Source organism: Rhinolophus ferrumequinum, chromosome 21 (assembly GCF_004115265.2).
Source record: "Rhinolophus ferrumequinum isolate MPI-CBG mRhiFer1 chromosome 21, mRhiFer1_v1.p, whole genome shotgun sequence".
Classification (NCBI taxonomy): domain Eukaryota; kingdom Metazoa; phylum Chordata; class Mammalia; order Chiroptera; family Rhinolophidae; genus Rhinolophus; species Rhinolophus ferrumequinum.
In genome coordinates, this window is record NC_046304.1 from 50,220,359 (window position 1) to 50,325,544 (window position 105,186).

Consider the following 105,186-nt stretch of genomic DNA (forward strand, 5'->3'; position numbering starts at 1 on the left):
TTTAATTAGCTCACCACTATACAGACCAAAGTCTCACTATGAAACATATTTCTTACCATACATCCAGAAGTCACCCTCAAATCATCACCTAGATAATTAGAATGCTGAAGCATCTTGTGGATGGGTCCTTTGGTTCTTAAAGTATTGGAGAATCGTTCAAGTCCTAAGGAATGTTTTCTGTTAAAGACTCATTAGGACACAATTTAGTATTAAGCATTTATTAAAAAAGCCTAATGAGGGGCCGGCCCGGTGGCTCAGGCGGTTAGAGCTCCATGCTCCTAACTCCAAAGGCTGCCGGTTCGATTCCCACATGGGCCAGTGGGCTCTCAACCACAAGGATGCCGGTTCAACTCGAGTCCAGCAAGGGATGGTGGGCAGCGCCCCCTGCAACTAAGACTGAACACAGCACCTTGAGCTGAGCTGCAGCTGAGCTCCCGGATGGCTCGGTTGGTTGGAGCACGGGCTCTCAACCACAAGGTTGCCGGTTTTGACTCCCGCAAGGGATGGTGGGCTGTGCCTCCTGCAACTAGAAACGGCAACTGGACCTGGGGCTGAGCTGCGTCCTCCACAACTAAGATTGAAAGGACAACAACTTGACTTGGAAAAAACACCTGGAAGTACACACTGTTCCCCCAATAAAGTCCTGTTCCCCTTCCCCAATAAAATCTTTAAAAAAAAAAAAAAAAAAAAAGCCTAATGAGACAAAGATTGTATTCAGTTTTTAAAATGAATAGAAAGTTCTTGGCCTGGTCTCTGGTTTCTCATTTACATTAAGTGCAGAACAATTGTTAGAGATTAAGATATTCAGATGAAGCCTCAGCTCCTGTGGCAGAGCCCTTACACTTTACACGAAATATAGTAACTTTTATTTCAAGAGTTCAGTATGTGGGAGACATTGTGTTAGGCAGCTAAAACATATTATCTCATTTAATCTTCCCATACGGTGCATAACTCTCAAGAGTTGTAAGGATGCCTCCCAGAATTGTTTCTCAATTCCATATTGCTTTGAAAATACATTTATGGGGGTAAGATAGAGATACTGGTATTTCTTAAAAGCTCACCAGGGGATTTAATACAAAACCACGATCCAAAAATCACTTACTCGTATTTAAAAGCAGCATCATCCTAACTCATAAATAACCCTCAGCAGCACAGCTCACTCTCTCCAATACACCACATAAGCCCCCTGCCCCCACAAAGACCTTGGAAAAACTTTCCAATAGATGTCTCAAATCCTGGGCTTTCACTGTCCACTGACCTACTGGAATCACAATCCCCGACATAATTTACACGCTTTGACTCAAGTCTCCCATTTCTACTCAAACTGTGTCCTCCTTCCCATCTTTCATTCAACCTCCCATTAGGTAGAATGTAATCTGATCATCAAATTCCCATGAAAATGTGAACAACAAAAAAAATGAGCCAAATAACTTGACACTCCTATTTCTGAAAAGTTGGTGATACCTTTTGTTTTGGCCTCAAGCAGCTTGCATGAGTATGAGGGATGCTTGGGAATAAGAAATTCTCTCATCTCCCTATACAGCTCATTGTTGGGGCAGCCGGTTAACTCAATTGGTTAGAGCGCGATGCTTGTAACACCAGGGTTGCCGGATAGAGCCCTGTATGGGCCAGTGTGAGCTGCACCCTCCACTAGATTGAAACAACTACTTGACTTGGAGCTGATGGGTCCTGGAAAAACACACTTAAAATAAATAAAAGTTTAAAAAAACAAAACAAAACTGTGTTCACTTGGATACTATTTGCTACTTTTAGGATATAAACACATGGGGTATTAAGTGTCAACACTGTCAGAGTTCAGCTAAATTGTTAGAACAATTCAACAAAATGGCAGTATAACTCCCATCATTTGAATGTCCCCTCCCAAGTTAAAAAAAATTAAAATGCAAAAATTACTTTCTGTATTTTTAACAATGCACTTATTTTCGAAGTGATTTTTTAAGAAGTGCTCCACTCGATTTTTCCAGAAAATATTTGTCTTGGTAGCAAGTTACGTGAAATAGAGCAAGAGTAACAATCAATAAAAATTCATTTAAGAATAAAAATAAGGTTAGTCTTAAGCAGTTATACACTGAACCAAGTATCAACAAGCTACGTTTTATATTAAACAGTGTCCTTTCCACACATTTCCCTCTGGCTTTTTAAATATCGGTACCAAAAGCTTTTCTACTATGAAAAAATTTAAAGTTTATCTTCCCCTAACATGGCAAAAGCTCAAACATAACAGTATATTCCTTTGAAGAACTCAATTCAAGATCCCTTCCATAATAAAATTCTCTGGCTTGAATTTCAATCCTAACTTTAGGTTTTAGGACTCCACAAAATTCCACTATTTAATAGTAGACCTACAGGAACAAGTCAAGAGAAATGTACTTACCTGATCCCTTCTAAGAATTCTTGGGGAGAGGGGGAGGGGAGCAGGCTTCCCAGTTTCACAGTATAAATTGTAAAAATAGGTTGGTAGCAAAATAAATGTTCCGTTGATTCAAGATTAACTCACATATGTAACAGCCAAAAATCTACAGTACACCAGCTGTCTCTTGGGAAGTTCATTCACTATTGAAATAGGGAATGTAAAAAAGATCATATTGCAAGAGAGGTAGTTATTTAAGTGGATAAGCATGTTAGCACATGGGGACTTAATCCAAAAAGGCCACATTGGTGTGTAGTAGGGGTGGGAATTCGGTTTCTTGAGAACCAATATTGAAGAATTCAACTGGAATTTAATTGGAATTAACAAGCATTGGGACACCAGATCTCTAATCCCAGTTTTATAACTATATAGCTGTGTGACAACCCTCTGAATCTATTTCCTCATCTCTAATACAGGGGTTAGAATTACATAATCTTTATGTATCTTTCCAGCTCTAATATTCTGTTTATTGGTTCTATAGCTAGATACTGTTTTCCCCCAATACATCTGAATTTAGAAACTGTAGTGCGCCCTGTGGGGCAGGCCAGATGGCTCAGTTGGTTAGAGATAGTACAGTTGGTTAGAGCAGCAAACTCTTAGCAACAAGGTTGCAACAAGGTTGCCAGTTCACAGCTGCATGCTATGGTGGGCTGCGCCCACTTCAACTGAGATTGAAAACAGTGACTGGACTTGGAGCTGAGCTGCACCCTCCACAACTAGATTGAAGGACAAAGACTTGGAGCTGATGGGCCCTAGAGAAAAACACTGTTCCCCAATAAACAAAACAAAACCTGTAGTACCCTGCATATTTCAGGCTATAAGACTGGATATATGTAGATAAACATTTTCTGTCCCGTCCCTCAATATCCTCACATTAGGAGCAAAGGCTCTTATTTTAGATTAGGGAGTATTTACTCATCAAAGTGAAAGCTAGAATAATTAAGCTATTTATCAGCAGAGTTAGCAAAATCAGAACTTTTTCCTAGTTGCATGTACTACCCACTTTGCCTCAGGTAGTGGTTATAGAAAAGAATGCTTGGGAGTAAATCCATACATTATGACTCAATTTTTTTTCTAGTAAAGCTGCATATTTGGAACTGCCTAAGGTTTTTCAACAAAGAGGAGGCTGAAACATCTGTAGCTAGTCAGTTATATAACTTTGTTACTCTTATTGGTGTCATGCTTTCTCCTAAACTTCAACTTTCTGTTTAATATTCCTCAGAATAAAGAAAACAGCTCATTTTAAACAAGAAGTTTATTTAAACAACAAGACGCTTGACTTGAAGGGAAAACTATCTAGGATTCATTTCTTTTAGAGTAATTTATCCCTACTTAAAGACAGATTGCCCTACATGTAACAGCTACGTACAAAAAAGTTATAAAATTGTCCTCCGTTTTACAATGATAAATGAAAAACATTAAAATTCTCCAATCGAACAAGGTATGTAAGGATTTTTACGTTGTTCTCTTTTTGTTAAACAATGAGAGCAAAATAACTTACTGGAATATAAAGATAAGAGCTGACTGAGCATGCCACTAATGGAGAAAGGGGGTATTTTCACAGAGCCAGTATTTTTCCCCATCCCATCTCCATTTGATGTCGATAAAAACATACCATTGGCCATTTAGTTAAAAAAAAAAAGAAAAAAAAAAAGCAAATGCTGTGCACATACATCCGTTACTTTATGTACAATAAAGGAATGGGGAAGGGGAAAATGAAAGAATAGAGAAAACTATACTGTAGTAGTCAGGATGTGGTGGAACCAAACTGTGGTTTTCTAATTGAGACTGTCTTGGTCTGGAGAAACAGAGTTCTGGAGTAAAGTAGCAAGTTCCCTTTTTAGTAGACACCTCCTGTCTGCTGCTGAAACACATCAATTGTATCTTCATCCTCCATTTCCAACTAGCAAAAAAGAGAAACAACAAATTGAAAGCCACTGATTATTCAGCTCTTAAAATTGATAACTATCAGACTGAAATACCCTGGAAAGCTGCATAAGTTTCACCCAGTTTCTGTACTCACTATTTTAGACATCCTACAGCTTTATGTAGCATCAGACTTAGGTTTAAATAATTTTCACTTGGTCTTCTTTTTTATGAAGATTATAGAAAACTTAGCTTTTAAGTTAAAAAGCTGAATATGTCTCAGTTAAATCATCTCCCTTTAATTATTGAAAATAAGAGTAATACATACAAAGGATCTCACTGCCATATTATTTACACAAGCAAAAGATTGGAAATAACCTAAATATCAACAGAAACCCAGAGAAATATGGTATACTCATACATGAAATGCCATGTAGCGGTGATTAATAAGCAGATTTACATGTACAGAAGTGGAAATATCCCTAGGATACTAGTATTAGGCTAAAAAACAAAATTTAAAAACTAGGCAGCATTTGTGTTTTTGTGTGTCTGTAACAGGAATATATCCTTGCCTAAGCACAAAACACAGTGGTTACCTCTATGCAATAAGCAAAGGGAATGGGGCAAGAAGAAACTTGTTAAAAAGCTAATTTAAATTTTAAAATACTATTCACAAATTAAGTTTGCAAAGTTCACTACCCACACATTATACATAAAACATCCATGTTGATAGCAGGAAGGTTTTGGTACATATAGCAACACTGTAAAGTAAGTAAACTTTGTAACAGTTTTTTACATTGATAATCACCCTTGAAAATTTCTTTCTAAAAACTGGTAATTTTGAAGATAAAATCTTGGGCACCTAAAGACAAGAAAGGGAACTGTTTCTAATGAAGTTCAAATATACTCAAAATAGGGCTAAGGTATTAAAATATTAATAAGTCTCAATTCCCGTTTGTAAAATGGAATAGTAATCAGTTATGAGACTTAAATGAGTTGAAGAAAGTATTAAACAGAATGATGGGCACATAATAATTGTACTGCTATTAAAATTGGCTGCTAAGATATTCTAATCAAAATTCTACTATTTAATAAATATTGGAAGGACAATTCTAAAATGAATCGATTTCATTCTAAATGAATTCAATTCTAAATCTAAAATGAGTTCAATTCCAAATTCATTTGAAGATTTTATACAGTTCTGAACACATCCTCCTCACAGTTTAATATTTGTAGCTGGTATGGTAGACAAGCCTCAGAACTATTTTCTGGTTGTGGATGAGGGCTTCAAAAGACAGAAAATACATTCTAATCAAGAGTTTAGCATAATGGATTCTTTTTAAACTACCAAAACTGGTTTTCAACCTTTGTAAATAAACCTACTGGAATGGTAAATTTTACAGTGAACTCTAAATGCCTTCAAAGGATAAAAGAACTTTTTCTCTTTCATCAAGAAAATTCAGCTCCTCCTTGTGGCTATGGACTACAATTGCTTCTTAGAGTCTTACCAAGGGATACTTCAAAATATTCTTCCCTCAAGTATAAATTATAGATATTTCAAATTTTTGAAGATTATCAACAAAACCACTTAATGTGCTACTGCACTCTAGACCATATTTATCACTTTCTAGTTTTTATGAGGTGATAAAACAAATTAAAAAATACACAGGCTCCAATTTAAATTTCTGCTATCAAAATACTTTTTTTCCAAAATTGGAAGTCTTAAATGTAACTAGAAAAGGTAAAAAGAAACAGACAGAGCTTCTGCCATAGAAGACAGCCCAGCAGATCTCTTACAAAGTGACAGAACTGAAGAGATCTGTAAAGAAATTAAGGGATCAGACAGCATCACCTTTTGTATTTTTACAGTAAGGATCTGGAAAGCCAACTATTATCAAGAGTCCTCCCTCTCAAACTAAGCTATCAAGAGACTTGCAGTTAGAGCCTTTAGTTCCCTGCAGTTCACAAGGATAGGTAAAATAATTCAGCATGAGAGCTAAAATGGTCAGGATCAACAGCCAACAGGTACATCAAGAGCTGCAGCAACAAAAACAAAAAGAAAATATTCTGAAGAAACAGGAGTTTTAATTATTTTTTCCAAATAATGCTAGCATGGATTAAAGTAACTAAGTGACCTATTAGGTTTACTAAGTGATAAACCACATATTTTAAAACCATTGGCATTTCCTCAATCTATTCCTATTTTTTTCTTTCTGTTCTCCTTTGGTCGTATTTTACATAGCTTTGAACTCTGATAAAGAACTATGTTCCATCTAAAAGTCCACAAATTAATAAACAAAGCTGTTGAGAAAACTACAAAAAAACACTGTTTTCTAGTTAGCACAAAAATTTTTTACCTGTGCAGGTGTGTCTGTTTCATTGATTGGCTGCCCGTCAAATCGGAATCTGATCTGCCTCATTGACAAACCCTGGACAAGACAGTTTAAAAGCAGTAAGAATGCAAAGAAACAATAAGAAATAAAACTATATGCATATTTAGCCATGAATATATTAAAAGAGAGACCTAAATAAATGATAATCAAATGTTAACATTTCTATGAGGATATAAAGATTTGGGGTGACTTTCACTTTCTTCAAACTATTATTTTTCTTTGGAAAAAATCTTCCTTTAATAAAGTCTTCTTTAAAAAGCTGTATTCCTTTTGAGACCATAGATGCTCCAAGCCTGAACAGATCAGTGCATTTAAATGAGGAAGACACTGAAAGAAAATTTAAACTAACCGATGCACATAGCAATGTTCCTCAATGCATGTTTAAGAGATCTCAAAAAAAAAGAACACCCTTAATAGTGAAAACTGCGAGTCACCACAAAGGTGTAATGATTAAAATAAAACTTTGCCTAAAAGCAACCTTACCTTCATTTCTTGCCAAATAGTTCCTACCACTATGCACAAGTAACCTTCGCCCCATTCAGCACAATGCTAGGCACACAAACAGGCATTCAACAAGCTTTTATCATTTCAACCAGAACAGAAGGAAATAACTATCCTAAAAAGCACCCACAAGACCACAATCCACACCCATGAAATTCCTGGAATAGCTCAAAAGAAGCACCTGCTTTTTAATTTCCTTCTTATTTACCCAAACCTGTATTTGTCAACTTCTCACTAGAAAATCAGCTCCAGGAGAGAAAAGAACCTAGACTGTCTTAGTTACATTCCTTGCACATAGTAGGTGCTCACTAAGTACTGATGGAATAAAATGAATGAAAAGCAATACCTATCTAATATGCTTCATTTTTTTTAATTAAAAAATAAATCTAAAGCTACTAAGTTGGGGAGATTATTACAAAAAAGAATTTTAAAATTATATTACTAGAGCATAGCTTCAAGAAATTTTTGTGTGCATTCAAGGAGACAAATGAGGGGCGGCTGGATGGCTCAGTTGGTTAGAGCACGAACTCTGAACAACAGGGTTGATGGTTTGATTCCCACAATGGGCCACTGAGCTCTGCCCTCCACAACTAGATTAAAGGACAACGACTTGGAGCTGATGGGCCCTGGAGAAACACACTGTTCCCTTAATATTCCCCAATTAACAAAAAACAAAACAAAACAAAGAGAGATAAATGAGCCTAAACATACCCCTTCTGCAAAGCAGATTCCAATGTTTTACTTATCAAGCATTACCTTCCTGACACAGGAGTGGGGAAAACGGGAAAGGGGCACAGGAGCACAGCTGATGGTAATTGCAGCCAAATGAAGACAAGACAGGAAGATAAAGTATTTTTGGAGGTATGTTGTAAATATATTAACTTGAAAACTAGCTTTCTAGGAAGCATCTTACAAAAACTCAATCCTGTATCATGCTCAAATTACAAACTATAATTACTATTACACAAACTCCATGCTTCAATTGATATTTAAGAGAAAATTAAACTGAGTTCCTAAGCCTAAAAATATTCAAAGTGCTCAATAAACACTTGTATGACACCTGTAAACCTTTAACAAGGATTCACTGCATCTATTTTTAAAATACCTGTAACATGAAGATCACATTGCTTTCCTTTAAAACTCAATAGCCTTTGACACATACCACTTTCCGACCAGCCCTGTCTTGACGAATACAAGCAATCCACAAGGTAGGTGACATTGACCACCTTAATTCATTCCTCATGACTTTCAATTTTAATGTGATTCCACAAACCAAGAATTCAATGCCAAGCATTAATTACCAAGTATCATATATTTGCAAACACCCCACTGAAGACTACTTGCTTCAAGAAAATGCTAAGGTCCTTCTATATTCTAGGTTCTTCCTTTGCTACATCCAGTGATAAGGTCAATGGTGTGGCCATTCAAAATGGGGTGGGGGGAGGCAGGGCCATAACATAAGCAAACTGTATTCCTTTATTGCCACCTGTTTTCATGCTTTTCCTCATCAATTAAAACCTCTTTTATTTTGCTAGAGATCAAAAAGTCCAAAATTTAGAAAACTTGTCTTTAAGATTCCATAAACCAGGTAAATTCAAACAAGGAAGTTGTATTAAACCAGTATTTGGGCTCCTCTTCAGAATAAATCTCATCCCTAAGCTTTAGAGTTGTTACTGGAAGAGCGGTGTGAGGTTATCTCTTTGGGTCCGTTTTCTCATTTCACAAAAATGAATTGAACTAAAACAATGAATCTTTGCTCTCTGAAACCACCTGACACTCCATGAAATAATGTGATAAAATAAATCCCCACTAGAATGGAAAAGTGTGCTCTGTTAGCCGAAGGCTATGTGGCTTACATATAAAGTAGGCAAACTCTAATTCCACATGGGAATGAAAAACTTACTAACAAACTTCTGGAGATGTTTGAATGTTCTCTATCATTTTACAAGCATTTACTGAACACATTCCACATGCCAGATACCGGTCTGGGCTCTAGAGTGAACAAAAAGGCCCTATACTCATGAGACAAATACACACCGATCAATGAAAAATCCATACTGAGTGAGAATGAGAGGATTGAGTAATGGGAGCAAGAGCTCTCTGAATTAATCAGAGATGTCTCCAAGGTAATAACTAAGAATGGAAAAAAATTTGAGGGCTCAGCAATATCCAACAGAAATATGTGAGCCATATATGTATTTTAAATTTTCTAGTTGTCACATTGAAAAGTTAAAAATATGTAAAAATTTTGTTTTAATTCAGCATACTCAAAATGCTATTATTTCAACATGTAATTGACATTTTAAAAATTGAGAATTTACTTTTTTTAATACTTTTTCAAAATCTCCCATATATCTTACACTTTATAGCACATCTCAGTTCGGACTCGCCACATTTCAAGTGGAAAATAGTCACATGTGTCTGTGGCTACTGCATTGGACAACACAGGTTCAGGTAGAGAACAGAATTTGCTGATGGCTTTACATACAAGTTAGGAAGCACCATCAAGCATGAACCCAAGGTTTTGACCTCACAACTACATGTAGAATGGTGCTACCGGGTTTCCCCAAAAATAAGACCTAGCCAGACCATCAGCTCTAATGTGTTTTTTGGAGGAAAAATTAATATAAGACTAGGTCTTATATTTTACCGAGTGGGGACACTAGAGAAAAAAGATCTCAGGGAGTAAAATCAAGAGTCCTCCTTTGCATATTCAGTTTGAGATGCTTAGTAGCCATCCACTGTCATTCCTCTAGAAATACGATGCCAAATGAATGCATTACAAAGCAAATACGCATGAGCATTCACTTACTTATCTTGATAGGAAATCCCTGGTCAAGAATTCTCAACTACCCAAAAAACTTGAGCTATGTTAAGTAGATTGGATAAATATTTTAGACTTTTAATATCCTGCACCTACACTTAAAAAGCAGGGAATCGGCATGATTAGGTGATAATTCAACTCCCTTTAGAATGAGAAATCATTTGAAACTTAAAACAGGGATCTTATTTCACTCAAAACTCCACGTTATTCCCAATATAAGAGGAAAATAGAAACATCTATCCAAATTCTTCCTGAATCTTATTTTCAAATCGTAGTTGCATTCTAATGCATACAATGCAGTAGAATTAATTTTTTTACAGATTACTAATGCTTCTTTTTCCTCTACTGCAAATTAAGAGTGGCCCCAACAAGTTTAGTCAAATATAAGCCTAATAACTGAAAAAATAAAGAAAAACTTTGTTTACATTGGGTAATACACTAAATTTACTTAAATATAGCAAGAAAACTAAAAAATTCTTGACTGACCCACTAACTTGATCTTACAGGACAATCTCCCATAGACATAATCTGGAATACAGAGGATGTGCTATGTGTTTGTTTTTCTGGCACCTAGTATAATGTCCAGCACAGAACAGCTGGTAAATATCAAATAAAAAGCTCCTTTGGGGACCCCACAAGAAAATGGCAGTCTTAAATATGACCATTCGGGATGGATAAAGGGTATCAATAGATACATTGTAAAAATGCTAATGGTTAAATCTAGGTGGTGGGCACATGGGTATTCAATGCAAACTTCTTTCAACTTGTCTCTACATTTGCAAGTTTTCATAAGTGTTGAAAAATGACCATTTAAAAGCTAAAATTTAGTAGCAATTAGAGAAGCAAGATATGCAAATTTTGTTGAAAACTACCAAATGTAAGCATGAGTTTCTATTTTGTATCAGGTTTTGCTACATAAAAGTTTTACAAAATGATTAGCTTTTAAAATTCTCCTGTAACCTGAAGGGGAACTAGTATTTAAATATGAAAGATGCCAGTGCAACAAATCTTTAGCACAATTAGTAAGTACCTATTTACTAATTGTTACGGGGATTTCACAAAAATTTTTCAAGTAAGAGTATACTGAAGATCCTATTTTTTTAAGGAAATATGACAAAATGAAGATAAAGAATTGTAAGCACAGTGTTCTCTTATTACATCATAAAAAATTAGGGACAAAATAAAACTTCAAACTTAAAAAGGAATTTATATCTTCAGTTTCTTTCAAATGCCCTTATATCTCATGGAAGTGGCCCAAGTTTCAATTCAAACTCAAATTTCCCAACCTCTACAGGCTTAACCCTTAATTCTATTTTGAGCCTTTTTAAGGACGATTTGCAATGTAGATTAGTCTAAAATGATTTTCTCAACTTCTATATATTATATATTCAGGATTGAATAAGAAAAACACTTCTGCCAGGTTATTGTTGGATTAATTGATCTAGGTACCAGAGTTTTTGTTATAGTTGTCAGTATTTTTTAAAGTTGTCTTGTGTTGTTACAGACTAGTCACAAAAAGAAGCTTCTTTGTCTTAAATAAAGCTTGCGTTTACCTCCCGGCATCTGTTCATTTCTACTTCCTCTTCTTGGTGCCTATTTACTATGGTCTGAGTAAAATGTAAATGTCCCTGTAATATAGAAATGTTTATGCTTGGCTCAGGAGGTTAAATTTCTTGACCTCTACTATTAGTGTAAAAAAGAAAACAGTACAATTTTACACGCTTCAGGAAAATTGCAATGTCCTTAAACTCACATTTACTTCCCAATTGGTTAAAATACTCAAAATAGTTTTGACACAAATGGATTGGAAAAAAAGCCTGACAAGAAATTTTTCCAAGTTCATTCTTACTTTCTTATAAAACTACATCCCCTTGAGAACAAACCACATGTTGTGCATTTGTGGCACAGGACTAGAACCATATATATTAACCAAATCATCCTAAGAGTTTTCATGAAGAATCAACATACCAAGTGTATAATAAAACTGATATGTCAAGTACACAAGCGCATATTCATTCTACCAGTCAGTCTATTGTAATATTGTGCTAGTCGTTCCTATTCTCAAGAAAATAAGATGTTTTATTTCAATAAGTTTTATTCAGTGAAAGTGCACGTGTCAGTTCCTCACCTGTCGTTCACAATACGCTTTCATTAGTTTACTAAGTGGTGTATGCCTCTTAATCTTAAATTGCACCACAGAACCATCCTGCCCCGCCACCTTCAAATTAATATGATCGTTGTTTTCAGTCTTGACTCCTTCCTGTTGAAAGAAAAATAAAAGTATAATTTGGAAAATGTGAAAAACAAACACCTTTTAAAGCAGCAGCCGCCCAAGTTGCTTCAGAAATCAACAGGTTTCTCACTCTGTACGATAAAAGAACATACAGCTGTTTTCAGCCACTGAAATCAATCTGAAAGATGAGAAATCCTGGAGCAACAATATTAAATAGCTGTCACAGAAACAGAAAAGCCTACATGCAATAGTATCAGTGGCAACAATCGACATTCAAAGATGCGTCCCCCTCAATTTACTACAATGCTCTCTTGAATCTAAATTTTTCTAAAACAGCATTATTTTATGTCACTTTCAAAATATCTTTCACCTAAAAACAAGCGTCCTTTCTCTTTTCGAAGTGTTTTAAGTACAGAATGCAAGAAAACTTCTACAGCTTGCAATTCAAAACTCACTACAATTTTCTTGTTAAAAAGCTACCTAACTCAGGTTAGTAACTTAAATCTCAAGCCACATTAACAAAACCTCGTTGAGGAATATCCTTTGATTTCTCTCTGAAGCAGCGGTGATAACTCAGAACCACTATTAACGTTCACCTCTGGGAGCTTCAGTTCTGTTCAAATGCTTTTATTCCTCCTCCCCCCCTTTGTTGTCATGGGTCAAATGCAGTTTATTCCCAGTACTCCTTGTAGTTTTCAACCCAACCTGAAATTCACCAAAATTAAGTGTAGAAGGAATTCTGTAGCTCCTAAATCACTTCAGAAAGGGGAAGGCGTCACGAAACGAAAAGAAAGTCCCGTGTGCCAGGCAGAAATGTGTGCTCTAGTCCTCACGGGAAAGCCTCCTGGTGCCTCAAAACCGCGTTAAAAAGTTAAGCCCTTCAAAGTCTTTCTGCTCGTATATTTGCCTCCAACTTCTCGAAACCGCATGGGCTCCACCGACTAGGGGTTATTTGGCTCCCAAGAAAAAGCCCCTACCCATCTGCCCTTGGGACCCTGAGGCCATTAAAGTGGGAAATACTCCCAGGAATCCCCAACCCGCAGCCCCTCGCGACCGCCAGACCGGCATCCGGCTTCCAACCCTTCGGCAGTCCATTGATTCGCCCATCACCCGGCCAGTGCGGCCGGGGCAGGGGTCCCCAGATGCCCGCGCCTCTCAGCCCTGAGGGGGAAGCCCAAGACAGAAGGAACTCCCCGCCACCGCGGAGGCGGCAACACCCGCCGCAGCTTCGCGCGGGGTCCGCGGAGGGTGGGGACACCGCGCGCCCTAACGCCCCTCCTCACGAGTGCCCGGCCGGGCCCAAGAAGCCCTGCTCGCGGCCGGCTGGCCTGCGGGCGTCCGCGATCCGCCCGCCCAACTCGCGCCCGGCGCGCACTCCGAGGCGGCCGGGGGCGGGGGAGGGCGGCGGGGCCTCCTCCCGCGCGGGAGGGAGGAAGAGGGGAGGGAGGAAAATGGCGCGGAGCGCCCGGGCCTGAGCTGCGGCCGGCCCCGTGGGGGGCCCGGGAAGGCGCGGGTAACCCGCGGCGGGCTCGGGCCAGACCCCGGCCCACGCCGTGACCCCGGCCGCAGGGCGAGGCGAGGAGGCTGGCCCCGAGCTCACCTTGGGCTTTTCGTCGGCCATGGCGAGCGCCGGAGTCTCCTCAGCTGCCTCTTCACAAAAGAGGTACCAGGTCCGCACCGAAGGAGCACACAAGCAGCACCAGGAGCGGCAGAAGAAGGAGGCGGCAGCGGTGGAGGAGGGAGAGGGCGCGCGCACGCCGTGCGCTCCCTCCCCCCACCCTACGTGCGCGAGCACGAGCCACCAGGGCTTCCTATTGGTTGCCGCCTCGCGGGAGCGCGCAACGCTTACATAACCACCCCCATCCCCCGCCCCGCGCTGCCCCGGTCTGGGCCAGGCGCCCGCCAGGCCGGCGGGAAGAGGCGCGTACCCGGCCCGCCGCGGGGACGCGCCTACTCTGGGCGGGGCTGTATTGTCCTCCTTCTGTGGTGGAGCTTAATCAAAATGGCTTCCAGCTGGTCCTCGGTGGGGACGAGGAGGCTTGAGGCCTAGACGTGACATACCAGCCGGGGAAAGGCAGACTGACTGGACGAGGAAGGAGGAGCCTAAATCATAGCCCCAGCATGAGGTTCTGGAAAAAAAACTGTTGTTCGGTGGCCCAAATGCAGCTTTCCCCACCGTTAGAGGAACATCACACTTCCTTTCAAACTCTCATCCTTTGAATTCTAAAGCTTCAGCCTCAACCAGCCCCACCAGGCTCTTGCCTCAGTACAGTGACTACTAACGTCCTGTTGGTAATCCTATACTTTGAGTAGCTGAGGAAAAATGTTCATCCTACAAACTCCTTAATCATGGCTGGGCTCCCAACCTCCAAGAGGAAACAGAATCCAGAAGAACTACCCAATATCAAGCTTCCAATCCAATCATTTCCTCCTTCCATCTGGTTAAAATATTTAAGGAGGTCCCTCCAGTTTTAAGAACAATCCTGACATCTGTGCAGTGGATTGCTCTTGCTCCTCTGGGTAGGTTCTATTGATTATTTCTTTTGTCCCTGTCTTTTCTTCCACTCCTCTGTTGGCATAGAAAAAGACTCTCTCAATTCTATTTCCTTCATAAGTTACCACCATACCTATACCTCTCTCCATTCTTGGCCAAACATCTTGAAAAAATGTCCATGCCAGCTGTCTCCACTCCCTCACCTCCCGCTCACTCTTCAATCCACTGCAATCTGGTGCTGTCCCTGTAGCTCCACTAAAACTGCTCTCTACAAGGTCACCGCAGACTGCTGAATCCAGTGTGCTTGCCAGTTTGTCACTCCTTGAACTCCCTCCCTGTGACTTTGGACTGTGATTCTGATCTTTCCTTGTTTCCTTTCCTTTTTTTTTTTTTCTTCCTCAGTTCTTCCCTTAAATGTTCCTTGGGTTTTGTTCTAGACTCTTTCTCTTATCGTTCTATTCTGTCTTCTGGGATGATTTCCCACTTCCATCTCCATCTATTTGTTAATGATTCTCATATCTGTAGTTCTAGTCCAGGTCTTCCTCTGAGCTTCCAACCTATGAATCCAACTGACTTCTGAACGGCTCCACTTTGATGTCGCAGAGGCACCTCCAACTCAGCAGATCTCCACCAAAATTCCTCACTTGACCTTCCTGACTGCCCAGTGTCTCTCCATCGCCCGATTCATTGAATGGCACACCGTTACAACATTGCTCCAAGCCAGAAAGCCTTGATTCCTTCCTTTCACACAGTCCCTATAAGTCACCCTCCAAGTCTTGTCTATTCCACCTCCTAAATACCTACCAGATCTACTTTTCTTTTGCCTCTGTCCAGTCTCTTTAGCATTTGCTGGGCTTCCAGCTGATCCTCCATGGGAAAGAGGAAGCTTAAAGCCTTAGATTAAGACAAGCCAAGGAAGGCATATTCATCAGGGGAAGCCTAAGTTCAAGCTAGCTTTCCCCAGGGCTTCTGCAAAAGCCTCCTAACTGATCGTTTTATTTTAAGGTAAGTCCCACTCGTGCCCGAATATTTAAGTGAATCAGAATCATCTAGGGTGCTGGTTTAGATGCATATTCTTGGGAAATGTGGCTTCCCTGGTGATTCTTAAGGACACTTAAGTCTGAGAACTACAAATCATTCTCAAATAAAAACAAAATAAGTTTCTGCCACTCCTTGGTTCAGTGGCAATCCTCTGCCTTATAGGATAAAGTCCAAAATTTTTATAAGACTTACAAAGCCCTTTGAGAGCTAATCCAGGCTAACCATTCTAGCTCTTTCCCATAATTTCCTTCTGGAAAGCCTCTGCTTCTTTGGTCATATCCAATTACTTGGGGTTCCTGAATGTGCCTGTTCTCTCTTAACTCTAAGCTTTTGTCCACTATAGGTGTGCAAAGATTTCACTGAATGCATGAATAAATTGAAACTATCCCTAGGTCCCTAGTGTTCTCATATCTGTGCTGGGCATTGGACAGGCAAAGAAGGGCAGACAAAGTTCTTGACTCAAATAACAATTTAATGAGGGTGGGAGGTGAAGTTAGGTAGTAAATACCGAAGTGAAAGGGGAAGATAACCAACTGCCACAGGTCAGGCAGGCACTGAAGGGGGCTTTCCTAATATTTGCTCATTTTCTCCTCACATAAACCCTTCCAAGCGAGTGTAGTATTTATTTGCTACTGAGGCTCAACGGATTTCAGTAACTAACCCAATATCACACAGCTGGCAGGTAGTGTTGATTGACCTCCTACTGTATGACAGGAAATGAACATACTGGGTGCTGTGCCAGGTACTGCAGAGGAAAAAAAATAGAGATGCTATGCTTGCTGCCCTGTACCCAGGTCCTCAGTTGCCATCACACACCTTCCCAGCCTTGTAGGACTGCAGAATCATGAAGAGGAATATGTCACGTTAAACTTACGCTCATTAATATGTGGGGACCTCTGGTAATAAAACGCTTATTTAGTCGTTAGCTTCTGGGGGACGGGTGTGTCCTACAATATCCCCCTCTCCAAAGTTATGCTAAATTACAAAATCACCTTCAGGAAATGGAGGAGTTCCTATAAAAAAAGTAGTTAAGCATATTCAAATGTGTGAGCAATAGTCCAGTGGCAAAGTGGAATTCTGTGAGCTGAGCTTACTAAACTGGTATACTGAGTCTCTTTCCAATTTCCAGGAAAACAGTTGTGAAAAGACAGAAATTTTCCAACATTACATTTCTCCATCATTTTTATAGGGGTGGCTCTGCAATGGAAAAGGGTGCTTTAGAAAAAGAAAGTGCAAGGAGTAGTATACAGAAAAGAACAGTGGCAGACATTGAGTGATTATTATGGGGGGATTCTGTGCCAAGCCCTTAATTCTCACAAGTCTGTGTTATTATTATCAGCCCCATTTTACATATGAAGAAAGCAAAACAGAGGTTGGGCAATTGGGTCACCCAGCTTAAAGTGGCAGAGCCAGTATCATATTGAACTCAGGATTTCTGACTCAGAGCCCAGCACTTAGTTACTGTAGGGCTGCAGAGGCCCCTATGGAACGCCGCAGGAAGAAAACATGCAGAAGAAAATCCTAAATACACCACATACACCAGTCCAGCTGTTTTGACTTAAACTTTTGTTTGGTTGTCTCTCTCAGCAGAATGCAAGTTCCATGAAAGCAGAGACCTGTCTTTTTAGTTGTATTCCCAGCACTTTCTATCAGTTTCCGGATCCTAATGGTACAAGTAAAATGAATGAGGGAGTTGTGCAGTGAGTTTTCATAATTAGGGGGTTAACGAGAAATTTCGGCAAGAAAGGTCTCATTCCTCTAGAAATCTAATAAAATATCAATAACGTGTTACAAGTAGAGAGTAAGAATAGGGTGAATCATCCAGAATGTACTCCTCAGGGTCAGGTGTCAAAGAAAAAACATCATTCTTAAAAGGTACAGGAAAACAAGAATCACTGAATCTGTTTAGAACTTGAAATCCTTGTCAAAAATCCCCGAGAAACACATGAACTGAATCTATAACACAGATGTCTAAACTGTGGGTAGTTTATCAAATTTCCTTCAGGTTCTATCTAAAGTAAGCTGAGAACTTGAGCTGTCTCTGTGAATACTGCAGGAATATGGAATACTGAATTCCTGAGTACAGCAAGAAATCTGGAGGCAGAATGGTGATGTCGTAGAAACCTTCCAGCTTTCTATTGCTGGGTCATGGCAAAGAAGATGGGGCCCAAGTTTCTGCCAGCAGTCAAAGCCAAGAACCTGGTATGAAACGTATGAACACATTTGAAATGTGTCAGCTGGTGTATAAAATGTAGGGAAGTATCATCCCATTTCACAATACCATACATTCATTGAATGTACACATTGCACATACTTACAGAAGGGTCCTTTAAACTTTTTGAGAGCAGGGATTATTGTTTTTCATCTTCATAATCTCAGCAAATAACTAAGTCCCGAGAGCTGGTGATCAATAAGAGTTCACTGACTTATTGATGCAATAGTAACATAGTCCTTATCATGAGAATGCCAAAAATGCCTAAATTAGGGTTTCTGAATTCCTGTTAGTTATGTAGTCTTTACATTGGAATGATGATTTCAAGTTCTTCTAACCCCATTAATGCTCCAATCTTACTTCTCTGTCCATTACTAGATTCAAGTAGGTCTCAGTGACTCAAGGATGTTTGTTTCATAGAATGAATGAGAACAAACTGAACTAAGCTTATATTCTGCAGCTGTGCCAAATATAGATAATATTTGCACTCTTCAAGTTCTTGTGATTGATTACTCCCCACTGAGGTAGAAAAGATAGAGTTGGAAGGATGGTTCTTAAAGGATGGTCCCTTGGGCAATATCACTTCCACTTAGAAAGGTCAGGAGGACAAATACCTGAGCCCCACCCCAACCTACTGAATTAGAAGCTCTGGGGACAGAGCCCAGGAATCACTCAATTAATGGTTTAACAAGCCCTCTAGATAATTATGAAGTTCCCTAAAGTTTGAAAACCACAAGGCTAGAGCAGCTTTTACACCTTCAATAAGAAATATGTCACATATTTCTCAACTTGAAGTCTCATGTGGCCAGATATACATTAGTAGGACTATAAAGCAGGTTTTCACAAACATGGTCTTATGTAGTATCTCTATATGTATTAAAAACTTCAATGAAACATTTTTTAAATAAAAATTTTTACTTCATATTCCCATAACACCTGTCTCAATTTTATTTTCTAACTTTTATCCACACGTAAATTTCTTTACATTAATTGTCGAAATATACAATTTTTCGTTTGCTCTTAAAAACTGAAAATTATGTGGTAAACATGCCTACTTTTTCTGATTTTAAGAGTAATAATACTCATTTCTGCCAATCTTTTTCTCTACATATTATTTTTTACAAAATTGATAAAACTTTTAACAAAATTTTACTACATTTTACCTTTATAAAATTTTGCTACAGTTATCTTTTAATGATTGCACATTAATTTTAATGATTGCTGTGAGACTTTGTTTTTTGGTTATTCAAAATGTCCCTCTTATTTCCTAAAAATACAATTATGGAGACAAAAAGGTGAACATTTTAAAATTTCTTGAAAGACTTTCCCATATTCTTATCAGTCTTCATAGTTCTTCTCAATAGGTGAATATCTCACTGATATATTGTCTTCCTCTATTCCTCAATGGATGAACATCTATGACAGTTCTTAGCACGGGTGATTTTACCCCTAGGGGATACTGGGAATATCTAGAGACATTTTTGGTTGTCAACAATCATTAAAAGGTATGAATGGTATCTAGTGGACAGAGGCCAGGGATTCTGCAAAACATCCTGTAAGGCACAGGACAGCTCACAATATAGAATTATCAGGCCCAAAACGTCAATAGGGTGGGATTTGAGAAATTTTGTTGTTATCTATATAGCACTTACCAAAATTCACATACCTTTTGTGTTTTGAAATTATTAGAAATAAAAGTTCAAGTGAGGACTTACTGGATCAAAGTGCATAAATATTTCTATGGCTCCTGATAATAGATTTCTACCTTGTTTTCCAAACTTATTATGTCTCTTGAAATGATTATGTATTTATTTCTCTGCAGGCTACGGAGCATTGGTTCTACTAGAATGAATTAAATGCATCCAATTAGCACTTTACATATGGCATATCTCTAGCACAGTTCCTCTGGCTTCATCTGAGAATGATTCTAAGTTTGACTTTGGAGTGATTTAAAGTAAGTTCTAGTTTGACTCTTGTGCGATAGGTATGTTTTGTTTTAGGAGATTTTTGATTCCAGAAATATTATACTCTTTCTGTCTTCCTAGGGTTCTGATATACCTCAAGTTGAAGTGTCTCCTGCATGATTGAAGACTCTCCAGAGTAGATACAGGAATTCCAGAGTTAAACAACCACTCTAGGGAGAGGAGGAGGGAGAGTGAAAGGAGGGGGATAAAGGGGGAGAGAAGGAGCTTGTGAAGAGGTTAAGAGAAAAAGATTTGTGTACTGGTTATTTTTTTTTTTCCCAAATGTATTCCTTTAGGCTCATCTGTTAAAAAAAAAAAAAAAAAAAAAAAAAAGGATAAACTACTTCATTGAAACCCCATTCTTGGAAGACTATTGAGAAGGACCAGAAGGAAGAAAATGATCTATGTATAGAATAATAACTCTATTAGCTGTAGTTTTCTTTTTTTCCCCAATTAATGAATGTATTTGAATGATTGTGTAAGGTTGCTTGTATATAATGGTATTAGAACAAAGAATAGTTTCAATACTTTTTTCCAATATTATCTATCGCTAGGTCAGTTTCAATACTTCTGTTATCTTCAAATGACATTATGTCAGTCTTAAAATATCAAAAAACTATACTACTAAAATTTTCTAAGCTCCTTTGTTGTTCAAATTATTTTTTTCTCAGGTCTCCTTTAGAGAAGATGGTTTTTCTTTTTGGTCTTTCATCCTATTATTTTTTTCCTTTCCTTCTACTCATCCTGTTCCCCAGAATAATTAATAATTTTCTCTGAAGGAAATTAGGCATATTTTCTATCAGTGTCTTAAGCTTTGCTTTAACTTCTGCTGCTCAAATAATTTTGAGTCGCCAGAGCAGATATAATAACTAGTTTTTTTAAACTGATCTATTTGCTACTGTTTATTTTACTTTTGTAAAATATTAGGCCTCTTTTTACCTCTTAAGGATAGGGACATAAATGCATAATTTCTCATACTTCATAGCCACACTATTGGTGCCAGAACACTTGGATCAGTGAAAATGTGAAACATTTGGAAAATGCACCAAGCTATAGATGGTAGAAGTGTGGAGTTTTGTGCAAAACTACATTAAATGTCATCCTATTGATGGCTGTCTTAAGAGATAAGGATTTGGATGAAATTGTGATAGCCACAGGATTTTCCTTCCTGAATTTGTACCTAAATAGAAAAAACTGTTGGTGTGAGATTTTCCTAACCACTCCAAGTCATCTCATTTCAACCAATTCAAATAGGTCATTCAGAGTAATCTCAGGGAAAGAACTGTTTCCCCGGGTAAAAAACTGAAACTTGATTTTCAGATCAAGTATCTTTCCCCAAAAAAAGAAGCTGTTACATTTTCAGGCACTGTTTCCTAAGACTTATTTTTTAATTTCGAATTATCTTCAGTTAGTTAAAAAAAAAAAAGTGCTTATTTGGGAATGTAAAACCAGCACTATTCTCTTCTGTGTGTGTGTGTGTGTGTGTACGTATTTGTAAATATGGCATTTACAAAATAAATAACTCCTTTAAGTTACTAGAGCACTAGTAACTTAAATGAGTTTCCCATTAACAAGACCGGGATTCTCTGACTGTGGTTTTTTTTCCTTTTCCTGCTTTTCTTTGGTGAGATAACAAACCAGTATTTGTGTTGAGTTAAGCAAGCCCAGCTGTCCCGATTTCACAGTTGTCGGGCTGCATCACTTTTGTCCGCGTGCTGCTTGAGCGTTTTGGGGTGGGAGTTGGCAGCGACTGCCTCCGTCCACAAGCCCGATAGACCGGGGATCCCTTGCCCTGGACACCGCTCACAGAAGCGGCCGAGACAACACTGAGCTGCAGACTCAGAAGCCGCAAGGAAAGCCAGAGTGGGGACAGGCGGTACGCTCGCTCGAGCCCGGCCCCCGCCGCCTCTCCACGCAGAGTGGCCACCCCAGCCCGCGCACGCGCAGCCGCCCCGCCACCGCTCCCGCCGTCTCCAGGGGCTTTCTCCCCGCCCCGCGTGGGGCTGTCCCCGGCGGCGCCTGATCTGGCGAGAAGGTTCCTCTGAGGATCGGCTGCCCCTGGCGCCGGTTTCCCTGACGTGTTGTCGAGGCCGCGAAGGAAGAACACGAGTAGAGTGCCGTAGAGGGGTGGCCGTGGCCGAGAGGAGACGCCCCTGCAGCGTTGGTGATCTGGGCCTGCAGGCAGTGCAGGAGGGGGCTCGGGTCGGGTCCTCTCTTGCAGCGGCTCTGAGCGGGAGGCCCGAGCCGGGAGCTGTGCTGGCCTCGCGACCTCCCGGCAGCTGAGCTGCGGCGCTATGGAGGAGCTCGATGGCGAGCCGACAGTCACTGTAAGGGCGCCCCAAAGAGCCTGGTTTGCCCTCGCGGCCCAAGGATTGAGTCTGCTTCATCACTGCAGGCTTGTCTACCTCCCTGCCTCCCGGGAGGCGCCCGCCCCCTTCTCTCAGCTCAGTTGCCACCATCCGGAGGTCACATTAATTAGCTGCCCGTGTTTGGATCGCAGTGGTCGCTGGGTTTCTGCTGCTTCGTATGCTCAGAATACCTGGCCCCAGAGGCCTCACTCCGTCCCTCTCCCTCCCTCGTCTTTGCGCCTTTCTATTCCGCTCGCTTTTCTCGTTGGGCTAATGCTCTAAAGAGCGCGCTTGGACTCGGCAGAAGAATTGGGGCTTTTTTCCTTCCAGCCGAACTTAGCTTCACATCGCAGCGCCGTGAGCTTGGCTTCTGCTTGTGCTGCGCTTGCCTAAGGTTTACTAAACGAATTTATTCTCTCGGGGGACTATCTCCTTTTTATATTTTGCTTTCAATTTGATCTGAACTCTGAAGACAGTATGTCAACTGCTGCAGATCCAGGATTTTAAAAGAAATTCATAGCCTGTAGATATAAAATACCTACCGTTCCCCCTGCCTGGAATGCTCGTTTCTTCTCTCATCTCCAGCTCGTTTTTTAAATGCAAGCTCCGGCAGCTTGTGTCTTAGGAAAGCCTTCCCTAACCTCCCTAACTACGTCCGACACCTCTACCCATTGTGGGCTGCTTCTGCACGTCTTAGCTCTGGAAGCCCCACTAAACTGAAAGTTGCTATACCTTGTGCTTTTGCTTTCTAGATAGTTGAGATGCCTACAGTTTTTAGCCAAAGACATCAGATTGCAAAGCAGTGTCCGACAATACAAAAAATTGAAAATAGGGGTCATTTCAAAGCTGACTGGACAAAAGGAGGCATGAGATCTTAAATAGCAATTAACATGGGTTGTTATGCTCTTTAAAGCTTACTGCTGTAGAATGTTCCAATTTAATACCTATACAGAGTACTTTAAATATTAACTATCCATCAAGGACTGTGTCAGTGTTTGTGGGAAGACAAATTAGAACATCAGAGTCACTGGAACTTTTTCAAACTTTCCCTCTCTCACTTGTGTTAGACTCCTTGGGTCGGGGGAGCCTTCCTAGTACCCTGTGGTGCCCTGGAGAGCCACTGCTTTGATACTGTGCCTTGATAAAGAGCTTCATTACAGATGGAATGAAGATGATCTCAGCTTACTTATTTTTATACCCAGTAGTGATGATGGACTTGTGATAACCCCAGCTCTATATTCGTGCTGGGGAGACCAGGTAGAAAACTGGTTGGCCTCATGGGCACACACAGGAGGGGCATTGTAGTCCAGAGTCTGAAGCTCACCTCTGCGAGTTTAAACGCTGTCATGTCTGTTTTTGAGTGTTCATCTGCCTTTGGGGTTTACTCTAAACACATTCTCAAGAGACTGATGAATAATTGTGAATACCATTAAGTCACCCTTTATGGCAGTTGTATCCGCTTTTCACACAACTGCTCCCTATTGTCAAGGCACCTGAAGTCCAGTTAGTAACTGGCAGATTCGAGGATATTTAAATGTAGATTCAAAGTAGGTAGAATAATCTTGAGTAGTTTTTCTAGACCACTGGTCTTCTTTTCCTTTTGGTTCAAGAGCTCTTAAAAAGTGTAAGTTACAGTTTTCATTGTCTTTTTTGTTTTGTTTAATTCCAGATACATACCTAAAAGGAGAATTGCTGGGTTATAGGACAGATGCATATTTAGCTAAAATAAGCTCAGTTTTCCAAAGTGGTTGTACAGTTCTTTTTGCAGCAGCAAAGTCTGAGAGTTCCAGTTGTTTCTCATCCTCATCAATTCTTTGTATGATCAGTCTTTTTAATTTTCATTTCCATTCCAGTGGGTATTTAGTGGTAGCTCGTTATTTTCATTTGTATTTCCCTAATGAGTATCTTTTCACGGGCTTATATGTCATTTGTATATCTTCTTTGGTGAAGTGTGTGTTAAAAATCTTTTGCCCATTTTGTTACTGGGTTGTTTCACTAATGAAATGTAAGAATTCTTTATATATTCTGGATATCAAATACGTGTTTTGCACATATTTTCTCCCAGTCTACGGCTTGCCTTTTCATTTTCTTAACAGTATCTTATGAAGAGCAAAAATTTTAATTTTGTTGAAGTGCAGTTTATACATTTTTCTTATGCTATAGCTTATGCTTTTTGTGTCCTATATACATCTTTGCTTACTTTCAGGTCAGAAAGATTTTCTACTATGTTTTTCAAGTTTTATAGATTTTGCTCTACATTTGAGTCTGTGACTAATTTTTAGTGAATTTTTGTCTATGGTGTGAGGTTCATTTTTGCATATGGATACCCATTTGTTCCAGCACCATTATGTACAAATAATGCTTCCTCCTTGCCCGCCCTACTCATCCAATACGAGTCTGCTAAAACAGATTCTGTTCTGTGTGTACCTCAGACTTAGCATACTTCCCCTTTTCTGACTGCCTGTTTGTTTATTGGTCTCCGTCAGGAGACCACTAGCTTTTGGAGGACACAGACTGTGGTACACATTGTTGTATTCCTAGAGCCCAGCACAGAAAAAGGCTTAATACACATTGCTTAGTTGTTGAATGACCGCGTTAGCCTTTCCTAAGAACTGAATGCACTTAACTTGTCTTGAGACAAGACTATTGACGAGACTATTGCCAGCCAAATTCGTTGTCTGCCTAAAGTATTTATTGAGTGCCAACTTTGTGCCAGCGTCTCCTCTAGGCATTGAGTGAGAATCCTAGAGGCTCCTGCCATTGTGAGCTTTCATCTTTTCATGGGGCACGTAATAACCATGTAGGAGAATCATTTCAGGCACTAAGAAATGCTGTTGCAGTGGTCCAGATGAGAGTTGGTGATGGCTTGGGTTAGACTGGTAGAAGTGGCAAATGGCTGGATTCAGCCTTATTTAAGAGAACGTGATTTACTGATAGATTGGACATAGGTGGTGAGGGAAAGAGAAGAATCAAGGATTCCTCCTAACAGTTGGAGAAGGTTTTGTCCCAGTGAAGGAGTGAAATGAGTTTTGGGGATGAGCATCAAGAGTTCTTTTCTTTGGCTCTTGATGTTGTGGTTATAGCTCTAGAGGTTAGATCATCTATAAAGGTGTGGATTAGGCATTGGAGGTATGAAGCTGAGACTCAAAGGGATTGGTCTGAGTAGGAGCGAAAAATTGAGTGTCATCATCAAAGAGATGGCACAGAAGCTATGGGATCGAGGTCTCTGCCTTTTCAGTGAGTAAGAAACAGTTCCTTTTTAATTATTTAACTTCACTTTTTCTAAACTACACATCACTAAATTGCAATGTAATATTGATTAGGTTGTAGCTTTCCTTTTTATCAACACCCGAGAAGTGGTAGGCTGGGTTGAGGTGTCCCGCCAAGCTCACTTGTTTACTTAGGGTCTCACAGACTGGGCTGATATCAGCCACATTCAGCTATGTACATAACATTAGCACTTAGCTTTCATGACCACTGATTTCTAGGATTATACTTGCAAGTCAGTTGAAAGCAAAGCCTTTAGTAGGAATAACAGTTTCTGTGCCTTATTTTTTACTAGTTTATTCCAGGAGTGAATTCCAAGAAGAGGCAAATGTGTTTTGACTGGGGTCCAGGAGAGATGCTGGTGTGTGAAACCTCCTTCAACCAGAAAGGTAGTTGTTATTATTTTTCTTCCAGATTATCTGTCTTGGCACATTTAGTTGTTTTTTTTTCTTTATTCTCTCAGATTTGACTAGCTGAGGCATGATAAGTTGAACTTATTTTGTACCATTTTTATTTTTGGATCTTTAGCTGTTTAAGATTTTCATTGATTTATGAGACCTGCCGGATGTTGAGTCCAGGCAAAAAAATTAACAATAGTCTTCCTGGTATTAAAGGTTTTCTCTTTAAAGAAAAAAAATTTTTTTTAAGCTATTTATTTAAGTGTGTTTTTCCAGGCCCCATCAGCTCCAAGTCAAGTAGTTGTTTCAGTCTAGTTGTGGAGGGTGCAGCTCACAGTAGCCCATGTGGGGCTAGAACTGGCAACCTTGTTGTTAAAAGCACCTTGCTCTAACCAACTGAGCTAACCGGCCGCCCCAGAAAGGTTTTCTTGTATCTGAAAGCTTTAAGCTTTTCCCGCTTGTCCAGAATGAGTCAGTTCCCTTCAGAGCAGCCCCCTTATTGTGACACTTTGCAGCTCTCATAGCCCTTACCTTTATATTATCAGTGTGAACTCAGTTGAATCCTGTAGGCTGTAGATGTACAGCACAGTGAGCTGGAGAGCGAAATGACTTGGCCTGGGCTTTGTTCTCTAAGCTCCATCAAACACTGGACATGACTTTTTCTCCTGGTACAGACTCCCACTAGTAGCAAGATAAGACGAAAATCTTGACATTTGAGTTTGCTTTCTCCTTTTCAAGAGAGAAGTATCAGGAAATGTTGAAGAGATTTTCTTGCACGTTTTTGACAGCTTCTTTACCCAAAGATGTAGGTTTTTCTCTTTTATAAGGAGCAGATTGAGCTAATGAAAGTCTCAGAATTTTGGTAAATTATCATATGTGCAGTTCATGTAAATTTTAAGCTATGTAGTTTTTATTGATTTTATAGTTAACAGTTGTCCCTAACGTTGCTAAATATTTATCAGATATGTTGGTATTGAACATCTCAAGCTTGACAGAGCTATAGAATCTGCCAATGGGGCAGATTCATTGAAGAGAAACTTCTGTGAGTGTGTCCGGATGGTCTGTTTCCATACTTAATGGGAAAGCTTATCAACATTTCTAGTTTGTCCTCTGTTGTTGAAAACACAGGTTTTCTTTTGTTGGTTTATGTATATCTATTGAAATCACATTCAAGACAAGCCATTGAATATCATCACAAATTGAAATTTCCACAAGTTGGTGGCTTATAATTTATTATAGAGCCTTTTCATTGCTGTTGTAAAACAGTCAATTCTAGATTCTTTGACTTTAACTATAGGTTTATCTTATTTATTGAGTTTTACATAGGCTGATATTAAGTGACTTTACTTTTTTCAGTGTATTTCAATTGATGGAGGTGAAAGATAGTTCCAAAATATGCTGATGAGTTGAGTAAAGTCTGAGAGTAAACATTTGTGTTTAAAAATTCATGTATGGATAATTGATAAATGAAAATTTGTATAATTTTTTAACAACTGAAGTGAGTAGCAAAGAAGCTGAAGCTTTTGTAATTAGTTACTCAATTTAAAAAAAAATTTTTTTTAAAGGCTTTATTCCTAGTACCATTTTTTTTTTTTTTTTTTTTTTTTTTTTTACAGGTCTTTATTGGGGAACAGTGTGTACTTCCAGGACTTTTTCCCAGTCAAGTTGTTGTCCTCTCAATCTTAGTTGTGGAGGGTGCCGTTCAGCTTCAAGTAGTTGTCCTTTCAGTCTTAGTTGTGGAGGGCACAGCTCAGGTCCTGGTCCAGTTGCCGTTGCTAGTTGTAGGGGCACAGCCCACCATCCCTTGCGGGAGTCAAAACCGGCAACCTTGTGGTTGAGAGGACGTGCTCCAACCAACTGAGCCATCCGGAGCTCAACAGCAGCTCAGCTCAAGGTGCCGTGTTCAATATTAGTTGCAGGGGGCGCTGCCCACCATCCCTTGTGGGAGTCGAGGAATCGAACTGGCAACCTTGTGGTCGAGAGCCCACGCTCCAACCAACTGAGCCATCCGGGAGGCAGCTCAGCTCAGGGTGCCGTGTTCAATCTTAGTTGCAGAGGGTGGAGCCCACCATCCCTTGTGGGACTCGAGGAATTGAACCGGCATCCTTGTGGTTGAGAGCCCACTGGCCCATGTGGGAATCGAACCGGCAGCCTTCGGAGTTAGGAGCATGGAGCTCCAACCGCCTGAGCCACCGGGCCTGCCCTCAATTTAAAAATTTTTGAGTGGGTTCGTTTATGAAGGTGATAGTGATAGATGTTTAATTTTTTTTCCTGTTTTGTTTCAGGAAAATCAGAGACGGGGCCCGGCTGCCCTTTTATCCATATCATCCGGAAGGATATAGATGTTTATTCTCAAATCTTGAGAAAACTCTTCAATGAATCCCATGGAATCTTTGTGGGCCTCCAGAGAATTGAAGAAGAATTATCTGGAAAATCCAGAAAAACTCAGTAAGTAGGCTGTTGATAGATGCTGAAGTCCACAACTAAATTGTGAAAAGCCAAATGAAATGATCCTTGTCCTTTCCCATGATGGATGGGTCACCTGGAGAAATCAGGGACTCCTGGTTCTACTTTGTGGCCTCTGCACTGGGCAGTGTAAGTGGTCAGAGATGGAAATGTCTTCCAGGCAATGTGCAAATGGTGTTGACTGACTTGTAGGCTTGATAAGCTTTCCTTGTTTGTATTCCTACTCATTTACTCCCCAAAGAAGAAAATTTAGGCCAAAAAAGCACCTGAGATTCATTTAATGAGGCCCTACTATTGGGAGATTTTGAAATTCATGTAAAAATGAGTTTTGTTTTGTTTTTAAAGAATTATTCTCAAGGCACTTTTTGGCAAGAGACCAGAAAACTATTGTACTATTTATAGACTAGGATTGTCTGAAGTGTGGCTCCTGAGTTAACTGCATCAATGTCAGGTACTTATTAACTGCAGACTTCTGGGCCCCACCTCAGATCATCAAAATAAGAATTTCTGGGGGTGGCTCCTAAAATCTCCAGGTGAGTGTTAAGCGCAGTGGAGTTTGAGAACCCCTGGGTTAGGTTTTATCGCGTCCATTCGTATGGTTAGGCATGAGCAATGTTGGTATTTGTATTGAGAAAACCCCACTTTTTCCCTCCTCTTGTGCTTCTCCTTTACTCCCACACTCACGACACTTCTGATGCCAGATGTGTATGGGTTTCCCCTTACCAAGCAGTTCTGTGACATTAGCTGGGTGTCTTTCAATTTAACTCAATTCTGATACTACGTGGAGATAGTGTCACATTCCACAGGGTAAGGGCTCAGTCCCATGAGATTGCCCGGCACTTCAGATGCCAACCACAAGTAGTGGGTCCCCAGGTAACCCACCACTTCTGTCCAACTTAGCTACAAATCAGAGGTTCCCAGGATCCCCTCGGGTCAGAGTAATTTGCTAGAGTGGCTCATGGGACTCAGGGGAAACACTTAGGTTTACTAGTAGTTTATTAAAGGGTATGATAAAGGATACAGATGAATAGCCAGATGAAAAGATACATAGGGTGAGGTCTGGGAGGGTCCCAAGTACAAGAGTTCCCGTGGAGTTGGGGCTTGTCATCATCTTGGTCTGTGGATGTGTTTGTCCCCCTGGAAGCTCTCTGAACCCCATACTATTGGGATTTTGTGAAGGCTTCCTCACGTGGCATGATGGATCGTTTCCAGCCCTCTATCCCCTATAGGGAAGAGCGGCACAGGGCTGAAAATTCTAAGCTTCTAACTATGGTTGGTCTTTCTGGTGACCAGCCCCATCCAGGAGCCACCCAGAGTCACCTCATTAGAACAAAAGGTGCTTCTAGTGTTCTTGTTACTTAGGAATTTACAAAGATTTTTAGGAGTCCTGTGTCAGGCACTAGGGATGAAGACCATGTATCTGTTTCATATCAATCACAATATCACAGTATTTTACTTTCTTGATAAGCATTTTACAAATGAATCCTGGAGAATGCCCTACTCAGCGTGTGTGTGTGTGTGTGTGTGTGTGTGACAGAGATCACTGGTTTCAAGAGACTGGTACAGAGTATTGGTGATTCAGAGGAATCTACTACCACTTCTAAGAAACAAATATGTCAAAAGTCCTGTGATAGAGACCCTGAAGATAGAGACCCTGGCTTATTTATATGGGGTCTCTGTTCCCCCGTCTCCTTGTGCATCTGTACAGTAGATGATCTGAAACATTTGCTGAATTACTAAATGAATGTGTGAATGTCTTGATGGTGAGATGATAACTCCTGTTTTGTGCCTGGGAGCCAGCATGTCACCTTGTTTTTGGCTGGGTGCATTCTTTATCTTGGCCTGAGTCTTGACTGTGAACCTGGTACACAGGTTAAGTGAGATAATGTGTGCAAGTTGATTGACCTCCTGCTGGCCCTGTTGGACATAGGAGACTGTAGCTACTATTCTTTTTTAAATGGAGCCAATAGGTAGCCTGTAAGTCTCTTCATCCAGAATCAATATTTGTCTTGCTAAAGATCTGCAACTTGATAACTAACAACCAATTGCTTTCTTGTAGAAATTTGTTTTGTTCTGTCATTTCTTTTTTAGAAAACTTTGTTTCAAACTAATTTTAGATTTACAGAAAAGGTACAAAATAACAGATTTCTGTACATCCCTCACCTGGCTTCCTGAATGTTACTGTCTTGCATAACTGTATTACTGTTACTTAAACCAGGAAACTTAAACATTGATGAAATATGATCAACTAAAGACCTTATTTGAATGTCACCAATTTTCCCGCAAATGTCCTTTTTTCTCTTCTGCGACTAAATGAGGTTGAATATAGATTTTTCTCCTTAGTCTCTTTCATGATCTTGACACTTTGAAAAATATTGTCCAATTATTTTGGAGACCGTCCCTCAGTTTGGGTTTGTGTGATGTTTTCTAATGATTGGACAAAGGTTATGAGTTTTTAGCAAGAATACCACAAGTGGTATGATGTATCCTTCTCAGTGTATTATATCATGGGGTTCATGATGTTGATTTTTTATTACTGGTGAGGTTGACCTTGGTCACTTGGTTAATGTGATTTCTACCGGGTTTCTTCACTATAAAGTTACAGTCTTTCCCTTTGTAACTAAGAAGTATTTGGGGGAGACACTTTATGACTACGCAAATCTCAAATTCTCAACCTTTTAGTGTCCATCGGGGGTCTCATCTGCAACAATTTAATATCAGTATGTGGACTCATGGGTATTTATTTTATTCCAAGAGTTATATGGTATTTTATTTATTTTGTTGCTCAAGTTGTTCCAGCTTTGGCTATTAGGAGCTCCCTCGACTAGGCTCCTAACTTTCAGCAAGCTTCTGTCACCTATTCTATCTTTCTGTTACCACAAGATGTTCCAGGCTCATCTTGTATGCCATTTCATTTTTTGTAGATTGGTTCTAGTGAGTAAAAACTACCGATCAGTCATAAGAGCATGCATGGAAGAAATGCACAAGGTTGTAGGTAAGGATTTTGTGTATGTATATGTGATAGTAATTAAAGTATTCATCTGGCTATAAATACTGCAGGGGAAAATCTGATTGACATTCCAGTTTAAAACTCTTACTTTCTTATCTTAATTTTTTCGTCAATAATCGTATGTTCTTCAAGTGAGGGCAGATAGAGTTGACAGCTATGAGGCTAAAGGGCCAAATTAAGGATCTTTGAAAATTGCATTCCCAGTTCTTTGGTCTTGGTTATTTAAAGTCACCATAACCACAAGAGCCACGTAACTCCCCGATGCCAGGTGGAGTCTTGTATAACACGGTGGCCTCTACGTTTGCTGTGTTGCAGTTGAAAATGCCACTTGTAACTTGAGGGTCTTCGTTTGAGAATCATTAATCTATAACAAAGAGATACGAAGCATTTTTTAAAAAAATCTATAGTGAAAATAGTTGGTCATGAAAAGAAACAAAGGCACAAGCCACAGAACTTGGTATATGAAGTTGTATCAATCAGACTGAAAGTTCCATTGCTTACTTACAATGTTTTGTGTTTTGTTAGTTGCTACTAAAGATCCAGCCAGTGGCCGCCAGTTCAGCAGCCAGGTAAGGAAGGGGCTGTCTTTGTGGTACTGGCTCTAGGGTATCTTTCTGTGTCCTTGGCACCCACCTGGGATCGCTTTGCAAAAATGGTTTTCTGCAGAACTCTTCTTTCCAGGTAGACATGCAACTCCTTGGAGTGGTAAGTAAGGATCGTCTTGAACTTCCTGGGGCCCCTGCAAGGCTGAGCACATTGAAACGAAGGATATGCCTGATGAGTACTTGTATGAGTTTTCAGTTCTGATGGGAAGTATAAATCCTGACCATATGTGTCACCTGAGATACCGAGCTGAGCTTTTGGAACCACTGCTTAGTCTCAGGAACTGTACTCTGCTCACGAACCCAGCAGTTCTACTGAGCCTCAAGTTGTTATGCTTTAGTTGGAGCTGGAAAACGACTTAAAGAACTCTCTTTCTCTGGAAGAATCTTGATATTGTTCAAACTCGGTAGTTAGTAGGGACTGATGCACTGTCTCTGAAGCCAGCAAAGCATTTATTTTCCCTTATGAATAAGCTATTCTCTGTGCACAGAAGGATGCTGGGGAAGAGGAGACTGTATTCCTAAGGGCAAGGTCTAGTCCTGATTTATTTTTGGATCTTATATTAGGTCGGCCTTTTCATAGACCGTTTCCTAAACTTCATTCCCTTGAATACCAACTTCATAATTTTTGCTGTTATCTATATATTTCATGCAATATTATTTACTGAATATTTTCCTAAAATTGTCTCTTTTTTATTACTCAAATAAAGCCTCTTCTTAAACCATAATATTCACCAAAATCATGGGTGTGATGAGCTAGTTGTATTTTTCTAATGCACTTTAAACTAAAACTACAACCTTTGAAATGAAAGAACATTCGTCTGTGTCCCACCCCCTAAAATTCTCTCACTGGCTGGCCTGTGGGGAACCCTGCCATAGGAATATTCAGTAAATGTTGATTTAATGAGTGACTATGCTGTGATCTAAGCCCTGCTTTGTTCCTTTGCTCTAAGCAAATCTCAGGAATGTTTTCAGTCAAAACTTTGTCTCCATTTCTTCCTTCCTTAGATCTCCATTTTGTCAGCAATGGAGCTCATTTGGAACCTTTGTGAGATTCTTTTTATTGAAGTAGCCCCCGGTGAGCATGGACTCTTTCTGTGTCACAGGTGTCCCCTGCCCTTTTCTCTTTGTCCTTCCTGTGTGTTGTGATGAGTGTTTTATGGCCTAGAATGTTTTTTTTTCCATCACTGTTTATCAACACAGCCATCAGAAAGCATTGCATGGCAGGCCGAGAAGCCTGCCATTTTGTTAGGTACTGCAAAAGAATAGACAGGATGCATTTTAGGAACCCAAAATGTTAGGCAGATGACCGTTGAAAAATGCCAGGGAAACAGATATTAAACTAGTGTGTGTCAGGCGTGGTCGTCAATATTTGTATCACGGGCTGGTCAAGCTTCAGAAAGTTTTAGGAGAAGCGAGGGGAGAGGCATGGAGCAGGTTCCCCCTGCTCCTTCACAGCCTGTAGAAGGAACCAACCCTGCCAACATCTCGATGTCAGACTTCCAGCCCCCAGAAGTGTGAGGCAATAAATTTCTGTTTTAAAAAAGGAAAAAGAATATTTTAGGGCTGTGAGGAGGGTTAGGCCGTGGGAGGCAAAGTCCCTTTGAGAATTCTGTTGCTAGTGCTGAGGACGGGGCAACCCTGTGCATTAACTGTCCACCGCGAGTTATTCTGTTGATCTTAAGTTAAACTGTGGTCACTACAGTATCCTGGCTTGGGTGGGCTCTCTATGGAGGTGCTCCAGGCATGTTTGGATTCTTTTCATGGTTTATGTTTGCTGTTATCTGTACATGAGTGTTGATCTCTATGCACGCATAGCTTTTTATTCATTCTCCTGCTAAACTACTGAGCAACTTGAAATTACAATTCGTTGTTTGTATGCCTGCTGCCAGTAGATTGTGAGGGCTGTCACTGTGTTTTGATCATTGTTCCATACCAAGCACCTAGTCAGTACCAGTCACTAAACGACCATTACTTACGTAGCTACTGAATATTGCACAGTCAGGAAGACTCTGGAGGTGGGAGGAGTGGTGAGGTCTGGGCCTCATGTTCAGCCCTTTCTAGGAGTCAGTGAAGGGTGTTGCTGCTTGGAGCAGAGGAAGTATTCCTTAAAAGTCCATCGCTAGTCCCGCCCTTCATTCAGGACCATATGTGCGCTCACTTAAAAGGGACAAACCACTTCCTACATAGCTTGTCTGCCCTACATTCTGTCTGTACTATGGGAAAGTGGGATTTGTTGCCCAGGAAGCTGGGTTTTTGTGTGACGAGTCTCTCTCCTCCCAGCCGGTCCTCTCCTCCTTCACCTCCTTGACTGGGTCCGACTGCATGTGTGCGAGGTGGACAGTTTGTCAGCAGATGTTCTGGGCAGTGAGAATCCAAGCAAACACGAGAGCTTCTGGAAATTGGTAAGGACCCCGTGCAGGCTGGACCGCCCTGCCTTCCACTTCATATTCTGTTTTCCCCAGTGCTTGCAAGCAGGCCTGAGGGTTGCATACTGAGCCCGTGTGCACTTGGCCTGGCTCTTTGAGTCTGTGATTATTGGAGGGAGAGCCTTTGCTTAGGAAGTATTGGGCCCAGATTTTGAGTCTTTGGTTCATTTACTGAGTATTTATTGAGTGCTACTGTTTGCAAGACACTGAGGAAACACCCATGACCAAAGTGGGCCAAGATAGCTGTCCTTACTTATGGAGCTTACATCCTGCATAAGGAGATAGGAAATGAATACAGAAACAAGTAAAATATGTAGCATATCTAATAGTGAAGTGCTATGGAGAGAAATAGAGGGAGGGAACTGGGTGTTAGAGGCGGCGGGAGTCGGGGAAGGCCTCACTCATGAGGTGACCCACACGTAGAGACCTGAAGGCGATGAGGAGGGAATGTGCAGATGAAGGGAGAAGCAGCATTCCAGACGGCGAGGCTGGCAGATGCCATGTCCTAAAGGCAAAGTAGGGTGAGGAATGGCAGGGAGGCTAGTGAGCCAGGAGCAGCGTGAGCAAGAGAGCGAGCTGGGGAGTTAAGGGCAGAGAGATGCAGGGCCGGATCATAGAGGACCTTCTGGGCGGTCGTAAAGACCAGCTTTCAGAGCAGCAGTGCAGCAGGTGGTTAGAACACGGTCTGTGGTGCCAGACTGCTCGGCTTAGCATCGCAGCTCTACTTCCTGCCAGCTGTGAGATCGTGAACGGGTTACTGCACAGCCTTCACTTTCCTCATCTGTACAATGGAGATAATAACACCTACCCAGGGGCTGTTATGATTACATTTAGTTAAAGGCCGTGAATGTGTACAGAGTAGTTGATAGATCTAATAAAGAGTTCCTGTTTCCTTCCTGAGTCAGGTGGGGTGAGGGGAACGTTGGAGAGTTGAGCAAATGAGCATCGCGATTGACTTAGGTATTCAGCGGCTCTACTGAGAACACAGCAAGGGCAGAGGCAGAGGTACTAGTCTGGAGACTGTGGTGCCAGCCAGGCAAAGGTGGTGGTGACTCGGACAAGCAGAGGGGATGGTAAGACGTGATTAGATTCCAGATGCAGTTTAAAGATACAATTGTTGGGATGTGCTAATGCATTGGATGTTCGTGTGTAACAAATGCAAGCAGGTGGGAGAATCAGGTCGGTGAGTTGGAGGTGACCAGGGCTTTCCTTTTTTTAATATGTGACATTAAAGAAGCCTACGCGATCCAAGTGGAGGCATTGACTAAGCAGTAGGATCTGCAGGTCTGGAATTCAGAGAAGGAAGTCCAGGCTAGGAGAAAAATTGGGGCTTGGCAGCATATATAGCCTTGACTGTTCTGAGCATGACTTACAGTAAGAAAAACATTTCCTTTGTATATTTTACTTTTATACTTGTGTGTATACTGTTGATTCTCATTATTTGTGATAGTTATGTTCTATAAAGTCACCTGGAGCACTGAATTAGTGATTACTGAACCATTGCTCCTCGGGAAAATACAGGGTTCCTTCAAGTCCCTGGTCCCAACATTTTTGTCAGCTGATCAACATATACCTATATATTATACGTTATAGATATTATATACAATTATGTATGTTTCTCTTTAAAGACACCTTATTTAAATATATGATTGATTAACATTGACCTCACAGCCAACAGCACTATAATGCGTGCCTTAACGAAGTTTATCTAACACGTATTTTTTCCATATGGCACATCACAGCCTTCGTTGCAGTTAGGGACACTGGAGAACACTGGAGAGCACTGTGCTTGGGAACCCAACAAAAGCAAAAAAAAATGCAAAAAATCCCACAACAAACCGTGGCACTGAATATAGTACGAAAAAGACACTTGTTTAGTATGAGGACAGATGCAAGAAAGTAGAGCGCCGGAGACAACCAAGATGGCGCAGTAGGTAAACGCTGAGCTCACCTTCTCACAACCACATCAAAATTACAGCTAATCTACAAAGCGACCATTATTGAGAATCGCCTAAAATCAAACAACGGAAGCCTTTCAATTAGAGACGTGCAGAAGAAGCCACCTCCACACTGGTAGGAAGGGCAGAGACGTGGAACGGGCTGGTCCCTCACCCACGTGTGACCGTTAAAGATCGGGAGGGATGTTTCGGCTGCGGGCATCCTCCCACCCCCCAGAGGAGTGAAAGGTCCCAGCTCCACCCCAGCCCAGGGTTCCAGTGCTGGGGAGAGAAGTCCCCATCATTTCTGGCTGTGAAAACCAGCGGAGATTGTGACTGAGTGAGACAGTGTGACTGCACTCCCAGGTACTCCTCCTAAAGGGACCACACGGACTTACCCACCAGTGGAATCACTTGCTCTGAGCTCCAGCGCTGGGGCAGAGGCAGCAGGAACTGAGTTGTCTGGCTTGGGACGGGCTGGAGAGATGGCTTTCTCCTGGACCGGGGAGCTGGTGGAGACCATTGTTTCTTTTCTGAGCCCTCCTCCTTCCCCACTTGTGGACACAGGCTGCACACAGCCTGTGGCTGCCATATCTGAGTCTCTACCCTTCGCTTGCCACGCTCTGGCGATTCAAGGCCCCGCCCGACTTTTGGGTACAGCCAGGCTGCTTTCAGTGGCTTTTTCGTGCAAACTGCCGGCCTTGGCTCAAGCTGCAGACTTTCCTAGGGTCTCTCAAAGGTTCGCGGAACCCAGAGAAGTAGCATCTGGTTTGAACGTGTCCTGTACCTCTGGCTGGGCAGCCCTAAGCCAGAACTAGTGGCAGCTGGCCTTAGTTCACGGCTTGGCCTCTCAAGGCGCATCCAAGCACAGCACTGGTGGCAGCTATCTGTGGATTTCTTTCTGGCTCCTGCTGGGTGGCCCCAGGTGGGGCACGGGCTGTGGCTGAACTTGACCTACAGCAGATCCCCTCCAAGGTGGTCCTTGGGCTGGCGCCCCCAGTGGCCAGCTTCAAAACGAGCTGGAGCATCACCCAGCCGCCTCCAAGTGCCACACACCCAAGGAGCAAATTGGGCAGGCACCAGAGCCCTGCTGAGGCAGATTCTGCTCCATTGGATCAGCCCCGGCACAACAACTCTTCCACTGTAGTCAAGGCCAGTCCTCACAACCAGTGAGCCCGAGGGTCAGTCCCTCACAATGATGTACAATTATCAACCAAGGCTCAACTACAAGAGGAGGGCACACACAACCCACACAAGGGCCGCATCTGGAGCGCGTGGCTCAGGTGACCAGAAAGACTGCACCACTGAACCCCATGGCACACCTACTACATAAGGCCACTCTACTAAGACTGGAGGAATAGCAGCCCTACCTAGTACATAGAAACAAGCACAGGGAGGCAGCCAAAAAGGGGAGACAAAGAAACATGTCCTAAATGAAAGAACAGAACAAAGCTCCAGAAAAAGAACTAAGTGAAATGGAGATAAGCGATCTGTCAGACACCGAGTTCCAAACACTGCTCCGTTGTAAGAATGCTCCGTGATTTCAGGGAGAACTTCAACAGAGAGATGCCCTGTCCCCCCGAAAATAAGACCGAGCCGGACCATCAGCTCTACTGCGTCTTTTGGAGCAAAAATTAATATAAGACTTGAATTACAGTAAAATAAGACCGGGTCTTATATTAATTATTGCTCCAAAAGACGCATTAGAGCTGATGGTCCGGCTAGGTCTTATTTTCAGAGAAAAACGGTAAGAAGCATAAAAATGGAGATGAAACCATGAAAAAAAACCAGTCAGAAATAAAGGATACGGGGTGGCTGGTTAGCTCAGTTGGTTAGAGCGTGAGTTCTTAACAACAAGGTTGCCAGTTCAATTCCCGCATGGGATGGTGGGCTGCGCCCCCCGCAACTAGATTGAAGGACAATGACTTGGAGCTGATGGGTCCTGGGAAAAACACAGTTACCCAATAAAATTTTTAAAAAGAAAAAGAAAGAAAGCCTACAATAACAGAAATGAAGAATATATTACAGGGAATCAACAATAGATTAGATGAAGCAGAGGCTCCAACCAGCAATGTAGAAGATAAGGTAGCAGAAAACACCCAACCAGAACAGCAAAAAGAAAAAAGAATCCAAAAAATTGAGGACAGTTTAAGGGGCCTCCGGGACAATATCAAACATACCAACAGTCACATTACAGGGGTACCAGAAGGAGAAGAGAGAGAGCAAGGAATTGCAAACCTATTTGAAGAAATAATGACAGAAAACTTCCCTAACCTGGTGAAGGAAATAGACATACGAGCCCAGGAAGAACAGAGAGCCCCAAACAAGATAAACCCAAAGAGGCCCACACCAAGACACATCATAATTAAAATTCCAACGGTTAAAGACAAAGAGAGAATCTTAAAAGCAGCAAGAGAAAAGCAGTTAATTACCTACAAGGGATTCCCCTATAAGACTGGCAGCTGATTTCTTAACAGAAATTGTGCAGGCAAGAAGGGAGTGGCGGGAAATATTCCAAGTGATGAAAAGCAATGACATACAACCAAGATTATTCTACCCAGCAAAGCTCTCGTTTAGAATTGAAGGACAGATAAGGAGCTTCCCAGACAAGAAAAAGCTGGAGTTCATCACCACCAAACCAGTATTACAAGGAATCTTGGAGGGACTTCTTTAAGATGGGAGGGGGTTAAGGATGGGTGAAAGGGGAAGGGATTAAGAAGTACAAATTGGGTGTTATACAGTCGTCATGGCGATGTAGGGTATAGCATAAGGAATAGAGTCAATACTATTGTAATAACTAGGTACGGTGCCACATAGGTACTAGATCTATCAGGGTGATAGACGGGAGGGGGGTTGGGGGCAGGGTGGGAAAGGTGAAGGTGTTAAGAAATACAAATTGGTAGTTAATACAGTGTGGGGAGTATAATCAACAATGTTGTAAAGATCATGTAAGGTGCCAGATGGGCGCTGGACTTATCAGGGGGATCACGTCATAGACTGTGTAGATGCCTGAGCAATGTGCCTGACCTGTAGATGCCTGACCAGAGCTGAAGTAGAATAATACTGACTGTCAGCTGTAACTAAATATATAGGTGTACGGAGTCACAGGATGTGGAGTACAACATAGGGAAGATAGTCGATGGTGTCGTAACCGCTATATAAGATGCCAGAGGGGTAGTTGCTTGGGGGTGGGTACCACTTCATGAGGGGTTTAAATGTCTATTATAATATGTTGTTTTGTACACCTGAAACTAATAAAACTAAAATTACAAATGAGGAAAAAAAAAAAAGAGAGAGAGCGCTGCCTTGTGCAACCTCAGCTGGGAATGCGCCTCAAGTGACTAATTTTTTGCTGCTCTGCTCATGTCCACAAATGATGTTGAGGGCACCACAAATACTGATTTCGGGGTTACAGATGAATTTTTAGCAAGTGGGCAAATTTACAAATACGGGATCTGAATAAAGAGGATTGACTGTATTTATTCCATATGTATGTGTATATACATATGGATGTATTTGAACTGAAACTTTTATGAACCAATATTTATTTGAGGTAGCTGATATGTTCTATGTCATTTATTTTTTTAAAGTTGGTCATAGCCTGTAATGAGCTACAACATCAGTTTGAAAAGCATGGTCCTCTTAAAGCATGTTTGTAAAACCATGTGCCTGGCTGAGCTAGATTACCTGTGGGAGGAAGGAACCATCACACTTCCCCAAGGCTAGGAAGCCGATGCGTGGATGGAGGGAACGGCTTCGGGACCGCCTATGAATGCTCGTGCTCTCGGGTGTCCTTCCAGGTGACCATCTTGGTGCTGCAGGGCCGGCTGGACGAGGCCCGACAGATGCTCTCCAAGGAAGCCGATGCCAACCCCACTTCTGTGGGCATGTGCCGAATTCTGGGGGACCTCATGAGGACAATGCCCATTCTCAGTGTATGTGGGAGCAGCCCTGCTCTGCTGGGTCATGGGAGGTGGGTTCATGAAGCAAAGGGGGTTTGTGTGGTGATGGCCTGTCACTGCTTCTCTCCGCTTAGCCTGGTAACACGCAGACACTAACAGAGCTGGAGCTGAAGTGGCAGCACTGGCACGAGGAATGTGAGCGGCACCTGCAGGATGGCACGTTTGCCTCCAGTCCTCACCTGGAGTCTCTCTGCAAGGTCTGTGGGAAACAAGTCCAGGTCGGGGTCCAAGCCGGCTTCCCTTAGGAGCTGTGGCATCCAGCCTAGTGATGGCAGAGCCTTGTTCCTACTTGTTCAGGGTGACAGGAGAGGGGAGGAGCGAGCTGCCAGAACAGGTGCTCCAGTGAGATCAGGAGAGTTACAGGCGTTCCCCTGGAGCTAAGGGAAGATGTCTCTTCTCAGATCATGCTGGGAGACGAAGCTGCCTTGCTGGAGCAGAAGGAGCATATGAGTAACTGGTATCATTTCCTAGTGACCCGGCTCCTGTACTCTCATCCCACAGTGAAACCCACTGATTTGCACTTCTATGCCCAGGTGAGTCTCGGCTCTGTAGGTTCAGGCTGGGGAGTAGACATCCTGGGCTCTTCTCCTGCTGGGTCGTTTCCATTGTGTCGCCTCCCTGAGTTGAATGCCCCCTAGAGATCAGGAAGGGGCTTTCCTTTGGCTCTTTTTGAAGGACCCCCATCGCCATTCTCCTACACAGCAGCCCTGCCAGCCCCCTTGAGTCTCTGCTTCCACCCGGGCATTGAGTGGGTCACCACCTTTCCACAGTCCAGCCTCGACCTGTTTCTGGGAGGTGAGAGCAGCCCAGAACCCCTGGACAACATCCTGATGGCGGCCTTCGAGTTTGACATCCACCAGGTGATCAAGGAGTGCAGGTAAGACCCGCGACCGCCAGCTTCTGACCATCTGTGGGGGTGTAATTCAGTGGCATTAAGTACATTCACAGGTTGTGCAACCAACAGCACCATCTTTTCTAGAAAGTCCTGTTCCTTCTTGCTGCTGCCTTAACCTGCTTCCCGCAGACCTGCTTCCCTCCCAGCCACGTGTACATAGATAATGGCTTCTCTCTGGACGAGTTTGGAGACTTCCCTGAGGCTTGAGGACTACCACGTTTATAACACTTTCCATTTCAGGCATGTTTACTTAAAATAACATGGCAGAAAATTACCTTGATATTTAAAATCCAAAAAAAGCCAACTCGCCTATTTCTTGAAAGCCTGTGGGCGTGCAGCCACCTTAAGGAACAGCTCTTCTCAACAGTCTCCCTCTCCGGCGAGCCGAGGGCTCCCACACTGTGGGACTCTTGACTGGGTCTGTTTAGAGCAGGGATTCTACAGCAGCCCTCTCCTCGGAGGGGATGTCAACATCATGTGGAACCTTCAGCAAGGTAGGAAAGGGAGTGTCACACATAATGAATTAAAGGGAAAGCTTTCCAGAAATGTCCATGTATATAGTACGTCAGAATTTTCCCTCCTTCTGCCTGGACAAGTGGGTGCTGCACTGCAGACTCCCAGTTGCGGAAGGTGGGAAGGGCAGCAGATGGCCTTGCTCAAGTATCAGGTTCACTGCCGTCGATTGGGTCAATCTTAGATGTAGGCAATGGGAAGGCTTCCCCACCTACTACCCGCTCGTCCTGTTTTGGTCAAAAGAAAGCCAGGGCTTCAAGAAAATGATGCTAGATTTGGGGGATAAAAAGTGGGTTTTGTGTGTCTTTTTCACAGACCTGTAAAATATAGGGAGTTGAGTTGGAACTGGAAGATGACTTCCAGAATTCAGCTGATGGTGGGTTTGGGGGCATCTGCATGGAGGGGTTAGTTGAGAACAACTTAAAAAGGCACGCACACATCATTCTGCGGCTTTGTCAGTGTCTCCGCCTATAACTGGAAATACTAGGCATTCCTAAACACACTGTTACAGCAGTGGTTATTTCCACCAGGGCTTCCTTCATAAGCCACATCTGGATTAGGAACAAAACAGACTTGGGCAGAATGAGGAGGAAAGACAATAAAAAGGGAAAGCATCCTGTTCTTTTCAGGGACAGTAGAAGAAAAAGAGAAGTGCCGGTGAAGAGGGGTGGTTTTATGAATGGCACAGAAATCAGTGTCACCCTCATGCCAGTCTCATGGAAGGAAGGGTCGGCTCACAGCCCTCAATCTGGGCATCTCTCTGCCCTGACAAGCAGGGGAGAATCTGAGGTATTTCTATTAGCTGTAAATCTTGGAGCTTGGGTTTTTCTGATCAGGAAGCTACTGCCTACTCCATTCTGAAAGAGATGCTGAAAAGCAAGTCCCAGGACCTCATCCTAGGAATTGGAGGAAGGGCTGAAGCGTCTTCAGAGAGAGTGGCAGAGTCTTAGGAATGTGCCCTCCTGAATGAGGAAGGATTGGACCTGGGATCTTGGGAGCACTGGGTTTCTCATGGGTTGTACTGTTTAGACCCAAGTTTGGTTTCCAGTGGAGCGGAGAGCATCCGTGTGGTCATGGGCCGGAAGGCTGATGGTACAGGGAAGCCTTGCCACTGGGGGTGTGACGTCAGCTGGGCTCATGACTACCCTGTGAACGGAAAATGAGGGGAATTTTTTCTAATGGCTCTAGAAAGGAGGTTTCTAAATGGGCACCTGGTGAGCGCCCGTCAACTGTCAGACCGGAAGAGGCAGAGAAGGCAGGGAGCGATCCTGAGGCGGAGCATAAAGGCCTGTTCTGTCAGACCCTGCTGAAGGGCCACGTGTTTGCCTGTTACCCCACAACTGAAAGGAGAAGTCGGAATCCTCAGGGCTCATTTCCTTCCCTCTGTCTTGCAGCTTCCTCTGAAATCCAGTTCCTTTCTCTCTGGCAAAAGGGAACAGCACGTGCTTCCCTGGGAGCTAGGCAAGAGGGCAGCTTCCTGGTGCCCTTAGAGTCCTCCAGAGGTATTGAAGTAGGAGGAAATAGGTCTTCCTTCAAAAACTAAGAGGTGCGGTTTAATGTGTGCCTAATCTAGAATCTTCTTACCAGAACTTGGGCCTACCTTACAACCTTGGCTGCAGGATGCAGCCCCACTTAGGGAAGGTCCAAAGCTGCCAGAGCTCAGCCGGGCAGAGGGGTGAACAAGCAGTGGTTGCTGCTGAGCCACCAAAAAGCAAGATACAGGGGTTGGGGTAAGGGTGCCAGCAGCCCCGGTGCAGGACAAGCAGCCCATTGGAGAATTACAAGTGTTTCCTCTGGGTCGGGACTTCACCATGGCTGGTCTTCCAGCTCCGAAGTTCTCCCTTCTCCAGCAGACGCTACTCCAGAGCTGTTAATTAAGTTTTCATCGAACATCTTAGTACTCTCAGCATTCTCCATTATATGGGCGTGAAGATCCAAAATCTGCAGCTCAAACCTGCCCAACCTAGCGAGGAGACCTGGTGGCCATGTTCAGCACACTGTCCAGTCTCGGTCACCTCTCCGCTTTAAGTGGTCACTGCCCTGCAGCCTTGGAGGCTGGTGTATCCCTTTAGGGGACACTCAAGGGCTGAGGACACTGGAGCGTACTGTGGCTCCCTCTGCTCTGGAGTTGACACAGCCACCTTGCCTCTGCTTCACCATAACCGAAGCTGGATATCTGGGTGACAGCAGCTGTTCTGGGAGGCTCAGGTGTCATTTCCCCTCACCCAGCATCCTCCCTCCCATCTTTTTTTTAAGTGTAACTCTCAACATTTATTAGGCATTTATTATATGCCACACACTGTAGCAAACTTGGAAATTACAGCAGTTTTTCTTGTGGGGAATTTACAATCAAAACCAGATGTTATAGGACCCCTTACGAGAGGACCCTATGTTAGATAGAAAAGTCAGGAAAAGCTTGAAGGAGGCTACAAGCAAGTTGAGACATGAAAATGTCAGTGAAGCACAGCAGCAGAGGTTATTTCAGGCAGAGAGAAAAGCGTGGGAAAAGGCACAGGCAGGAAAGAAATTGGCCTATTACCTGCTTAAAGAACTGCAAATATCTCCGTAGAACCAAAAGGCTAATGTGAGATGTGGGTTGAAGTGAGAAAGGTAGGAAAGGAGATTATCGATGACCAAATAAATATACTATTCCCAAGAGTTTTGATGTTTGCAAAATGGGGAGCCACTAAGGCTTCTCAAAAGCAGGACAGTGCCATGACATTTGTATTTGAGAAAGCAATCTGAAGAGGATGGAGGACAGCGGTAGCTTGGAGACCAGTCCTACGGCTAAGGCCACTGTCGGTGTGACATGGTCATGATGGTAGTTAACGCAGACCAGGCTGAGAGCTCTTACGGATCACTTCAGTTTATTTTGCAACAAGATTTTGAGGTAGGCGCTATTATTTCATGCCTGTCTGACAAATAAGGAAGTGAGCCCTGGTGGAGTCACTGCCAGCTAAGGGGTACTGTGGGGACTTGGACCCCAAGCCTTTTGCCAGAGTCCATGCTGTTTACTGAGCTCTTAAGTGTTACTTGTCTATCAGTCAAGCCTCGTTTGCTCAACTTCAAAACACTGCACTACTTTTCACTCCCTCCACAGCCACTTCCCTGGCCCGGCCACCATGACTGTGAGCCTGAACCATTACACGTGGCCCCACTGTCACCTGTCTCTGTATTGTCCATCCTCAGAGAACAGCCCATGTCACTCCTCGCTGTCCCAATGGCTTCCCATCACAAGGCCCTGAGTGAGCGGGCGTCTGCCTCGCTCACGTGTGAGTCACACCGGCTTCATTCTGCAGTGCGAACAGGACGAGCGTACCGTGTGGCCCAGAGCCTTCACACTGGCTGTTCCCTCTAGGTTAGGAATGTTCCTTCTTGTCTGCCTAGGCAGGTTCCTGCTCAGTCTTCAGCCGTCTGCTCAAATGACCAACCTTTCTGACTAACTTCTGACATGGAACTTATTCTAGGAGGGGTGGGATGTGTGTATCTGCATGTGTGAGGAGGCAACTTGTTTTTACATCCAGTTTATACTTTCTCCCTTTATATGCTATTTTATTCTGCCTTTGAACTGGTTATTTCTGGTTTCATCTATTATTTTTGAATTTTTTGTAACTTCAATCTGAAGATAGCTTCAGAGTCTCAAAGCACTGTGCTGACAGTCATCATTCCTTCACCTTGACGATGAAGCAGAAGTTAAAGAAGTGAACTGGCCAGTCACTGAGTAGCAGGACTGGGTTTGAACCAATTTCCAGTGCTTCTCCCGTGGACAAGCTTGTCCATCCATAGTCGTTGGGTAAGCAGGTTAGTAAGGGACAAATTTTGTTAACTTCAAGCTCAGATTTACCGGTTTTTATATTTATAGAGCACTATTCAAGAGATTCTTAAAAGCAATTTATATCTATTTTCCTATTTTTTTCTTAAAACATTCCAGGCAGGCAAGATTTAAAATTACTTCCATTTTATAGGTGTATGGGACACAAAGCTGTAAGTGACCGAAATGGCAGTCTTGGGTTCCAGTGGTAATACTTTCTAAACTACTGACACACAGAGGACCTGTGAGGAGATTAGAGCAGTGAAGACGGCATTATGCAGCAAGTTGGGGTTTGCTTAGGCAGCTGTCAGAAAGACAGATCATATTTATGGGGACTCTCTTGTCTGAAAAGCACAAGGTCAAGGATGACACAGCAGAATTACAAAATTACGAAAGCCATGGCTAAAGGAAAACCTGGACCAAAGAAGTACACCTTAAAAATTTGAGCACGGTAGTACTTTGTATAGCACGTAATGAATTTATAGAACTTAGTATTCGAGGATGGTAATAGAAATAGAGGCATTTAAAAAAAATGGCATAGATAATATTTTGAATATTAGAGGCATAGCTATTAATAAAGTTGGAATATATCTAATCTTCAAAATGATGTTTGTTCCATAATGATGGAATCCTGGAACAGGATTATCTGAGTATCTGTAAACCTGAGATCGAGGCAGAGTTTTAAACATCCAGTAGTTTAGTATAAGCCATCCCTATTCTTTTTATATCCTGAAAACATAATTTTTTACATTAATGACACCTGAGAAACTACCTGCTCCATCCACTTTACTTGGGGTTGATTTTTGCCTTATAGAAAGCAACCATTAAAGTTTCTTTTCCCTCTCCCAAGATTTACAAAATAGTCAAGCATTATATACAAACACAGAAAGGCGTACACCAAGTAACAGATAAAAAATGTAACTCAAAATGGTGCATGCACACTGACAGGAAGTGAGTCGGAATACTCCCTACAATGATGCGAGAGTTTACAGTTGGCCTAAAACATTGATCTCTAAAGAACTTACTTAATCAGACCTTAGAGGGCCATAGAACTCTTAGTTTTTAACCGTGGCCCCAGATGATTCTTGGTTTTGATTAAAAGTATGGTTTGGAATTCAACTTTTAACCTTCATTGTGTGACACATTACATATATAATAAAATTATAAGTTACGTAATTGGACAAAAAATAATTTCTTTATACAAGTATTAATAGATACCTCAACACGATTGGTTTTTAAAATTAATCACATGTATATAGTTGTGTTCATAAAGTACACTAATCAAAAGCTATGCAGTGAGAAACAACAAATCCAAATGCAAATGAAGCTGTTCCTTTGAATTCCATGTTTCATCAAGCATCAGAAACCACTGATTTCTTAGTCCTTTTCTTGTGCATTATTCTGTGTCCACATTCTCTGCATCTGATTGGATCCCTGGATTTTATCTCACGTATGATCTTCTGCATAGATAATATATCATTGGCTGCAGCTTTGTGGGGTTGAACACCCTTCTGGGGTGTCCCTTGTTAGTCCCCACATAGCAGAGAAACTTCTCTGTGCTTCCAGATTTTGGTTTGTCGCTATCCCTCCCATCCTTTTTAAGCAAAGGATGTGGGGTTCCTGCTCATGCCCCACTCCTGTGGGCCATGGCTTCTCATCCTGACTTTCCTTCTTGCCTTGGTGTCTGAACCTACAGCCTCACCCTAAGTAACTGGTGGTTTGTGGCCCATCTGACAGACCTGCTGGATCACTGTAAACTTCTCCAGTCGCACAACCTCTAGTAAGTGCGTGGCCACGCCAACCCTCTTCTCCCCACCACCCAGGCCCTTGGGGGGTGATGAACTGAATGCTTAGACGGGAGGTTGGGCAGCGGAGAAGGCCCTGAAGGGAGCAGGTCTCATGTTAGGTTTTATTCCAGCTTTGGATCCAACATGAGAGAGTTCCTCCTGCTGGAATATGCCTCGGGGCTGTTTGCTCATCACAGGTAGGAAGGCTGCAAGGGGCGACAGCTGGGTGCTCTTCAGCACTCGGGTGCCATTGGAGCTCGGACTTGGACTCTGCTCTCCTGCTGGGTTCTCTTACGGCTCCAGGGGGCCCGGGGAGGACCCATCTCGGGGTGCTGAGTCCCAGAGCAGCGCCCTCACATCTGTGCTCCTCGGACCTTTGCAGCCTGTGGCAGCTGGGGGTGGACTACTTTGACTACTGCCCTGAGCTGGGCCGAGTTTCCTTGGAGCTGCACATTGAGCGGATCCCTCTGAGCACTGAGCAGAAAGCACTGAAGGTTCTGCGCATTTGTGAGCAGCGGCAGATGACTGAGCAAGGTGAGGTGCCCCTTCTCCTGGCACACCCGCTGTGCTCACACTGTGCCAGCCAGACTGGAAAGAGGCCTGCCAGTGGGTGCCAAGAAGTAAACAAAAACGCAGGCCGATTACTGGGAAGGGACAAAGACCTGGGGACCCGCTGGGTCCTAGAAGCGATTGAACGTTTGAAGCAATTGAAGCCTTTTAAAAGGATCCCGACCCACTTCTCACACTTACTCCAAGAGGTCAGGCTGGGGTCAGCGTTGAGTTGACCTGTCCCAAGTGGGTTGCTGTTGCTAGCCAAGGCTGGCTCTGGGAAAGCAGGACCGGGGGTACTTGGCTCGGGAAGGGCCTAGGGAGGAAGCGGTGAGGAGGTTTGCCCCTTCTCTCACTGGTGGGCGATAAAAACCTAAGCTAGTCTTCCCAGGCACTGGCGTGTTTGTGACTGTCTATGAGAGCAAATGGCATTCAAGACCCAAAGGATGATAGGATTTTGACACTTGGGCAGATAATGGAGCTGATCTGTGGGGAACAATAAAAATCTTACTGTCACCCCTGAAATCAAACCCGCTCACAAAGCCAGTCCTGTCAGGGTGGGTCATACTGTTAACAGAGCCAGGAGACAATTTATAAACCCAAGTTCCCAGTTCTGCTGACCACGCTGTATTTGGGGCCTGTGGGGGAGGCTGTGGAAGGCTGCTCCCACCCCAGCAGGGTTCAGGAACCGAGTGATTTGCAAGGTGAAAGGTGTACCTTTTCTCTCTGCCTGCAAAGTTCGCAGCATTTGTAAGATTTTAGCCATGAAAGCCGTCCGCAACAATCGCCTGGGCTCTGCCCTCTCGTGGAGCATTCGAGCAAAAGACGCTGCCTTTGCCACGCTGGTGTCAGACAGGTGGGTTTGGCCAGTGCTGGCTGCCCGGGGACTGTGGGAAGCTGGGAGGCTGCGGTGGGCCTGGGACTGCTGCTCTGATCTCCGTGGGCCTTGCAGGTTCCTCAGGGATTATTGCGAGCGAGGCTGCTTTTCCGATTTGGATCTCATTGACAACCTGGGGCCGGCCATGATGCTCAGTGATCGACTGACATTCCTGGGTGAGTCTCTCTGGGCACCCGCCCCCCCCCCGCCCCCCGCCCCGTGGACTTGCAGCACCAACAGACAGTTGTAGAGATTGTACTCGACTTCTCCAGTGTTTCCTTTCTGTGAAGCCCAAACTCCAAACCACATAGATCCTTGTGTGCCAGATTCTGCAAAGCCTATTTTTCGGTAACATTTTATTTTCCAGTAAATTCATATTTAGAGAAAAGTTGCAAAAGTAGGAATAAGGAACTCCCATAAACATCTTACCCAGATTCACCACTTGCTTATATTTTGCCTCATTTGTTTTATCATTCTCTCATTTAGTCAGATTTTTGGGGGACAGTTTGAAAGTAAGTTGGAGACATTGTTTCCCTCTGTAAATCCTTGAGCATGTATTTCCTACGAGCTTTCTCATAGAACCACATTTATCAAAATCTGGAGAGTCGGTGTTGATACAGTACTCTCCTCTAATCCACAGTCCGTATTCTGATTACACCAGTCGTCCCACAATGCCCTTTATTGTGCGCAGGTGCACGAGTTATTAGTTGTGACTCTAAGGGCCTCTGCCTTGCTTGGTGCTTCTTCACCATGCCACTTTGAAGAGTCAGTTCAGCTCTCTTGTAGGATGCCGATTTGGGTTTATTTGGTTTTCCTCATGATCAGATTCAGATTGTGTTTGGCGCAGGAATGCCCCTGAGGTGACATGTTTTTATTGCTGTGTCCCCTCGTTGGTGGAGTTCGCTTTGATCACTTGGTTAAAGTGGCATCCACCAGGTGTCTCTTTGGTGTGGCACTGACTTTCCGTTTGAGGTCATGATTTGTGGGGAGAGACTGGGATTATTTAAATCTTTTTCTTCATCAAACTTTCACCTACTAGTTTTGGTAACTACTGATTTACATCCCTTGTTTTAGTTGACATTTCCACCACATGGAAGGCTTTTCCTTTATCCGTTTGTTCTTTCATTTACGTTAGTAATGGACTCCTGGGCTATTAGTCAACCTCTTATGACCCATGACTCTTGTTTATTCTGATGCTTATGTTCTCCCAGGTTTGGCCCAGTGGAACCCTTTCAAAGCATGTTTTGAATCCCTTTGGTCTCATTGGTCCTTGAGCTTGGAGACAGCTCTGGAAGAATCTCTCTGCTCTGGAACGGCTGGTCTGGGGTCTTTTTTTGTTTAGGGCCAGAGGTGACCTGGTGTTCTTTTCTCAATAGGAAAGTACCGTGAGTTCCACCGATTATATGGGGAGAAGCGTTTTGTTGATGCTGCTTCTCTTCTCCTGTCACTCATGACTTCTCAGATTGCGCCGCGGTCTTTCTGGATGACGCTCCTAACAGATGCCCTCCCCCTTTTGGAACAGAAACAGGTACAGGTTGAGCCACAGGCATTTTCTTCTCTGAGATTTGTAGTCCTTGCCTGTGCTTCATTCTGTGCTGTTGGAGATGTGTACACGTACGTCATGTCCCAAGTAGGGCTCTGTGGGCACGTAGCCCCGATCGCATCTACTGTGGAAATCTAATATCCACACGAGAAAAACTGCTTAATTTGAAATGAGTTGTCTACTGACCATACCCAGCTCAGGGCTTGGATTGAGAATAGGGGCGTTCTGCCCACCCAGGAGTGCGTATACAAAGGACACCCCTCCACGAGCATGCTAGGAAGGCCGTCTCTGAACTGGGGCTCACGCCCAAACCAGTGCAGGCCGCAGCTGGGGAACAGCTAAGCGAAGTAGCCTCTCTTTTCTAGGTGATTTTTTCAGCAGAGCAAACGTATGAGCTGATGAGATGTCTGGAGGACTTGGCCTCAGCATCAGGACGGCCAGTGCACGGGGAGCCTGATGCTCCGCAGCTCCAGGTCATTTTGGCTTTCTGGGTTGGTTCCAGTGGAGATGAGGAAAAGCTGCCTCCATCTCGGGCTCCCCACCACCTCCCCCTGCAAACGCTGGCCTCTTACAAACTCATGTGCCTCTTAAATTACCTCTCAACCTGTAACTGTGACACACTACCTCCTTCTAGGAGAAAATGGGGTGATTCTAGTGTTCGGGTCTCTCTATTCTTTCCTGTCGCTCAGGGTCCTTTGCACGCAGCTCTCTTATATTGAGAACTTGCTGGAAGCTACCACTGAATGTGAAAGGCCCTCTATCTGCCTCTGGATTAGATAGGGCTTTCGGGAGCCAAGTATCACTTCCTGCTGTGCCTCACGCTGGCTCTTTCCTTTCAGGATGATGACATAGAGACCACCAAGGTGGAAATGCTGAGACTTGCTCTCGCAAGAAATCTGGCTCGGGCAATTGTAAAAGAAGGCTCATTGGAAGGTTCCTGAGGCTGGTGAGAGCTGCTCCAGTGTGGTATTTTTGTATGGCAATGTACATAAATTTTTAAAAGAATAAATGTTTTCTTTTGCAAATATAAGGCAAGTTTTCTAGAGTTCAGCTAGGGAGTTTTTATCTACCCCCACTGTGAGCCTGATAGTAAAAATTAACAAAATGCTTTTCTTTGACATGGAACTGACTTCCCTGTCTCCTTAGACAAAAAGCCACCCTCATGAGTTATGAACGGTGAGTGCAGTGCACTCCTGCCTGGAACGACAAACTCTTCAGTGCTTTACTTGTGCTTTGAAATCTGGCCTCACCTCAGCATCATGTGAACACTCGCTGTTGACTTTCTGGTTTTCTCCTTTAAAAAAGAAAAAGGTTCAGGAAGCTGTACTTTTTTAACAGCCTGGGTGGTGTCTACATTTGGAAATCGTAAGTGGCACTTCCCCACCCCACTGGGGTGAATGGTGTCTGTAGTAGTAGGATTCCAAATAGGGTGAAAATGGTTTTATTTCACATGCAGCAAAACAAGGGCAGCAGAGTTGGGATATATATGTGTGTGTATAAATATAGATATATCTATAGATATATCTGTCTCCAGTATAGATGTTTGTCATGAAACAGTGACCTCACCAGTAACGAGTAACACTCATAAATAATTTTAATGTCTAAAGCTTATTATAAAGATACATTTCCATGTGGTAATCTCAGACCTTTCCAGAGCTGCAGCAGCCGGTCTCTGGAAAGCTCTTGCATTTATTCCTTAAGGACAGTTCACTTTTGACCTATCCTAATGAAGCAGTGAAACCTGCTTACTAAAGATGGTAGGGAAGGGGAAGATGACCTCTTGACAGAGTAAGAAAGCTGGGAAAGGAATAGGGAGGGACCAGGGAACGTAGTTTGTGCCACCTTCCCCTGGAGATGGCTCTGAACCCATCCAGCCGAGCTCAGCTGAGCTGTGTGCTCTTTCCCCAGCTGGTGGTTCTCACTTTCCCGCTGCCTTGGGAGACCCAGAGTCCCGGCACACACTACCAGGGGCTGAGCACTGTTGAAGCTGTAGGGTCTGGTGACTCGATTCAAGCATGCTTCTAATCTCACCACCTCCAGACCCAACAGCTTGCTGACAGTACCCTTCAGCAGCTGAAGGCAGTCAGTTTTGGAGAGCAGGTAAGGACTTAAGTCTAGTGCAAAGTGCCTGCCCAAGACCTACTTTGCTGACTGTATGCCACACCACAGGCCATCAGTGGGGGGGAGGGGGCCAAAGCAGGACACAGGGTGGCAGGAGTTGTCTCCCCCATCAGAGACCTGAAGGGCAAGACCGCAGTTTATTTCATGCCAAGCAAGAGGTAGTGAGTAGAATGGCCTGTTCCCACGGTGGGAGGCACTTTTCCCAGAAAGCTCTGAGTACCTGCTCCAAAGAGGAAACAGTGGTTCTCTTCCATTTTCTTTCCTTAGTTTAGGCTGCCCTGAGGCCAAGTTCTGTTTCTAATAGGCTGAGAGCCACATCCTCCGAGATGTCCATAGGACACAGCCTGCCACCGCCAGGGACAAGCACACATTCCAGGATGCTGCCACCCAGGGAAGAAAGCACATCAACTCCTTTCTCTGTGCCCAGGCCCATCGGGGACCACGGCTTTGCCCACTTCCGTGGAGGTAGGAGTAGGAGCCTGCCAGCAGGGGAAGCAGAGTAGCAGTGGGGGTGTGTGATGACATGGTTCTTGAGGGAGGGCCCCAAGTCTCTTTAGAGACCTCCTGCCTTGTGGTATCGGGATGCCAGCATGAGGGGGAAAGCCTACTCCAGCCTTGGGTCCATGTTCCCAGGGCAGTAGTACCGAGTCCAGGGCCACATTCCACCTGACAGTACACGGCCACTTCAAGTCACACAGGTAGATAAAAACAGGTCCTGTTAAGGGGCCAGAGGAGGAGAGACCATCACAGCAGCAGCTCGGCTCCTGGCAATAGTACCCAGGGCCCCTGTTCCACACCAAAGCTCTAAGCACTGCAGTCTGGACGCGGAGAAGGACGACCCAGAAAGCCTTCCCGTCTCGGGGCAGCCTGCGTGGTCCTCAGAGTGGAGGTGACAGCATTCTGCTGCGTCATAGGTTCCCCCATTGCTCCACCGGAGGGAACTGGTCCACCTCACCCACCTCCGTGCTCAGCTGCTCCCCCAGGGCGAAGGTTAGCCTATACCGAAGCCTCGCCTTCTCCTGTGACAGAGGGGACGCGCGTGAGACTCCATCACCCCAGGGCCCTTTCTGAGCTAACAGGCCTGTTCCCGCCAGCCCCTCCTAGCTCAGACTCCGAATCCAGGGAGGGAAGAGACAAGGGTTAATGCTACGGCATCAGACCCTTGGTTGGGAGGTGACGGTCCCGAGGTCCTCATCTGGGCCGTCAGGCAGGGACCCCCGGTTCTAGCTCACCTTCAGTGGATTGGCTAACAGCATGACCTGGGTGATGGCTGCCGGTGGCTGGATGGGGCTAAATGGAGAGAGTTCTGTCCCAGACGGGGGCTGCAACTTCACTTTCATTGACTAAAAAGAAAGAGAAGGTCCTTTGAAGAGATGGCAGGTGCCCTGCGATGAGACCCACTTTGGCCACCGTGGACACACTGCCGCCTGCTGGCCATAAAAGCCTTCCACAAAGGGTCCACGATGACGGGCATTTCTGCCTCTAGGGGCCCTGGGAAGCGGGCACCTTGGGCACTGCGGCCTGCAGCACGATGCCCTTGACCGGCAAGGGGGCCGTGTTCAGCATGGACACCACCACCACCAGCACGTCGGGCCGTCCGGGGGGACACTCCTTGGCAAAGTGGAAGAGGATGCGGAAGCCGTTCTTATCATAGGCTGTCACAGGAAGGGCGCTGCCTGTAAGAACGCGGCGTGTGGGTGCGGGAGGGGAGGTCAGCACCTCCCAGCAGCCCCGGGGTGCGCGCTGCAGCCCTGAGGTGATGGGGCTCCCGAAGGAGTCTGGGGAAAGCCTGTCAGGACGTCACAGGGGTGCACAGGAGCAACAAGCAGAGGCAACGCTGGACTAAGGGACCCCAGCCAGGATAACCTGTACCAACCCGCCCCTCTCACTCCACACAACGCCGCAAGCTGTGGGCCCGCTTCCCCTCCCACCCCGAGCTTCCAACACGTACTGGGCTTGATAGATTCCAGGGGGACATGGACACTGGCCAGGGAAAGCTCAGAGCCCTTCCCGGGGCTGCCCTGGGACGGGAAGATGGGCGGCTGGAAGAGAGGGCTGCCAGGCCCTGTGGAGAAGGGCAGGAGAGGCCTAGCCGAGGTGCTGCTGGGGATCAGAGGGGAGGTGGCGGCCCCGGGAAAGCAGCTGGAGGAGACGGGTTTCACCAGGCCTGAGGTCCTGGGGGGCAGGAAGGACAGGCAAGTCAGAGACGGGGCACAGCTGCTGGGTCAATCCCTCACGAAGCACAGCCCTGGCCGCCCGCCAGAGCTGCCTCTTACCCCCGAGCCCGAGCTTCGATTCCAGCCCGACGGTCCGACAAAAGGGAGCCTCCCCAACCCTCTGAGCAGGCCCACGCCTCCCAACTCCACCTCTCCCACGCTTACGCTTTGGCTTCTTCCAGAAGCTGATCGAGGGCATCCAGCTGGTGTGGGGTGCTATCGCCCAAAGCTGAGCCATGGCACCCGGGGGCTGTGGGCTCAGCCTTTGGGGCCGAAGCTGAGGCCAGTCCAACGGGGAACAAAAAGCCTGCGTTGGGGGCAGAAACACTGCCTGGGACCACAGGAGCTGGAAAGGGGGGTGGCAGTAGAGCCTGGGAGTTGCCTGCGGGGGTAGCTGAGGACTGGAGGTCAGGCCTGTCGGGGGGGCTACTGGCGGCAGTCCCGGGTTTGGGGCTGAAGAAGTCCAGGTCCGACTGTCCGTTCTACGGGAATGGAAAGTGTGAGTGAGCAAAGGGAGCAGAGGGTTTCAGCTCGCCACCCCGGGCCCCTGTGCTGAGGGCCCTGTTGCAGCCCCACTGGATTAACCCTCCGAGGACACGTAGGGGCTGCAGCTAACTGCAGCTGAGGACGACGGGCAAGGATGCTACTTAAGTCAAGGCTGTCAAGTGCTTCAGTGTTGTTGCCTGTGCGCCTACCTGGAACAGGGGCCACTGGCTGTTCCCGGCTGACTCTTTGGGAGGAACCCTGGGGGCCGGGTCAGTAAGGCCTGAGAACAAAGACGCTGATGAGAAGACACTCTGGGCTAGGGCAGCCCCAGCCCTATCTTGCCTGAGGAAGGGTCACAACGAAAATGTCAATCTGTGGGGAGAAGGTACAGGCAACCTCCAGTGGGGAGTCCTTTGAGTTGGGGGGGCCTCCAGTGAGGAGGGGAGCAGAGCAAGACACTGGATCTACCGTTTCCACCCCAACGTCCATGTACAGACTGCCCTGTTGGCGTGCGACACTGAACTTGACCTGCCCTACAACTGAAGTCTCCTTCCCCATCCCTGCTAAGCTCACAGGGCACCTGAGTCCACCCAATCCCGCACCGTCCTCTCTACCGGCTCTGCCGGAAGAGCCCTTTGCAGCCCCCCTTCCGGAACGCACCCAGGCAGAGCAGCTCCTCGTCCAGCAAGCAAAGGGCGTTGCTGGTGGTGTTGGGCCCCGGGGGGGCCTCAGCCTGGCTGGACGAGCGGCTGCGCCCAGGTCCTGAGGGCTGGGGGGGTGGCGGGAGGATAGGGATGCCCGAGGGTGGGTCGGGAACTGGGGCCAACACTGGGGACGAGCTGCTTGGTGCGTCCAACTCCGCAAGGTCAATGAGAGTGCCTTGGTTACTGGAGTGGTGGTTTCCTGCATGAGCAAACAGAAGGGGACAACAGTAACCAGAGGCCGCTCTAGTGGATGCACAGCAGGGGACAAAATCCTGAGCACCACTTCTGGCCTCATCCAAGGGTGTCTGTGTCCCCTGGCCTGTGCGAAGCTGGAGAACCGTTTAGAATGGCTTAGAATCCCCTCAGGCCCTGTGGGCTGACAGCTGGTCAACCTGCACCTGCAGCCTGGTGGTGGGGACTGCGGCAGCAGAACATTTACCTTCAGAGTCAGGCATGGCTGAGGTGGCCACCTCACCATTGACGACCTGCCCTTCAACGACCATTTTATATGAGTTGATGACCCGGGAGAGGTTGTCACTGGCCTGTAGGATGTCCCCTAGAGCAGAAGAGAGACTTCTCATCCCAGCCCATGACAACTGGCCCAGCACACAAATCCAAACTCCTGGCTATCCTTATCAGCTAGCCTTTTGCTCACCTAAACTACTGTCATCGTCCTCTGTCTCGCTGGCGAGTTTGAATAATGTCCGCCTCTTGTTCTCACACCGATCAAAGAGCTCCTAAAAGAGACCCAGACATAAAAATCGGAGCTACACAGGCCCTTGCAGGTCATCTAGTTGAGCATTCGCACCCAGAAAACCACGGGCTCCCCGGTACCAGTCTGTGACTGGCAGAGCTGGGCTCAGAGCACAAGTTCTCTGCTGCCAGCCTCCACCGCTATCACCTGACACCTGCGTAGGTGGAGAGGGCACCAGTTCGGACAAGGGAAGTACATCCCTTCTGCCTACCTGGCTAGCACGTCCGTGACCAAGGACTGAGGTGCCACATTTGGGGCACAGGGGACCTCTGCGGGAGGCAAGGCCAACAGGTCTGCAGAGTCATGTGTACATACAGCTCTCCTGCCCGGGGCGAGTTAGTCATGGCTCCTGTGTAAAATGGGGGCGCCAACCACCCTCTAAGGGGCTGCTGTGCCGATTAATAAATTAGGGGCCACCAGGTGTGTAGCAGCGTCAACAGAGCAGGTACTCGGCGAAGGTGCCCGGGGCCCAGCTCCGGTCCTCGCGGGGGCCGTACCTTCATGAGCTCTTTGTCTGCCTCTGCAGAATCCTCTTTGCTGTAATGGAGCAGCATCTCACTGAGCAGCTTCACGTTGTTATTAACCTCCTCCAAGGTGTGCAGACGCTTGCTCACCTTCTGGATCCGCGCCTCGTCCTGCATCCGAGCAGCACGAGCGCTCAACGACCTGGCCACTGACGCCAGTCCCGCAAGCAAGGCTCACACCTTCCCAGGGACTCGAGCAGAGGCTTCCCCCGAGTTCCTCCCAATGCCTGGCTCTTGGGAACCACAGGCCTGGGACCCAATTTACAGTTTTTCTTTGAACAGCCCTCTCTCACCCCCAAACTGGCCCCGTCCACTCTTGCTCCTCCATTCCATTCTCTGGCCTCTGCAGGTGAGGGCTGGTGACAGGGGCGAACAGCAGACCTAGCCATGGGAGGGGACTTCCGCTCTGCCCCCCACGCCCCAAAGCCCACTCACTTCCTTCACCATGGACTTGATGAGCTTGTTGGCCTCTTGCAGGTCATCTGGGTTTTTGCTTTTCAACAACTTGGCTAAAAGCTGGAAGAGGAGGGTATCAGAGGTGAAGGGAAAGGTGCACCCCACCAGGGAGACCCCAGAGGCCCGGGAGTTCCGCAGCACTGAACAGACCACACCTTGCGTGAGGATGCCGCAGGCAGGATGCCCTTTACCTTGGATTTCTCCTCATCATCAAAAACAGGGTTTTTGGGACGCGGTGGTGGAGAAGGAATCAGTGTCCTGTCCACAGGGACCAGCGGGTCAGACTGCACTATGCCTGAAGGTGACACAAGGGACAGAGTGTGTATCAGGCTGAGGTGGCCTTCCTCACTCAGCAAGGGGGCACATCCCTGGGATCATGACCTGCAAAGCGAGGCTGTCCCCTCAAACCCCAGCCAAGCCCTCCCCGCAGTCTTCAGGAGGAAGGGACGCAGCAGGGGGCCGGCAGCCGCTGCCGCCCCCCATCCTCCCTGGCCTGGCCCGCCTTGGGGGCTGCATGGAGGCTGAGGGAAGGGCGGCACACACCCTGTCTCTTCAACATGTGGTAGGCATCCTTGATCTTTGATTCTTCGGGCAGAGCCAATGTCCAGCTATAAAGCAGCTCGATAACCTTGGTCTTCACTCTCTCAGACACCCTGTCCCCCAAGTACTAAGAAGCAAAAGAAAACGGAAAACCTAGTAAGTGCAATCTGGAGGCAGAGATGGTGGGAAGGCGCTCTCCATAGCAACGAAATGGTCGCTAACAGGTTACAGCCCTCAACCCTACGGGAAGCCAGCAGGGATCAGGTGTGTGCGACAGGGATCAGGTGGGAGCGACAGCAGGGAGGGGGGAAGAGGAAACTTCCTGCGGCAGAGCTGTATCCACCTGGGATGCAGTCTATGGTTAGGCAGGGGGCTGGGAGCTCGTCACTGCATTTCCATGCACAATCTGCCAGAAACAACTACATTTTATCCCGAAGGAGTTAATAAGAATGTCTTTCGTATGAAAAATTGTTCCCTTTGCTTTAAGCGGTGCCCAGAGCTTAAGCAATACCAACGAGAAACAGAACCTGAGCAGCTGAAATAGAACCAAGGGAGGCCAGGTCCTTGCACCCACGTGAGATTGGCAATGGAACAGTGGCTGCTGGTACTACTGTGCTTCCCCAAAAATAAGACCTCACCGGAAAATAAGCCCTAGCATGATTTTTCAGGATGACATCCCCTGAACATAAGCTCTAATGCGTCTTTTGGGGCAAAACTTAATATAAGACCCGGTCTTATTTTCAGGGATACACGGTAGGAGCCCCAAGGCCTGCCCCAATACACACACAGCTGCTACCATGTCACTGTCGCATTTGGGCTGGGAGCCCGCCAGAGAGGGCGGCCTGTCCCGTGGCCTGCGTGGTCATCCTTCTGCTCCCCTCAGGGCCTAGCTTTCTAAGGACAGGACACAGACAATCTCAGAGCCGTGAAGATGCTGGTTGTGCAGTGAAAGCCAGTAAGATGGGAGAAACAAGAACTTCCAGGAAAATAGGAAACTGCCACTGACAAACCTTTGGAGAGACGACTTTGATTAACTCATTCAAAAACCGGAACTTCCCCACTTCGTTATGAAACCTCCTCCCACAGTTCTTCATACACGCCTCCAGCACCTGTAGCCACACAGAGAGGTGCTCAATGCGGGTGGGGTCTGGGTGGGACCAGCACTCAGCCAGGTCCCAGCACACAGACAGCGCGGAATAAACCTTCCCCCAAGGAAGGAACTAATCAGGAAGAGCTGTAAGCTGGGCCGGGCTGCAGGGAACGTCAGGGCAACAGGGTTACTGACACCCCGTGTCTCTCCAATTGCAAACCTCTTCTGGGGAAGCTTACCAGGAACGAAAGAAACCCGGATACCAAGACAGATGGAATGTCAGTCCTGCAAAATGTCTTCCTGCAAAATGCCTTCCTGCAAAATTCTGCCCTCGTATTTTACAGATGAGGAAAGTGAGGAAAGTGAGACAAAGTTTCTCTGACTCAAGGTCCAGGAGTTTTTCCACAAGCTGATTGATAATTTTGGGGAGGTGGGGGATCTTGTTTAAATTTTTTTCTTCATTTCAGGTGGCACGATGTTTTCCCTCCCCCTGCTCCCACCTAGTTTCCTGCTGGGGCACACAAATCTCCCGTAAGCTTTCCTGTGCCTGCAGCTTATGCCAAGGAGTGCGCCACCCCCGTGCTCCCCGCATTGGTTTCTGTGTTTGTAAAGCAGGGTTTTTCAATGGCCATTACTGACATTTTGGGCTGGTCATTCCTTGTGGTGGAAGCTCATCCTGTACCTTATAGGATGTTTAGCAACATCCCTGGCTTCTGTCCCCCAGATGCCATTAGAACCCCCTGACACGTGACAAGCAGAAGTGCCTCCAGATGTGTCCAAATGTCCCCTGGGGGGCAAAATGCCCCCAGTTAAAAACCAGTTTTAAGGCCTTTGCTCTATGGTGCAGACACCAGAGGTGTGCACATGGGCCGTCGAAGCGCCTCTTCCAAGACCACGTCCTCTTGCCTGCCTGTCCGCCTTAGGGCAGAGCCTGGAGGCGCCCAAGTGCCGCACACAGCTCCACACCTTGAATCCTTAGTCTGAATTAACCAAGGTCTTTCCGTTGGTGTGATGCTTCACTGGTAAGTGGCACTATTTTTAGCTACAGAACAAATTATACTCACCTCACTTTTCTTCAGGGGGCCAACTCTTAACTGCAAGCCAGCTCTGTCGGCATCTCTCTGAGGAGCCTTCTCTGAGCCCCACCCTGGGCTCAGGGCCCCTGCCTCTGGCTCCCGCCCTTAGCCGCTCTGCTTCTCCCACTAGACCATGTGGCCGTGCTGGCAGTTTTGAAGCCTCAGTGGCTGGCACAAGGGCACACACATCTGTGGAATAGCTGACTGAACATTTTCTAGATAGGGAGGGCCTGGGCTCACGAAGATCCACCGTGAGGATAGAACACCTACCGTCAGGGCCTGGACCGCCTCCCATTCCTGCGGAGACTGGATCTTATGGGCCAGCAGTCGGACAGCGATCTGTGGCCTGGGAGACAACAGACCACACTTTCATGACACTGACCCTGGGGCCATCGGGCTGGGCCTCCTTGGCCTCAGGTTTTGACTTTCCCAGTCAACCGTCTCACCTGCCCCCTAATGGCTTTGAGACTCACCCTTCCAGCTCTTTGTTGATCTGATCACAGAAGCCGATTATGTATTCCCAGTCCTCCTGGCGGTTGGAAGGATTGGTGGCTTTATCTTGGACAGAAAAAGGAGGGGACGATTGTTATACAGAACAAGAAGGACACAATGGAAGGTTTTCCTCACAATTTTTAGCCACATTTATTAAACCCCTACTAAGCACCAATCATTGATGTGAAGGTAAGTTTGTTTCCAAATATCTTCTCCAATAGAGAAGGCTCAACAGTTCCCTCAGGCAGCGGGTCACATACAAATACTGCTTTCTGGCCAGTATTTTGAAAGTCACAAATGAAAGAGAAAACAAATCCTCAGCCTCATGGAGCCTAGGATAGATCAGAACACAAATAACTAACTGTACACATAGGAACTAAAATTTTCAAGTAGATACCTATGTAAAATGTTTAATAAATATAGATAACTCCAGCTCCAGCTATATAAAAATAAGCTAAGTGTTAAGCAAGAAGGAATGATCAAGAAATGTTTCCTGGAGAAAGTGAAGCAGGGTACTTGATAAAAAATATACACACTCAGAAAATATATTTCCTACATACCTTTCAAAACCTTTTTCAAGACCTCAACGTCCTTCATGCTTTAAATGTTTTTTAAATTACACACAATACCCATCACTTTAAGTTAGGCTAACATGTACTAAACCCCTACTAAGCACCAATCACTGTGCTATCTGTCCCTGGGGTCACAGAAACAGAAACTGAACTCGACTATTAAGCACCCTGAAGATCAAATGGTCTTCCGTGATCAAGGACAGAGTGTCAGAGAGCTCTGAGAGGGCCACTGAGGGGTTATAGTCCAGGTGCTAAGTGCCAGGTCTCCTAATACTTGGTGTGGGTCCTCTTTTCCCTCTTATCCCTGCCCCAGCTCAGGGTGGTTAAATGTGTTCCCATCTCTGATTCAGATCTTGGAGTCTGCCTCTCTCAGAAAGCACTCTCGAGCTAAATTTAGGGCTTCAGGTTCAGAAGACAAATGGAAGGCTGACGCCGTATATCCTTTAAACACGCACGCTCCTCCGCAGATTTCCACAAGGGCCAAAAGCAGCATGACAGAGGCTTGAAAAGCCCCTCCCAACAAGGGGTGTTGTTAGAAGTTCCTGAATTCTGTTGTCTCGTGACTTTTCTTCATTTCCTTTTTTTCTAACATTAAAAATCACTAGCTCCACGACCAAATCCTAACAGGGACTCCCTGCCACCACTGCCACCCGTCCCCAGCCACAAGAGGTCAGCAAACGCTGAGGCACAGAGAAGGCTGCAGCCCCAGAGGACGGACGCTGCACCTGCCTGGCAATGTTTCTGCTCTGGCTGCAAAACGATTCTGATGGTTTAGGTTCGCTCATCTGTAGAGGAAAAAGGAGATGCCTGTCCTCAACCTTGAAAAGAGAATTAGCAGGCCCTTCAAAACGTCAGCTTGAAGAAAAGAGAGATTAATTCTATCAAGAGTAGCTATTAATCGCCACAGTGACCTACTAGCTGTCAGCTTCCAAAGACACGCTGAGTCTCTCCCACCAGTCGTCTAAACTCTTCTCAGGTGTTAGCATAGCTTTGTTACCAAGCCCTATCATTTGAGATGCTTGAAGTTCTCACATGACATCAAGAGGCTGTAAGACACAAAAATCAGAGGGTCTCGGGAACCATGTCCACGCCCATCGCTGTTATCATTTTGAGAATAGTCGCATACCTCACGGTGTAAGGAAAAACAGCCCACTCACTTCCAGTTTGCAACTGGAAAAGCACCTTCCAAAATATGGAGTCTGATGTGGACCCCCACACACACGAACACGAGCAATGAGCATTCACCAAACGCTGTATTCTTCCCTGGCCTGCTAGAATTCTGACAGCATTTCTGTTTCCAAGAACACACCTGCTTACTTTTCACTGTGTTCAACTTCTTCAGAATCCCACTTCCTTTCATCTGGGTAGAACGTTCTACTGCAAACCTGCAGGGAGCGCTGTGCCTACACACGGGCACAAACAGCCCTGCTTTCAACAAAGGTCAGTTAGTCCCACTTCTGAGCGTCTCCCCAAGCTCTCCAGCCAGCTCCGAAAGCACACCTCAATCACCCACAGGAACTGGAAGAAACCTCCGGGGATCATTCTGGGTGACTGAATCTCTTCATCTGCCCACTGCCTCCCCCAGCAGATGCACACAACCTTCCACCCACTTAACATTCTCCGTCACCTGGTCCAGAGGCGACACCAGAGCCTCCCCTGCAGACCCCGCCTTCTAGAACCGCCTTTCTGGGCTCTATTCTGACTCCAGGTTTCTATTTTTGGGTCTCTGTTGAAAGCCTTATTCTCTTCTGTGTCTGTCTCTAGATTTTCTGCTCCCATTTTCAGCTTAATTCCATCACTAGCCTTGACTATCATGGGACCTCAAAAGATCACATAGGAATGGAAATAACAGCACTGGCCACCCCGTCCCAACATGGCTCACACATTCCAAAGACGACAAGTTCCACATAGCAAATGACTCAGAAAGGGGTGGAAAGGGAGTCAGGAGTCCACCTTTGTAGCTCGGGTCTTGAATCAGGAGAGACTGGGTCAATCACCAAGCCTGTGTTAAGCACCCACAGAAAATGAAGTACGTGCACGCTGAGTACTGGAGAGGCTCCCGAAAAAGGACAAAACTCGGATCGCACGCTCAAGGAGGGTATGCTGTTCTGGTGTGACACAAGACACATAACCAGAGCAGAAACAAGACAGTGTGTAGTTGTAAGTGCTACTTTGGTACAGAAACGAATCTAAAAACAAACCCATCACTTCTCTTTCCTGACTTCCCTATTTCTATAAAAGGTGCCACCATTCAAAAGCTCCTTGCCCAAGCACTGGTTCGTTCACTTGGTACAGTTCATACCGCTCAATTATAAGAACTGTGAAGGTGAACAGAGAACAAGACTGGAAGGAATCTTAACACGGCCCCAAATGTCACTCTAGTAGGAAAGAGTTAAAGGCCAATCTCAGCTCTACAGATGCTCCTTGACTTACGATGGAGTTACGTACGGATAAACCCAGAAGTTGAAACTATTGTTAAGTCGAAAATACATTTAATACACCTAACCTACTACCATCATAACTTAGCCTACGTTAAACATGCTCAGAACACAATATCCACAAAAATACTGGCAACACACTACACTGTAGAGTATCAGTTGTCTACTCTCATGATCACGTGGCTGGCTGGGAGCGCTGCTTGCTGGCGCTGCCCAGCTCGTGAGAGTATCCTACTGCACACAGCTAGCCTGGGAAAAGATCAAAATTCAAAATTTGAAGTACAGTTTTACTGAAAGCACCACCGTGAAGTCGAAAAATTGTGTTGAACCATGGTAAGTCGGGGACTGTCTATGTAGTCTCCACAGATACCATTCCATTCCCCTTCACCAGCTCCACTCTTCCTCAAAAACAGGTCCCTCTCCTATTTCAAAATATTAATATAACTCTAAACCTAGCCTATCAAACTCAGCTTAGGTCACTTAAATGACTCTAATGTCCCCACTAATATCTGTGACTCAAAGCAATTCCAGTGTGGTTATATCTGGTTGGGGGCTCTGGGCAAGTGGTTTAATTAGTCAGGATGTCTTCTTTTTGTGAAATCTGCTTCACTAGCATACTTGATAAATGAATGTCTTTGCAGCACCTTGAGCTCCTTGGAGAACAGTTCCATATACAGATATAAGGCTTCGTGACATGCCTGCAACGGAAGAGTCTGCAAATGTAACCTAGGATCAACTGCCTGAAGGGAGTTTCATATTAAGGAAGGTCAGGCAATTGGAAGAAACAGCCATCACCTCCAAGAACCTGGAGGCTCTAGTAAATAAGATCTCTGCAAAAGGTAGTACCTAGGGATCCTACCTGCCTCATCAGCTTGTCTAATTTCTATCCTCAGTTAGAGGCCTCCTCTAGCCCACAGGAAAGTTAACTAAGTATTAACCCTTCAGCAAAGTCCTACCAGCTAACAAGGTTAACCCATATTTCCTTCCTAGCTATATGAATTAGCAATTACAACAATAGGCCACTATAACCACCTATAGGATCAGGCTGGGCTCCTGAGCTTTGTTTCAGAGTAGGTTACCAACAAATGACTCGTTAATATGTTCGTGTGTGTGTAGGAGGCAGCATATATTTCACCATGCTTTGGTCACTGCAGAAAAAAGGTAAAGCTCTGTTATCTTTCTTTGGATTATTCTCACTGCAAGCATTCTGCCTACGCGAAGCGGTCTTTCCTCCTCGAATATATGGTCTCAATTCTGAGGCCGTGCGTGTATGCTCAGCGGCACCCACCGCTCCCGGAGTTTCAGCCCAAATCCAGAGCATCTCCCTTTCTCAGGGACTGAGCCGCCCGCGGGTCCAACCACAGTCGCCCCAAAGCACCGAAAGCTTGTCAGCCGGAAGCACTTGGCTGTCATTTTCCCGGAGCCCGCGAGGCCGGGACAGGACCCGAGCTCACACCGACGCGCGTGGGAGAGGGAGGAGGCGCCGCAGTACCGGCAGCAGGTGCGGGGCGGGGGCCAGGCACCGGGCTGGAGAAGGGGCGTGATCACGCAATGCTCGCGGTGACGGCGAGCCAAGGCGCAGGCTGTCAGGGGGCGGTGTCGCCGCCGTGGGGCCCGGGGAGGGAGTAGGGGTGCGGAAAGGGGCAGTTCGGTAGTTCAAGGACAGGCAGAAGCGGCCGCGAATACTCACTCAGCCAGGACTCCAGGCTCTCCCCTTCCGTCTCCGCCATATTGCAGCCGCCCGGGCCGGCCCCGCGGCCTCAAACCTCGCGATAATCTGCAAGAGACGAGCGGGGCGGGGCCTGCATGGGGGCCTGAGAGGCGCGAGCGCGGCCACTGAAGGTCGCGCCAGACTGCGACGGATAATAGGAGGGCGAGTGTTTCCTTTTGACTCTTCCCTTTGGACCTCGGAATGAGAGAACGTTAACGCCCAAATTAATGGGGTGATGCGCAGATTTAGGACCCTGTCGAGCCTTTTCTCCGTCTTTCGTCACTCGCTCAGGCACGCCGAGGGCAGTTCTTGCGGGGTCCTCGTGGCAAGCCAAGATGGCTGCCCCCGCAGTGAAGGCTGTGCGACGGTGGTCTGGCCTAACGCTGGGCCTGCGGAGTGTTGTCCTGAGGCTTCCAGGGTGAGAAGGTGGCGGGCAGCTGGGGGTCGCTTGGGTCTTCACGGAGAGACCTGCAGGGAAGCAAAGGAGCCACAGGCAGACTGCGCGGGGCGCGGGAGATTGCCTGGGGTATCTGATTCCAAGCCTCTTAACTAGCTGCGTGACTTTGGGCCAATCTGAAGGCTTAGTGATTGTCCCCTGCCCGAGGGTGTTCTAACTCGGAACTGAAAGTGCGGTCTTGCTAAAAAAGCTCAGAGCTGAGGTTTTCTGTGTTGGGAGGTGGGGAGAGAGATGCATAGGCGGGGTGCCTACCCCGAACTTCAAGAGCCTGCCCTGACCGTTTGCACTTGACTAGGAGACTTCTGGCCTGTTTGGGGGAGGCCCTCCTACCTCTTAGGACAACAGCCAGAATTATGCAGTTCAGATTTGGCTTGCGGTGTGCGCGCCGCTCTTGGCAGGTCGGCACACATGCCTATTGTTAAGTCAAGACTTTTCATTTGTGGAGTCAGCTTTACCCGCCTCTTCTCTTTCTCTCTCCCTGCCCCCCACCCTCCCAGGGTAACTCAGGTGAGGTGGAGCCGCTATGGTCCTGAATACAGGGACCCCCAGGTTGACAAGGAATATTATCGCAAGCCCTTGGCCGAGCTGACTGAGGAGGAGAAGTATGATCGGGAGCTCAGGAAGACTCAGCACATCAAAGCTGCCCCGGCGATGAAAACAAGCTCTGTGTTTGAAGACCCATTGATCAGGTTAGATGAAAACAAAACACTTTTGTCCTACGGGGACAATACCAGGGAGGATCTACAGTAAGGCTTCTGTGACACAGCCTTGGAAAGCTAAACCTGTTGCTTTTCTCCTTGAAGTAAATTCACCAACATGATGATGAAAGGAGGAAACAAAGTACTGGCCAGGTCCCTCATGACACAGGTAAAGAGTACCTCTCTCCTGTCATCTTTGCCCTGTAGCTTTGTACTTGGCTTTCAGTTAGAAAAGCATAGATTCATATACTTGTCATTAAAATTAACTTCCCTGTGTGTCTGCGTTGGGGTGAGGGCTTTAATGAAATGCTGCAGGAGTCAACAACTGCCGTTCCAGCACCACCCAATCAGAAATCTTAGCCGACTCTTTCTGTCCTAGTCCAGGAAAGAGGGGGGTGCATAAGAACTTAGTCTTAGAAGTGCTGAGGGAGGAGCTTCCCTGCTACAGAAGAGTGGAGTCACGGGAGTAAAGGGCAAGGTACTAGCTCAGTTTTCTAAACCCTGTAGGAAGTCTGGGGCAGCCTCTTCCACTGTATTCCTTTGCAGACTCTGGAAGCTTTGAAAAGGAAGCAGTTTGAGAAGTACCATGCTGCTCCTGCAGAGGAACAGGCAACCATTGAACGAAATCCCTACACCATCTTCCACCAAGCACTGAAAAACTGTGAGCCTGTTATTGGGCTGGTACCCATCCTGAAGGGTGGCCATTTCTACCAGGTGAGTGGTCAGGGCAGGGAGAGCTGGGCCAAGACTGATAGCTTTCCAGGGACCAGGAACTGTCAGGATCTGATCATTTGAGTCCCATAGTATAAAAATCACATGCAGAAAATGGGAGAGAGTAAAATCGTATCCAAGTGATCTCTTCTGGAACCCACCCACTTCTGTCCAGCATCTGTGTTCTAATCTGTAAGCTTCTCATGGTGAAGGACTAAGTTTCTACGTCATCTTTGCACACCAATGTCTAGTGTAGTGCTTGACCTGCTTCATTACCATTTGTTGAACTGAACTAGATGCCTCCATTATAGCACTTAATATATTTCATTGTCAAAAGTGGGTATCTCATCTACTCCTTTTCCAATGTAAACTTCATAAAGCTAGAGACTTTCTCATTGATGTCCATGTCCCTAGGGTGTGACATGATACCTGGCACATAGTGGGGGCCTGGCAAATGATTCTTGGACAGAAGGGTGTTGTTTTTTGGCACCCATCATCTGAGTTGGCTAAGTCACCATCTGATGGGGCTTTTCCCAATTGGTGCTCGTATCAACTTAGCTGAGCTTCCATTTACAGGTGAAAGAGGTCAGTGCTTAGTGAACATTTGCTCAATGAATGCCTCTTATGTCTGCTACACGGAGGTCACCCAGGGAAGCTCAAAGAAGAAAAGACAGGCCCCTCTCAGGAGCCTTGTTAGGGCTGGCTGGGAGGGAACCTGTGGCCGCTCCTTAAAGCTCATGCAGGAAGGAGGCTGCAGCCCTGGCCAGTTTTTGGACCAGCTTGCTCCTGTCCTATCTTGGCAGGTCCCTGTGCCGCTAGCCGACCGGCGGCGTCGCTTCCTGGCCATGAAGTGGATGATTACTGAGTGCAGGGAGAAGAAGCACCGGCGGGTGCTGATGCCAGAGAAGCTGTCACACGAGCTGCTGCAGGCTTTTCAGAACCAGGGCCCTGTGATCAAGAGGAAGCATGACATGCATAAGATGGCTGAGGCCAACCGAGCCCTGGCCCACTACCGCTGGTGGTAGGGGGAGGACAGGGGCTCCAAGAGCCCATGCTCTGTCGGAGGAAACGATGCGAGCCACTGCTACCTTAAAAAGGCTGGAGTTCTTCTTTAATGGCAGGCAGGTGTCACAGAAAGGTTGGAGCAGGGTGTTCTGCTTGTTAGTCCTCTCTCTGGGCTAGAACTCACTCTCCCGGCTCTGTCTTGCCAAGACAGAACACACTGACTTGAATTTCCCCCAAGAAACTTAGGGCCCATCCAGCCATCTCTTCCCTCCGCTTTGGATGGACGTTTGGGTGGTATGAATGGAAGCAGTTTTAGTATCAGAAAGGTTTATTAGAAAACCCTCACCCTGAACTGGTATTAGCATGTGATGCGGTACTGCCATTCGTTAAAACTGACTGGAGGAAATAGGTTTGTTTCAAAAGTGGTCCTTATACAAAATGTATAAAAAGCAATTTCTGGTGTGCTGTGTGTTCTGCGCCTCTGCCCCTTGACATTCCCAAGCAACCCACCAGTGGCTATGGGTACCCATTTTACGGATGGGGAAACTGAGGCACCAAGCTAGCTGTTGCACCAGTGATTTCATAGCGCAGTGCTTGTTAGGAGTTGCCCTTCTGTCAGGCCCAGGTGGAAAGTGATAGTGTGGCCGGACTGTGGGGGGCGGGGGGTTGTGGTCTTTGTGGTGTCTTCCCCAATCCCTAAAGGAGGAGGGAAGATGCTCATGGCTGGACTGCCGCATGAGTGGGAAATGTCTCGGGAGCTGTTGGAAGTCTGGAAGGGAAAGTCTCTGGGAGAGGCGCAGACTGCACCCCTGGGTTGGGAGGTGGGGAAGAGGTCCAATCTGGAGGCCTAGTCAGAGACTTCGCTGTAGTAATACTTGTGGGCAGCGGGGGTCGTCTGCCAGCCGGCTGCCCGGAATTCAATGATCTCCAGCAGCAGCAGCTGGGCCAGGGAGCTGAGACCCACTGGGAGCAGGAAGCCATCCCGGATCAGGACAAAGAGCTCATCCATGCGCTGCCTGTTCATCCTCTCCAGCTGCTCCCCAACGCGGTGCAGCTGTAGCACCAGGCAATCCACCTGCAGGGGATAGTGGGAGATGACACCCCTTGCCCAGGCAGGGCCAGCCTCTCAGAGCAGCCATCAGCTAAGCTCTTGCTGCGTGCCAGGCACAATGCTTGGCTCTGGACACACGCTTTCCACTGCATCTTCATACTGCCCAGTGGGTATTAGCCACATCTCAAGTGAAGCAAGCTCTGGGACTCGCCTAAGGTCTTTACATCTGGGCCAGGCTGGACTCAGGCCCTCTCTCCAAACTGCAGCTTCACCCCCCTTTTCTACCTCCCCCACACTGCCTGACCCTGGCTTGGTTTCTGCCCACTTATCCACAGCTGGTCAGGGCGCTCACCATTCCTGTCACAGGTTGGCTCTCCCACTGGGAAGGAAGCCTCTGAGCCAGTAGGTTTTTGCCGCTCTGCTGTGGATAAATTCCAGACCTAGCAGCTTGTCCTGTTAACTGACAGGCTTTAACTGCCCCCACCAGGCTCCTGCCCCAGGAAGTGATGACCTCGAAAGCCTCCATGCCAGGGCCACCCACCTCCTCCTCCTTGCTCAGACTGTCCGGCTGGGCCAGCCGGAAGAGGCAGTCATAGACGGGGTTCACCAGGGCCATCATGGGCATGTTGTTCACCTGTGGGGGAGAACGGGCCAGAGCACCGGCTTAGTAGCCTTGGGAGACGGGCTGTCTCTGCCACACAGGATGGCTGCTGGGGCCTCACCCTCAAGTAGTCAAAGATGTTGCAGATAAAGGTGACATAGCAGACCCAGCCCTGCAGGGAGCGGGCTCGCAGCTGCTCCCGAGCTTGATACTCCTGCTGCAGCCGGTTGAGGAGTCCACGCCGGAAGACACTCTGGCCTGCCTGCTTGCTCTCTGCCTATGAACCAGGGAAAGGATGGCGAGTGGCGGGGAGCAGTGCCGTCGCAACCCCAACCTGAGCTTCCATGGCTGAGGACCCTCGTGGCTTACTTCTCTGTCTGCCTTTGGCGGAAGCCCTTTGCATCTCCGCCCTGCTGGCCAGGCTTCTGCCCACTCCTGAAGCTCCTTCCTCAAAGCATCTCCCCCTTTCTCTCCCAACCCCACCCGACCCGGATGATGGCTCAGCGTCTCCCCTCCTCTCCCAACCCCACCCAACCTGGATGATGGCGTAGCACATGCGTCCTGCTTCCTTGCTGAACACACAGTCCTGCAGAGAATGATCCACAATCACATCGGCCACTTTCTCCAAGTTCACGGCACCTGGATCTGCGTAAAGATAGGCAGGCAGTCTCGATCTGCTTAATTATCACATTTGCCTCCGCCCGCTCCTAAGGATTGGAGATGTTTACACAAGAGTGCACCCGTTATATGCTCACGTTCAAAGCGTCCAGAACACACACGGAGAAGTGACCGCACGTAGGAGCTGCTCCAACCATAAGCCTCCCCGTGGCCCACCCAGAGGAAACAGGGGTGGTTACGTGGCTGTCAGAGACTAATCAAAGAATGCTCGTTTTTTAGGACACACATCTCCTAGCACTAGGTTGAGGAAGGAGCACTGAATAACAATGTTTTTGACAGTGGTATCACAGAAGAAAGTTCTCAGTACACACACATGAACCCCTGACATGAGCGGGCCATCCAGGGCCTTCCCACAGGCTTAGCTCGGCGTGTGATGGGCACTGGTAATTGTTGGCTTAGTCAAACTTTGTCCTGAGTGCTGCAGGAAGGCCTTGGTCCAGGACAGGTACTCTGTCTCCTCTTCCAAGCAGAACACTCAACCCTCTGTCCCAAGTCGGGCAGCTCTGCATATTCAAGAGAGTTGGTTGTAGTAACGCAGAACCGGGTCCAATGTAAGGACTTAAGGGACAGGAACTGTGTCCTCTGTGCGCTGCCCTTTCACTGATACTTCTACTTAAAAAAAAGACTTTATGACTTTACATTCTGAGAGGTGACTATGATTCACTCCTAAATCCTGGTCGGAATGTAGCTTGTCTTCCAGTTTGCGAGTTACGTCACTGACTCCTCAGAAACGGAAGGGAGAGGGAGGGCTGGGTATTCCCAGGCTAAGGCTCAGTCCTCCAGTCCTGTTCCCGGGGGCCCAGACCCAGGCTCACGAGGGCTCCCCATGCTCACCTTTGAGTGCTGTCTTCAGCAGCTGCTGGGTCTCTGCATCAAAAGATTGGATTTTATACTCCTCTCTACCAGGCTCCCCCATGACCATCCAGCCCCAGCAGCTCTTTACTGAGGTGGGACTAGTGACAGCACCTGGGGAGGAGGAGAGGTAAAGGGGCATGTCTCAGATGTGGAGACACGTGGGGCTGGGGTTCCAGTCTGCAGACCCTGGGTGGGGCTGGCCAGAGATTGGGACAGGGGCTCCTGGGCTGTCCTTGGCATTTGGTGGTTGGCTGAACACCCAAGCTTGGCTTCTGCTGGAGACTGGGGACCAGCCGGGCACCTGCTGCACAGTTTAGGATCCCCTGTAACTTCTGGGATTACACAAGAGTAAAGAGATGAAGGGTGAAATCTGCCAGTCCCAGTAGTAGGCAGGGTTATTCTCAGCTAATACCAAGGGTGGGGTGGGGTGCGCTGGGCTGGGCGTGTACATAGGTGGATGTTAGATACCGCCCTGCCTGTGGAAGCCGGCCTGGAAGCTGCTGGCCCAGCACAATTCCCGACCAGTGAGAGGGCTGGGGGCTCCAAGCTAAGCACCGCCGTCCCAGCAGGCTTCCAAGCCCCTCTCCTTAACCCTCTCGCTCAGCTTTGGTCCGAGTCCTCAGTCCACAAGACCCACCCTTGGGGTTGGGGCCGGTCTGCGTGAGTGGGAGCAGGAGCCTCCTCTGCGGCCTTAACGGTTGGGAGCCCGAACTCCCCTGTCCTGGCTGGCTTCTCTCAGGGACGGACTGGTTAAACTGGCCTCCCGAGTGGCAGAAACCCGGCCCTGCCCACTCAGGACTCCCAATTCCTGGGCTCCATTCTAGATCCTTCCTCTTAAAGAGGGGAGCGGGATGGAGAGTCCCCCAGAGGTATTCCCCGTTGGAGGCACCTCTCCGAACTCGGTGCCTCCCCCCGGTCAAAGGAGACAACGACCTGAGAGGTCTCCAGACCTGGGCAGCTTCCCTAACCCCGGAACGCCCTCCCCGCGGCGCAGGGCCGGCAGCGAAGGCCGCCGTCCGGTGTCCCGCGGAAGGCAGAGGCGGCGTGAGCGCCGACACCCACCTGCCGGGTCGGCACTGCGCCCGCGTGCCCGGAGGCCGTTCGGCGGGCATGGTGCGCGCGCCCCGCGTCCACGGCGTAGCTGGTGCGACCAGTCGCGCCTCGCCTCAGCTTAGGTCATTTCCTAGAGCGGCGCCAGCGCGCGGCCTGGGGCGGGCCTGGGACGGGGTGGGGGCGGGGCCCGGGGCGGGGCGGGGGCGGGGCCGCTCCCGGCGGGTCGGAGGCGGAGCCGCCTCTCCAGCGCCACCTGCTGGAGCCCCGGCGGCGCTGCTCTCTTCGCCGGGTCCGCCCCGAGGTTCCTGGCGTGGGGCCGAAGCGGGGCCGAGCGCGAAGTGCGCGACACTGTTCCCCCTGCCCCTGTCGTTTCCTCACCCGATTCGCCCAGGGCCTGTCCGGGACCACAGTGGCTCGTCGGCGCAGGGTTCCTGTGCCGACAACTCCCGGACCTGCTCCTCCGCTCGCAAGAAGCCCTTGGTCTTATGCGGTGCCACCCCTCCCGCCCCACGCCAGGGGCTCAGGTTAAAACCCCGTCAGGAGGAGACTCGGCCGAACCGCGCGGCGTGGGAGGAGCCTGCGGGGGGCGTGGTTCATACCGGGGCGGCTTAAGGGAGCAAGGGGGGAGGGTAGAGAAGATGGCTAGAGGGGTTAGGACTTCACTAGTGATGGCAGCGTGTCCCCCACTCCCACCGCCCAAGGTAGAGAAGGCATGGGGTGTTGTAAGGACTGGATCAAATCCCACTGACTCCCTCTCGTACTCCAAATACACATAATAATGGTAAAGTAAGTTGAAAATCAATGGGCCAACCCAAGAGAAAGGGTCCCAGTTGCCAACTTGCGACCATGAGGTGTTGGAGTAACCCTGAAGGTGAGCTCGCTCCTGGGTCCGTCTTTCTTGGCTAGGGCTGGAGGAGAGGCGCGGGCCCAACAGCCCAGACAGGGTCATCCCTGGGTAGCAGGAGGACATACATTAGGGGCTGCAAAAGAACTGCCTGCTCCCTTCGCTTAGACGAGAAGTGTGAAGGGTGGTTTCCTGGTGCCAAAGTTCTGTTAAAAGAGCCACCAAAGTGGTCACTAGAAAATGGATGAGAACTCTCAGCTTTAGCAAAAGAAACCAATGAGCGGAGAGATGAAGAAAATAAAGTTTACTTCATAGGAATTTCATAAAAAATACATTCAAGCAGCTGCCTCCGTGCAGCCCAAGCCTCGGCCTTAAGCTCCAAAAAGCTTGTGAGCGTTGGGAGTGCCCTCCAGCCAGTCTGGACCTTCATAGTCAGCAGCCAAGGGCAGGGAAGCTTCAGGATTCAGGTTCCCAGACGTATCACAAAGCCCCAGGCCAGAGCCAAAATAGTAATGATGAGAGAAGGGCCCAGGGTTTCTGGGCAAAGAGAGCCATGACCCACCAGGCCAGCTCCCAGCCGGTGTCTTCTTCCTAAGTCAGAGCACAGGCTACAGCCAGAGCTCAGAGGTCGAAGTCCTGCGTAGAACTCGCGTGCTCTTCCCCACAGGCCAAGCACCCCTCTGGGCTGGGGACAAGTGGATGGAGAGGGTGGGGGCTGTGTTCTGTAGTTCTTCTTCTCTCATACCCCTAACTGAAGTCCTTGTGCCTATATGGATATCTGTTGTGGGTTCCTGTGCTCTGACAACTGCCCTGGGTACCAACTGCGCCCTCAGCAGGCTGTCTGCCCAACCCCTTCCTTCCGCCACCCCCTTCACGGGGCTGCTTCAGAGCTCAGGCTCTTCTGGGGTTATAAAACAGACACAGTGCCATGCTGAGCTGAGAACGCTGAGCGGGCAGCTGATGCCAACTGGCCCAGCTGTAAGTTCCCACTCACCTGTGGGGTAAAGGAGCCATCCCAGGTAGACTGGAGAAAAGGGCTGCTGCCTTTACCCACCTCTTGTCCTCCACAAAGACCCCTGCTTCCTGCGAGGCTGCTGGTATCTACCTCCCCTAGAGCCTGGGCTGCGTCCAGTCCTGCGTCCAGTCCTGCCTAGGCACAGGAGAGCCTGAGTGGTACATCTACAGACACGCAGGTCTGGACATGGAGGGTTAGAAAGTGACCCATGCAGCTTAGATTCCTTCCCCAGAACTAGAAGCAAAGCTGCCTGTGGGATGCAACTCCTCAGAAAAGTGGAATTTAAGAAAGGCTGAGATTCCTTCCCTCGTGCTTTGTGAGGAGGGATGTGACTTGGAAGCGAAGATGGAGGAATAATGTAAGGAATGTGCTTTTAGCTTTAATGTCTATTAAATAAGTTGGTGGGAATCAGAGCCCAGATGTGGGGACCAGACCCCTGCCAAGGGCTGAGTCCCCGCCCTCCCACTCAAACTGCAGCTCCCCCAGAGCCAGGAGAGCTCTTGGCGCAGAGGGCTAGAAAGTGCGGGACAGCAGCTGCTGGCAGAGTAAGGGCCTGGCAGAGGAGAAACTCTGAACTCCTTGTGACTGGAATGGCTGGGATCCCACAGACCCAGTCTGCAGTCCCCCCGCCCTTCCAGTGGCATCCAAGCTGGTGGGATCAAGGCTGCAGCCCCGCTCCCATGCTCAGGACAGCTGGCTTGGACGAATGGACCAGGCAGCACCTCTCTGTGCAACACAAGATTGTAGATCAAGTCTTACTTCTTCCAAGAGGTCGCCTCGAGTGAAACCTCAGGCCACCTTGTGGCCATCAAGGCTAGCTGTCTGCCTTCTTCATGTGGTGGAAGAGGTCACAGAAGAACTCATACCAGAAGAACACGAAGCCAGTGGACAGGGCAGCCTTCAGCAGGCTGGGGGACAGGCCCTTGAAGAAGCCCTGTGCACCTTCCTCCCGCAGCACCTGCTTGGCACAATCCATGAGGCCCTTATAGCTTCGAACCTGGGGAGAGGAAGGTGACTCTGGTTGAGAAGAGAGGTGATTACAACATGGATGTTGGCTCTATTCTTTTGTCTACACCAGGGGTGTCCAAACTGCGGCCCACGATCCATTGTTAATTGGCCTGCAGCAAATTCCAAAAATATATTTAGTTTACTTAAATAAACCAGGTGAGGCAATACGTACTTCACCTCGAGTGAGTGGCCCGGCTGTGTGTGTATTTTACCGCATATGGCCCTTGGTGAAAAACGTTGAAAACAGTTTGGACACCCCTGATCTACACAATGCCTGGAACATCCTAGCTCCCAATAAATACTTGCTGGATGAAGGAATGAATACAAAAAAGAGGGAACAAATGAACCATTCTTTCTCTTCTGAGTGGGCTAATTCAGACTTAAGAGTTGAACTGCCTGGAAATCAGCACTGGACAGAGCTCCTTCCTGCCCAGTGGATTCCCATTGACTGGCTCTTGAGAACTCAGTGAGAGCTCTGGACACATTTCCTAGAGATGCCTCTGACCCTTCACCCATCCCTCCTGGGCAGTAGATCTGAATTGGCCCTCATTAGCTCTTAGCCTGACTAGTGCCACGCCTCCAGCCTGGCCTTCCCAGTCTGTTGCAAGGAACAACTCTGCTCAAGCCTGGTTCCCTTCCAAAAGGTCCAGTAACTCCTGATGACGACGATGATGATGATGGTGACATTATATAGAACCAAGTCCAAGCTCTGCAGCCCGGTGTTCATGTGGCCTCAACTTCCCTCCCTGACCTGCACTTTTCCCCCACTGGCCCCCCACGGCCCTTTCCACCTCCAGCCACACCGGCCCACACTGGTCTCCGGGAGGAGCAGGGCCTCCCCCCTCTGTCCGGGGCTCTCACCAACTCTCCCTCTCCAATTCAAACCGTCCCTTCAGAACCAGTTGGTAAACGGAAAAAGGTTATGAAACCTTGTCCACAACCCCATTTTTGTTAAAATATACATGTGAGGGGTGGCCAGTTAGCTCAGTTGGTTAGAGCGTGGTGCTGATAACACCAAGGTGGCTGGTTTGATATCCACATGGGCCGCTGTGAGCTGTGACCTCCTTAAAAAAAGAAATATATATATATATATGTACATATATATATACACAATTATGTATATATATATATACATATACATATGTCGTTTCATTTCTTTGCATAAACTCATACACGAGTCTATGCAAAGAAATGAAACTACAGCCAAAAGTTCTGTGATTATCTCTGGGTGGGTGGTGTTGGAGTTACATGTGCTTTTTATCTTTCTTTCTAGCTTCTTGTCTGTCTTTTTGTCTTTCTTTTGTCTGATTTCTCTAAAGTCTTCTACAGAGAAACTGTATTACAACTATAAACCCAATTCTTTCTCTTCCTCCGAGCCAGGCGTGCTCCCTCCCTTCCTCTGCCGTCCCTCTTTTGACACCTGTCAGGCACCTTTCTTCATGCCTTGTCATCCCAGGTTCACAGCTTCTGGAGGGGAAATCCCTGGAATGACCCACCCTTGCCTCAACCCCACCCACTACTGACTACCACTGTGGCCTTTCGCAAAATGAGTGCTCCAGGAGTGGGTGAAAATCCAATGTGTAAAAATCTAAACAGACTAAGGAATGACTATTAACGTTAGAAAACTACCTACAACGGGGCTTCTCTGAATGATAAACCCTTCTACTGCATTTAAAATATAATTTTGTTGATCAAATTTAATGCACCCTTTCCAGGAACACCTATAGCACAAAGCAAAGACCCCAGGCACCAGTGTGAGTCTCCTTCTCCGTGTTCTTTGATATGTTAGAGACCTTTCTTATGTGAGTATTCTCTTCAAATGGGACGAGTATTCGTCCCAAACTGAACTTAACACTTTTTTTTTTTTTTTTTTATCCCCACCCCGAACTTGACACTTTTTAAGAGCAGACACAGGGAATTCTCCTCCGCCTGGATCTTTCCACAGTGCCTAATATACACAGGGCTTTGCGTGGAGCTTTCCCATGTGCTCGGGGCTCCCCAGGGACAGGCTGGAGGTGAAAGCATGATGGGCGCTAATGGGGAGGAGCTGACTCCTGTTCCTTCATGTGCCCCGTGAGAGGCAAGGATCAGAGCTGTTTGCAGGGGGACAGCTCACCTGGCCAAAGGTGACTCGGGCCTGCTCAAACCCTCTGACCTGCAGCCGCTTCTTGAAGAGGTCCAGGGGATACGTAAGGGTCTTGCTGATCACTCCAGCTCCACTGCCACAAAGCAGGTTTTTGAAGTTCCCTGAACCAGAGAAGTAGGATTGAGGGGAAAAATGAGAAATGCAATCTAGGGTGTAATGCTCCACCATAAAACAAAAACCCACAAGCATCCTTGCTCTCAGAGGAATTTAACCCAGGAGAGAGAGAGAACCAGACTCGGCCACTTTTGGCAAGAATGACCAGGGACTGCAGATTGGATAGGCTGGTGGCAGAAGGGGGAGGGGTGTGAGCCTTTGCCAGTGCTCTCCCCAGTGGAGGGAATGGGCCTCTGGCTCTGCAGTGTGACTCAGTTCAGGCCTGAGAGGGAACAGGATGCTCCGCCCCCTTCACATCCTCCCCAAACGAAAACCAAACAAAACGCACAGCCCAAAGCAAGCAGTCTGCAAGCTGGACCTCTGACAAAAATCAAAACCATGGCCAGTAGGTGGAAATAAATGTTGATGACGCCACTGTTGGGTGTGGCAAGAGCTGGAAGAAATAAGGCATCTGTAAGCAGCTGGATTCTTTTGTTTTGTTGGCTGCATTACAGAGCCGGGTTCAGAGAACTGTGGTGTCTAAGCTTCTGACAGGAAAACTTGATTTCCTATGCTATTCAGAAAGAGACATTCTAGCTTGGGAGGGCGGTGAATGGAGACCCAGGTTCCCCTGGGCGTGAGGGCTGTCTCACCGTTTTTCTTTCCTTCGCCTGGTATGACCCACTCATACATATGCTTCAAGGAGTTGTAGAAGGAGAACTGGAAGCCAGCGTAGGGGAAGATGGCGATCAAGGTAGGGTGCAAGCCTTTGTAGAAGACCAAGGGGCCTTCCGTCCTGTACATAGTGGTCACAGCGTCCCGCAGGGTTTTATACACCTAGACGGCACACGTGCAACTCGAGTGAGCGTGGCAGGCTAGTTTCAGCTCAAGGAAACAGCCCACCACATGTACTTCCCCTCGCCTCACACCAGCAGCTACCGAGAGGACACAGAAAATGCTAGACAAAAATTCCAAGGGTGGGGTTTCCCAGCGACTCTCCTTCGAGCTATTTACATGCCTGACACATCCACAGGAGTGCACGGAAGCACGTGTCCTGTGGCACAGAGGGACACCAGACATCCACCCTCAGGTGACTGGGTATATAAATTACAGTGCACCTGTTTAAAAGAATACAGGAACATGGTGTAACTACTACAACAGGAGAATCTGTATGACTGACGGATTAATTCCCCAAAGAGGTGGTAATGGAACCCAGCAAAATGCAAAAAAGTAGGCTCCTGGAAACAAACATCCACAGAGATTACCCACCCCAAGGGTACAGGTAAATAGTAAAGCTCCCTCTCGCCCTGGCCCCGCCCCGTTTTCCTCCTGTAACTTCTGATCACTGTTCCTTGTTTGGGTACCTGGGGCTTAAATGATAAAAGTAAGGAAACCTCCCGGAAAGTAGCACAGAAGACAAAAAGAGCTGGAAATGGTAGAGAAAAGCTCAATCAGAGGATTAATCCAGGATGTCCAATTGACATGAATTCCAGAAAGAAAGAAAAGAGAAAAACAGAGGGCAGGCCATTGTGAATAAATAATTCATGACCATTTTCCAGGAATGAAGAACAGGAGTGTCCAGACTAAAGGGTCCTGGATGTACCCATCACAGTGAATGAAAGAGACCCACACCAGTACACATCACTGATACATTTCTAGAATGCCAGGGATCAAGAAAGATCCTGAAAGCTCCCACATGGGGCCAGGAGATGGTTTCACATAAAGGATCAGTAATCAGAATGATTCTGGACTTTGGCAACACCGAGAGCTACCTAGAATTCTATTCCCGAATTAGCAGTCAAGAGTAAGAATAGAATAAAGGCATTTTCTATCAAGGCTTCTCTTGGGAAACTACACCTAGAATGTGCTCCATCAAAATGAGGGATTAATCAAAAAGAGAAGACATGGGATCCAACAAAAGAATCTTAAGAGAACAGCTGGCAATAGTCCTAGAGTAAACAGGCTGAAGCCAGAGGGTACAGTGTACCAGACTGCCACCAGTCATCTTTCTTCATCCCAGCAGCCACACATGTTGCTGAGGTTTGTCAGTCCTCTCCATCTATAAACACCCTTCCCCTCCATCCCTCTGCTCAGTTACCAGGGCCCCTCATTTCATCTGTCCTCCAGGGCTGTCCACTCCAAACCTCTATTTTCCACTGACGTGGATCTAACTCTTATATACAGAGCGATCTAGCTCTTATGCCCTGATTGTTTTCTTCCAGACTGTTCCTGGGGGACTTTGTCCTTCTCAACCGAAAACGTCATCAGGATATCTCCTAACAAAAGGGCTCTCCTGACCCAGGTTCTCCACCCCAGGCAACACAAATGATCCACTGCAATTATTCTTAACTGGTCCCCGGATCAAATTCTTAAGCTAAGCATCATTTCCCACCAACAATATCTTAAAGCAGAAGGGAGACAGTAGAAAAATTATTCTTTCTTGGTTGAGCGCATACGCACACACACATACACACAATACTTATGTCCAGGAAACAAAGATTATGGCGGCAAGGTCTACTTCAGGGTTTAATCCCTCACTTTCGCTCAGCAAGTTCTTCCTTGAGTCTGGCTCAATTATCCCATTTCCTCCAGTGCATTCTTTGTGGAAACCAAAAACACTCAGAATAATACAGCTATAGGACTTCAGGTCTCCCATTCCCAGACGCCTTCCTTGTCCAGCCACTGTCCGGTTTCTGTTCTGAATGCCACCTGGAGGTTCTGTCTCCCCAGTGAGGCTGTGAGCACAGTTACAGGTTCCAATAACGGACGGATGATGGACTGCAAACCCTGGCCTTTCCCAGCTTTGTTCCCTCTCGGCAAAAGGGCCCCAATTCCTGGGCCACCTTCCGTTCCCCGGGCCCCCTCTCTGGCTCAGCCACTCACCCTGGGCTCACCCTGAGCTGCGAAGCGGGTGCGCAGGACATCCACAGGATGCACGGTGAGGGTGGCCACGCAGGCAGACAGGCCGCCGCATGCAAAGTGCACGGAGAAGTCGCGGGGGTCGCGCATGCTGGCTTTGTGCACCAGCTTGGTCAGCATTTCAAACGACAGAAACTGCAAGAGCACGAGACAAATTCATTGACAGACACCCCCCAAATATACTACCCATGACCCAGGTGGGACCGTCCTAGGGATGAGAAAATCATCTGCTTGAGCAGTGACAGAATACAAGAAACGCGATTTTGTGCAGCTCAGATGCCATTTTATACTCTATTGGAGTTGAGCCAAATACCCAAAGGGTTAAGAAAATAGATGAGAAAAATTCTGTATCGGAAAATTCTACTCATTAACTTAGTTACCCGGGCCTTGGGAAAAGATGGCCAGTATCTGATTCTCGGCAGGTGAGCAGTGCATAGTCTGAGAAACACTCTGGCCTGGAGCAAAGAGTCTGTCGGGAAAATTCTACAGATTCTATATTCTGTGGTGTTACCCCCCCTTAGGCTCAGATCTCCTTCCAACTTAAGACGGCTCGGGGTTTTGAGAGCACAAGTCGTTGTACTTATTCATCACGCTGCAGCATCTGTGTGCCAGGCGTGGAGATGGGATGGGAGGGGCACATCAACCCCCTGCACACCTGGCCTGAGCACTTGCTGGGATGTCATAGGAAGAGTACGTAGGGACCACGCTGGTGCTAGCTGCGGGAATCCTGGCTCTGCCACTTTCTAGCTAGCGACTTCGATTGGGTTAGTTACTTAAGCTCTCTCTGCCTCAGTCTTGTTGTCTGTAAAACGGGCGAGACAACAGAACATACCTCAAAGGACTGCTGTGAGGTAATAGATGTAAAGTGCTTAAAATAGGGACTGGCCCACAATTAGCACTGTACAAGGGCCAGCTGTTACCACTACCACTGCCACCGCTGAACAGCCAGGGGTCACACACCATGAAAGAAACTGGCACTCAGCTGAAGAATGAGCGAACAAGTCAGGAAGCTGGATTCTAATCCTAGCCCCACCACTTACAGGCTGTGTGGCCTCTGGCAGCTCACTTAACCTCTCTGATCCACCTAATACTTACTCTACCTTCCTCATAATGCTGCCGGGAAGTTCAAAGGAAGCACTGATAGGAAAATGCTATTTTGAAACACGAAATGTATTGTATCACCATTTGCCAAGCCCCATTGGGGGTGCAGTGTCAACATTGTCTCCTAGGTGCAATACCTAATATTCAGTCGGTGCTAAGACGCTGGGGTGGGGGCACATGGGTAAAGACATGTCTGTGGTACAGCTCAGTCTCTGTCTTCAATTTGTCAGGTCGGTTCCCAGTTAAGACAAATGAGAAGTGTGAAGACCGCCTCCTGCTACCCTACCCCAGGCAGTGTCCCAGGGCACCTCCACTGAGCAACTTGACCCCAGGGGCCTGGCGGTTCCCCTGCCACCTACTTGGACAGCTCCATAGCCTACGGAGAGAAGCTGGGCTGGGATGTGCCCCTTCCAGAATGCTGTTGGGCCCTCCTCTTGCAGCATCTGTCTTGCGGCCTGTAGGATCCCATGGTACTTTGCAGTGGGGTCACTGGAAGACAGGCACTCAATCTGAAGCTAGGAATCAAAATCGAAAAGGTCACCACGGGGCGGGGGTGGGTGCGAAGGGGAAGTTTCAGCAAAGGTAACGGAGGCAACAAACAAACTGCTTCTCCTTGACAAAATTCCAAGTTCTCAGGAACTGCTCTGGCAAGAGTGAACTTGTCCTCCAGCCCATTACATGGAAAATGGGGGAAAGGGTACCTGGAAACGAATCTTGATGACATCCAAGGGGCTGATCAGCGCCCGCGTGACAAGTCCAGACACAGACCCAGCCACTGCCACCTCGAAATTGGAGATATTCCTGCCATCTGCTTTGGGGTCATAGCCAACCATCCCTGCCTCTGGCCCATGCAATGTCCATCAGCTTCAAGCTAAATGCAAGAGACACGGAGTAAACACCAGAGAACGTTCGTAGGGTCTCTGCTCACATATCACCTCCTCAGAGCAGCCCTCCCTGACCAGCCATCTGAAACAGCGCCCACGTCCCTTTTCATCCCCTTACCCTGCTTTACTCTTCTCTATAGCAGTTGTATACTGGGCATTTATTCCATACATCTGTTTCTTATCTCTCTCCCCCACTAGAATGCAAGCCCATGAAAACATGGCCTTGGTCTCATTTGTCCATCCCTGTGTTTCCAGGGCCTGGAACAAAGCCCCACCATAGTAAGTGCTCATAATATTTGTTGATTGAATGAATGGACTTAGTAAGGAAATCGTTCACTTCCAGAGATCAATTGGCTTTCCAAGACACCAGCTTTATGGCAAACTCCTGCCTGGGTGAAGTCCCAGGGTGCGTCAGTGTGAGCGCAGAGCTACTCCAGCTGAGTGCTGAGGGGGGCTGTCAGACAGGCAGGTTCCAGGAACGGTGCCTGGGATTCCCTAACAAGCCCATGGATCCGAAGGAAGAGCCCAGCAAGCCCTGAGCCCTTTTGCGTCTCCCTTCCCCACCCTCTGAACACACTTCCGGCCCACCCACAACAGTGGAGCCGTGGTCAGCTATGAGAGGATGCTCGCAGGTACAGCTGATCCCTGCTGACCTCCTCACCCCCACTCTGGACCACTCTCAACCAGGGCGGGCTCAGTGCTTCTCACCAGTTCCTAGAAAGGCTGCTGGAGTTCCTGTCTACTCTCCTTGCCTTTGCACTTACTGTTCCCCGTGTCTGAAATACAGCCCCATGTGCTCTTCCCAAGGCTAGCTCCTCTCATCCTCTAGGGCTCAGCCACAGAGCATCCCCTCCAGGAAATGCGCTTATGTCCTTTCTATCATTCACAGCACTTGCTGCTGTGTGTTCTGTCCCCTCCACCTACAGGAGGGAGGCTCCCTCAGCCTCCTTACAGCCGAACCTCCAAAGCTCATCAGCACACCCCAGCTTGCGTGGCACACCCCAAAGGCTCTAAAAACAATTAATGAATAAATGATTAAAACCAAGTAACTTTTCGATTATAAAAGTGACACGACCTTGCAGAAAGAGAGGGGGAAAAACCTGTACATGGATTTAAATACAAAAAATCATCAGCATGATTCCATGTAGCTACACGATCTTCATAAACATTATTTTAAATGGCTGAATAATATTCCATTGGTTAGGTATGTCATAATTTGTTAAGCACTGTGGTTTTCAAAATATATAAATTTATTTTTGAAATGTCTAATTTCATTTTTATCTAGAGCAGGGTTTCTCAACCTCAGCACTATTGACATTCTAGAATGGAGAATTCTTTGTAGTGGGCAGCTGTCCTGTGCATTGTAGGATGTTTAGCAGCACCCCTGGTCTCTGCCCATTAGATGCCAGGAATACTACACTCCCCACACTCCCCACAATCAAAAATGTCTCCAGATATTCACAAATGCCCCCTGGGGTGCAAAACTGCCCCTGGATGAGAACCTACTATTTCTAGAGAAATAGTAGCATGGGTGTGTAAAATGGCATGCATTGCACCACTGTTTGTAAAACTGGTTATGATGCAAACATTTATCCAGGTTGGGACAGATAAGGACACTAAGCATGGAATACTATGCAGCCATTAAAAAGAATGAGTCAGAGCTATGTAACACTTGAAAAGATGTCCAGATAGAGTGAAACATGAAAAAAAGCCATTTTCATAATACTATGTCTAGTATAACCCCAAAAGAAAAATAGCAAGACCTCTATACGCTCTGTATAGTTGTATCATGCTTGGGGGGACTATACACACAACCATGACTGTGACGACGCACACCAGCAGGTTGGGAGATTACCTTTGGGGGGAGGGTTGACAAGACGGAAGGTAGATCTCTCCCTATATTGTTTGGATTTGCTATGGCATCCCAAAAAAACCCCAACTGAAACTAAATATAAAGTGATTTTAGAATTAACCTAGTTCTTGAATACCTTTAGGAACAGGGATATCAGTGCCCCCCGAGTGACAGTCTTCACCCCACCATTGATTCTTTTTCTCCTCTCACTCACCCTGGAACTCTGTCCACACTTCTCCCTCAGCATCAGTCCTCACTCTTCTGAAAGTACCAAAGTAGTGCTCCAATCCATCCTCAAAACCAACACATTTCCATGGGGCTCTAGCAGCAAAGTATTCTAAAGTAATAGTTTGTTAAAAATCTAATGATATGAACCATCCCCCACCCCGATCCCTGCCAGGAATGTGCCCGTTTCTTGGCATATTCTCCGATTCCTTCAAAGGAGGAGAACTGGCCTTTCCCATCCATTTTGTGACATTAATTAATAAGAAGAAAAAGCTACTTCTCTCTGGGCACCTGTGAGGAGCAGTCTAAACATGGGGCAGGCGATTGAGAGGCAAAGCCTCTCTGCAGGTTCTCCAGGGGGCTGCTCAGGTCACACCAAGCAGTGTCAGTTCACTGCTGGCGGACGGAGGGAGGCATTTCTACAAATAAGCAGCTCTACATAACTGGACATAACTCTAGACCTCAGATCAAGCCTGAGTTCAAGTTCTGCCTCTCCCATGTACTTTGGGCAGGTTTATTTAACCTGGGCTCAGTTTTTTCTTCTGGAAAATGGGAATGATGTCTGCCCTGCCTAGCCCAGACTGCTGCCAGGATGAGGCAAGATATCACATGTGATAAGCTTTGTGAAAAATGTGAAAGTCTTATACACGTGAAAAGGCTGTTTAAACATAGTCCAATAGAGGCCTTACTTTCTCTGCTGCTCAAAATTTCCTTCTTGTACCACTAAGTCTTGATATTTACCTAAAGAGAAAACAAAAATGAAATATAATTATATGCATGATCTATATAATACAGCGCCGAGAAAATGGGGGCCGCTGGTGTGAGTGGCAGGATGAGTGGGGTGTGAGAGTTCGCCGTCACCACCCTCTTCTCTTATTGCGGAAGTCCCTGGCGTTCGGGTTTGCAGGAACCCAGCCGCCGTGGGCTTGAGTGCTCGTGTGCACACGTGTTCAGCTAAGGGTCTCTGCAGATATCCCCGCATGTGGACAAAGGTGCCCAGGTGTGCCTCAAGGCGTATTTTTTCTTCTCCCCGAGTTCGAGAAGATGCCCGCGAGGTGGGCACCCGCGTGTATAGGGACCCCGGCTGTGTACGGGTTTTTGCCTCCTGTGTCCCTGAAGATGCTTCTCAGGTCAAGCATGACACACGTGCGTACCGTCCGGGCCCCCGGGTGAATACCTGCGGTTGTGTGCTCCCTCCGGGGACAGAGGGTGCAGGTCCCAGAGCCGACGGCTAGAAGGGCGGAGGTAGAGGTCACTCACCCAGCACGGAGGGAGCCGCCCTGCCCCACTTGCTCTTCACGCTCTCCCTCCTCTCGTAATCTTGACACAGCAAAACTAAACTGCTCTCGGCAGTAACTGACAGGCCCCTGAGCCAGTCACCATGCAGTTTCCGACAGAACTGGGCCAATGGTGGTCCAGTTGTCATCCAGCCAACGCCTCCCGCAAGGTGTATATGGGTAATGTAGTCCTTTGCAACCAAGGGTGTTCCCTTGTGATGTGCAGAGCCTTCTGGGAGATGTAGTCCGGAAGCACACGGATATTACCGGTAAATCTGAAGGCTACCGTCCCCAAGCCGGGCTGCGAGGTTGGGTTCGAGGTCTCCGCGCCCAGTGGCTTGTGGCACGGATCAGCCTGCGGACGAGTGGAAGGTTAGGGAGCGCTGAACTTGACCGGCTTTCTTCAAAATCCACGTAGTCCCAGAACTGGATTACATAAACTGGAAGAAAAGGAGGGTAGCTTTGCAAAAACCTGGAGCACATAGGGGAAAGAATAGATGGGTTTTTAAGACCAGGAAGACGACGGCAAAAATACAGAGGTTTTGTTTCCCTCTAGGTTTTATTATGCATAATTTCTCGTTATAAAATATATAGAGACACATTACAGAAGATGTAGAAATGAAGGGGGAAATGACTCATCGTACTGCTCTCACGCAGATGGTGTCACCGTTTTGCAAGACTTTCTTCCCAATTTTTAAATTGCATTTTTTACACTAGTGCAATCATTTTGACGCACAACTTAAACACATTTCATCTTACACAAAAGTAGAGAAAGTTGCCTAATGAAACACCGTATAGTCATTACTCAACCTCAACAGTTAACCAATTCATGGTCAATCTTGTTTCCTCTATACCTGTACCTACGCCTCCCCTCCCCTCCAGCGTAATTTTGAATACCAGACATCCTATTATTTCATCAGTAAACATTTCAGAATGTATCTTTAAAAGACAAGCATTCCCCTTTTAAAATATATCCCCCATACTATCACCGCCCCCCCCCCAAATCCCAACAATTTCCTGATATCAACTATAGAATTAGCGTTTACATTTTCTTTATTGGGCTATAAATAGCATTTTTTTAATTTTTAAAAATTTTTAAATTTTTAATTATTTTTTATTTATTTTTGTTTATTTTTTTTAGCATTTTTTAAAAGGTTTTGTCTGAATCGTGATTCAGACCATACACTGCAAATGGTTAATATATTTCTTAAGTCTTTAAATCTTTAGTTTCAATGTCTTCCTCTCTTTTTTGCTTGCAATTTCATTTCCTTTTCATTTTTTCCCCTTTCTCTTTATTTGTTGTTTAAGAAATTAGGTGGTTTGTCCTGCAGAGTTTTCTGTGGTCTGGATAATGCTGGTGCATCCCCATGGCGTTGTTTTAACATCTTCCTCTACCCTCCTGTGTTCTCTGCATATTGGTAGTTAGATCTAAAAGGTCTAATCAGGTCAGGTTTGATTTTTTCTTTTTTCTTTTTTTTACAAGACCACTTATGTGATATCATGTACTGCCATGAGGAGAATCATAATGATCATAATGCCTGCATGTCTCTCGTTTTGTGATGTTTGCAGCTATTCATGATCATTGCATTGATTAGAGGTTGTACAATGGTGATACCATTTCAGCATTTATTAGCTGGAATACCTATGAAGAGAAACATCCCCTCATTGGCTACTTGATTACATGAGATTCATAGAAGAAATGCATGATAGATGTGTGATTCTTTACCTTTCACAGTTTTCCAAACAATTCATCGGTTCCCTAGTATCTCCAAAGGTTATTGATCAATGAGGTTTGTTATTATTAGCATTATGAACACATATTTTATCTATCGTTATGAACACATAGATTTAAACATATTTGTTCTCTCAATCCACTGTAGTCATTACCCTAATTGAATCTCACACTTTCCCATCTTTGGCCAGTGTGTCCTATTCAAGTCGGCACCTGTGCCCTTTTGACCAAATGACGTTTCCTTGCTTTCCGGTACAACAAAATGTAGGCTTATCACAATTTTTAAAATAGCTTTATTGAGGCATGATTGGCATACCGTTGACTACATGCATTCCAAGTGAACGGTTTTATGTTTTGACGTGTAGTGTACATCGCCACAAAATAGTGAACATACACGTACATCGATGACCCCAAAAGTTTCCTCAGGCCCTTTTCCAATCCCTCCCTCTAGTCCTCTCTTCTCTCTCACCCTTCCTCAAGCAATTTCTGATCTGCTTTCATTATGGGTTAGTTTGCATTTTATAGAATTTTATGTGAACGGAATCATTTTTGTCTGGCTTCTTTACCTCAGCATAACTATCTTAAGGTTTGTCCACGTTGTGTGTCTCATTAGTTGATTCCTTTCTATTGTTGAGTAGTATTCCATTGTTTGGACACAACAATTTGTTTATCCATTTCCCTGTTACTTCCAGTTTGGAAGCAACTATAGGAAGTAGCAACTAAGGAAACTGCTATACACATTCATATATAAGTTTTTGTATGGATATCTGTGTTAATTTCTCTTGGTACAAACCTAGGAGTGCAATGTCTGGATCACACGGTTGGTGTATATTCAACTTTTTAAGATACTGCCAAACTGTTTTCCAAAGTGATTGTACTATTTAACTTTCCCGCCAGCAGTATGACAGCTCTAGTTCCACATCCTTGGTAAGGTCATTCATTATAAATTTAGCCGTTTTAATAGGTATGTAGTGGTCTCTCACTGTGCTTTTAATTTGCATTTCCCTACTGAGTAATGTTGATCATCTTTTCATGTGCTTACTTGTTATCTGTATATCTTCTCAGTGAAGTACCTCTGCAAATCTTTTGCCCATTTTTAATTGGATTGTTTTGTTTCTTATTGTTGAGTTTTGAGAATTCTTTATATTTTCTGGACATAAGCCCCTTTTTATATATGTGGCTTGTCCTTTCACTCTTGTGTCTTTCAAAGAGCAGAAGTTCTTAATTTTAATTAAGTGCAATTTATTGATTTTTTTTCTTTTATGGATCATGCATTTGGTATCATAACTAAGAATTCTGTGCCTAGCCAAAGGCCATAAAGATTTTCCTCTCATGTTTTCTAATAGAAATTTTAGTTTTAGGTTTTACATCTAGGTCTCTAATCCATTTTGGGTTAATTTTTGTGTATGGCGTGAGATATGGATTGAAGTTCTTCTCCTTTTATTTTCTTTTTTGCATTTGTATATTTAATTGCCCCAGCATCTGGAACACTGTTTTCATTGAAAAGTCTATTCTTTTCCCACTGAATTGCCTTTTGCACCTGTGTTGAAAAATCAGTTGTTCCTATGTACATAAAAATTTAACTTCGCTTTTTTCACTTAAGCATTGTCCACATGGGAAAAGTGAAAAATGTTATTAAGGTGGCCCACAGTGGGCAGAGCCTGATACAGAAATTTGACTTCCTGTCCTTGAAAGTGTCCTCCGCCGTGCCCTTCGGGGCCTACCTTTGTTCTCTTCACACCTTCCTCTGTGTCCTTGCTTAAAGATTGCCTTATTTTCCCATGAAGCCTCAGCCTTTGTGTTATCTCTCTATTTTCCATCCGTTTTGTGGACTGACTGCTAACCTCTCTTCAGACAATCTCTTCAGCTATAGAAATCTTTGGGTCCACTTTGTTCTCCTGGACCTGAAAGAATCCACATTTTAGAATAGGCCTCCCAATGGTCATTCAACAAATAAGCCAGCAGGACTTTTGGCTACAGGCTAATTGTAGAGTGAGTTAGAATCAGAGAACCAGAGACCATGAGAACTGGAAAGACTCATGGCCAGGGGCCAGGGCCCAGAGGGAACTGGTGATGTGCCCAAGGTCGCCCAAGGGCGCCCAAGGTCAGATGGCAAATTGGTGGCCAAGTTGAGAGGAGGTTAATGGCAGGTGCCAGTTTTCCTGGGCTTACACTCTGGTTCTAGTTTTTGCATATTTGAAATCTGGTCATTTCATTTGAAGTTAAATATTTTAAGTAAATCATATCATGTGAAAAGAGAAACAGGAAAATAACGGTTCCCGTCAAGTTGGGGAAGTGAATCCTTCTGTGACTTCATCAACATTTACCCTAAACAGACCTATTAAAAGCTCCCTTGGACTTCCCCCGCCTCCTCAGCGGGAGTAAATACCTCCTTGGCCTTTACCAAATCAAGTTGGTATTTCTCAGCTGCCTAAGTGGATCATCTTTTCCAGCAGAGGCCAACACTCTCTTACTGTTTGAGTGGGTCGGTCAGCTCTCCCATCGGGAAGAGGTCTGAGAGCCAGGAGGTGACTTGCTGTGGCCCTCTGGCAAAGCACCGTTTCTCTGGGCTGCAGTCTCACCATCTATAAAGATGAAGGGGTTTAACCACACAGTAGCCAAGCCTTGCTGCGTGTGTACCTCCACAGGTCTAAAAAATATCTGCATTGTTAGTAAGCATCGCAAGGGTTCTCGATTTCAGCTGATAAAAAAGCGTCACCCGGGATGCTTATTTAAAAATGCAGATTACCCCCTCCATGGGACGCTTATCCCAATCAAGCAGGTCTGGCCTATGGCCTGGGACTAAGCATTTGGTGTGTGGCCCACATTTGGAGAGACACTGAATTGGGGATATATACATCTCAGCTGACCATTCTAGGCTGCCCTTGTCTTGTTCTCCTGTCTTATGACTCAGGATGAGATGAAGGACCTCTGTTTCCCATCATTTTTTCCCCACTAAATATTTATTGAGGGTCGTTGGCATGGCCAGACACTGTTTTAAATGCTGGGGATGTGGCAATGAACAAATCAGAACTGCTTCCCTGTTGGAGCTTTCTTTTACTTTGTAATATGTATCTAAAGCTCCTCCATATATTTTCGTGGCTTGACATTTCTTTTTAGTGCTGAGTAATAGTCCACTGTCTGGACGTATCGGTCACACGGCTTGTTTATCCATTCACCTACTGAAGGACACGTTGGCTGCTTCCACATTTTAGCAATTATGAATAAAGCTGCTATAAATATCTGTGTGTAGGTTTTTGTGTGGATGTTAAGTTTCCATCATTCTTATTTCCTTATTTTTTAAACTTTGGGGACTAAAGTTTGAGAAAATCATGGAAAACCAACAACTGTTGGAGGATTCTGGAGGAAGTACTGTCAGACTGCAGGGGCCAAACATAGAGGTACTTCTTATCCAGTTCCTTTTTCCCTTCTTTCAGATTCACTCAGCAAATGACTAAAACACCAGTAAATTAAACAAGAAAAAAAAAAAAGGAAAGAGGATTAACTGTCCAGTAACTTTCAAGAGCTGATTTCTCACGCGTTTCAACTTTCTTCTGCTGCTCTTAGTAGAGTCAAATGTCAAGGGGTTATTGGTAGTGGCAACGTCAGCCTGCAGAGAAAGGCTTCCAAGTTTGCTGGAGCGGTCTCCAGGCTTCCAGCTTTCTGGTTTTCGGCATTTGGTTTTCTCTGACTGGACCAGCCACCTTTGTGGGTGATAACACCTCACCCGTCACCCATTTCTGAGCTTACCTGAGAAGCCGTTTCCTGCTGTGTCTGGGGGAAGGCGGCCTCCACCTGCCACGAAATGCACAGCTCTATCATGAAGGAAGGATTGGTGTGCCCCCTGTCAACCACAGACGTCTTCATCCCCCGCGACTTCTGGTCCCACCAACCTCAAGGATGCCTACTTCTGGGAACCTCAAATCTGATGTTAACCTAATAAACAGAGTAGGCAAGAGTTCTGACATTACACAGACATTACACAAAGGAAGATACAGGTGGGCAGTAAGCAAGGGAACATCATTAATCAGAAGGAAGAGCAAATTAAAACCACAATGAGAAACCAGCACACGTTCACCAGAACGGCTCAGATTAAAAAGACTGATAACACCAAATGTTAGCAATGCCTTGGAGCAACTGGAACTCTCTATAGGGCCGCTGGGGGCGTAAAATGGTTCAAACGTGGGAAAAGGTCAGGCAGTTTCTTCTGAAGTTAAACATCTCTACACCTATGACCCAACAATTCCATTTCTAAGTGTTTATCCAAAGGAAATGACAACGGACTTACAAAAAGATTTGAATAAGAATGTTTGGGGTGGCCGGTTAGCTCAACTGGTTAGAGCGCAGTGCTCTTAACTACAAGGTTGCCGGTTCAATCCCCACATGAACTACTGTGAGCTGCACCCTCCACAAGTAGATTGAAACAACTACTTGACTTGGAGCTGATGGGTCCTGGAAAAACACACTTGAATCAATAAATAAAAGGTTTTTTGTTTTTTTGAAAAAAGAATATTCATTGCAGCCCAAACTGGACAGAGCTTAGATGTCCATCCACAGAGCACGAGGCAGGACAGCACATCTACACAGCGGGCTACCCTCAGTGATAAAAAGGAAAGAACTCCCGGAACACGCCACAGCATGGATGTCTCAAAAAACACCCATGTCTTTTGCTGTGTTACATCCTGCTCTATGCATCCAGCACTTCTAAGAGCACACTTAGGCCATCTGGTGCTTGGAGTGGAAGAAGATAAAGTGGTAAAATTGAAACCATGATGGAATGCCAAACAGTACTGAGCTTAGGAGAGAAGTACAACAGAAAAACCTATGCACCCCTGCACTCTGGCCCTCCAGCCTCAGTGGCAGCCACTCCTCTAGAATATCCTGGCTTGGCCTTGTTTGCTCCTTCTAGAATTCAACATGAGGGAGCCCCTGTGCTCTGTGTAATAATAATAATAAATACACACACACAAACACACACACACATATCCATAATCTGCCGTTTCAACAATTTTTAAATACACAATTCAGTGGCATTAATTCCATTTACACTGTTGTGCAGCCATCACCACTATGTTTAAAACTTTTTCATTACTCCAAACAGAAACTCTGTCCCCAGTAAGCAATGATTCCCTATTCTCTCTTCCTCCTGGCCCCTAGTAACCTCTAATCTACTTTCTGTTTCTATCGATTTACCTACTTTAAATACTTCCTTCACATAAGCGGAACCATATACTATCTGTCCTTTTGTGTCTGGTTTATTTCACTTAGCATAATGTCCTCAAGGTTCATCCACGTTGTAGCACGTGTCAGAACTTCATTCTTTTATATGGCTGAATAATATTCCCTTTGCACGTATAGATCACCTTTCGTTTATGCATTCGTCTCTTGATGGGCACTTGGGTTGTTTCCACCTTTTGGCTATTGTGAATAATGCTGCAACGAACAGTGGCATGCAAGTATCTGTTTGAATTCTTATTTTCTTTCTTTCTTTTTTTTTGGATATGTACGTAGGAGTGGAATTGTTGGATTATATGCTAATTCTATGTTTAGCTTTTTGAGGCATCATCATACTAGTTTCCACAGCAATTTTACATTTGCACCAGCAATGGATGAGGGTTCCAATGTCCTCGTCATACTTGTTCTTTTCTGGGTTTTTTTAGATACCATGGGCTTTTGCATATGTAATGTTCCCTTCTTTGCCCTGCGTCTCTCTGAAGCCTTTCCTGATCCCATTCAAGTCTGTGGTCCCCCTCTCTGCACCTTGTCCTGCCCCGTCCTGGGATGGATCATTGCTGGGCATCCTCCACACCCACACGTCTTCGGCTCCCTGCAGGTTTGGTAAGTTTCTTATTTATCTCTGTCCCCAGCACCTGGCACAGGCCCACGTTAAATGCTTCGTAGGTCCTGTAGAGTGCAGGGGTGGGAGAATCAGTACCCCTCTCTGGCTCAGAGTGAAATGATTTCCCTTATCTGCCTCCACTCCTCTGAAGGTATTTATAGACGGGGGAAACGTGGGCAGGGAGGAGAATTACACATGGAGAAGAGCTGAACAAAGACTGGGGGGGCATCTTTGGATGTCTTTCTTTGCTCACCTTTGAGTGGGGGATATATCTGCTTCTGAGGCTCCTTGAATTCTGGAGAAAGAGATGCCAGGGAGTGTGGGCACTGGCCACTTGGTACACAGGCACGAATGGTGGGGTATCGGGATTAGATTCAGCTGCCGGGAAAGTGACAGCCCCACAATAATAGTGGCTTCAATTCATCAAAGTCCAGGGTAGGCTGTCCCGGGCTGGTTTGGCAGCTGTCTCCACAAACTTCCCAGGGGTACAGACTCCTTCCAGTTCACCAGGCCTCCATCCTAGGCCACCAGTGAGTGGTCCTCACTGTCAGACCCAAACCAGCAGCTGGAATTCCAACAACAGGTTGGAGGAGAAAAGCGTTCTGGGGCGGTTACAAGCCACATGAGACTTTTGCTTGGATCCTATTGGCTAGAACTTAGTCACATGGCCACACCTAAATGCGCGAGTGGCTGAGACTAATGGTCTTTATTCTGGGTAGCCATGTACAAGCTAAAAATTGAGCATTCTATTATTACAGAGGAAAAGAAAAAGGAGAGGAGAAAATGGTGGACAACCAGCCTCTTTGCCACCGACAGATGGATGAAAAGAAATACACATTGATCAAGTACCATACTTCCCGCACTGTGCTTGATAATTTTATATATTAGTCAATTCCCCCCAAAACCCTGGAAGGCAGACATTGTACCCCATCATACTGATGAGGAAACAAGCTCAGAATGTTGGGTAACTTGTCCAAGGTGACACAACTAGTAGGGTCTGGTGTTAGGACTACGAACTTTGTCATCCAGTTGTGCCACCCTCAAATTCATATACTGAAGCCTGACCCCCAGTGTGATGGTATTAGAAGGGGGTCCTTTGGGAGGTAACTAGGTTTAGATGAGGTCATGAGGGTGGGGTCCTCATGATGGATTAGTGACTTTCTAACCAGAGCTCTTTCTATCTATGTCTTGTGAGGACACAGCAAGGGCGCAGTCATCTCAAGCCAGGAAGGGAGCCTTCACCAAGAACCAAATCTGCTGGCAGATTGATATTGAACTCCTCCACCTATGGTATTTTGTTATAGCAGCCTGAGCTGACTGAGACACGTTTTAAAGCTTTTCCTGCCGTATCTGGCTGCCTTGGGAGTCTAAGAGTAGAGAGCGGAAGGGGAGAAATTCAGCCATCTTTTTCTTGTGTTCAGACCAGCTCTCCAGGCCAAGAAGGGCAGCAAGGATTTGGAGGAAAAACAGTTATTAATGTTTTTTAATATGCATTTGCTCCCTTGTTTTCAACTCTTGGCGGGGGGTGGGGGGGGGTCCAGATGGAGAGCAGGAAGACAGCATTCTCACTGGTCTGGGGTTCACCAGCACTGAAAACAAGGTGACTGTGCACAGGAGAGGTGAAGCTCTCGGGGCGTGGGGAAGACCCACGTTAACGCCTCCGGTATCTGTCCCCTCATCCGTCCTATAAGAGGAGGAGGATGGGCTAGAGCAGGGCTCTTCCTGCATTAGAATCCTTGGGGAGCTTGGCAAAGAGTATTTTTTTCTCCTTACATGCGTATTTCCTACTTTCCTCTCTTCCATGAGGTTCCAGAACCAACCAGTCTAGCCAACGTTTCTTTCTATCTTTAAAAAGTTTTTATTGTGGTAAGAATACTTAGCATGAGATCTAGACTCTTAAATTTTCACGTGTACAATACATTCTGCTCACTGTAAGTATAGTGTTATACAGCAGATCTCTAGAACTCATTCATCTTGCTCAACGGAAACCTTATGCCCATTGATTCATAATTCCTCATTCCCCTTTGCCCCCAGCCCCTGGCAACCATCCTTCCACTCTTTGGTTCTATGAGTTTGACTACTCTAGATATCTCATGTAAGTGGAATCATACCGTATTTGTCCTTCTACGACTGGCTTATTTCTTCACGGTTCATCCACGTTGTCCCATGTTGCAGAATTTCCTTCATTCTTGAGGCTGAACAGTGTTCCATTGTATGTGTAAGCATGTGTCTGTGTATCACATCTTCTTTATCCATTCATCTGTTGATGTACATTTAGGTTGTTTCCACATCTTGGCTATTGCGAATAACGCTGCAATAAACACAGGAATGTTAATATCTCTTCGGGACCGATTTCAATTATTTCGGATAAATACCGAGAAGTGGGATTGCGGGGTCATTGGTAGCTCTATTTTTAATTTTTTGAGGGACACCCCCATACTGTTTTCCACAGTGGCCGCGTCAATTTATATCCCAATTTATGTGCCAGGGTGCCAATTTCTCCACTTCCTCGTCAGCACTTGCTGCTATTGCCTTTTTTTTTCCTTTCTTTATAATAGCCATCCTGACAGATGTGACATTTGTTCTGAGAAAAGTAATCTCTCCCCACGGTTACTTTCCTCAGGCTGTAAAAGCGTTTGAAAGAGCAACTTTATGGTCAGAAAGTGTTTGCAAAACACTTTATTCAGAACAAAGTGTTTTGAATTTTGTCCAAATAAGATTTTTGAACAGATTTAAGCAGATTTCATTATAGGAATCATCAGGCATCTCATCTAAGACAGCACCTCCCTCCCTCGCCCGCAGTCATTTGCTCATTAAAGTAATTTTGTCTGCCTGGCTCCAGAGCACAGAAATCTAGAAGCAGTGGAAGAATCTTCTCGGAGCTTGCCTAATTGTGGGGTTTAAACATGAGATTTAGATACAGTTTTGTCCATACAAGATCAGGTGCCAAACCACTTCAAGCAGTCGGATGGCTCAGTAGGGAAGTGAGATCAAAATTTGTAGCGAGAAATCAGTAACTTCCCCTATGCAAACAAATCACCAGTTTGATGATCTGATGGAAGAGATAGTCTTTTTAAAAATATCAATAAAACAGGTAAAATATCTGGGAATAAACATTACAGGACATGTGCCCCTCTGGGAGGAAAACTGAAACATTTCCAAAGGACCTGAAACTGGAAAGATAGCCGTGTCCATGGGTAGGAGGACGCAGCGTCATAAAGATGTCAGTTCTTCTGAACGTAGTTTATAAATTTAACGTGATCCAAATAAAAACACCCGGGGGCTTTTTCCCCCCCTGGAACTAGACAAGCTGATTCTACAGTTTACACTGAAAACATAAACAAGCAAGAAGAGCCAAGAGAACTGGAGAAGGGAGAGCAGTAGGGGAGTGGCCCGCTCTGGTAGCTCAACCTGCGGTGAAGCCTCGGGAATAGTCCAGTGTCCTGAGCATGGGCCCATGGCACACAGAGCAACAGAACAGAAAGCTCAGAAATAGGACCTCTCCACATGGCAACTCAGTGGATAGAATACATCCCCTCAAATCTGAGAGCTGTCAACGGACCTTTTAATAAGTACTGTCTGGACAACTGGGTAGGCATCTGGAAAAAAGAGATGGATCCCACCACACACTGATGACCAGGATAGGCTTCACATGGATCAAAGATTCAAATATCAAAGAATGAAAGTAGAGATGAATTTCTTTGTCCCCACTGAGTGGTGTGCATGAGGCTGCCCAGGTGTGGGCTGGAGTCGGAACGAATACCCAGGTGTGAGAGATAGCATTGATGAACCCACAATATCCTGTGTAATTTTACCCCTAGTATCAGGTGGCTTTTTTCTTTTTTTAATCAGTCTTCGTTTCTTGACCTGAGACTTAGGTTTAAGATTACCTACCTGGTGACTCTCAAAGCACAGGAGGCGACCTATCTGAGGCCACCCCCATCTGGGGTCCTAACCACTGAGCTCCTGCTTCTGGCTACAGATAGGATAAACCACAGCTACTGAAGCAGGGCACCGGGCTTGGGGGAGGTATGATGGGATGGGGTGTGAGGGGGCACAGGACAGCAAGTAGCTCTCAGTTGGGCACAGACCAGCGACACGTAAAATGGAGGAGGGGGCAGGCATTTGGGGTTCTGAGTCTGGGAGCTGGTCAGGAAAGGTTTCTCAGAGAACGTGGATGTGTAGTGTCAGTTCTCATATCAGGTTGGGGATAAACACACAAGCAGCGAGGAAGAGAAACCTTGCCCTTAGATTACAAAGGCTAAAGCTAGGAACACCAGAAGGTACTCGGGGGGCCAAAGGGTTGGAGAATTGGACCAAGCTCAAACTATAAAAGGCCTTGAATGCCAAGATCACAATTGGTCCCGGTCCCAATACACTTAATAATTTACAAAGCACCTACGTATAGAATCTCGTTGGCTCCTCCACCAACCTGGTGACATAGGCTTTCTTTTTAAAAATAAAAAAAAAGAAAGAAAGAAAAAACAGAAAAAGAGAGCAGAGGTTCAAGGCCCTGCCCAAGGTTACACAGCTTGAAATAAAGCCCCGGGTCTTGTGACTCCAATCCAACTCTTCCTCCTACATCACGCCACTCCAGAGGGTCAGCTGTCTGTCTGCACTTTGTCCTCTCAACAACCTGGAAGCTGGGCAGGGTTTCTCAGCAGATGAGAGAAGGCGAGATAGGGCAGTGTGGGGTCAATCTGGACCGGTTGGGCAAGAGACAGGGTGGAGGACAGGGGCCTGGACGAGGAGGGCCACAGGGAGTGTGTCCTTGTAGCAGCGTCCCTGGACACACAGCTGCCCCAGCACCAGGCAGCCCGGGTTTGCCTCTGGCCTCTTCTGCATCTCCTTTGCTGCTCCCTCTCCTTCCTTTGTCCCCTCCTCAGGGCCTGGCCTTCCTCAGGGCTCAGCCCTGCATTCTGCCCTCTTCCCTCATGGAGAGTGAAGAGCGTGACGTCTCACTCAGGGCTGTGGCTCAGAGCCACCCCCACGCCCACAACCCTTGATCCTGGGTCCCCTGCTCAGATTTGTCTCCTGAGCTACAGGTGACACATTCTGCTGCTCCTAGTTGCCTGTCCACAGACACCTCAAATTCAACCTGTCCAATCTTTCTCCCCACCCCGTGCTCTCCCATCTCCAGGGTTCCCTGTTTCAATCAACAGCAACCCCAAGTCCCCCACTGCCCAAGCAAGGGTCCTAAGGGTCATCGCTATCCCTCCTTTACCTCTGTCTTTCCATCTGTCCTCCTAAATATGGCTCAAATCAAGCAGCTTCTCTTGGATAACTGCAACTGTCTCTTACATTGCTCCCTTTCCCCGCTGTTCTAGCAAAATGGGAACGTGTCTGTTCCTCTGCTGAAAGTCCTCCAGCGTCTGTCCTCACAGCACTTTGCCCGTGAATGTTCACAGCAGCGGGCTTCACAATAGCCAGAGTGGACACAACCCAAATGTCCATCACTGTTTGAACGGATAAACAAAATGTGGTGTGTCATTATCACAGACTAGTATTCAGCCACAACGAGGAGTGAAGTCCTGACACGTGCCATCACATACATGCCTGGACCCTGAAAACATGATGCTGAGCAAAAGAAGCCAGATGCACAAGACCACGTACTGTACGATTCCATTTATATCAAGTGTCCAGAACAGACAAATCTATCGAGACAGAAAGTAGATTAGTGGTTTCCAGGGGCTGGGAGGAGTTGGAAGAAAATGGGAAGTGACTGGTTTCTTTCTGGGGTGATGAAAATGTTCCAAAATGGATTGCATAATTCTGTGAATAACACCAACCACCACTGAATGATATGCTTTAAATGGGTGATTTGTATGACAAGTGAATTGTATCTCAGTAAAGCTATCCTTTAAAAAGACCCCCAAACTCCAAATCCCTAGGGCTCCCCATTTCCAGCTCCTTCCTATGGTCCAGTTTCATCTGGCCTCTGCACCGCTCTGTGCCAGCTCTTCCTTGGGTCCTGGTCTCCTTTCCTCTCCACACTCAGCTCTTTCTGGAACTGGCAGTGCTCCTGCCCATGGCCTCCCTCCCTGGAATCCATTCCTTCCTCTCTCTAGAGCGACCATCCTGTTCTGTGAAACTGTCTGGTCTTCCCTGACCTCAAGACAGGTGGGAGCCGCTGCTGTATGTCCCCCAAACTCCTACACTTCCCTAGTCCCCTTAATCATGCCCATCCTCCCAGTGAGTCATTCTTTGGCTGCCTTCCCCTGCAGACGGCAAGGTTGGGGATGCTAGCACCATCGGCCTTCTTCGGGGAGCGTCTGGAACATTACTGTTCTTACGTCAGGTAATGAATAAGCACCCAGGATGTTTCAGGCGCTCTTCTAGTGGCGTGGGATGCCAGCAGGGAGTGGGTTCCTGCCCCAGGAGCTTCCAGTCTGGTAGGGGAGATGGGCAGGACGCACGTACTCAGTAAGAACCCGTGGGGTAGCGCTGAGGGCTATACAGAAAAACAGCGCAGGAACAGAAAGTGCTGAGGCAGGTGATTGCGAATCACGTTTCGGGAGGGCTTCTCCGAGTGAGGGCTCGTATTTGAGCAGAGGCCTGAATGCACAACGTGACGATCTCAACAAACACTTGCCTCGTGACTGAACAAGGACACAAAGGTCAGAATAATAAGAGAGAATGGGCAGAACCGACGCTTCCGGGCAGCGAGGACCTTGGGGCGAGCTTGACCCCAAGAGCTTGCCCAGTCTGCTAGAAGACTGTTGGTCTCGTGTCTGTTTCCTTATATTTTAGATCATGATGAGCAATTTTACTTCCTCCCCTTGGGCAGGGCCCTGAAACTTACCATTTTCAGCTGGGCCTCTCAAGCTCCTTCCTTCCTCACTATTCCCCAGTGTGGCCTCCAGATAGTCAGGGTGGGGTAGGGCTGTAACCAAGAGCCCCAAGTCAGCGGAGCAGTGAGAGAAAGGACTCACTATGTCAAGTGTAGCAGGTAAGCTGACAGAGACCTCCGCGGGCTCCCCTGCATCCAGCCAGCAGCAGGGGATGAAAGTGGAGAGGCATGCGGGTCAGCCAAGCCCAGAAGGGGCACATGTCACTCACACTCCAAGACTGAGCCACCCTGGACCACGGGAGGCTGGCAGAGTCCAGGTGGCTGGCCAGAGCAGAGAGAAAGGAGCAGGGTTCTCCCGCTGCTTCTTATCCCCTAAGCTAGCACCACCTCAGCAGGCTTCCCAGGCTCGATTTGTTCTTTGCAACAGCACAAGTCAGCTCTTCCTAAAACTCACCTTTCATCGCGCCACTCATCTACCAGGCCTATGGAACCCTCTGCGTCAGCAGGGAGAGTGGACATTGTTCAGCCTGGGCGCAAAGGCCCACAAACCCCACCCGGACTCTCATCATTGCAGGGGGCTGCCCTGGCTCCCTTGTAGCCAGTTTCCGGACGCCACGTTCATTCCCACCACACCCCTCCCTCCACCACCATGGTACTACCTGCGCGTGGGCTGGGTTCTACATAGCCTATTCAAAAGTCTCCCCAAGACCTGGTTTGAGTCCCATCTGCCCGCTTCCCCACCGTGTGGCATCGTCTCATCCATCCGCTTGCACATCGATACACTGACCACAGCTGGAGAACGTGCCAGTACCATGTACAGAAGCCTGGAGTGGGGTACTTTCCAATTTCAGGGTGACTGAGCAATGATGCCGGCATGAGGGTGCAGAAAGGGGCAGCTGAAGTCTAGGGGGGATGTAATTGCTGCCCCCCCAAGTCTCTAGTAGAGCACGTAGAGGGGCCTCCAGTCAGTACACCTCGTGCCCCAGGAACGCAGTTCACCGTACATGACGCTTCCAGCTGTGATTAACCCGCTTAAAGGGGGTAAATAGAAAGGGGGGGTGCTCCCTGCCCTCTGATTCCCTAGCACAGGACAGGATGAGGGCAAGAGCGAGAGCAGGGCCAGTCCTCACACTTCAGACGTGAGGGCACTTCCACAAGCTCGTAGCACTCATGACGGACGCAACAGTGATTCTGGAGGGAGGCAGGAGCCCTGTTAAAGTGACTATTCAGACTGAGGATAGCTGCAATGACTGCTTTCTAAACCATGATTCTGACAAGGGGTCAGAATACAGGCAGACCTCGTTTTATTGCATTTGGCTTTTTAGTGCTTCACAGATGCTGCATTTTTATAAATTGGAAGGCAAGACCCTCCCCCAGCAAAAAGATTACCACTCACTTTCCTGTGTGTCCGGGAGCCGAACCCGCAGTATCTCCGAGGTGTGCCTGTATTAAAAAATAAGACTGCCCTTGGAGACCCGACACCAGTGTTGCTTACTGGACGGACCAGGACCCAGTCCTGAGAAGACTCTCAGTATTATCCTCTTCAACGGGACACAGTACACCTTTCAAACTAAGTCCATGAGTTTTAAAAGCTGAGTTTGGACCGCTCTGAGTACCACCGGGTTCACCAACACTACAACCCGGTATTTGTGTCAGCGCTGCTGGCACACACAACGGTACTTACTTCCCTAACAGTGACACTAACCTAAGGATGCTGGTGCCAGCCACCCCGCTAGTGAGCACCTCGCTCGCTCGCCTCAGGACTCTGGTGGAGTGAGGGGACTGTAACCCCAGGCCCACGTTTAAGAAGCCCCCAGATGAACACACACCCACACCTGTGTACCACCTCTTCTTGTTCGTCAGTGTAAACAGGGCCCACATCTGTGGAATTTGCACTGCGTGTTAATCGTGTCTTAGGAGTTAGAAGTACTTCCAAGGCGCCCAAACACAAGTCCACTTTCATTTTTCCTACGCAGCCAGGCACGCCAGGGAAGCAAGATGCTCCGACTTGAAGGTCACCGACCTTAAGCAGGTCAACGGGGCAAGTCCAAGAAAAATGGACCACTTGTGCCTGTCGCCTCTCCCCGGCTTCACCTCAGCAATCCTGGCGCTGCAGAGCTAACCCCCGAACGCTTCATAGGCGCCGTCCCCACCATCCCCTTTACACTCATGTTTGAAAATGAGCCTGGTACAAACTCCCAGGATGCAAAGTATGAGCCAGGAGGGCGCACCCAAGCTCCAGGGGCGACAAGGCCTCTGCAGAGAGGTCAGTAAGCCGAGGCCTCATGGCCAGTCACCCACCATGGCTTTCTGTCATCAAATGCAGCCGAGCTTTTCCACGGCTGTCTTCCCAACCAGATGCCTTCCCAGGAATTACACATCCATGGTCGGAGTGGCACACAATCACCAAACCTGTAACAAGATTGCACAAAAGCAGCAATTGTCCCATGCATCATTCTGACGCCTTGAGTCAAACAGCACAAAAAGCCTCAATGAGGCTGGCAGTCACTGCCTTCAGTTTTCACTTAAATGACCCCATTTTGGAAACTTCTGCTCATCTTCAGAGTAGCTAGCCAAGGTGGACTGTGCGACCAGCAACCCACCCTCCCGCAGGACAGTGCTGGGAGTTCCTTCTCATACATGGTCAGACAAAGGAGAACTGAAAACTCCTCTGCCCGAGCTAAGTAGCCACAACTGAGGTCACATGCTGGGCTCTATTTAGGAATTAGATCAAGAATACAAGTGGAAATTCCTTGGGTTCCGTTTCTTTTCTGTTCACTGTCTAATCTTATTTGGTTTTGTGTAGCTGCTGGTGCTGTGTGTGGTTAAGCAGGCTTAGTCTCACGCTGAAAGCAGCCTCCTGAGCAGACAAGTATGTTTTAGCTACTTGGTACGTCAGAGAAAAGGGATGAAGGGATGAGAACCAAGCCAGCCAGCCATGCGTTGTCCTCACAGAGCTCTGGGTCTAGACCCGAGTTTCCCAAGTGTGGTCTATGGTTTCCACTGGAAACACCAAGCACGCCTGTTGTGCCCCCCAACCACAATCTTGGAGGGTGGGGCCTGGGAATCTGCACTGTGGACAAGCTCCCTGGATTCAGATTAACAACCAAGTGAGGGCATCACTTCTCCAAGGGCCCAGTGAGACCCATGCACCCCCCAAGCAGCTGGGTGAGTTGGAAATAAGGAGACAAGCATCCTGACTCCCTGACCTAACACCTGACCTAGTTTTTAGTTGTTTTAACTTTTTACTTAAGTGTGTTTTTTCAGGACCCATTAGCTCCAAGTCAAGCAGTTATTTCAATCTAGTTGTGGAGGGCACAGCTCGCAGTGGCCCATGTGGGGGATCGATCTGGCAATCCTGAGCAACCCTGAGTTACAAGCATTGTGCTCTTACCAACTGAGCTAACTGGCTGCCCTAGGTTTTTAAGTAAGACGAAGGGGGTTAAAAAAGAAAAGATACAGAGTGAAGAAGTCACTGTATGTTTATTATTCACAGTTAATCACTACCTACCAAATGCTATTCGCAGTTAAAGGATTAAGTACATAGGTCTTTTTAAACACTGATTTTTTTTTAAATATATACACACAAAACTTAGTTCAGCAAGGCTTCATGATATACACCAATTCCAAAATAAAACAATCAGAGGGTCCAGGTGTAGGATGCCAGGTTCCTTGTATCAGCAAGAAAAGGAGAAGCTATCAGAGAGGGAGCAGGAGCGGCTCATGCTCCATCCAGAAGAGCAGCCACTCCTGGGCCTCCGCGTGCTCCGGGCCAAGCCCGGCTCCAGAACCAGTGTCCAGGGCCGACTCCGACGACCACTCCAGAGCCCAAGGCCGTCACCCACTCTGCGGCCCCGTGTGTGTTGTGGCGAGTTCACAGGCACATCATTCCGAGGGACAAGAAGCTGATAGCAGACAGACAGAGCTCTCAGTGGACTCGGCCTTCCTATAATTCCAATCTTCCTTCCCAGCTTGCCCTGCTTCACAGAGACATTTCCTTTTCGGGGGTGGAGTGGAGCAGCTATAAACACAGCCCGCTGTGAATGGAGATAAGAAAACCACCCAGCTGCTTCTTGAACGCTGCCCCAAGGCTCACCTGGGCAGGTTAGGTGGGAACACAAAAGGTGAAAGGCATGAACAGATACCCCTGGTTTTCAGAGCAAGAAAAATGAAGACTCACTTTCTACCCCAGTGCAGGAATACAGTATATCCTGGTACAGTTAAGAGAGTGACAGTTTAAATTCCTTTCCTGTGTTTGAAATTTGCTGGTCCCAGGGGTTTGCATCTGGGGGGTCTCTAGAGTTAAGGAGGGGGGCAGACAACACCTGAGACGACAAAGTCAAGGCTGCTGATCCCCTTTTTCAGATCCAGTGCGAGGTGGGAAGAGCTGTCACCTCGCCTTCCCCGGCAGCTGGCCACACTGTATCCGAGGCCACGACTCCAGATACCGCAGCTTCTGCTCTTAAATTCTGAGGGCTCATGAATATTAAAGCTGAACCTTAACAACTTCTGGCTTAGAACAGGCAGAATGCCCACACCCCCCTACTTCTACTTGTCTCCTCTTCTCTACCCTGTTCTCCCCTCCCCCCGAAGGAAAATATTTACACAGAGTAGGAGACAAACCGGCTGAAAAGCTCTGGACTGTCTTTAACTTATTTTAAAACAAAACAAATAGAAAACACCACTCATAAGCAACCCTTGAAATAAGAAAAAAGGCACTATGAAAAAACAACATGCTCAGTAATACCATTCGGAAGGGAAAACAATGTGGAAAAGAGAGACACAGGTTTTCAGTCTTTGTCAGGAAGTCATGAGGGGC

At 46.6% G+C, this 105,186-nt stretch overlaps 6 protein-coding genes across 18 annotated transcripts; 2 read left to right on the forward strand and 4 right to left on the reverse strand.

Annotated features, from left to right (window-relative positions):
- Window positions 1–3,668: 3,668 nt before the first annotated feature.
- On the reverse strand, window positions 3,669–14,016 carry SUMO2 (small ubiquitin like modifier 2). Its single transcript, XM_033091425.1, has 4 exons — window positions 13,849–14,016; window positions 12,144–12,275; window positions 6,655–6,726; window positions 3,669–4,334 (listed from the first exon to the last, which is right to left on the reverse strand). Exons 1-4 carry the CDS (start codon window positions 13,867–13,869, stop codon window positions 4,272–4,274), a joined length of 288 nt encoding a protein of 95 aa, XP_032947316.1. The 5' UTR covers window positions 13,870–14,016; the 3' UTR covers window positions 3,669–4,271.
- A 7,965-nt stretch (window positions 14,017–21,981) lies between these two features.
- Window positions 21,982–51,397, forward strand: NUP85 (nucleoporin 85). Of its 3 annotated transcripts, XM_033091708.1 has the most exons (19): window positions 21,982–22,286; window positions 25,870–25,963; window positions 28,258–28,420; window positions 31,363–31,433; window positions 31,974–32,017; window positions 33,059–33,128; window positions 34,334–34,455; window positions 40,217–40,351; window positions 40,453–40,575; window positions 40,780–40,911; window positions 41,149–41,255; window positions 47,294–47,377; window positions 47,516–47,581; window positions 47,767–47,918; window positions 48,672–48,789; window positions 48,886–48,986; window positions 50,187–50,338; window positions 50,719–50,826; window positions 51,193–51,382. In XM_033091708.1, exons 1-19 carry the CDS (start codon window positions 22,254–22,256, stop codon window positions 51,292–51,294), a joined length of 1,977 nt encoding a protein of 658 aa, XP_032947599.1. In that variant the 5' UTR covers window positions 21,982–22,253; the 3' UTR covers window positions 51,295–51,382. The 3 variants fall into 3 exon arrangements, with proteins under 3 accessions (XP_032947599.1, XP_032947600.1, XP_032947601.1); XM_033091710.1 differs by lacking the exon at window positions 25,870–25,963 and having other exon boundaries at window positions 21,984–22,286; XM_033091709.1 differs by lacking the exons at window positions 25,870–25,963; window positions 31,363–31,433 and having other exon boundaries at window positions 51,193–51,397.
- A 288-nt stretch (window positions 51,398–51,685) lies between these two features.
- On the reverse strand, window positions 51,686–65,648 carry GGA3 (golgi associated, gamma adaptin ear containing, ARF binding protein 3). 2 transcript variants are annotated; one of them, XM_033091705.1, is made up of 17 exons: window positions 65,513–65,648; window positions 60,794–60,878; window positions 60,591–60,666; window positions 59,165–59,263; window positions 58,158–58,281; window positions 57,806–57,909; window positions 57,594–57,674; window positions 57,132–57,269; window positions 56,536–56,617; window positions 56,320–56,436; window positions 55,837–56,079; window positions 55,386–55,456; window positions 54,856–55,172; window positions 54,426–54,649; window positions 53,981–54,150; window positions 53,707–53,817; window positions 51,686–53,493 (listed from the first exon to the last, which is right to left on the reverse strand). In XM_033091705.1, the coding sequence occupies exons 1-17, from the start codon at window positions 65,550–65,552 to the stop codon at window positions 53,383–53,385; spliced, it is 2,193 nt and encodes a 730-aa protein (XP_032947596.1). In that variant the 5' UTR covers window positions 65,553–65,648; the 3' UTR covers window positions 51,686–53,382. The 2 variants fall into 2 exon arrangements, with proteins under 2 accessions (XP_032947596.1, XP_032947598.1); XM_033091707.1 differs by lacking the exon at window positions 65,513–65,648 and adding an exon at window positions 62,300–62,428 and having other exon boundaries at window positions 51,687–53,493.
- A 171-nt stretch (window positions 65,649–65,819) lies between these two features.
- Window positions 65,820–68,857, forward strand: MRPS7 (mitochondrial ribosomal protein S7). Of its 2 annotated transcripts, none has more exons than XM_033091712.1 (5): window positions 65,820–65,951; window positions 66,488–66,679; window positions 66,794–66,857; window positions 67,196–67,402; window positions 68,203–68,857. In XM_033091712.1, the coding sequence occupies exons 1-5, from the start codon at window positions 65,869–65,871 to the stop codon at window positions 68,422–68,424; spliced, it is 768 nt and encodes a 255-aa protein (XP_032947603.1). In that variant the 5' UTR covers window positions 65,820–65,868; the 3' UTR covers window positions 68,425–68,857. The 2 variants fall into 2 exon arrangements, with proteins under 2 accessions (XP_032947603.1, XP_032947604.1); XM_033091713.1 differs by having other exon boundaries at window positions 67,235–67,402.
- Window positions 68,858–69,001: 144 nt separating this feature from the next.
- On the reverse strand, window positions 69,002–73,182 carry MIF4GD (MIF4G domain containing). Of its 2 annotated transcripts, none has more exons than XM_033091715.1 (6): window positions 73,021–73,182; window positions 71,569–71,700; window positions 70,592–70,701; window positions 70,178–70,333; window positions 69,997–70,089; window positions 69,002–69,479 (listed from the first exon to the last, which is right to left on the reverse strand). In XM_033091715.1, exons 2-6 carry the CDS (start codon window positions 71,654–71,656, stop codon window positions 69,252–69,254), a joined length of 675 nt encoding a protein of 224 aa, XP_032947606.1. In that variant the 5' UTR covers window positions 71,657–71,700; window positions 73,021–73,182; the 3' UTR covers window positions 69,002–69,251. The 2 variants fall into 2 exon arrangements, with proteins under 2 accessions (XP_032947606.1, XP_032947605.1); XM_033091714.1 differs by lacking the exon at window positions 73,021–73,182 and adding an exon at window positions 72,652–72,823.
- A 1,444-nt stretch (window positions 73,183–74,626) lies between these two features.
- SLC25A19 (solute carrier family 25 member 19) lies at window positions 74,627–86,116 on the reverse strand. 8 transcript variants are annotated; one of them, XM_033091147.1, is made up of 9 exons: window positions 85,990–86,116; window positions 85,419–85,470; window positions 84,719–84,797; window positions 82,470–82,639; window positions 82,128–82,283; window positions 80,632–80,802; window positions 78,402–78,585; window positions 77,626–77,756; window positions 74,627–75,498 (listed from the first exon to the last, which is right to left on the reverse strand). In XM_033091147.1, exons 4-9 carry the CDS (start codon window positions 82,599–82,601, stop codon window positions 75,316–75,318), a joined length of 957 nt encoding a protein of 318 aa, XP_032947038.1. In that variant the 5' UTR covers window positions 82,602–82,639; window positions 84,719–84,797; window positions 85,419–85,470; window positions 85,990–86,116; the 3' UTR covers window positions 74,627–75,315. The 8 variants fall into 8 exon arrangements, with proteins under 8 accessions (XP_032947038.1, XP_032947036.1, XP_032947035.1 ...); XM_033091145.1 differs by having other exon boundaries at window positions 84,719–84,825; XM_033091144.1 differs by having other exon boundaries at window positions 84,719–84,841.
- Between the last annotated feature and the right edge of the window lie 19,070 nt (window positions 86,117–105,186).

Bases quoted from the DNA above. Each gene is read 5' to 3' on its own strand.
- SLC25A19 (XM_033091140.1), bottom strand. From the start codon at position 82,601: ATGGTTGGCTATGACCCCAAAGCAGATGGCAGGAATATCTCCAATTTC. The intron at 82,284-82,469 runs GTACCCTTTCCC...TTTGATTCCTAG, and splicing joins TCATCAAGATTCGTTTCCAG to CTTCAGATTGAGTGCCTGTC. The intron at 78,586-80,631 runs GTGAGTGGCTGA...TGTGCCGTCTAG, and splicing joins CAGCTCAGGGTGAGCCCAGG to GTGTATAAAACCCTGCGGGA.
- SUMO2 (XM_033091425.1), bottom strand. From the start codon at position 13,869: ATGGCCGACGAAAAGCCCAAG. The intron at 6,727-12,143 runs GTGAGGAACTGA...TGTCTTGTCCAG, and splicing joins AAGCGTATTGTGAACGACAG to GGTTTGTCAATGAGGCAGAT. The intron at 4,335-6,654 runs GTAAAAAATTTT...CTTTTTTGCTAG, and splicing joins AAACAGACACACCTGCACAG to TTGGAAATGGAGGATGAAGA.
- MIF4GD (XM_033091715.1), bottom strand. From the start codon at position 71,656: ATGGTCATGGGGGAGCCTGGTAGAGAGGAGTATAAAATCCAATCTTTT. The intron at 70,702-71,568 runs GTGAGCATGGGG...ATCTTTACGCAG, and splicing joins GCTGAAGACAGCACTCAAAG to ATCCAGGTGCCGTGAACTTG. The intron at 69,480-69,996 runs GTGGGTGGCCCT...TATCCCCTGCAG, and splicing joins GTCTGAGCAAGGAGGAGGAG to GTGGATTGCCTGGTGCTACA.
- GGA3 (XM_033091705.1), bottom strand. From the start codon at position 65,552: ATGGCGGAGACGGAAGGGGAGAGCCTGGAGTCCTGGCTGA. The intron at 58,282-59,164 runs GTTTGTCAGTGG...TTTGCTTCTTAG, and splicing joins TCAAAGTCGTCTCTCCAAAG to TACTTGGGGGACAGGGTGTC. The intron at 56,437-56,535 runs GTGAGCAAAAGG...CTTCTGCTCTAG, and splicing joins GGACGATGACAGTAGTTTAG to GGGACATCCTACAGGCCAGT.
- MRPS7 (XM_033091712.1), top strand. From the start codon at position 65,869: ATGGCTGCCCCCGCAGTGAAGGCTGTGCGACGGTGGTCTGGCCTAACG. The intron at 66,680-66,793 runs GTTAGATGAAAA...TTCTCCTTGAAG, and splicing joins TTTGAAGACCCATTGATCAG to TAAATTCACCAACATGATGA. The intron at 67,403-68,202 runs GTGAGTGGTCAG...CTATCTTGGCAG, and splicing joins AGGGTGGCCATTTCTACCAG to GTCCCTGTGCCGCTAGCCGA.
- NUP85 (XM_033091708.1), top strand. From the start codon at position 22,254: ATGGAGGAGCTCGATGGCGAGCCGACAGTCACT. The intron at 31,434-31,973 runs GTAAGGATTTTG...GTGTTTTGTTAG, and splicing joins AGAAATGCACAAGGTTGTAG to TTGCTACTAAAGATCCAGCC. The intron at 41,256-47,293 runs GTAAGACCCGCG...CTGAACCTACAG, and splicing joins CAGGTGATCAAGGAGTGCAG to CCTCACCCTAAGTAACTGGT.